Here is a 144,179-nt window from a genome sequence, read left to right as displayed (position 1 = left end):
CGCCTTAAGATGGGATTTACATCCTGAACACCGGGTCGTGTGTACGATTTTGTCCAAATAAAGTATTTTTCAAATATAACAGGAGCTAATATATCCGGCACGAAATATTTTAGCAACAGTTGTGGATGTCCTCTAAAGAGTATATTATGACAAAATTATTAATGCTAATTAGATGTGGACAGCAATTTTCTGTCCTCATTAATCAACAATGTAAGTATAGGTCATTGTTAGAGATCGACACAGTCATTGGCACCACATAAACACTCACGTTAAAAGTAGTGATCAAGAACTGTCACTCAATTACTTAACAATAAGCATCGGGACACAAAATACATTGCGAAAGTGGTTCGCTTTTGAGTTTATTGTATTCTCTGTACCAACTGCAGAACATTTTCGTTGAAAGCCGGCAGAAGAGTTACTCCTTTCAAACTCACCGCAAATTAAACTGAAAATGGCTTCCAAAGAGTCTTTTATAAGTTTGTGATAACTGAAACTTAAGATATCTATCGTTATTTACCTGCTTGATTTAGAAAGATATACATTTCTGAGTAACTGAACTGAAGTGTCCCGACGTGCAGTACTTTCACACACAAAAATCAGTTTATTGTCACAATCAGTTTATGTTCTTAAATATAAGTTCTGCGATCCGTTAGCAGTTCAAGACAAATAAGAAAAGTCCTTCTTGAGAATAAAAGGATGACTTATTTGACAAATTAAAGTTCTTGGAAAACAATCTAATAAATATGTAATCTGTGCATGAGGCTTTCTTCTGAAAAGTTATCTGGCAAACGAACAGACATCAGCAGTAGGCAGAAAATTAAAGTACCATCTCAAGCAGAGAACAAGGAGTTCCATCATCAGAGTCCACGGCCGGAGCAGCGCGTCGCGATGCTCGGTGGTCCCAGCTGGCAAGAGCGATCTCGACACGGGCGGGGGGCAGCCTGGTGCTGGCTGCTGGCAACTTCTAATTCTGCTGGCGAAGACAAACTGCCCGATTCTCGCCAGATAAGGGCAGTTATAACTGCGTGGCGGATGACTAGCAGATAGCTATAGATCTAGCGATGTGGGCTCGGCTTAGCTGAGGAAGATGTCGCGGAGGATGCACCAAAAAGGTTCGTAGGCGTGGTGGCCGCGTACTGCTCTTGCGCATACCCTCTGAACTAGACTGCTTCCTGCAGGTCAGGTGAAGCTCGGCTGACTTCGGTTGGTGCGCCTGTGGTGATAGAGCGATGACCCGCATAGTGATGCTACGTTGCGGGTTTGCGGCGTTGCAGGAGACACCTGAAACACGACATGAATAGTGGATTAAGATACATTTGAACATGAGCCTTCAGATACTGTAATAGTTTCTCTAGAATTATACCAGATATTTCGCCTAAATATGCTATTCTGCTTTAGTACAACGTTTCATCTTAAGGTTTTAATTACTTTGAAACTAAATGAGTGCAGGGGTTGCTAATACATTTTCGTCGTTGACTGAATATTTATTTCTGTAGCTTTTTTATTTACTTTCTCTGTTATTCAGTAATCGTGTATATGTTTACATATGAGAAACGACAACGGAAGCACAAATTAATGATATTTTGTAATTATCACAGTTTTCAGCCAAATTAGGGATACTGATGATTTCGGGATAACCACAAGAAGGTAACAGACAATAAAGTTAATTTTAATTCGCCCTGAGTCAGTATTCGAAACTTTAAGGTACTTGCACATGCCATATAAATGACTATACTGACGATGTCGTAAAATTGCTAATAATAATAAACGGGGGCTGAGGGGTGGAAACAACAGCTGGAAAGGAGCCACGTGCTTTGTCACAACCAAATTTGTGGTCTGACCATTCTCCTTTCCGCTTTTGTAGTTCACTGCTGCTTTCACACAGTCCGCGTTAAGTAATCGTATAAATTTCATCGCATAGGGTAACTCCCCCATTACAAACAGGGAAAAAATGGGTGTTTGGAGGATTATGAAGTACAGAGTCAGGAGAACTCTAGTAGTACGCACAGTAAAAGTCAACTTTAAAACAGTTGCCAGTGTCCACCCTCAGAAATGAAGATGTGTGTCTGAATGTGCCAGTCCTTGAGTCACTTCCACTTCTATGTTACTGGTAATATTGGAATATAATGCTCAGATTTGTATGAAGTTGTTATGTTACCAAGTGCGTTTTGTGTAGTTTGTCCACATATTATACAACTAAGAAAGAACGAGAAATAACGTATACCGCATTCTAGAATGAAAAGCTACACTATGCAATCAAAAGTACCTGGACATCTGGCTGAAAATGACTTACACGTTCGTGGTGCCCTCCATCGGTAATGCTGAAATTGAATATGGTGTTGACCCACCCTCAGCCTCTCACAAGCATACGTTTAAACAGGTGCTGGAAGGTTTCTTGGGGAATGGCAGCCCATTCTTGACGCAGTGCTGCACTGAGGAGAGATATCGATGTCAGTCGGTGAGGCCTGGCACGAACTCTGCGTTCCAAAACATCCCTAAGGTGTTCTATGGGATTCAGATCAGGACTCTGTACAGAACGTTCCATTACAGGGATGTTGTTGTCGTGTAACCACTCCGCCACAGGCCGTGCATTATGAAAAGGTACTCGATCTTGTTGAAAGATGCAGTCGCCATCCCTGAATTGCTCTTGAACACTGGGAAGCAAGAAGGTGCTTAACACATCAAAGTCAGCCTGCCCTGTGATAGTGCCAAGCAAAACAACAAGGGGTGAAAGATCCCCTCCATAAAAAAACACGACCACACTATAACACCAATGCCTCCGAATTTTACTTTTGGCACTACACACGCTAGCAGACGACGTTCACCGGGCATTCGCCATACCCACGTCCTGCCAACGGATCGCCACATTGTGTATGTGGCCTCCAGCCTAACTGTCATAGTACTTGCAGTGGATCCTCATGCAGTTTGGAATTCCCTTGTGATGGTCTGGATAGATGTCTGCCTATTACACATTACCAGCCTCTTCAACTGTCGGCGGTCTCTGTCAGTCAACAGACGAGGTCGGCCTGTACGCTTTTGTGCTGTACGTGTCCCTCCACGTTTGCACTTCACTATCAGATCGGAAACAGTGGACCTAGGGATGTTTAGGAGTGTGAAAATCTCGCGTACAGACGTATGACACAAGTGACACCCTATCACCTGACCAAGTTCGAAGTCCGTGAGTTTCGCGGAGCTCCCCATTCTGCTCTCTCACGATGTCTGATGATTCTTGTGGTCGCTGATATGGAGTACCTAGCAGTAGGTGGCAGCACAATGCACCTAATATGAAAGACGTATGTTTTTGTAGGTGTCCGGATACTGTTGTTCGCCGGCCGGAGTGGCCAAGCGGTTCTAGGCGCTCGAGTCCGGAACCGCGCGACCGCTACGGTCGCAGGCTCAAATCCTGCCTCGGGTATGGATGTGTGTGATGTCCTTAGGTTCGTTAGGTTTAAGTAGATCTAAGTTCTAGGGCACTGATGACCTCAGATATTAAGTCCCATAGTGCTCAGAGCCATTTGAACCATTTTTTGAACTTTTGTTCACCTAGTGTATGTCACACTTCCATCGTCTTTGATAAGGTGAATTGATCACGTAATTCGCATAATGTAAGTTGCCTACAGTCATGTACTTGGGAAATTACTCGGAGGCTCTCCTCTGTCTCAAGAGACTACGGAGGAAAGCCGTACCACAGTCTAAGTACGTAAAAGTACTATGCGGGTAGAGTAATTACTTTCTTGATAACCATGTAAGCCTGGCTTGTAACTATCGCAGAGTGGATAGGTTCCTTTTTCCTGTCATATACAGAGGTATTCATTATTCCTTTTAATACCAGATCTACGGAATTTTTACAGGCGCTTTTAAGAAATCGGGCCTCTTCTAAGACGAAACTATACGAAACTAGATTCGGTTCAGCCGTCAGAAGGCAGTGGAGGTATCATCTGTGGGTTATGCCTGCCACGTGGTCCTTCACCAAGTCATCAGCACTGACTGAAAATCATGATCTCGTCCTCTCTGCAATCAGTTCCTATTTTCGGTCTTTATATTAAAAGACGGAACATCTAGAATGTCATCACTGTACTTTTATGGCGTGACGTGAGCAAATGTAGTGTGGTCGAGTTAACATAAAGAGTTCCCAAATGCTGTTCGGAAGAACGTTAAAATTTTAAACAGATGGAAGAAAGCAAGATCAACTTTTATGTATCTTCCATACTGTGATATTCTGAATACGGACCAGATAAAAGAGATGTTTGACGAAATCATTAGGGCTCTAAACTCAGATAGATATAATAGCGCAAAAGTTTCGCTTACTGGATAGTTAGGACAGTCTGGTGATTCTGAGATTTTTTGTTAAACATAGCATGTGTTACATCAAAATAGCAAATGAAACTTTTCACCACAGCTAAGTGAGAGTACGAATATTCAATTTCATAAAACTTCCCTTTATCTAAATTCATGTGTTACAGGGAACAATGGTGAAAATCTCAATGAAACGCTTATATCAAATGAATGATTATGCCTGAATTATAACCAATTAATTAACTGAATAATGTAGCCATACGAGGTTTCGAGGGAGGTTGATACCTCCAGAGTACAGACACGATTAGGATGCTGCTGCCACAGACCATCCGATCTTTGCAGTACTCGATAACGAAACTGTATACGCTGCCAACGGCATCACCGTTAACTATGGATGAGCTCAACAGGTCCATTAAGGCAATATATCGCAGCAAATGAGGATAGGTAATTAAGGAGATTGCAATCGGAGCTAACTTCTGTCTCACATTTGTCACGTCCAGTCGTTTTCCGTTGTCCCTGTCTCCACTAGCATTTAGAAACGACAATTGAATACTTCCCTGTAATCTTACTGCATGTTAGCAACTTGTTAAAATGAAAGTGAAAGTAATACCGACGTAAGACAGTTTACTACAAAACTAGAATAAAGTCACTGGCAGGAAGAATCAGTCAGAGGCCACATCACATGGGACAATGCTGAGAGCGCGAGAATTTTATGCCTTGAAAGACCTATTTCTCGCACCACTTTACTGTTTGTTTATTTTAATTTTGCCTCAGATCTTGCAGCCATTCCTAGTGTTTTAAGAATTTGGTTTAAATTTCTCATCTTAAGAAACGAGAAGGAGCTTTCTGGTTTATTTGTTAAAAAAACTTTCCATAGCCAATACCGCATAAGTAATTATTTATTTTCGTCAGCCGGTTTTGTCATCGTCTGGTCTGTAAAAACTTTTGTTACAAAGCATGTTCGTTGTGAGTCGGAATCTCTCGCCAAGTTGTCGTATTAGTGCATAAAATGTAGCGCATTATGCAATTGTTTGTTCGAAATAAAACGTTTACAATCAAAAAATAACTTGTGCATATAGCCATGTCCGAATATGTGGCGTTCATAGATGATTGTTAACACTTAAACAATACAATAAAATGTAGAATAGCGTATCCGTTTACGTTAGCTTCACGTTTTCTATTCACCTGTTTCTTGATGAAGCACCTTAGATGGCGGATACGGTACAACATGAGTTTTAAATAAATACGATATTTCAGTGCTAATGTTATTCATGTCCGAAGGAACACTACATCGTTGTTCTTAACAACATAGACACTGTAACATCATTTGTATCCACAAATATCAGGCAGCGATTTCAATTAAAATGTCCTCCCCTGTTGCTGTTGTAGTTGTTGTTGTGGTCTTCAGTCCTGAGACTGGTTTGATGCAGCTCTCCATGCTACTACATCCTGTGCCAGCTTCTTCATCTCCCAGTACTTACTGCAACTTACATTCTTCTGAATCTGCTTAGTGTATTCATCTCTTGGTCTCCCTCTACGATTTTTACCCTCCACGCTGCCCTCCAATGCTAAATTTGTGATGCTTTGATGCCTCAGAACATGTCCTACCAACCGGTCCCTTCTTCTTGTCAAGTTGTGCCACAACCTCCTCTTCTCCCCAATTCTATTCAATACCTCCTTATTAGCTACGTGATCTACCCATCTAATCTTCAGCATTCTTCTGTAGCACCACATTTCGAAAGCTTCTATTCTCTTCTTGTCCAAACTGTTTATCATCCATGTTTCACTTCCATACATGGCTACACTCCATACAAATACTTTCAGAAACGACTTCCTGACAAATCTATACTCGATGTTAACAAATTTCTCTTCTTCAGAAACGCTTTCCTTGCCATTGCCAGTCTACATTTTATATCCTCTCTACTTCGACTATCATCAGTTACCAGATATAGACTGGGACCCTCAGATGTTTAGGACGAGTGGTAGGGACAGAGCATCGAGTGACATTATACTGAGTGCACCATCCGAAAATTACCTCGAGCAATTAAACAGGAGACCGACTCGTGGAGATAACATCTTGGACCTACTGATAACAAACAGACCCGAACTTTTTTACTCTGTAAGTGCAGAACAGGTAATCAGTGAACATAAGGCCGTTGCAGCATCCCTGCATATGGAAGTTAATAGGAATATAAAAAAAGGGAGGAAGGTTTATCTGTTTAACAAGAGTAATAGAAGGCATATTTCAGGCTACCTAACAGATCAAAACGAAAATTTCTGTTCCGACACTGACAATGTTGAGTGTTTATGGAAAAAGTTCAAGGCAATCGTAAAATGAGTTTTAGACAGGTACGTGCCGAGTAAAACTGTGAGTGACGGTAAAAACCCACTGTAGTTCAAAAACACAGTTAGAAAACTACTGCGAAAGCAAAGAGAGCTTCACTCCAAGTGTAAACGCAGCGAAAACCTCTCAGAGAAACAGAAGGTAAACGATGTCAAAGTTAGCGTAAGGAGGGCTCTGCGTGAAGCGTTCAGTGAATTCGAAAGTAAAATTCTATGTACCGACTTGACAGAAATTCCTAGGAAGTTCTGGTCTTACGTTAAATCAGTAAGTGGCTCGAAACAGCATATCCAGACACTCCGGGATGATGATGGCATTGAAACAGAGGATGAAACGCGTAAAGCTGAAATCCTAAACACCTTTTTCCAAAGCTGTTTCACAGAGGAAGACCGCACTGCAGTTCTTTCTCTAAATCCTCGCAAGAACGAAAAAATGGCTGACATCGAAATAAGTGTCCAAGGAATAGAAAAACAACAGAGGAAAGTTCAAATGGTTCAAATGGCTCTGAGCACTATGGGACTCAACTGCTGTGGTCATCAGTCCCCTAGAACTTAGAACTACTTAAACCTAACTAACATAAGGACATCACACACATCCATGCCCGAGGCAGGATTCGAACCTGCGACCGTAGCAGTCGCGCGGTTCCGGACTGCGCGCCTAGAACCGCTAGACCACCGCGGCCGGCCAACAGAGGAAAGTCCACTGGACCTGACGGGATACCAATTCGTTTCTACACAGAGTACGCGAAAGAACTTCCCCCCCACCCCCCCTCTAACAGCAGTGTACCGCGAGTCTCTAGAGGAACGGAAGGTTCCAAATGATTGGAAAAGAGCACAGGTAGTCCCAGTCTTCAAGAAGGGTCGTTGAGCAGATGCGCAAAACTATAGACCTATATCTCTGACATCGATCTGTTGTAGAATTTTAGAACATGTTTTTTGCTCGCGTATCATGTCGTTTTTGGAAACCCAGAATCTACTCTGTAGGAATCAACTTCGGTTCCGGAAATAGCGATCGTGTGAGACCCAACTCGCTTTATTTGTTCATGAGACCCAGAAAATATTAGATACAGGCTCCCAGGGGACTGATGACCATAGATGTTTAGTCCCATAGTGCTCAGAGCCATTTTTGAACCTTGACTTCCGGAAGGCGTTCGATACAGTTCCGCACTGTCGCCTGATGAACAAAGTAAGAGCCTACGGAATATCAGACCAGATGTGTGGCTGGATTGAAGAGCTTTTAGCAAACAGAACACAGCATGTTGTTATGAATGGAGAGACGTCTACAGACGTTAAAGTAACCTCTGGCGTGCCACAGGGGAGTATTATGGGACCATTGCTTTTCACAAAATATATAAATGAACTAGTAGATAGTGTCGGAAGTTCCATGCGGCTTTTCGCGGATGATGCTGTAGTATACAGAGAAGTAGCAGCATTAGAAAATTGTAGCGAAATGCAGCAAGATCTGCAGCGAATAGGCACTTGGTGCAGGGAGTGGCAACTGACCCTTAACATAGACAAATGTACTGTATTGCGAATACATAGAAAGAAGGATCCTTTACTGTATGATTATATGATAGCGGAACAAATACTGGTAGCAGTTACTTCTGTAAAATATCTGGGAGTATGCGTGCGGTACGATTTGGAGTGGAATGATCATATAAAATAAATTGTCGGTAAGGCGGGTACCAGGTTGAGATTCATTGGGAGAGTCCTTAGAACATGTAGTCCATCAACAAAGGAGGTGGCTTACAAAACATTCGTTCGACCTATACTTGAGTATTGCTCATCAGAGTGGGATCCGTACCAGATCGGGTTGACGGAGGAGATAGAGAAGATCCAAAGAAGAGCGGCGCGTTTCGTCACAGGGTTATTGGTATTCGTGATACCGTTACGGGGATGTTTAGCAAACTCAAGTGGCAGACTCTGCAAGAGAGGCGTTCTGCATCGCGGTGTAGCTTGCTCGCCAGGTTTCGAGAGGGTGCGTTTCTGGATGAGGTATCGAATATATTGCTTCCCCCTACTTATACCTCCCGAGGAGATCACGAATGTAAAATTAGAGAGATTAGAGCGCGCACGGAGGCTTTCGGACAGTCGTTCTTCCCGCGAACCATACGCGACTGGAGCAGAAAAGGGAGGTAATGACAGTGACACGTAAAGTGCCCTCCGCCACACACCGTTGGGTGGCTTGCTGAGTATAAACGTAGATGTAGATGTGGATGTATTTTGCTCCCCAAATTGCAAAACTCCTTTACTACTTGAAGTGTCTCATTTCCTAATCTAATTCCCTGAGCATCAAAAATGGTTCAAATGGCTCTGAGCACTATGGGACTTAACATCTATGGTCATCAGTCCCCTAGAACTTAGAACTACTTAAACCTAACTAACCTTAGGACAGCACACAACACCCAGCCATCACGAGGCAGAGAAAATCCCTGACCCCGCCGGGAATCGAACCCGGGAAGCCGGGCGTGGGAAGCGAGCCCTCAGCATCACCCGATTTAATTCAACTACATTCCATTATACTCATTTTGCTTTTGTCCTCCCCAGTGCGAAAATTACATAATGTGTGTACGAGTACAGGTTTGACACAAGAACGACGACATACGGAAGATTCGAACTGTCCGTTAGTCATACCCGTCTAGCCAAGTGGGTAGGACAACCACAGGTAAGAACCCCGATACGGCATAATTTTCATTGTCATCATTCCATTATATAGCTTTTTAGTACACGCAGTTGCGAATTCATTTCATGTATCTATTGAAAATTTCAGCACCTGAATCTGTAAGCTTTTTTATGAATGTACGGAATAGACCATCACATCTTCTAATAGTGCTTGACAAAGGTCATCCAATGACATACTGCTGAGTCCCGCTACAATTTGTACGTGGCTGTTACTAATTGTGATAGAATTACAATATTCTTTCATCTAGTTCTGACATATCTCTAAAAAATTTCTTAAGGAAGCATTATTTTTAGTATTTCAGAGTTTAATTCCTTAGCAGACGGTGCACTTTTGTGAAGTTATATTCGTTCTAAGAGTTTTCTTTCATATTATACATGCACTGATGAGTCAAAACATTTTGACCGCTTGCTGAATAGAGTGTTGTTCCACCTTTGCAACACAATACAGCAGCATGGATTCGACAAGTTTTCATAGGTTTCCGGAGGTAAGTTGCACCAGATGTTTACGAATACGTCATTCAGTACTAATGGCCGGAGGATTGAGGCAGTGTGGGCGCGAAGCTTTCTGCTAATATTCCAACGTGAGTTCCTTCCGTGCTCCAAAACTTATTGTACATCGAGTCTGACCTTGTGACATGAACAATTATCCTACTCGAAAAAACCATCGCCGTGTGGAGAGACATCAAGAATTATGGGATGCTGATGGTCCGCAACAATCTTCATGCAGTCCACAGCCGCCACGCTGCCTTTGACTGCCACCACAGGTCCTCTAGCACCCCAGATGAATGTTCCCCATAGCATACCACCACCCTCACCGGCCATCATCCGTGGCGCGGTGCTTGTTTCAAGCGGTTGTTCACCTAGGAGGTGGCGTATTAGGACAGGACCATCGACTTGTAAAAATAAACGCAATTGCTCCGACTAGGTGACACGTTTCCATTTGACAGGACCGTCGACTTGTAACAAGAAACGCTATTGCTCCAACTAGGTGACACGTTTCCATTGATCCACAGTCCCGGCTCGATGATGCTGTGCTCACTGCAATAGTAATAACTGACAATGTTGTTGGGTCGACGTGGGAACAAGTAGGGTAGCCTTGTGCGGAGCCCCATGTTCATCAATGTGCGATGAACGGTGCGCTCCGAAACACTTCTAACTGCACCTGTATTGCTCTCTGTTAACAGATGATTCACTGATTTCCGACTGCCCAGCTGAATGGAGACGACAAGCCTCCAAATTCCACGTTATATTATGAGACGTGGATGTCCGACACCTCGGGGAGTGCTCGTAGTTCCAACTTCGAACAATAACTTTCATATGTAATAAAATTATAAACAGCCGACCAGTTGTAATGGATAAAGAATTCATTACCTAGGTTTCGACAAATATAAATTTGTCTTCTTCAGAAGGTGGCAATTTTACATTAGTAAGGACTAATGTACCATCGCCGTTTTTACAAATGTCGGCATAGATCCATTTGTCAAAAATGAAATATAGCCCTAGAATTAGGGTTTTTCACGTCGGTTGTGAGCTCTGCAAGATCCATGTACTAATTTACATTTAGGTGACAAACCCTAACTCTAGGGATATATTTCATTTTTGATAAATATTTTCTCCCCGTATTCGTATAATCTCCTTTTATATACTTTCATTAGAATATCATTTGAATCGTACGATCTGCTAACCTCCTCACAGCGCCATGTCGTTATGTCCGTTTGATTTGATTGCTTCCAGGCCAGTTAGGCAAAGGATAATAACTGCTGCACTTCGCTGTTTGAGACCCTTAGCAAAATTTTTCTTACAGATTAAATTCTCATCACTACGTACAGACGAAACATTCACCCAGTCCTGTTCGTGAGCTACTGCTCTGCTATGTTTTTTTGTCATGCAAAACTGAATTAATTTGCTTTGTTTTCCAAAATGAAGGAAGAGTCCATTCACAGAGAACTTTTGCTTAAATTTAAAACCAGGATGAATGCTACGAAGGACAACAAACAGGGACGTAGACTGTCGTAAGCGTACCGCTGTGCTATTAAGGGTGACGCGATAGACAGCGAAAGTGGTCCCACTATGACACGAAACGGCATCCCAGACCATCACTCCTGGTTGTCGGGCAGTACGGCGCACAGCAGTCAGGTTGATATTGCAACGCTGTATGGAGCGTATCCAGACGCATCTTCGCTGGTTGTCGGGGCTCATTTCGAAGCGCGACTCATCGCTGAAGACATTTCTACTCCAGGCAATAAGATTCCAGGTGGAAGACGTGTCTGGAGCGGCCCAATAAATTGGTGGAATACCATCCTGACTGTCGCCCGCCATACGGCCCGACAATGATGGTCTGGGGGCCCTTTTTTTTCAACAGCTGGACTCCTAGGCAAGATAATGCCAGCCAGCAGCGAGCCAGAGAGCATGCTGCTTGTCTTTGTGCTTAAAAAAACATACCTTGGCCAAAAATGTTGCCAGATGTCTCGCCAGTTGAGGTCTTCTGGAGCATTATTGGAAGTGCTCTCCAGCTATTTCGGGATTTCCGCGATCTAACGTGCCAGTTCGACTGTATCTGGCACTGATCCCACAGAAAGGCAACCAACAACTCTGTAAATCAATTCCAAGTAGATTAGCTGCTTTTATGGGGGTCAGCGATGGACGAACGCGTTGTTGACTTACTCAGTATGTAAAGCTCTTTCTGAAAATGTAATCATTTGTTTAACTGCACGTGTACATATTATTATTGTTGTGTATAGTTCATACTGTCTAGACACAATGAGGTAGCTAGGTGCACGCTAAACTAACGCAGACGGGCTTGAAGTACTGGAACAGGAGACTTATTAATGCACTAAAGAAAAGTACGTAGTTTTATAATACTTAACTTTATTCTCTTGTTGGAATACATCTCTCTTGAATATTAGTAAGCTATAAGCACTGATACAAATGGCGCCTTGCTAGGTAGTAGCTATGGACTAAACTGAAGGCTATTCTATCTGTCTCTCGGCAAATGAGAGGAAAGCTTCGTACGTCTGGTCGCAAGCTATGTCTTCCGTACAACTGGGGCGAGGTCTATTCCGTGTCTTGTGACCTGCCATGTGGTGGCGCTAGGTTTGCGATCACACAGTGGCGACACGCGGGTCCGACATGTACTAAGGACCGCGGCCGATTTAAGTTACCACCTAGCAAGTGTGGTGTCTAGCGGTGACACCACAATTATTATTATTTCTATTTTTCTCAGACCTTAGGTCTGGTTAAAAATGGAAAGTGACGCGGACCTTCATCAAGCGTGACTTCCTTTTAACTGTCGGGTATATGTTACATTGTATTTAGGAACTTTCGGGTTATTGAACACGTATCAATAATTACGGATTTCTGTAGTTGTATAAATACGTTTGGATGTAGCTGTATTGCGTTGATGTACTGGTGTATATTGTGTGGTATGACTCCTGTAGTTGATAGTATAATCGGTATAATGTCAACTTTCTCCTGATGCCACATGTTCTTGACTTCCTCAGCCAGTTGGATGTATTTTTCAATTTTTTCTCCTGTTTTCTTCTGTATATTTGTTGTATTGGGTATGGATATTTCGATTAGTTGTGTTAATTTCTTCTTTTTATTGGTGAGTATGATGTCAGGTTTGTTATGTGGTGTTGTTTTATCTGTTATAATGGTTCTGTTCCAGTATAATTTCTATTCATCATTCTCCAGTACATTTTGTGGTGCATACTTGTATGTGGGAACGTGTTATTTTATTAGTTTGTGTTTTATGGCAAGTTGTTGTTGTATTATTTTTGCTACATTGTCATGTCTTCTGGGGTATTCTGTATTTGCTAGTATTGTACATTCACTTGTGATGTGATCTACTGTTTCTATTTGTTGTTTGCAAAGTCTGCATTTATCTGTTGTGGTATTGGGATCTTTAATAATATGTTTGCTGTAATATCTGGTGTTTATTGTTTGATCCTGTATTGCAATCACGAATCCTTCCGTCTCACTGTATATATTGCCTTTTCTTAGCCATGTGTTGGATGTGTCTCGATCGATGTGTGGCTGTGTTAGATGATACGGGTGCTTGCCATGTAGTGTTATCTTTTTCCAATTTCCTTTATTATTATTATTATTATTTTTATTTTGTCTTAGAACGTAGAAGGAGTAGGAGTAGACCCAAAATTAAGAGCTGTGGGATTCTGATTGTGATTTTTCTTTCACAGCCAATAATTTCTTCTTCCAGTATCGTTTAAATCCTTAAGCACCACTCTTTCCAACCAGTGGTCAGAAATATCACGATTTCCATAAAAATCTCCAGGTGCTATTTACTGTAATAGTGAAGCGACAGAGTTAATTAGCTAGTTTTATACACTACTGGCCATTAAAATTGCTACACCACGAAGATGACGTGCTACGGACGCGAAATTTAACCGACAGGAAGAAGATGCTGTGATATGCAAATGATTAGTTTTTCAGAGCATTCACACAAGGTTGGCGCCGGTGGTGACACCTACAACGTGCTGACATGAGGAAAGTTTCCAACCGATTTCTCATACACAAACAGCAGTAGACTGGCTTTGCTTGGTGAAACATTGTTGTGATGCCTCGTGTAAGGAGGCGAAATTCTTACCATCACGTTTCCGACAATGATAAAGGTCGGATTGTAGCCTATCGCGATTGCGGTTTATGGTATCGCGACATTGCTGCTCGCGTTGGTCGAGATCAAATGACTGTTAGCAGAATATGGAATCGGTGGGTTCAGGAGGGTAATACGGAACGCCGTGCTGGATCCCAACGGCCTCGTATCACTAGCAGTCGAGATGACAGGCATCTTATCCGCTTGTCTGTAACGGATCGTGCAGCCACGTCTCGATCCCTGAGTCAACAGATGGAGACGTTTGTAAGACAACAACCATCTGCACGAACAATTCGACGACGTTTGCAGCTACATGCACTATCAGCTCGGAGACCATGACTGCTGTTACCCATGACGCTGCATCACAGGCAGGAGCGCCTGCGATGGTGTACTCAGCGACGAACCTTGGAGCACGAATGGCAAAACGTCATTTTTTCGGATGAATCCAGGTTCTTTTTAACAGCTTAATGATGGTCGCATCCGTGTTTGGCGACATCGCGGTGAACGCACATTGGAAGCGTGTATTCGTCATCGCCCTACTGGCGTATCACCCAGCGTGATGGTATGGGGTGCCATTGTTTTCACGTCTCGGTCACCTCTTGTTCGCATTGACGGCTCTTTGAACAGTGGACGTTACATTTCAGATGTGTTACGACCCGTGGCTCTGCCCTTTTTATTCGATCCCTGCGAAACCCTACATTTTGCAGGATAATGCACGACCGCATGTTGCGGGTCCTGTACGGGACTTTCTGGATACAGAAAATATTAGACTGCTGCCCTGGCCAGCACATTCTCCAGATCTCTCACCAATTGAAAACGTCTGGTCAGTGGTGGCCGAGCAACTGGCTCGTCACAATACGCCAGTCACTACTCTTGATGAACTGTAGTATCGTGTTGAAGCTGCATGGGCAGCTGTACCCGTACACGCCATCCAAGCTCTGTTTGACCCAATGCCCAGGCATATCAAGGCCGTTATTATGGTCAGAGGTGGTTGTTCTGGGTACTGATATCGTAGTATCTATGCACCCAAATTGCATGAAAATGTAATCACATGTCAGTTCTAGTATAATATATTTGTCCAATGAATACACGTTTATCATCTGCATTTCTTCTTGGTGTACCAATTTTAATGGCCGGTAGTGTAGCTGTTTTCTTGCCTTAATGACTACTTCAAACCAGTGTGGCAGTTTTATTTCTGTTTTTCGTTTGACTACGGTTGGCCACAGCCTCAGTAGAGAAACGTTTCATTAGAAGTAAAATATTATAGAGATAGTTTGTACCACTTTACTGAGCATTGCTACTTTAGAAATATTACTAGAAATCTTAACAAGCGTGCACTATTCAGAATTTAGCCTGCTACTGCTGTAGCAGATTTTACGAAAGGAGAGGAGCAGAGAAGAAGAAAGGAAAAATGTTCTGACGATAGCTGCACGGAGTGCACGGAGCGGAAAGAGCACATTTGGGTTGCGCGTGCTGAGATGTGTTTATGTTCGGCGGGCGGGAGGAACAGAGGGAGGGGCCCGGTAGCTGGAAGAGGCGGCGCACGCTAACAGGAGGGCACGGCCCGGCACAGCACGGCGTGTGCCGGCGGCGGCTGAGTGCTCTTGCCAGCCGTTCCGCCCGGCTGCGTCTGAAACACGGGAAGTCCCGAGCTGCGTACACGCATCCAGCGGGGCAGCCGCCCACTGAGTGGGTGGGTACGCCGCACAGGTCTCCTACCTCCTGGCCTCTCCGCGAGCACTGGCTTTCGCACTCGCCCGGCAGGCGAGAGGGCTGGCCGCGGCTCCCGCTGAGCACACAAGAGAAGTAGCCTTCACTGTTACCGGCCTGGGCCGTACGTAACATCCGCAGGGCCCCGGGCTGAAGCGGCGGTGCCTGCACGACCGGGGAAAATCAGCATTTATTAGAGCAGTTTTCGAATTAAACAGGTATAACACCGCTCTAAAGGGGCATGGAATTTCGTAAAATGAGAAAACTGCACAAGAGTTGCTGAACCAACAATCTTTCATTGCATACACGACCGGTTTCGGAGCACTTAAAGTTCCACCATCTGGTGTAAGCTGTAGTAATGAAAATATTGTGTTACATGGCAAGGGGAGCAGACACTCAATTCTGAAATATCAGATAAGGAATTATGCTGCTTGAGCCGTGGTAAACTTTGCTGTGAAGAGCGCGTGGCGTCAAGCAGTCGCCCTCCGTTTCTGGCGGTGGCGCCGCTGTGGCAATCGCAGCTTTGGTTGATTGTTCACGTGCATTTAAGGGGCGCTATGAGCTCGCCAGGCTGTCACGCCGCCCCTCCTATGTTACCATCCATAATGCCAATTCCCACACCTTCTACCCCTCTGCAGGTGTGCCCCAGGGCTCTGTCCTCTCCCCTCTCCTCTACCTCATGTATACGGCATATATGACCCAACCACCCCCCTCCAGAACACCTCTTGCAATATGTCGATGACACCGCATTCCTCGCCCTCGCTCCTACCCTCCAACGGTCCCAACGCCTTCTCCAGAATCACCTTGACCTTTTTGCTGCGTGGTGTAACCAGTGACTCCTGAAAATCAATCCTTCCAAGACCCAGGCAATCATCGTAGGTCATACCACTCGCTCCTTCTGGCTCCTGTATTTCTCCCTTACCGTCTGCACCCGTCCTGTCTGCCTCTCCCCCACCCTCACCTACCTTGGCCTCACCATTGACCGTCACCTCACCTGGATCTCTCATCTCAGCTCCATCCAATCCAAAGCCCACAACCACCTCCGACTCCTCAAACTCCTCTCTGGCTGGACGTGGGGGTTGCACCCCTCTACCATCCTCCACACCTACAAATCCTTAATCTGTCCCATCCTCTGTTATGCCAGTCCCGCCTGGATATCTGCCCCGCCCCCCCCCCCAAATTCTATGTCCCTCCAGATCCTTGAGCGTCATGCACTCCGCCTCGCCTTCCGTATACGCATCCCATCCCCCACGCGGATCCTCTATGACCTCATTCCTTTCCCCCATCTGCTCCTATTCCCCGAACATATCTGCATCCTCTACACCTCCCACCGCCTTGATCCCCCTCACCCCCTGGTTGCTCCTCTCCTCTCCCATCCCCACCCCCTGCCACGTCTTCACTGTTGTGTCCCCCCTACCCTCCATCTCTACACCCTTCATCTCCTTTCCCAAGGTGGCTTCCATCAACTCCCCCTCCTGGATGATGCCCTCTCTCCCTTCATTTATCCCTCCTATCGACTCTGATCCTCACTCCTCCTCCTTTCCTCTGTCCTTTTCCTGGGCTCCCTCTCCCCCCTTCCATCCTCTTTTTTCCCCACCTCCCCTCTCTCTGCCCCTTTCTCTCCCCCGAGTCCTTTTGCATTTCCCTCCTCTGTCTTTTCTCATTCCCTCTCGCATCTTCCCCGTCCCTCTCCCCCCTTATGAGTCCTCTCCCTCCTTGGTTCCCCGCCCCCCTTTTCGTTTTTTCCTCTCCTCCCTCCATGTTTTTCCCCCTCCTCCAGGTGTACCCCCCCCCCCATCTGCCCTTGGCTCGGGAGTGTCATCTTTGTGGCGCCATTTTCGTGCAGTGTTTTACAGTGAGTGTTTTACAGTGAGTGTTCCGTGTTGTGCGTCTGTTGGGAAGTGTTGCGAACGGCCATCATACCGTCGCTGGGTGTGATTTTTTATCTCTTGCGAACAGAAACCAGACTGTCGCCATGTTTTTTAAATTATGTGTCTACTATGTTACTTGTCTGATTCCTATGTATTTTATTAACATTGCCAAACCCTTTGCTTTCTGTTTTAACTTTCCGCATTTTTCCGCCATTTTACACTTAAGTCACCGTTTTATCGACTGTTTTTTTTGTTTCTTTTCTTCTTCCATTTTTAAATAAAAGTCTGTAGGCTGTAGAGCAGCGTACTACGCTGCTGCCAACCCGCCCCCTTCGGGGGGAATTGAATATCAATAAAGGAAAAAAAAACTCACCAGGCTGTCAGTCTGGGTCAGTCTGTCAGTCTCGGCGATTCTGGTCAGTTGGTCATCTGGGTTAGTGTGGGACAGTCAGTTTCTGTCTGTCGTCCGGAGTGCTAGTATGTGTTAGGCCGCCAGTCTGCTGGAGTTTGTTCAGGCAATGGTCATTGGCGGTTGGATCGATCGGTTGGTCGGTCACGCACTGGGACACAAGATGACTTGGCCGTCTTGAGCGTCGGCGCATGTGAGGTTGCAACGTCAGTCCAGTGGCCCGCGCCGTCTAGCGAGGGGTAGTGTCTTCGCGGCAGACACGAGAGCAACGGGAGTCAACCCACGACATCGGTCTGGCCGGCGCGAGCTGCGACGTCGTGAGACGGGAGATCGGCGCGCCTTTCTGCGTCCGTTGAAGCTGATATGTTGTTCATTTACTTGTTAAATTCTACTTGTTTTCTTGGTCAGTCTCTCGTCCCCAGCTTGCTCGTCTGTCTCTTGTCCGCATTTTTTAGGCAGTTAGTGTCTGTCTGTCTGTCTGTCGGTCTGCCATACGTTAATACCTGCCTCTGTCATCTTTGTCGGATTCGGTGTTAACGAACTTATTGCTTAAGGTGTAAAGGCCGAATTCCTGAAATATGTTTTTATCTTGCCTATCATCTTGAGAAGAGGTATATGTCTAATGTAGTCCATGTTGTACATTTATGTAAGACTGCATTAAATGCGTTTTTATTTAAACGGTCATTTTCGTATATAAAGTTGCCACCCTTCCACCGTAAGAGTTTCTTTTAAAAACAAGTTGCACTTTCGGTGGCAAGTTTTTTTAATGTGAGTGTTTTGTGCCATTTCCATCCCTCCTACGGTGTGCATAGTTTGTGTGTTTGTGTGAGTTGTTAAAAATTTTAGTTTAAAGTAATCTGGTGTCTTGCAGATTTGCACCAGTGTAATCTTTCAGAGATTGTTGTGAGCGGTCGTGACTACGGCCGTGTTAAAAGGGAGCGGCAAGCTTCTTAGCCGAAAGCTCACACTGTAAAAAAAAAAAATTTAAAATTAAAAAATTAAAAAATATTTTTTTTAAAGAAAGGGTTTCAGGAATAAAATTTCCATTTGTTGAAATTTAATTCGTTTTCATCAGTTACTCAGTGGCAACTACTTCCACGCTCACGTAGTGTGATTAAATGAGTTAATGTTCTTGATGAATCGTTAGTAAATAAAGTTAATTCTTTAAGAAAAGATTTTGAAAGTAAATTCACGGTTCACTGTTAAAATTTCTATAACGAATCAAAACAAATTATAAGGTACGTCAGGGCCTCACTTACAAAAAAAAATCACTTAACCTTCGGAGGTCATCCTCATCCCAATGTTATCTTTGAATCAAACGTTCCGTTCAAAGGGATAAAACGGAACAACTGGCAATCCCCCCCAAAAAAGGGAGAAACGGTCATCACGATCGAACAGCGGGAGTCACAGTTTTCATCATTTTGACACGGAACTTTTGATTCCATTAGAACTCTGCGGCGAGTACCAACTCAGCTGTTTAAGCCATTTTATTTGTAACATACTGTCTTCTCTATTAATTTATTTTAGAAATTTTAACGGCATGGTTTCTTACCTGGCATTTCAGACTTGAGGATCTCCTCCCAGTGTCGTGTAACACAATGTTTTCGTTATTACAGTTTACACCAGATGATGGATCATTCAGTGTTCTGAAACCAGTCGTCTTTACAAAAAAAAAATGTTGATTCAGCAACTGTTGTGAGATTTCTTCATTTTACTAAATGGACTTATACAGCTTCTGCTTCGCGTAAGTACTTCTTACATATTATTTAGCTGTATGAAACCTAAGTATACTGTTAATAATTTAATGAACTGATGAAGTTAAAAAAATTTGAAAAATGTAAACTCGAAATGTTTTAATAACATTGGGAAGAGCGACTAATCTTTTTAAGATTCAAAACTATAAAAATATCGGTATTTCAGTTTTGATAACAACATATAGTTGAAATAAAATATAGTGCACAGGCACTGAGTACAGAACATATCAAGCAAAGACAAAATGTGTACACAATGAGTACAAAACATATTAACAAATGGCAAAAGTGCACACGCACTATAGTACATACGTAATGAATACAAATCATATTAACAAATGACAAAAGTGCACACGCACTATAGTAGAGAACATATCAGGAAATCACAAAATGTATAAGCAATGAGTAGAAATCATATTAACAAATGGCATAAAGTGCACACGTACTGTAGTTCAGAACATATCAGGAAATCACAAAGTATACGGAATGAGTACAAATCATATTAACAGATGACATAAAGTGCACACGCACTGTAGAAGTCTTAAACATTTTTACAACAAATAAACATATCAAGGAGTGAAATAAAGTGCACACGGACTGTAAAAGTCCTTAGCATTTTTACATAACATATCATGGATTGAAATAAAGTGCACACGCACAGTAGAAGTCTTTAGCCTATTTAGGACAACTGATCTTGTTAACAAATGAAATGAAGTGCACACGCTCTGTATTTGTCTTTATCATTTTACAAGAACTACGAAAGGAATGGGAAGGATTGCGTCATGGTTGTAGCACATTAGGTTGCACGCAGCTGCACTGAAAGTCCATATCTTTCTACAGAAGCACAACACCAAGTGAGACAATCTGAAGTTCTTTTCCCAGAAGTATTAATCAGTGTAGCCAAGACACTGAAATGTAGTATTAATATTCCATGTTATCATTTTGGTAGTACATTAGGTACACCAAACAGTGGGACCATAATAACATCTCCATTGCTCAAGGTGGTGGACAGCATGTCGTGTCAACACCACGTTCTTGTAAGGTACACCAACGTAGAATTAGTGCAAAAACCAAATATAGTGCTCCATGAGCATGAGGATAGACAGGACAAACGGATATTGCAGTAATTTGTGGTAATTAGGTCAGATGGTGAAGGACATTAAATCTTATGCCAGTCATCATTGATAATTACACTAGTCGATTAACTGATTTTTTAAGTAATTCGAGGCACTCATCGCCCAATTACTGAACATTTCTGTACCATGTATGAATTATTACAGAATAATGTTCATAAGTTATCTGTTTACAGAGAACATTGGCACTCATTGGCTAGATACAAATCATCAGAAGTCATCATTCAAAACAGGAGCTAATTCATATATATAGCATGAAAGTGACATAATATAAATTTAAAGTATAAGAAACAGGGGGATTCGTTGGTCAGCAAGTATTAATTATTACAAAACATTTTTCATCCTTCAAGTGACATCTGACATATTTAAAAATAATTATTGGCACTCTTTGGCCAGTTACATAAAAATAATTATTGGCACTCATTGGCCAGTTACAAAGTATTCATATAGTTTTACAAAACATTATTCAGTATAGCATTAATGCATAAGTCATCATTCAGTATTACTCAGAACACATCATTCAAGTGACATACGACATATTTAACATTTAACACACTGTAACTATTACTCAAGGTCTGTGATTAGAAAAACATCATTCAGTATTATTCAGAACTCTCTTAAACTGGTAGCATTATTTGGGATTGTTAATACATCTTTTTTATTATACTAACAATGCATTGCGTTGGGATCGATAATTAATTGCTGGGGCATAACAATATTTGCATTTGACTTATTGCTACAAATGAAGACGTGTAACGTCATTCGTCATGAGTCAGCTGTAGCAAGGTTATGAAACAAATAAAGTATATGTGATCACATTTATGAATGATAGACACAACTGGGTAAAAAAATGCAAGTACTACAACAGGTTTAATAAGTAACAGGTTTAGTAAGTATCATGAAAAGCTTCTCCAGGAAAAAATACAAAGTGGATTATTAAACTGAAAGAAGAAACGCATATTATGCTGAAAAGTAGTGAATTTCGAATTAACAGGTAATGAAATGTGTATTAAATGTATATGTTCTCTTGCTGTCCTTTACAAAACCTTCAGTCATCATACCATGCGACATAAGGCATACTGTCAAAACGAACTGCAACAAATACCTAAATAACTACATAGCATTTCTTAACTAACAGTAAATATATAAACTTCATCATTATTTTCATCTGCAAAGAAAAACTTCATTATCATTACTATCATCACCTGCAAAGAAAAACTTCATTATTCATATCATCATAATTCCATTATTATCATCACCTGTAAAGAAAAACTTCATTATCCATATTAGCATATTCTACATCACTATTCATCATCGTTCATTATCATCTGCAAAAAAGTCACTTCATTATTCATTATACAACTATTCATAGTATAAAAATCCTCATTTCTAGCATATTTCATCACCAAAACTAAGATGTGTAGTTCTGTCTGACAGCCTGCATCAATCGCCTCGTATTCTGAAAGAAAAAATTAGTTAAGACTGCTATCATAGGATGTGTACAGTATGTTCTTGTTAATGCTTGTTAATTCTGATCCATTTACTCCTCTTGACGAGGTATTTCATCTTATTTCGTTCATTTCGAATGTGAAATTCCCATTTCTGTTTAATTTATTTCTTTTACACGTTATTTCTTTCTGAAAATGATAAACAATGATTAATGTCTTGCATTTAAATCGTATACCCATTAAATAAAACCTGGTTTCTAGTGATATAATTGAGCATACAGCATAGCATGACAGAAAACGTAATATGTCAAAAAAAACATAGACAGTGTTCAGATACAAAAAAGTACACAGAGTATCACAATGTAGCAGCAAAAAAAAAAAAATGTAAAATAATCACGATGTTGAGATATCATAAGGCATAATGTCAAAGTCAACTGGTGTTTGTTACATCTTAAATATTTCATAGTGCATACAAACAAAATAGGAAAACAATCATACATCATGAAAAATGGAAAATGTGCACGGTAAGATGTGTAACGACAAGAAGAACGACCTGCTAATCTTACCTTGCCTGGCACTTGTCAAGAAAAAATACGATAATCATCAGTAAGTAATCACATAAATATAATTGCATAAGTGGTCATAAAATGTGTAAGTTCATCTGGAAAAATGTGCACGGTCTGAGGTGTAACGACAAGAAGAGCGACCTGCTAACCTTACCTTGCTGGGCACTTGCCAAGAAAAAATTACGATAATCATCAGTAAGTGTTCATGTGAATATAATTGCATAAGTGGTCATAAAAAAAATCAGGAAATGGCATTACAGTGTGATAAATCATAAAGTCTGTTCATTCAATAAAGGGTTTAATATTGGGGACATGGTGATTGCCTTTACTTTTTCTGGCTCTCAAAGCTTCGACGTGTACTACATTGGGGTGAGGAATGCTGCGAATTCGATATGGACCTGCGTATAGAAGCTCAAATTTACTACATCAACTTTTTCCTTTGTTAGATAAATAATGTGTGCGTACTAATATCTTCTGTCCAATGTGAAAATCACGGCGTGTACAAACCTGTTTTTGCTGTCTTCTCCGGCGCTCTGCGGCACGTTTGATGTTGTTCAGCGCAATGTCAATTATTTCATGTTGTCGTAGTCGACGAGGTGTAGGAAAGGTTACTAATTCTTTAATTTTGTTAGGTGGTTCAACATTTTTCAGTATCACAGTCGGAGATAGCATAGTAGATTCATTTGGTATGGAATTAATTACATCCTGGAATGAGAGTATGTGTGTGTCCCAATCAATATGTTTTTTATGGCAGTATATTCTACAGAGTTTACCAATTTCTTTCATTAATCGTTCACAAGGGTTCGAAGAAGCATGGTACCTGTATATATATATATATATATATATATATATATATATATATATATATATCGGAGAAATATTTCTAACTCGTAACATACGTGTCCATATAGCAGATCGAAACTGTGGTCCATTGTCGGAAATTACTTTCAATACATGTCCTACATGAAATAGAAAATATTTTACAAATGCTTTCGAAACAGTTTTAGCAGTAGCTTTACGTAACGGAGTGAAGGTAACAAATTTTGAAGTGAGTTCAACACCGACAAAGATGTAGCAAAAACCTCTATTAGTTCTGGGAATCGGACCAAAAATACCTACAGCAGCCATGTGTCTCAATTTAACAGGTACAATTGGATGTAACGGAGGAATATGTGAAGTCGTATCTGACTTAGCTTTCTGGCAGATTTTACATGACGCTAAAACTCGTCGAATACGTTTCTCCATGTTCGTAAAATAACAGTTATGATTCAATATAAGAAGACATTTTCTGGCTCCGTAATGTGCGTAACTTAAATGAGTATACCAGATTAATTTGTTAACAAGCTCGTCAGGAATGCATAGTAATCAATTGTTGCTGTCAGGGTGAGAGCGGCGAAACAGAATGTTATTGCGTAGAGTGTAATGGTTTCTTTTCTTGCCAAAGGTGTTTAATATCTTTCCACACGTTGTCTTTACTCTGCTCTTGTGCTAGGTCTCGTAATGACGACGAAATGAAATTTTCAAATGCAACTTGTTGAATATACATGACGCTGAAATTTGCTTTGCAGAAGTTGGTTGCGATGTCTTGCTGATTGTTGCTGAGAGAACGGGATAGTGCGTCTGCTACAATATTTTGTGTACCGGGAATGTGAATAATTGTAAAATTAAATTCCTGTAAATAAAGTTTCCATCTACTTAATCTGTCGTGTGCAAATTTAGCCGAAAGTAAAAACTGTATAGCTGTATGATCTGTGTAAACAGTAGTGTGTCTTCCATAAAGAAAATGCCGAAATCTTGTAAATGTCCAAACAACACATAATGTTTCAAGTTCTGTAACAGAATAATTCCGTTCAGCAGGAGACAGAATGCGACTCGCAAAGGCAATGTTTTTAATTACTGTACAACCATCTTCTTCAATTTCCTGAAAAATGTGTACGCTTAAAGCGGTGTTAGAACTGTCGATGGCAATGGAAAAATTTCTAGTAAGATCTGGGTGCGATAAAAGTGGTGCATTCAACAAAGCATGTTTCAGATTGACTAATTCAGACTATTGGTTTTTCATGTAAAAGTATGTCTCAGATGTCGTCAAAAGTAATAACATTTTCGTGAACAAAATTCTCTGTGTCAAAAGTATTGCTTGCGTTGCTGGAAGATTCATTCTGTACTGTATTTAGTCGAATTCTATCTGACGTGCTATTATTTGCGGGAGGATGCTGTGGCATTTCCACTATTTGGACTGTTCTGTTATTTCTTCCTGACGCATTACGTTCGGGATGATACCTACTGTCTGGTTCATTCATGATAACATGTTATTGCGGATGATTTTGCTGTTGATAAGACCGACTGTTATTAAACGTACGCTGAAAATTGTGCTCATTATTTTTACGTCTGTCATGATAGTCATTTCTATACGGTGCATTGCGATAAGAATTAAAATGGTGTGTTTTCTGTACGTACTGGTTTCCTTGTTGTTGTACGTTACTATTTGTTGGGGCCGACGCTATACGTGTAGGCGGCGAAACATTAAAGCTTGGTTGACCTTGTACATTACATTGTTGGTTAGGTATGCTAACCGGCTGGTTTTGTTGCTGTTACGGAGAAAAACCTCTATTGTTACCAAAATGCGTTCACTGTTGCTGATAATTTTACGCATACTGATGATTAAATTTTTTGTCTGTTATTAAAGTTATACTGGTAGTTCTTGCCATTTCGGGAGTGTCTAATGAAAATTGTCATTTTCGGTAAAATTTGTCATATCAGTTTTTCTTAACTCATTCCTAATTATAGATAGATCGATAGTTGAAGAGCTGTTTTGATAGATATGAAGGATAGTAGAAGAGAAGGCAGCAGTGCAGAAAACTAAAGATGAAACAGCATCAGGGCCCTGTGCACGCTACGGCACATATTCATTAAAGCGTAATGAATCCCCTGAGGTTAATTACGCGCTGCAAATAAATTTTAGTTTTTGCGTTACAGGCAATGCCGGTGAAAATTCAAAAAAAAAATTGTCGTATCCAGTCCAATTCTAGTTTCTGCATTATAGGCCAAGCTGACGAAAATACAAAAACAAATTGACGCATCCAGTTCAAAGCGTGTACCTGTGCTCTGTCATTTTTAAATACCTTAGATTTTTTTAAGTATAAAAATTGCTTATAATCATCGTTCTCGTCTCTGAATTTGTGAACAGGTTCAGGTTTGTGTGAGAATCTGTTTGTCTGTGACACTTCGTATTCTAAGTCACGTAGTCTCTGTAAATCACCTAAGTTACACTGGCTGTGTGAGTATGACAAATGTTCGGAATGTGCCGTATGCTGTGACGTGTTAGTGACTGAAACATTTTTCATTTCTGTCACTTTAATACGTTCGTCAATTTGGCTGATCTATTGTTCAAATTTCTTATCGACTTCCGTATCCAGAGTGTGTGAAAGTTCTGGTGACTTTAAATTAAACTCGTCGCGTATCTGTACTGCGTTTTCTAAACATTGTTCAGTGACTGCACTAATTTCATATCTAAATGATTCTGTTGTGGTTGCATGTGTATTATTTAATTCTTGTGCAACGGATCTAATTTCTTCACTACTGTTCGTAGCACAAGTCTTAATTTCGTCAGTGATTTTCTCTGCCTCGTGATGGCTGGGTGTTGTGTGATGTCCTTAGGTTAGTTAGGTTTAAGTAGTTCTAATTTCCAGTGGACTGATGACCATAGATGTTAAGTCCCATAGTGCTCAGAGCCATTTGAACCATTTGAATTAATTTCGTCCCGTCATTGTTCTTTAGTATCTTGACTTTGCACGGTAACAGCTGTAATCTGTTCACTAAGTTGTTTGTTCTGTTCGTTAAGGTTGTCGTGTTTTTCATTCGACTGTTTCAAACTTTCATTAAATTGTTTGATCGACCTGTCATATTTTTCATTGAGTTGTTTGCACGATTCATTAAGTTGTTTGTACGATTCATTAACTCGTTTGAAATTGTCGTTGTGTTCTTTTTTAAACTGTAGCAATACTGCCATAATTTTATCCAAGCCAATATTACCTACTCTATTCTCTGTGCTGTGTGATGCTGTATCTGCAATTGTCACGTTTGTGTAACCATTTGGTTATTCTGTGATTCTTGAAAATGTTTGCTAATCGGAAGTGCACTGTTGGTCACTACCTCGAAATCAAATAAATCTGTCGTATTTTGAGTACACTGTTCATTTTCGTTAGAAAAATTCATCTGTTCACAATTCAAATTTTGCAAATCGGGCGTGTCGAACTGGGCAGCGTTCATTGTAACACAACGTCCCACATCATCAATTGTCGTTAAATTAACAGAGGACACAATTGAATTCGTTTGCTCATCATTAGCATTAAAATCATTACTAGTGATCAGTATGCACTGATTGTCTGTAAATGGAGGACTATCATTAAGACACTGAGTGTCGCAAGTATTGTCGGTCAAACTATTCGAGTCGGCTATTTCACTCATTACACATCGCGATGTACTGTTAACAGTTTTCGGCGGCATTTTTCACAAATCAAAATTAAGCACAAACAAAACAAAGACAATGCAAAATGCAACAAACACAATTACAACAAAGAGCAACAAATTGCCGATGTTCTGTGAAAGCAAGAGTGACAAATTAGTAAATGCGTTGTGCCAGATGCAAACTACATTTAAGTAAATAAGAGCAGATATATGACTACTTATCAGAAGATTCACAAAGAAATACGATCCTGGCAGGGTCGCCAAGTGTAACCTCCCCACACGAAAATATTAATAATTAAAATGAGAACCAAGTGTAACCTCCCTACAAAAATTTTAATTAAATGAATTTTTAAAATGTTGTAACCTCTGAACAAAATTGGTTCCCATTTATAATCTCAGTGCAGAAATGCATTCACATTTACTGTACCTACAAAATTCTTTTCTCATTTAATGTTAAGTTCGAAGCAGAAAAATTCCTAAACGCAAAAATAATAAAAAATTCAGTAACCTGATAAATTTTGTGACGACAGCAGCGCTGCGCCACGGCCCTGTATTCTGAATAAAAAAAGCAAAAATTCTTACCCCAATAAAAACTGCGAATATATCTGCTCTTACCTAAAATTTTTCGGCATAGCTTCGTGCAATGCTGGCCTATATTTTTTTGTAATTCTTGAAGGGAATGATCATGCATTGGATATATTCTTTGAATTGAAATGAATGCTTTTTTAAAAAAAATTACTTTATATTATAAAAATTATTATTGGGGCATTTTTTTAAAGAAATTGAATGACAGTTAACATACATTACTAGATTTGCGCAAGGCTGCTTCTTTACCTTCTACAATAATACTCATCCTCCAGAGTCCTGACCAGAGCAGACACGTGCAGACACGCGCCGACTACTGCCGACTCACGCAGACTACTCAAGACTACTGTCGACACGCGCAGACTAGCACAGACTCGCGACAAGCAACAACTAACGACATACTGCTCTCTGGTCCGAGACTCTCCTAAGTCTTGCCTGTTGCAGGCAGCGCATACATCGCATACCTCTTACAACTAATTCGTACGAGGAACCCAGTGCTAAGAGTTAATTTAACCTTAAGAAACCTGCGCTCGAGAACGTTGTTTCTTACTTAACGATGGGAGGAAATCTAAAAACTGTAAAATAGCAACGTATCTGAAATCATTATATAATGTAAACATAAATTACAAGCTGCTAACGATGCTTCATAAATTTAAAACAGTATAATGCTTATGGTATGAAATAAACCGCGTTCCAATTAGTCGAACATACAGATCACATGTCCTAGAATTAGAAGCCACTAAGGAACGACGGAAAAGTAAAAAATTATCGTGTAAGGTACGTTGGTGTCAATGGCTAACTGCTTTGCACCTATAACTCACAGCATCTTCAAAATATAGTTGTCTTCGAATACCACTTTCACTATTGAGTATAGTCAGAATTTTGACCTTTTCTAACATGGAAATTCAAAGTCTGTTTTTTATTCAAATTCAGTTCTGAAAATAACCATTTCCCACTGCTGTTTGTGATCGTAAAAGACACACACGTACATGCTTAGAATGACCTCGATAATATGAAAACAATCTTCGACCTTTTATGTATCTCTGTTTGAAAAAGTGTCAAATTTCCGGTAACCATTACCTTAAAAGTCTTAGCATCAATACTAACTGAAGGAGCTCGCTTTTGACCGGGTGCCTAAGGGAATTTTACGCGAAGAAGTACTAGGTTTGATTTCATATCTACTGTCGACTGAAAGGTTCTGCCGGATGATACCACGCAAGTGCTCATATCTCGTAAGTTATCCACTGTAGAGCCCATCTTAATAAACATATTTTGTTGTTTTGATACGCACCAGCCGGCCGATGTGGCCGAGCGGTTCTCGGCGCTACAGTCTGGAACCGCGCGACCGCTACGGTCTCAGGTTCGAATCCTGCCTCGGGCATGGATGTGTGTGATGTTCCTAGGTTAGTTAGGTTTAAGTAGTTCTGAGTTCTAGGGGACTGATGACCATAGACGTTAAGTCCCATAGTGCCCAGAGCCATTTGATACACACCACCGTTCGTTAATTACTTCTAAAGGCATAGCAGAATGAGAGGGATTCGAGAGCTTTAAGTAGAAGAGATGTATTTCATAGTATCACAGATAAACAAGTGCTCATAACTCTTAAGGTATGCATTTTAGAGCCAATATGTACTAGACATTTTTCTAGTTTTGGTGTAAGGGGCCGGTCCCTGAAGCTCGTCGATGTTTTTTTTTTTTTTTTTTTTTTTTTTGGGAGACGCTGTATATTTAAGTGCGGATGCACTTTCTCTCCTGAACTCTTGCGTGATGAGGAGAGCGATGAGTATGGTGGACAGGAGGTGCTACGTAAGTAGTGTGCTACAAGATGCAAAAGCGTGCTCGGAGATTCGAAGCGGTTAAGGCGGCCACTTGCGTAAAGTGGAAAGTCAGGGTTTGAGTCCCAGTCTGGCACAAATTTTCCCTTGTCCCTCTTGAATTCATTTCATAGCCCAATTGCGGCCGATGTCAATACTCATTTCATCTCAGCTTATATTACTGCTTTCAAATGCTCTGTACTGAGACTTTTAGAGACATAGCATCCCTTTGTAGAATGGTTAGAACTGCCAATGCCAGAAGCAAAACTGTGTCTTTATCGAAGCATTAACCGTTGGTTAATGACTTCTAAAAGCATAACAGAAGGTTCAACAACACTTTTGATTTAACTAACTTTAAGCAGGTAGTTAAGCCTTCTAGTAGCCCATAAGGACTGTATTCTGTAGAAACAATGCCCCCAAAACTCAGATACATCGAAGAAAGGTACTGCAGCAATATTAACTTCTAAATGCTCGCAAACTTCACTCTACATCAACATACGTAAAAGTAGTAGCGGAAGTGTTAAACTTAGAAGATATTCCTAGAGCCACTCTGTAGCATTTCTGGAGGTGTGGATTGTCGCATTGCCCACCTGGAATTCCCCAACACTGTCGGAATGCACAATGAACATGAATGGATGCAATGATCAGAAAGGATGTTCACGTACGTGTCAGCTGTCCGAGCTGTATCTAGACAAGTCAGGGGTCCCACATCAGTCCAACTGCACACGGCACTCACCATTGCAGAGCCTCCACCAGCTTGAACAGTCCGCTGCTAACATGCAGGGTCCTTGGACTGATAAGGTTGTCTCAAACCGATACACGTTCAGCCGCTAGATACAATTTGAAACGATACTCGTCCAACCAGGCAACATGTTTCCAGTCATCAACAGTCCAATTTCGGTGTTGACGGGCCCAGGCTAGGCGTAAAGCTTTGTGTCGTGCAGTCATCAAGGGTACACGAGGGGGTCTTCGGCTCCGAAAGCCCGTGTCGATGGTGTTTAGTTGAATGGTTCGCATGCTGATAATTTTTGATGGCCCAGCATTGAAATCTGGAGCAATTTACGGAAGGGTTGCACTTAAGTCACGTTGAACGATTCTCTTCGGTCCGTCCCTTTCTTGCAGTATCTTTTTCCGGACGCAGCGATGTCGGAGACTGATGTTCTACCGCATTCCTGATATTCACGGTGCACTCGTGGAATGGTCGTACGGGAACGTCCCCACTTCATCGCTGCCTCGGAGATGCTGTGTCCCATCGCTCGTGCACAGACTACAACAACTCTGTCAAACTCACTTAAATCTTGACAACCTGCCATTGTAGCAGCAATAATCGATCTAACAATTGCACCAGGCACGTGTTGTCTTATATAGGCGTTGCCGACCGCAGCTAAGTATTCTGTCTGTTTACATATCTCTGTATTTGAATATCCATGCCTACACAAGTTTCTTTGGTGCTTATTAAGAAATACATTTTAAGACCTCTATTGCGGCGCCTCCGCCTTAGATCTTTTAACTACCCTCTGTCCCGTGTTAAACAGTAATTATGTCATGTTTCAAAAAGTATATTGCCCTTTATGTGGTTTACCTCACCTACACATTGTGTCCCAGTTCCGTTAGGACTGTGACTCTCTGGGCCCGTCGCGGTTTGTGTTCATAAAATCACTCTACTGATTCAAAATAGTCTCCTTCTAAATCAGTACACGGTTGAAACCCTTTTAAAAGTGATTTGAAACAGTAGCTACAGTCCTTCTTTGGAAATGCATTTAATACTGCATTATAATCTCCTTGACTGTCCTTAATTTCAACCCTAACGATGTCCTTTTATTGCCAACTGCAGTTTTGGGGAACAACCAGATGTCAGATACGCCCAAATCATGAAAATACATAGAGTGATCCAGTACTATGACACGCTTGTTGGCCAAAATCTCGCACAATCTTCACGGTGTCGTGGAGAAGCTTCCAGGAACCTGCATATCGGTATTTGGGTCGAATTAGACGATTTCTTGTCCAAAATACCAGAACTTAACAATGCTTCACTACTCCACCGCCTTTCTCCGGCGAGTGTCCGACACCCACTGTTACGTTCGTGGCCAGGACACCTGCCGTAGGATCGTAACGCCGCAGTTCGCCACGAGATAATACCGTAGATTTCACACAAGCCGTCCTACCTGAACTGGAACACATTGTGTTACATTCAGATTTGTGATTACGGAACTCAGACAACACTTAACACCGTCTGATCACTTTACCACCCCCATGTAATACATAATTGAGCGCCAGTTACAGGTGGAAAGGCCAGTATAAAAAAAGGCAGCTAGTGTTGTGTTGTCGGAAGAGAAGTAGTAACAGCATAATGAGTTGGTAAGCAGAGTTGAGTGAGCAGAGAGAGTGAGGACGAATCATTGGGTACCACCCGAGTAACAAATCACTTAGTGACTTTTCTACTCTCCTAAAGCTGTTCAAGTCGACTGGTGGTGAAGTGACTGAGAAGAAGAACCATGAAGAAATAACCACAGTTATATCAAGACCAGGCAGACCCCGTGTTCTGAAACACAACGGAGTGGAGCACAATGGTGAGCAGCTCCTCATTTCTGTAGTCAGAGCTAAGATGATCTCTGAGGTGGTATAACGGGCGACGGCATTGGACAGTGTATCACTGTGACAAGGAGAGATTAATCAAGCTATACCGTGTACCGCTGCAGAAGAGAATCGAAGCATTTGAGATGTGATGCTGCAGACGAGTGTTGAAAAATAGGTAGACTGATAAGGTAGGGAATGCGGAGGTTCTGCGCAGATTCGGAGAGGAAAGGAATATGTCGGAAACACTGATAAGGAGGAGGTACAGGAAGATAGGACATTTGTTAAGACACGAGGGAATGACTTCCATGGTACCAGGGGGAGCTGTAGAGTGCAAAAACTGTAGAGCAAGACAGAGATTGGAATACATCCAGCAAATAATTGAGGACGTAGGTTGCAAGTGCTACTCTGAGATGAAGAGGTTAGCACAGGAGAGGCCGCATCAAACCAATCAGAAGACTGATGAAAAAAACAAAAGCTGTGTAAACCTGGTGAGAGGGTTTGAGTTTGGCGAATGACTGTTGAACTTTTCCTGCCATCATGTGTACTGTGTATGGGGTTCGTATTGTGGTTAGGGTCCAGTCCTTTGATAGCGCTTGAGAAAACCCTAAATGTGGAAGGATAGGAACACATTTCCCTGCATTGCGTACTGCTTACAACAGTTTGGGGACAATGATTGCTTTCATCAGCATGACAATGCACATTGCCGTAAAGCAGCATATGTGAAGCAGTCGTTTGTGGAACAAAACGTTCCTGAAAAAGACCATTATATGAGAAAATTGCTGGGAACGGAAGGTTCCAGTAGAACACAAAAAAGGAATAAAACCCGCACAAGCTTATTGGCGTCAGTGTTAACACAAGTAGGCAAGAATTAAACAAATATTCCACCGGCACTAAAACCACGTATAAAAACGTCCATTAATACACCCACTTCACAATAAGTGGTTGGCCTCTGTCACCAATTCATCCCCTGCTAAGACGATGTAACAGCAGTTTTGCAGGGCAGCAAACTGGCCGTACATAGCGACTTATACTTCTTTAAAACTGTCGTATAACATGACAGTGGGTAAAACGGACACAGTCACAAAAATATGAAAGCCGATAACTCCATGTTACACACAGAGATTGTAGAAGCAAAACTTTCAGAATTATGAATAAATATTTATCAAAATCTGATAATATTAAGAATCAAAGAACATATAGTAACTAAGACCGATACGAGAAGACAATTGGAATCACGTACAACGTATTATGCATGCACGTGGGTACTTGTAAATTAAACGCAATGACAGTGATTTAAAGTATTTTTAACAGCACTCTGGTAGTGGATCTATACTCATTGTGATGAAATAAACTGGCCTGCCCAGAATTTTGACCTGAATTCAGTGGAAGACCATTGGGATGAGGCTGAACGTCGCTCCAGACAATAGCGTCCAACATCTCCACCTTCTCCGTTTTGGCTCTTGAGGAAGAATGCCCTATCACTCCTCCACAGAGATTCTGACACCTCACTGAAAGTATCCCCAGCAGAGTTCAAGCGTCATAAAGGCGAAAGGTGAACATGACCCATATTAATGTCCACTAGTGGGTGTCCGTACACTCCGATCAGAGAGTTTACATGTACTCTTGTACATAAACTATTCCACCATTCTTCCATTTAAAGTGACTGATCGCAAATTCCACAAAATTTTTTTGTTGATTTTCCAAGAGTAAACTTGGTGTGTGCAAAGGGGGCCCCAGTAATCCGACATAATTCTTTCCTTTCAAAATAATGAATAGGAAAGTTGTTAGCTACAAAATTAAAGAACATCACATTATTTCGGTTTATTACATTGAGAGTGCACAATACAACATCTGACAACCACTCACAAATCAAAACTGATACAATGGCAAGGCTGGTTAAAGGACCAGGGTCTGGCTCTGCTGAACATGTATCAGTACTAAACAATCGCTAAGTCACACCACAATTGCCAGAATGTTACTATTAAAAGGCAGTTAGTGCAATAGAAAGGTTTATATTTGTAACTGTGGTCGGAGTTGGAAGCATATTATCGTAAGATATTCAAAGAAGTCTTCAAAAATGCCACTTGAAGTTACGGAAATTTAGTAAAAAAATATCTAACTGACCCTATAACTCGTCTCACCATCATGGCTACATCTCATCATCTTAATCTCTAGTTGGAGGCTGAATTAGCCACAAAATCAGTTAATGGTTGTGTCAGCAACTACGTTCGAATCAGTATTTTATCCATCCTCAGCAACTGTAAATGTATACAACGAAATAATGAGCAACCAGCTACATAAAATTTGTTTACCAGTTTCGTGCACTTAGTGCCCTTCTTGAGAAGGTTATACCTATCGCATTAATTGCAAGTGTCAATGAAAAGATGCAAAGAGAAAATGCCATGCCCATGTGTACAGACACTATGAACCACGTGACCACGGCATTTTCCCAGTAACTAGGAAGAACGCTACTGATGTGCGGAACATCACTTCTTGCAAGATCTAAATTCTCAGTTGTTGCATATCGCAACAGGCAAATTTAGTCTCCGTATACATTCTACTAATATTCTTTCAAAAATACTGAATTGTTCTATATAGTCGACTCCAACGATAAATCTGACACGTATAAATCAGGAATACGGACAGGGGTACTTTTTATAAAATATGTTGTTGAAGCGATGTTTCCACACTGAATTAGCGTCATCTTAAGGCCTCTACACAAACTGAATTGTGATACCCAAACAATGGTGCGTCAGGACAGAGATGATACATATTCACTGGTCTTCTGGGTTTCTATTTACACGATGCGTGCAGTCCAGCCATATAAGAGCAACTGTGAACACCAGCGAACAGAAAAGTCAAAATTTATGGGAACTTGTGTTAAGGAAAAAATGGACTGCAAGCCGCGTATTACAGAGTTTCTGAAACAGTTAATTTTACCGACTGCGGCTTTTACGTCATTGTTCTTCTCAGAAACAAACTAAGCATTATCGTAAAACTTCTGCAGATATCCACTAACTAATGTATTATGACCTGACATCTGGGGAGGATTTCATCAGACATGAAATGAAATTGGACGGAGGGATGAGTGTGTCTGCTCTTGTTCGACGAGTTCTACAATTGAATTCGTGAACATACAGTTTCCAGAAAGTTCGAATCGCTGCAGTTGCGCCATTATACTGCTTTCAGTATCCAGCTAGAACTTGTTCGCTGGCACTACATGAGTAAATGCAGTCTTTTCTCATTATCTCGATGCTTCCATGAAGCACTAAATTTTTTGCTGTCTGCCCATGAATATTTCATACAAAACGAATTGGCGGCTGTTCCCTCTCCTAGAAGTTTTAATGAAAGGACCATCACCATGTATCATAATAGCGTAATTTTACTGGTTTTATCGTCCGTTATATGCTTTTCAATTTAACGCAGAGCAGTGTTCAAATTATCAGCGTGATACTACGGTTCATTGAAGCAAAACCAAGATGGATGCAACACGTCGAAGAAACAAGTATTTAACTTAAAAAACGGCGACAAATTCTTATTAGGACGTATTTTTCTCAGAAAAACTTGTTTTAACGTACCCTTTGTCACCTACGATAAACACTTATCAATTATGAGAACACTGTTTTCAAATATAACCAATATTTTTATCCTTCAAAAGAATCAGTACAAGTGAGTCGCAGGTAGTCACAACAAAATGACTGTGAGAAATAAACCTGTCAGCCAGTAATGCCTCCGTCAAAAATAGACAGACACACACACAAACGCAGCTCACACACACGACAGCAAATTCAGGCAGCTCAAACCACACTTGCCAGAGTCTGCAGTCGTGTGTGTGAGCTGCGTTTGTGTGTATTTGTGTGTGTGTGTGTGTGTGTGTGTGTGTGTGTGTGTGTTTGTGTCTATATTTGACGGAGGCATTACTGGCCGAAAGGTTTATTTCTGACAGTCTTTTTGTTGTGCCTATCTGCAACTCCGCATCTCCGCTATTTTGTGAGTGGCTACTTTCCTTTTCATAATATTTTTATATTCCATCCTGGATTTTCTGTTGTTCGAACATTTATTTTAACCATCATTCCGTTCACAGCTTATTTCAGTAATGAGTATTTCATAAAATTGTTCAAATGGCTCTGAGCGCTATGGGACTTCAACAGCTGAGGTCATCAGTCCCCTAGAACTTAGAACTACTTAAACCTAACTAACCGAAGGACATCACACACATCCATGCCCGAGGCAGGATTCGAACCTGGTTCGCGTGGTTCCTGACTGTAGCGTCTAGAACCGCTCGGCCACAACGGCCGACTAGCATTTCATAAAAATTCCTGCAACTGAGTCCCACTCCGGACTGGCTCCAACAAAATCTATTTTACTACTCTTACAGAGATTTGCCTTCAGCAAAGATGGAGTGATAGATAAAGATAATCCATTTCAGATATAATCCATAAAAAGAATATTGTTAAATTTTAGCTGCTGCAGAATTGATTTACAAAATTATGTTTTGAATTTTTGATAATTACTACAAATACGAGGTGTTACAAATTTCACATCATGGTTGATTATTGAAGGTCTGCAATGTGACCAGAAAGTACGTGGAGCCTTCAATAAGTAACACAACACTTTTTTTTTCTCGGCCAATTTCAGTTGAAGAAACGCCAAATTTGTTGTGGGACAAAGTGGAATATTCTCGCTTCAGACCCTACAGTTTCATGAACTCCCCATGGGCGACGGCGCTGTACGTATCCTTCAAAACGGCATATGTCACGGAAGTACGTTCCAAGCAGAGAACTGGTATTTATTTTCTTTAGGTGGAAAACCAGAGTATCGCAGAAATTCATATGCGCCTGTGGAATGTCTACGAAGATTTGGCAGTGAACAAAAGCACGGTGAGCCGTTTGGTGAGGCGTCTGTCATCATCTCAACAAGGTAGCGCGAACCTGTCCACCTCAGACGTGACTACCGGCCGCACGCAGTTGTGACTCCTGCAATGTTGGAACGTGCAGTCACTCTCATTCAAGGCGACTGATGAACCACAGTCAAACTCCGGTGTATAACTAGACACCTCTGCTGTTACTTCTGACACACTATCCTGCTAGTTGGGATACTCATGGGTGTGTCCCCGTAGGTTCCTCGCCACCTCACAGAATACCATAAATATCAACGAATGACCATAAGCGCGGAGTTGCTTTCGCATTGCGAGGCTGATCGTGACAATTTTTGGTCGACAGGTGGTGAAACATGGATTCATCACATCGAACCGTAAATAAAACAGGAATCCACTGAGTGGTGCCACACCGCCTCTACTCCGAAGAAAAAGTTCAAAGCCGAACCCTCAGACTTGACGACAGTCTTTTGATGTCTCCTTCATGCTGAAACTATCAACTGTGAACTGTACAGTGCTTCGCTAAGGAAAATGAAGAAACCGCTTCAGCGTGTTCGTCGCCACAAAAATGCAAACGAAGATTTGCTTCTCCACGAGACGCAATGCCTCACACGAGTCCTCGCATTCGAGAGGAGCTCACAAAACTTCATTCATTCGTCCTACAACCTGGATGTCGTACCTTCCGATTCCATCTGATTGGCCCAATGAAGGATGCTCTCCGCGGGAAGCAATACGTGGCTGATTGGGAGGTTGTTGACGCAGCAAGACGTTGACTCATACATCGATGATTAGAATGGTACCATGCGGGCGTACAAGACTTCCTAGTAAAGTGGCGTAATACTGTCACGCGGAACTACTATTACGTAGAAAAATAGGATATTGTGACCAAAGGAGTGGGGAATAATATGGTGTATTTGAATCCTGACCCTGAACCAACCTGCTTTCAGAAAAAGAAATGTGTTGTGTCACTTACTGGACGTCCCTCATAGACTGTCCTGAAGGTGGCTTTGATGGAGCAGAACCACACGCACATGTAAATTATATAAAACTTGTCTCTATAAAACGTAAGCGAATAAACTAATACCCCACTTGACGAAAATTAGAAAGTGCACCTACCGGTACACAGCTGAACTAAAACTTATAATGAACCGAGCCATACTCCAGATACCTCAACACTGCGCATTTTTGTGTATAATAAGAACAATATGTCACAAGAAACGTCATGATTAAGTGATGAACCAACTACCATAACACGCTGTATTAATTTTCATTTTTACTTGCTCTAGAGAATTGCTGTAAAGTCAAAATTATGATTGTGTGAAATAAATAATTAGTAATTTCTTTCAAAAACTGATTAGCTATTTATGAAAATAAGAAGATAAAGAAGAAAAATAGATGACGCCCACCTACAGATGCGGTCCTCTATTTCCACATTTGTAGCCTAAGGTTGCGTACATACACTAAACAGCCGGAATGAAAATACTGTAAAACTATTATCGAATAAGTGCCATCAGGGAGAAAAAGGACTCCCAACAACGGAAAATACAAAGTAGCAGGAAAAAAGAGATAACATACACGTAATAGATCAGAAGACATCAAAAAAGGCATTGTTTTGGAAATGGTCTCGTTCATTTATCGTATGTTTTGGGATTTTTATTTAACTATCAATATTTTCAGCTCTTCGTTTTTATTGAAATGGAATACTATAGGAACATGATGTAACATATATCGACTTTAGTCGATGGGTCCTTCTTCATATCCGTTCCTTAAAATGAGGATCTAAAGATACACACATCAAAAAAAGTTTTGCATTACACCGGTTCCCAGAACTCCTGAAGAGCAGCGCCTTTTAGACGGAGGGGGTCCGATGGCCGATCAGTTCCAGTCATTCCACCAGGAAGGAGGTACTCGGCTCGGGTTGTCATTAGTTCACAATGCCTAGACGGTCGATACCACGGTTCGATTGCGTCCGCATTGTTACTTTGTGCCAGGAAGGGCTGCCAACAAGGGAAGTGTCCAGGCGTCTCAGACTGAACCAAAGCGATGTTGTTCGGACATACAGGAGATACAAAGAGACAGGAACTGTCGATGACATGCCTCGCTCAGGCCGGGCAAGGGCTACTACTGCAGAGGATGACCGCTGCCTACGGATTATGGCTAGGAGGAACCGTAACAGGAAGGCCACCATGTTGAACAATGCTTTTTATGCAGCCACCGGACGTCATGTTACGACTCAAACTGTGCGCAATAGGCTGCATGATACGCAACTTCATGGCCAGGTCCATCTTTGTAACCACGTAACCATGCAGCGCGGTAGAGATGGGCATGCCCAATGGACCGCTCAGATTGGCACCACGTTCTCTTCACCTGACAATCGTCGGAGACGTGTTTGGAGGCAACCCGGTCAGGCTGAACGCCTTAGATACACTGTCCAGCGAGTGCTGCAATGTGCACGTTCCTGCTGTTTTGGGGTGGCATTATGTGGGGCCGACGTACGCCGCTGGTGCTCATGAAGGCGCCATAACGGCTGTAAGATACATGAATCCAATCCTCTGGCACCCCTATCGGCAACATATTGGCGAGGCATTCGTCTTCATGGACGACAATTAGCGCCCCCGTCGTGCACATCTTGTGAGTGACTTCCTTCAGGGTAACGACATCGCCCGAATAGAGGGGCCAGCATGTTCTCCAGATATGAACCCTATCGAACATACCTGGGATAGATTGAAAAGTGCTGTTTATGAACGACGTGACCCACCAATCACACTTAGGGTTCTACGCCGAATCGCCGTTGAGGAGTGGGTCAATCTGGACCAACAGTGCCTTGATGAACTTGAGGATAATATGCCACGACGAATACAGGCATGCATGAGTGCAAGAGGACGTGGTACAGGGCGGTGTGTAATGCAATCTGGATCACCACGACTGAAGGTCTCGCAGTATGGTGGTAAAACATGCAATGTGTGATTTTCATGAGCAACAAAAAGATCAGAAATGATTTTTATGTTGATCTATATTCCAATTTTCTGTACAAGTTCCGGAACTCTGGGAACCGATGTGATGGAATAGGTTTTTTGATGAGTGTATTTTATTATTTTTTGCTTTAGAATGAAGGATCGATTTAAGAGTTACCTAGTTTATGTTGCTACGTAGCTAACTATAGTCATCACCTGCAACACTGGATGCGCAGATATTTTTAGAATGTGAACCCCTCTCCGGACTTCTTCTGTAGACACGTAACTAGCCAAGTACATATAGTTTAGAAGATTGTTCGGTTTGTAATTTGGTTTCCGATTACTTTACGATCACACTCTTCTCTTCCTTTGAAAGAGATTATCTGCTTATGGTGATAGGTCGAAACCGTTCATGACACCACCTGAATGACCTGACAAAAAAAGTGAAGCACCCAGAGAACGACCAACAGAGTACATTACTGTTGTTTATGTTACTTGGACTGACAGGTATGGAAGGGGGTGTCAACAGCGTCAAATACAGTGAGGTGATGGACAGCCTTATACGCACCTAACAGAGTTTGAAATTGGGCATCCCTATGGGTCTCCATTTCGCTGTCTGATCTAACCGAGTAATATACAGATTTATGGGGCATTCGGATGCGACAACGGCCCAATGGTGGACTGCATGGGAACGGAAGGCAGGCATGCTCATTGTCAAGATTCCAATCGACCACGTCTGACCACCACGAGGGAGAATCGCCGTATTATGCATCAAGCACATCGTAATCCCTTCATATCATCACTTGCCATCGGAGAACAAATAACGGAGTCCCTGCATCACTGTGTTTCTTCCTGTGCTCCTGGTCGTAATTAGCGTCAGCGGAACAATGGACTTACCTTTCATGTGTAGGTTGCCGCAAACACTAAAATGCAAATGGATGCGTTTGTAGTAGTGCGGTGACTGGGATGCCTAGATTGCTCATGAATGACGGCGACATGGGGAGAGGTTAAAATAAAATTTATCAGTGCTTTCGAGAGACGGACCTGAAGAGGATGGGAGAAGCCGGACGGCCTGTCTAACTACGATGTGAAAATCTGACTTTTGGCAGAACACTAAAGAATGAATGAACTGGAGAGTCGCAGCGGTGTTACTTGTAGCGTAGTTGCGCGGGGAGCCATCGGGTGTGGCTTCAAGTCACGGCTAATACTGGGGTACCACCATGGCCAGTGGGCTCGTATTGATAATTCTTTACTAAATTTGATTCTACATTGCAATCATTGGAATAACATCACATACCCTCCATAACCCTGAAGTTTCATTTCCTCTTCCCCTTTGGGGGCTTCACTTCTTTATTTATTCGATGTGTGTATTAGATTGGTGCTCAGGTTCATAGAGCTTTTGTATTACATGGTTTTATTTACTGACTGTCATTTCTTATTTGTAGTTCACTGTTGCTGCTTGAGTTAACATATTGTCATTTTGTCATTTTAAGATTGTGAGTGGAGTTGTGAATACTAGAAAATGGAGTGCCAATTGTAAATACCGGAACATTTCTGGCGTATTCCTCTGTTTCAATTTAATAGAGGGGTGACAGTAGCGGAAGCAGCGATAAACTTTTGCACTATGTATGCTGACGATACTAGCGGACTGAGCACGGCAAGAAAATTGTTTTCTCGTTCTAAGGTGGATCGTTTTGATACATACTATGTGCTCCAAGGTATCCGGACACCTGGCTGAAAATGATTTACTGTTCGAGGGGTCCTCCATCGGTGATACTGGAATTCAATATGATGATGGAGCACCCTTAGCCGTGATGGCATTTTCCACGCTCGCAGGCATACGTTCAATCAGGTGCTGGAGGGTTTCTTGAGGAATGGCAGCTCATTCTTCACGGAGAGCTGCCCAGAGGAGAGGTATCGATGTCGATGAGGCCTGGCACGAAGTCGGCGTTCCATAACATCCCAAAGATGTTCTATATGATTCAGGTCAGGTCTCCGTGCAGGCTAGTCCATTACAGGGATGTTATTGTAGTGTAGCCACTCTGCCACAGGCCGAGAATTATGAACAGATGCTCGATCGTGTTGAAAGATGCAATCGCCATCCACGAATTCAACAGTGGGAAGGAAGAAGGTGCTTAAAACATCAATCTAAGCCTGTGCTGTGATATTCCCACGCAAAACAACATGGGGTGCAAGCCCCGTCAATGAAAAACACGACCCCACCATAACACCACCACTTCCGAATTTTACTGTTAGCACTACACACGCAGGCAGATGACGTTCACCGGGCATTCGCCATACCCACACCCCTCCCTCGGATTTCCACATTGTGTACCATGATTCATCACTCCGCACAACGTTTTTCCGCTGTTCAATCATCCAGTGTTTACCCTCCTTACACCAAGCGAGTCGTCGTTTGGAATTCACGGGCGTGATGTGTGGCTTATGAGCAGCCGCTCGACCGTGAAAAAGTTTTCTCACCTCCTGCCTAACTGTCATAGTATTTGCAGTGGATCCTGATGCAGTTTGGAATTCTTGTGTGATGGTCTGGGTAGATGTCTGCCTATTACACATTACGACCCTCTTCAACTGTCTACGATCTCTGTCAGTCAACAGACGAGATCGGCCTGTGTGCTTTTGTGCTGTACGTGTTCCTTCACGTTTCCACTTCACTAACACATCAGAAACAGTGGACATAGCGATGTTTATGAGTGTGGGATTCTCACGTACAGACGTATGACGCAAGTGACATCCAATTACCTGAAGTCCGTGAGTTCTGCGGAACGACTCATTCTGCTCTCTCACGATGTCTAATAATTACTGAGGTATCTAATATGGAGTACCTGGCAGTAGGTGGTAACAGAATTCACCTAATATGAAAAATGTATATTTTTGGCGGGTGTCTGGAGACTTTTTATCACATAGTGTAAGTGACTCTCTATGCTCAGGATGACCGGTGTTTGATGAAAGACCGTTTAAATGCATTAGCGCACAAAGAACCGCGTCATTGAACCCAAGAACTGGGATATGTGATGAGCTGTGACCATTCAACTATCGTGTGACACTTTCATGCCATGGGGAAACTTCAAAGATCGGATGTGTGGGTATAGCATGTTGCAGCCCAAAATTACAAAAATAAGTGGGTGGCCATATATGCATCTATGGTTGCTCATCACCAATTGACTCGTAAACAACATCGACCATTCCTATAATTTATTGTTATTGGTGACGAGGAATGGTGGCTTTATGCTAACGTAAGGAAAAGAAAGGAATGGTTGAGCCCAAGACAAGCAGCTGCTTAGCATACAAAGATCTGCCCGCATTCACAAAAGATAACTTTATGCATTTGGTGGAACAGCGACAGTGAGGTGTACTACGAATTGACTGAGACGTCTTACAGACGTAGTCCAAGAACAATGATGAGGATAGTGATACTACTCCACCATAACGCTTGCCCGCATTATGCTAGACTGACAAAAAATACTATACAGGAGTTGGATTGGGAAATCATTCCACACTCAACTTATTCATCTGATGTTTCGTCCTCACATCTTCACCTTTTTTCGCTCTCTCTCGAAAAATCTTCAAGGAACTTCCTTTCCAGATAAAAATTCGCTCCGAACATGGTTCTAGGAGTTCCTCTCCTCAAAATCACGTGATTTCTAAAATCGAGGAATCGATCAGTTGCCACAGGGTTGGTAGATTGTTGTTAATAGTGAACGGAATATATTATTGACGAGTAAGATCTCCGTTATGTTTATCTGTTGTGTATCTGTTGAACCTGTGGAAAAACCCTACGAACTTATGCGCCAACCTAACAATTAAAAAAAATATGGTAATATTCCGTATTTATCACATCCTACAAATGCCCGTCATGTTTAGAGCATCAGAATGCTAACCAGTGTTGTTACTGCTGATCAAACAACGAACATTGTCCATGTGCGGTGTACAGTTGTACGCGGTAGTCCATCTAACTTCAGGAGGATAGCAGAGTGTTTCATTACATTTGCAATAAACGCGACAGCAGCGAGTGGGCACCTGGGGCGTTATAATGCTGTGCTCGGAAATTTGCCAGCGTAGACGGGAGGGACACGGGGCTGGAACGGCAACCAGCTGGCGTTTTGCGTACGCTGGACGTGTGAGTCGGCAAGCTTCGTCCTCCCTGCTTCCAGCTCCACCGCTGTTGTTCCGCCAACCGTTTTTGGCTCATTAGCATTAAATGAACGCCCAAATTTGCATAATTACTGATCATACGCCTGGCAAAAACGGCGTCGTCACAAACTGTAAATAAATTCAGAGGCTGTAAGCGTAAACACTTTCCTTGTCACGTACCAAATTTACTTCCGAAACGTTGCATCTGTGAAATAATAACAATAACAATGAAAAAGAGTTCTACGACGACAGCTAACTCGCTTTCAGCGAAATCGGCGTTGATGTTACATTCGCAGCTCTACTCACACATATATCCATCTTCATCTACACTGCGCAAGCCACCGTATAGTACGTGGCCGAGGGCACTTTGTGTACAATTGTCACTTCTCCCATTTCTTACTGCCGTCGAGAACGGCGGCGGCAAGGAAAATTGCCTGTAAGCAGCCGCGTGAAATTGAATCTCTCTAACTTTACCTTTATGGTTTTTTACGAGATGTACAGATAATGAAGCACTTTATGGCTGACTGTTGCAGGAATGTGCGCTCTCGAGAGATTAACAGTAAACCGGAACGTACTTCACAACATCTTTCTTGTAGTGCGTGCCAATGGAGTTGCAGGAATGTCTCCGTGGCGTATTCAGGCTTACTAAGCGAACCTGTGACGAAACGCGCTACTCTTCTTTGGGTAGATAATATTTCCTCCGATGGTCCTATCTGGTTTAAGATCCTGTAATGACAAGCTATACTCAAGTACCGGCTGAAGGTAAACGGAGAGTAACTGTGCTACCTCCTCCGTGGGTGGACTACACTTTATGAGGATTGTTCCGATGGAAGTCTCACATCTGGAACCACAACGTTTACTTTTAAGTAATGATTCCACTTCATTACTGTGACTTAGGAAGTCGAGCTGAGGGGTACACTTGGCATGGAAGGACAAGGCCCCTACTATGCCCCTCCACAACACAACAACTAGCAAATCAGTTATAGCACCAAGCCGAACGTGGCGCCGCTCCCACACACCCAACTCGCAGAAAACAGGAACACAAACAGACCACAGAAAACACGGCAAACACCAAGCAAACATCAATTAATGTAAATTAAGAGATCAGCAAACAACATAAATGAAGAACCCATAAATGCTTTCAATAAAAGTGAGTGAAATTTTTCAGCAATATCAATAGTGTAAAACATCTAAACTAAGAACTGTACACAATTCCAATGTTGAAAATATAGTATCAGACCTTTACACTCCCATAGTTTGTCAAACTAAATTTACACATATGATTAAGGCCGATACTGTTTACAAACATGAAATGGAAATAATTTCAAGATAATATCACGTTATTCAAATGCACAACTTCACAAGGACATTAGGTTGTGCACTTTAATTTCGTTGCATAGGTCTGCGATGTAGCTGCCAATTGTGTAAGCTTGGCTTGCAGAAAATTACAACTAGACTACTATTTTGAATACTTTACAGTCACTACATCTTAAGGGAACACTCGTATTTTAAAGGAGGTAGTGACTGCTGGTCTCCATGTGGGCACACACCTTGCCGGCTGTCTTACTTGAGCAACATGTACATAAGGGATACGAACAAACAAGTACACTCGCTGGAACGCAAATCGTTCAACGAAACGAAGGCACCAAAACCACTTACACTTTCGATGGAAAGCATTGTTGGAGGTCTCGAATGATGGGTCTCTCCGAGAAAACTGGCACCAAAGCAATGCGACGAGCAACGCCCGAAGCTGACATCAGGCAGGTCCTCCAAAAAACCCGCGCCCGTCGTACAAGGTAGACCGTCCGCGCCGCTGGTGACCGAGCCCGCATGTTTTGCTCCTTCGTCCCCGCGAGCACGTCCTTCCGCCTCGTAGCGAGTCCGACCCCAACTCTCCAAACACCAAAACACCGTCAGATCATCACAGGGGCTAAGATCGTAGTACAGCCGGGTAATCGATAGTCACGTGCCAAAGAGCTGGTGTGCCAAAAAAGGCGTAATGTGGCTCAATTACATACACACATCAAAAAAAGTTTTGCAGCGCCCGGGTTCCCAGAACTCCTAAAGATAGAAGTTGACTGTGGATATTGTATCATAGACACAGTCCCTTTGACAGTTCAGATATGTCACTAAACCTGCCCAAACATATAAACAACCATGCATGAGCAGCGCCTATTAGACGGAGGGGTCCGACAGCCGAACAGTTCCATTCATTCCACCAGGAAGGAGATACACGGCTCGTGTTGTCTGTAGTTCAACCATGCCTAGACGGTCAATACCGCGGTTCGATCGCGTCCGCATTGTTACTTTGTGCCAGGAAGGGCTCTCAACAAGGGAATTGTCCAGGCGTCTCAGAGTGAACCAAAGCGATGTTGTTCGGACAGGGAGGAGACACAGAGAGACAGGAACTGTATATGACATGTCTCGCTCAGGCCGCTCCAGGGCTACTTCTGCAGTGGATGACCGCTACCTACGGATTATGTCTCGGAGAAACCCTGACAGCAACGCCACAATTTTGAATAATGCTTTTCGTGGAGCCACAGGACGTCGTGTTATGACTCAAACTGTGCGCAGTAGGTTGCATGATGCGCAACATCCCTCCCGACGTCCATGGCAAGGTCCATCTTTGCAACCATGACACCATGCAGCGCGGTAGTGATGGGCCCAACAACACGCCGAATGACCCGCTCATTATAGGCATCTTGTTCTCTTCACCGATGAGTGTCGCATATGCCTTCAACCAGACAATTGTCGGAGTCGTGTTTGGAGGCAACCCGATCAGGATGAACGCCTTAGACACACTGTCCAGCGAGTGCAACAAGGTGGAGGTTCCCTGCTGTTTTGAGTTGGCATTATGAGGGTTCGTTGTAAGCCGCTGGTGGTCATGGAAAACGTCGTAACGGCTTTACGCTACGTGAATGCCATCCTCCGGCCGATATTACAACCGTATTGGCAGCATATTGGCGAGGCATTCGTCCTCATGGACGACAATTCGCGCCCCCATGATGCACATCTTGTGAATGACTTCCTTCAGGACGACATCGCTTGACTAGAGGGGCCAGCATGTTCTCCAGACGTCAGCCCTATCGAACATGCCTAGCATGGATTGAAAAGTGCTGTTTATGGACGACGTGAGCCACCAACCACTCTGAGGTATCTAAGCCGAATCGCCGTTGAGGATTGAGACAATCTCGACCAACAGTGCGTTGATGAACTTGTGGATAGCATGTCACTACGAATACAGGCATGCAGTAATTCAAGAGGACGTGCTACTGGGTATTAGATGTACCTCTGTGTATAGCAGTGTGGACCACCACCTCTGAAAGTCTCGCTTTATGGTGGTACAACATATAATGTGTGGTTTCCATGAGCAATAAAAAGGGCGGAAATGATGTTTATGTTGAGATATATTCCAATTTTCTGTACAGGTTCTGTAACTCTCGGAACCGAGGTGATGCAAAAATTTTTTTGATGTGTGTGTATACACCTGGATATTTAATATCCGTTGCTGCTTCCACTAATTGGCAGTAACGCGCCTTTCCACATAATTATATGCAATACGTTTCGTCTGAGGGTCGATTCCCAAGATCTGCACCATCCATCCTTTGCATATCCTCCTACATTCCTCTGCTGTTCTCTAGCGTTGCGACGTCTCTGTAGACAAGAGCATTGTTCGCAAGCAGCCCTATGGAGCTTCCGACATTCAACACTAAGTCACTTTACACACGGTACACACATTAATGTTAGCAGCACCTATGTTCGACGTCAACAAGAAACAAAAACTCACAGGTGACATGTGGCAGTACCAGCAGTGGAAGGTACATGAAAGACTGCCGGAAGGAGGCGGACAACAGTACAGTCTTTGTCGTAACGCGGAGTTGGAGGGATTTATGGGACGTCCAAAAGGGCAAGGTAATTGGCATTAACGCCTTTCAGTTTGCCATTGCAGTCAATACCACTTCGTGATCCAACTATTAATTTGAAGCTTTTAGACGAGCAGTAAGCTGATAACTACATTGGAAACAGTACGTACCAACCACGTATCAACTTCTTCCCATGTACATAAGATAGGCATCAATATTAAACCGTTTCTGTGACTGTCAGTAGAAAGACAAGGGAGATGTAAATAGTTTTCTCGAAACACAACACAATCGTTTAGTACAAAATAAAGTGAAACTGAAGTTTTCCCATCTCACAAGTGCTTCTGATTTATTGTGTTAAGAAGATATTCAAACGGAAAATTTAGTTTTTACTTTGTATGAGATAGTATCGTGCACTGTTTGTAGTTGCATATACATGCTGATCGAAAGAAAAGTGTTTCTGAAGGAGAGAAATTTATTAACATCGAGTAGTATCTGGATTGAAGGGGAAGTCTTTTCTAAAAGTATTTGTATGGAGTGTAATCATGTATGGATGTGAAACATGGACGATAAATAGTTCAGACAAGAAGAGAATAGAAGCTTTCGAACTGTAGTGCTACAGAAGAATGCAGCAGATTAGATGGGTAGATCATGTAACTAATGAGGAGGTACTGAATAGAATCGGGGAGAATAGGAATTTGTGGCACAACTTGACTATTAGTAGGGATCGGTTGGTAGGACATGTTCTGCGGCATCAAGGGATCACCGAGTTAGTATTGGAGGGCAACGTGAAGGGTAAAAATCGTAGAGGGAGACCAAGAGATGAATACACTAAGCAGATTCAGAAGGATGTAGGGTGCAGTAGTTACTTGGAGATGAAGAAGCTTGCACAGGATAGAGTAGCATGGAGAGCTGCATCAAACCAGTCTGTGGACTGAAGGGCACAACAACGTCAACATACATCCTGAACGCGATGTGTATGTTTCCAAATCTATTTTGTCTATAGTTGATACGTCAAGAGTCCTTAACTCTAAGTATTGTTACTTCTTACCCATTGTAAAATAATCTTAAATTAGTGTTCAAATCCCGAGGACTGGCCACACGATTCCCCCCCCCCCCCCCCCCCCCCCGGCTGTTACTCTGCTGGTCTGTTACATGGTACTGGCCTTTATTTTTAAAAAAATTGGTTGTTTTTTTACCCTTATTGCTCACAAAACAAAGAACAGAATCGGTGCTCATCCTACATGGCTATGGCCACTTAAAAAAGAAAAGAAATTCGTTTCCAGTCCTTGTCTACAACAATTTTTGTTTACTTTTTTTGTTAATTACAGAAGAAAAACAAGTCAATGGGGCCACAAAAATGAAGTAAACTGCGTAACAATATTGCCGAACAGGAACATGACGAGAAAATCACAAAGGCGGGTTAACTCAACCTGTACTTTGACGACGAAGTTTAAAGTTTCAATATATTGGCGATCTTCTTGGTCTCGTGGACGGAAGGAGGGAGCTATGATGATTCTAACAGAAGGTATTTCCGGTCTACAGAAAGGCTTTACAATAATATACGGGCATTCATCGTGCTCCAAATTTTGTAACGCTTCACACCGAAATAAGATGGAAAAATATCTTAATTTCCAGTGTAACATTTGTCTTCGTGGATCGCGAGTTTGTAAAATGTTATGACCGGTTTTGATTGTCCTAGCAATCATCTTTAGATCTGCAATAGACAGATACTGTCCATTAAAAGTTTTATCTACGTACAGTATGTACGATATAGAAAGAAAAGAAAGTGAGAAAAAACATACAACAAAATTTCATTGCAGAGTGTAACACGTCATATGCTGTACAATCAAGTATTGAGTCATTAAAACTGCTTTGTGTTTCGTGATGATGCAGCTTAAGATAAAAATAAGTGTGCATTTGCTAGAGGGCAGCGCTGTATGCACGTTTACCATATTAAAACAGAATTAAACAATATACAGAACAATATTGACAGGTTAACATGTGGTAGTAAAAGAGTTCAATGACGAAAAACAGTAGCATGTGGGGAACTGTATGAAATGGTAAAGAGTAATTAAAATGAGCGGACTGCTAACAGTGAATGGAAGGTGTCTCTCAGTAAATAACGAAGAAGTTTAACAAACAAAAAGCATGGTACAAAAAAAGAATATTGTGCCTTCAAAAAGTCCATTTCACGTCAGTAAATTACGAAATGATTTAACAAATAAAATGCAAAATTCAGAGAGGCAGAGAGTGTGCGCTGCGCCACTGACAAGTTCATTACAGCCACTAGGGATCGCTTAGAGCCGACGCGCTCCCTTTAGATGGATGCCCCAGTCGCCGATGTGCCGTGGGCAGGCGCAGAAGTGCCCATGCAGAAGGTCTCGCAAAAAAATGGCTGATGTCATTAGTCCCCTAGAACTTAGAACTAGTTAAACCTAACTAACCTAAGGACATCACACACATCCATGCCCGAGGCAGGATTCGAACCTGCGACCGTAGCGGTCTCGCGGTTCCAGACTGCAGCGCCAGAACCGCGCGGCCACTTCGGCCGGCTCAAGGTCTCGCAGTCTACCCGTCTTTACACGAGGGAGTAAGCGGCAGAATTACTCCTGTTTCTGCGTAAGACTGTAATGCATTTTAAAACAGGGGTCTAAGTAACACATCAATAGAGCAGCTCCTCGAAAATCTTAAAATACTTTTTTGATTAAACTCGCATTGTTCATTTTGAATCTGTTCCGGAGAGCACTTGTTACTACCAAAGATTTCAATTTCCTCTAGCACATCGAGATATCTTCCTTTACAAAATATTTGATAGGGCGAACATGCGCAACTGATAACTATATTAATAGAGTAAAAAATTCGCTTCTGTTTATTGCACGAACGGTTTCGAAACATAATGCTGCATTTTCAGCTGTCACCACATGATTATGGAAACATAAATGTAAGGCGGTCGGGTCATTCATTCATGGAGGATCACAGCCATGCCAAACAAACTCAGAGGGAGTGTAGGACCAGCAACTGTGGTGCCCGCCTTCACAACGCGACCCGGAACTTGAGAGGGGGTGACACACACCCCCTTCCCCCTCCCACGACTGACTGGCCCGACCGCCATACATTTATGTTACCCTAATTAATTGATGGCACCTGAAGATGAAACTTAATGTTTCGATACCTTCGTTGAATAAACAGAAATTACTAGCAATTGAAGCGGATTTCTGTTAGAATTCCTGTAGTTGCTGTATGTTGCGCTTTCTGTGTGTACTGTAGAGTGTTTCATACCGAGAACGTGTGTGCCAAGAGCCGTTTTATTTTCCAAATTCTACAATAGACTCGTGTCAGTGATAGAGGCTAATAGCTGTGTGAAATACAGAAGGGAAGGTATCATTAAAATTGAAAAAGTAGGTAGACATTGTTGTTACCAGCCTCCTTAGCCGAGTATTTAATTCGCGCTCTTGTGCAGGCGGTTACCTAGGAGGCAGCCTGTTCGACCTCTGCAGCGGGACAAATTTTTATCATTAGTTTTTGGTCGGCAAGGAGAGAAGAGGTAGCTAGTAATACGAGTTTGCAGTAGGAGGCAGGTACTGGCGGAAGTAAAGCTGTGAGGACGGGGAGTGAGTCGTGCTTGGGTAGCTCAGTTGGTAGAGCACTTGTCCGCGAAAGGCAAAGGTCCCGAGTTCGAGTCTCGGTCCGGCACACAGTTTTAATCTGCCAGGAAATTTCAGTAACACGAGTATTCACACAAGCGCATATTCGCTTCCAAATTATCTGCAGTGTCTCATTAAGTAACCGCACACCGACAATTAAGAAGTCTTTCTTCGATACATCACATACGCAAGTAGGCGGGTAGAAACCAGAGTTTGTTAGTTACGTGTTGTAAAGATCATATGAACGACTTTTTTTTAGAAATTAAGTAAATTGAACCAGTTTAGAGGATATGTACACTGATTAGTTTCAGTGCATTTCTTCATGCTGGCCATTTACAAGTGATCTGAAATTAACGTTAACGAACACATAATTTTTCAGCGCCACTCATTTAACTACACTCAAAAATATCTTTTTTTTATCAGGTTCTAAACAAAAATTCGTCTGAGAACCAGTTATCCAGGAGAATGATTTTACATTTAAAACTTACTTTACTACCCGTCAGACATTCATTATGGTATTGGAAAAATGTGGAAAAAATTGTGTTAATGAATTTTGAACTCCCTTTTGAACCGCTCAAGGCTACAGTAATGAGTAATAAAGGTCAATAACTGCATTCTACAATAGACAGCTGTACTAGTTATTTTATTGTTGGCTGTAGATTTCTGACGCTATCAGATTATCCACAAGTCATATGTTATTGGGAAAATGTTTAAAAATTGAATTTTGATCTCCTTTTTGAGACACTCAAAGCTTTAATAACGAGTAACAAAGGTTAATGTCTGCATTATACAATACACAGCTGTGCTAGTTATTTTATTGTTGGCTGTAGATTTCTGACGATATCAGAGTATCCATGCTTCATTAACCAGTTCAGCTGTGTACTCCTCAACTGGAATCCTTCCACATTGCGAACAGGTTTACTACAGTTAGTCTTAAACTCAACATGAGATCTGTCTTAGGATGTAAAAATTTATTCTCGTACCTAATAACTTTGTAAATGTATTTCCGCAAGCCGTTTTCGTCACTACTGCGTATGAAGGGAATACTCCATTATGTTGGTTCATGGGCAGCACATATGAATGGCATCACTCTTAGCTGATAGTCTCTTGTGTTTTCCGTAAGTATGGCCATCAGGTTACCAGTTACTTCAGCCCTCCAAAAATCCTCTTTTCTTTGTCATTGTCTCGCGACCATGGAACGTGTCGCTACGTTCGTTGATGATAGTAACAATAGTGAAAATACGCTATCAGTAATATGTCTGGATAAAATGTAAAGTTTTAACCTCTAGTAACACAAGGGCATTAGGAAACTATAGCCATGACCTGTTGTTCAGGAACATGCTGACATCCTCACAGGGTGGAAAAACCATTGCTAGAACAGATAGTAATTCGTAGTCGTTAACTACTCTCAGTTTTTCCTAAGGTACCTCAAGGGAAACAGCAGATATAATTACTTTTCTTAGTCGCGGCGTACCTACTATCGGTAAGTGCAGATAAAGTATGAAGAAAAAGATGATACGCCAAAGATATATTAGTGAATCCATAGTACGCTAAAGGAACAGCGTTGCGATTTACTGAACTCTACATACAAGTTGCTTCAAAAAATTGGTTCAAATGGCTCTGAGCACTATGGGACTTAACATCTTTGGTCATCAGTCCCCTAGAACTTAGAACTACTTAAACCTAACTAACCTAAGGACACCACAGAACACCCAGTCATCACGAGGCAGAGAAAATCCCTGACCCCGCCGGGAATCGAACACGGGAACACGGGCGTGGGAAGCGTGAACGCTACCGCACGACCACGGGCTGCGGACTGCAAGTTGCTTACTCAGTTATTTAGACGACTTTGAAAATTAGAGACTTTCCACTGCTGACAAATGATTACAAGTAGAACTGACTGAACCATAAGAGATTCACGTTTACAAGCTAAACTTAGTTGTAAAATTCTTAACGAACAAACCGAATCAATATAGGGCTCTCTCTTCCGCAATTTGCAAGACATTGTGGCATCATAATACCCATCCCAAAACCCCCTCTTCCCCCCCCCCCCCCCAAAAAAAAAGTACATTCATCCTCCTGCATAAATTATTATAATTTTCCTGTAGCACTTCCATATGATGATGAGTCTGCAGAGTATCAAAAACTAGCTAATGGTACATTTAGTCGTAAGATTCAAAAAGCGACTGTTTATATGTTAATACGCAAACAAATATCAGTTAAAATCACAATTGGAGTTCGTTACCCATAATGATGTACCAAAATAATTTACCCCATTAAGTAATTAAGTAAAATACATTTAAGGAAATAAGCGGCATAAATTTAGATTTTTAATCCATAAAACTGTTAAAATTTGCAGTGTGCGAGATTTCCTGTGTTGTGTAACCAACATTCCGTACAAAACGTGTTAATATGCTTGTACCTCTGTAACAAATGTAATTCATCCCTGTGTTCGGAGAAACATTCATATTCTTGGAAAATGCCGAGACCGGACAGAAAGAAGTCGCGCTTCCATTAAACAGATGCACAGCAACAAACAGGAGAAAAAAAATAAAAAAGTACTTTTCAGTCGTGTAAACAACGGATTTGCAGGGATTACAATCCTTCCTCTGGCACTTTGCGAACCGAGGGCGAACAACTCTCGCGCGACGGAAATTCCGCCTGGCTTAGCTCCGCGACCGACCACAGGCTTTTATATTTTACTTACCGCAGAATCCCAGGAGATCAACGCTAATTCCTGGGCTAAAGGCGTATCCAAGCATGTCTGCCGGTGAAGGTCTTCTCACCATCGCTTTCTTCCTCCACTACGTACGTCTCTTTTGTTTTTTTAGTGTGTGTGTGTGTGAGAGAGAGAGAGAGAGAGAGAGTGAGAGAGAGAGAGAGAGATTGAGCTCACATGTACGAGTACGTGGATGGAGGGCGAGAGAGAGGTGTAAATACAAAGAGAAGCCTGCAGAGCTTGTGTTGGTGTGCCCTCAGGAGAGACGCCAGCCTTGTAATTACGGATATCGCAGTGCAGAGCACGTTTGCTACACCTGGGCACGCCACGTGGACGCCACGTGCAGCTGCTGTGTATGCAACGCTCGGGTCCTCTTACACGTGTGAGCGCCAAACAACCGTTCGTCCCTCATTTGTGTGCTTTCATTGCTTCTAAAGAACCACTTGCGCTTTGTTTCCAATCAGGCGACAAAGACGCAGCGGCGCTCTTCTTTTCTAAATTCTTCCCTGCATTCTCCTAATCTCAAAGCTGCATTTTGTGTCTCCTTTCCGTACATAATACATTTGTTTTACCTCGAGTCTTCCAAATCCTTCACAAGCTTACGTACATTCTATCTTTTATTGGTCATGGAAATGGAAGTAATCGGAAGTTGGGCTTGTTCTTTCAAACACGTTGCCTGGGTAAAAGAAAGTTTTTATCCACACACTATCGTACAAAATCCTGTCCAGTTGGCTCGTTACATCGTAAAAATCTCGAGCTCTCGAACTCATTCTAACGCAGAACACTAATCACTCCACTAACTGTGCAGCACGGATACTTGTTGTACATATGATTACAGTACAGAAAAACCTCATTTCTTTCACGTCCACTATCTGCTGAAAATATGCATGGAACGCAATTTTGTTACAGATATTTTTGTACTGTTAGTATACAAGGAATCGCGCTATAGCGGCTTGTATAGACATTGTTGGTCATGTGCAAATCTTAGCTTATAGCCTGGTCCGTCATCACAAAAGCCACATTTTCCTTCATCTTCCTGTATCTCTCTTTCCTTTACCTCTAGAGTCTGCTAAGTATTATATTATTCTCTCTACCGCCTTTCTTTCATTTTGTTATCTCGTTTTCTGTTCCTTCGTTCAATCAAAATATATTTAATCTATTCGTAATTCAGAATTATTTATTTGCTCTCTGAGAGTATTTTCCTTAAAAATTGCCTATTAAGTCCAACTGATCAAATTGTAAACCATCCCCCAACTTTTCTAAAATTATTAGGTCATCATCAAACGGTACAATATTCAAATGTCTGTTTGTAGGAAACAGAATTTTTGAAATTCTGATGACATATATCTGATGGTATGGTGTCTTACACTCTCTGCACATCATTGTGAATAGTCGTTGTGCTACCACTTCCCCACCTATTCTAGAAGTTCCGAAGGAGTGTTATCTGTCGATTCTGCTTTATTCGATCTTATATCTTCCGAAGCTGTTTTTAATTCTGATTCTAATACTGGATCGCTATCTCCTCTCTGTCGACTCCTGCTTTCTTCTATCACGACATGAGATAAGGATTCCCTCTTGTAGATCCCTTCAGTGTACTCGTCCCATCCATCTGCTCTCTCCTCTTCATTTAACAGCAGAATTCCCATTGCAAACTTGGTTTTAAAGCCCTTGCGTTTAATTTCACCGAAGGTTGTTTTGACTTTTCATGTGCTCAAAATGGCTCAAATGGCTCTGAGCACTATGGGACTTAACTTCTGAGGTAATCAGTCCCATAGACCTTAGAACTACTTAAACTAACTAACCCCCTAAGGACATCACACATACCCATGCCCGAGGCAGGATTCGAACCTGCGACCGTAGCGGTCGCGCGGTTCCAGACTGTAGCGCCTTGAACTGCTCGGTCACCCCGGCCGGCTTTCATGTGCTGAGTCACAACTTCCGGCAGTCATTTTTTCTTCGATTTCTACACATTTCTCATGTAACGATTCCGCTATATCTTCCTTGCATTTCTTATTTATTTGATATCTAAGTGACTTGTACTTCCCTGTTCCTGAATTTCCCTGAACATTTCTGTACTTCCTCCTCTCGTCGACCAGCTGAAGAATTTCTTCTGTGTCCCATGATTTCCTTATAGTTAAACTTCCCTGTACCTAAGTTTTTTCTTTCCAACTTCTGAGACTGCCCTTTTTAGAGGTGTCCACCCTCATCAAGTAAACTGCATATTAAGCTATTCATTATTGTAGTATCTGCAGACTGAGAAAACTTCAAATTTCCTTGTATTCCGTAGTACTTCCGTATCTCACTGACTAGTCTCTTAAGTTTCACCTTACACTTCATCATTACGAAATTCTCCTTAAAGTCCAATATCTGGTTTCGGAAGCTGTGCCTGATCTAACTGGAATCTTCCTGTATCTCGCAGCCTTCTCCAAGTATACCTTCTTCTCTAGTGATTTTTGAACATTCACTATCACTAGCTGACCTTTATTGTAGAACCAAACGAGCCCTTCACGTCTCCCATTCGTACTATCAATCCCACAAACCTTTCTTCTTACCTCCCCCTACAACTGCTTTCCAGTCCCTCACGACTATCACATTTTTATCTTCCTTTATGTACTGAATTATCCGTTCAATATCCTCATAGACGTTATCGCTGCATCTTCTGCTTGCGACGGAGGCATATGTACCTTAACCCTTCCACACCTGAATTTTTCCTGGAGAACATGTCGTGATACTCGTAGGTGATTTATTAATCATTTTAGACACACGATTTATACAAAATTATGTACCAGTTTAAAAAATACAGTTTGTACACTTGGCTTCACTTTATGGACTAAAATAACTAGTAAACGAAATATTTTCTGTTGCCGTAAACACTGAAAAAATTATAATTCAATAATTACCATGTAAAATAACAATATTAAAGTATACAGTGGAATACAGCGAGCCAACCACATCTGTGTGTTCTGGTGGCCACGAGCTGCTGCGCATTTACATACTGACTTGCTGATATTTTCACAGTGATGCCCAACACCTGGCAGCACTTCTGCGTGATGGAAATGTTGAACATTCACAAATCTGTACCCCCAGTTTCCATTGTAAAAATAGTTCCCTTTCACCTAAGGCACAGTGAAACTTTAATATACACATCGTAGCCAAAGGGTCTGAAAGGCTTAAATACACTACTGGCCATTAAATTGCTACACCAAAAGAAATGCAGATGATAAACGGGTATTCATTGGACAAATATATTATACTAGAACTGACATGTGATTACATTTTCACGCAATTTGGGTTCATAGATCCTGAGAAATCAGTACCCAGAACAACCACCTCTGGCCGTAATAACGGCCTTGATACGCATGGGCATTGAGTCAAACAGAGCTTGGATGGCGTGTACAGGTACAGCTGCCCATGTAGCTTCAACACGATAGCACAGTTCATTAAGAGCAGTGACTGGCGTACTGTGACGAGCCAGTTGCTTGGCCCCCATTGACCAGACGTTTTCAGTTGGTGAGAGATGTGGAGAATGTGCCGGCCAGGGCAGCAGTCGAACATTTTCTGTGTCAAGAAATGCCCGTACAGGACCTGCAACATGCGGTCGTGCATTATCCTGCTGAAATGTAGGGTTTCGCAGGGATCGAGTGAAGGGTAGAGCCACGGGTCGTAACACATCTGAAATGTGACGTCCACTGTTCAAAGTCAGGCGTGTAACCAATGACACCCCATACCATCACGCCGGATGATACGCCAGTATGGCGATGACGAATACACGCTTCCTATGTGCGTTCACCGCGATGCGACCATCATGATGCTGTAAACAGAACCTGGATTCATCATACAAAATGACGTTTTGCCATTCGTGCACCCAGGTTTGTCGTTGAGTACACCATCGCAGGCTCTCCTGTCTGTGATGCAGCGTCAAGGGTAACCGCAGCAATGGTCTCCGAACTGATAGTCCATGCTGCTGCAAACGTCGTCGAACTGTTCGTGCAGATTGTTGTCTTCTTGCAAACGTCCCCATCTGTTGACTCAGGGATCGAGACGTGGCTGCACGAACCGTTACAGATATGATGCCTGTCATCTCGACTGCTAGTGATACGATGCCGTTGGGATGCAGCACGGCGTTCCGTATTACCCTCCTGAATCCATCGATTTCATATTCTGCTAACAGTCATTGGATCTCGGCAACGCGAGCAGCATGTCGCGATACGATAAACCGCAATCGCGATATGCTACAATCCGATCTTTATCAAAGTCGGAAACGTGATGGCACGCATTTCTCCTCCTTTCACGAGGCATCACAACAACGTTTCAACAGGCAACGCCGGTCAACTGCTGTTTGTGTATGAGAAATCGGTTGGAAACTTTCCTCATGTCAGCACGTTGTAGGTGTCGCCACCGGCGCCAGTCTTGTGTGAATGCTCTGAAAAGCTAATCATTTGCATATCACAGCATCTTCTTCCTGTCGGTTAAATTTCGCGTCTGTAGCATGTCATCTTCGTGGTGTAGCAATTTTAATGGCCAGTAGTTATTATTGTCGGTGATGGTGTGTGTCAGTTCTTATGGGAGCAACCCTGTCACCCAACTAGAAAGTTATCCTAGCATGGGACGCCACAATGAATGTTAACCTGTGCGGTGACTATTAAAATGATTGAGAATTTAGTAAAATTTACTAACGACATTTTGGAAGGAAAAACAGACATGAATTATAGTTACTGATGGAATACTGTGAACAACTAACAGTTGGGTTAAGAGAACAATGGATGAGGATCCTGGGTGGCAGAAGTGAGTGAAGTACTCTGGCCCTACAAACGCGTGGATAGCGCAATCTGAATTGATCTGACGCTGAGCAGACTTGATTGATAATCTACAGAAGTTTCACCATATAGGTGCAGCTGAGAGCAAGTGGTGATTGAGATCTGTACACTATGACAAGGCCGGAGCAGCAGTAAGTTACCCTGTTTGTTTCGTGTGGCAATGTAAATTTCAGCTGGATAGAAGTGTGTGGCGGTGGCGAGACGTGGAGGTGACACCTGTGAATCGACCGTAGCCACGAAATGCAAATATTTCACAGTCTAGCGATCAGGCAGACGGATCGCAATTGACTTTCTACCAGAGACCTGAAATCAGGGTAGATTTCAGTGTGTGACACACCCGTTTTACCAAGGACCAATTTGGCTCACTTATACGACAGAGCGCACAAGGATACCAAAAAACTGGTAAACAAAAAATGAATATGTGTGCCCTTGGCGAACGCGTAGTCCGAGACGTTTGAAATCACACTGTCGGTACCGTAATAACTTCACCACTGGCTCTCCAGTCTAACTATTTGCGAATGAAGTTAGTCTCAGGAGAGGTCCCAAGCACTGACCACATATGCCAGAGATTCGAGCAGAAGATGCTTCCATACCAAAGTCCATAACCTGAGTGCTTCGCACCTCTCCAGATAAAAAATTCCGTTTTCCCACAAAGGGCACAAACGACACTGTCTTCATGCCGTCTTCAGCCAATCACAGGGCTTTAGAGGCGCTAAATCTCCCCTCCCACACGACGGCACAAACTCCTGTCAAACCAGGGCAAGAATTAAGAAACCTGCATCTCTGCGAAAAAAAGAAATCTCGAATAACTGGCTTTTTTAAGTTTTCACGGAGGTGGAAGATGTTTTTCTCCTAAGTCGCGTCGCTTCTGTGGTGTCACCGCCAGACACCACACTTGCTAGGTGGTAGCTTTAAATCGGCCGCGGTCCATTAGTACATGTCGGACCCGCGTGTCGCCACTGTGTGATCGCAGACCGAGCGCCACCACACGGCAGGTCTCGAGAGACTTACTAGCACTCGCCCCAGTTGTACAACCGACTTTGCTAGCGATGGTTCACTGACAAAATACGCTTTCATTTGCCGAGACGATAGTTAGCATAGCCTTCAGCTAAGTCCATGGCTACGACCTAGCAAGGCGCCATTAGCCTTACATAGCTTGTATCTAAAGAGTCTCACTTATATCGTCCATAGCTTTGTACCAAGGATGGATTAAAGTTAAGTATTACAGAAGCTACGTACTTTTCTTTATAGCATTCATTACGTATCCTGTTTCAGACCTCTCTCTAGCCTACGTGAGATTAACGCGTGCCTTTCGGCTACCTCCGTGTGGCGTAGCTGTCTTGTTACGCCACAACAGCTTCCCGTGGCAACAAGCGAACAGATACAATGTTAAAGATCTTTATCTAAATCGCCTGTGCCTTGTAGCATGTTAGTCCTAACTATGAGGTGTAATAATGATTCTGTCTCAAAACGTTTCTCAGACGCCGGAGTTTCTTATACAACGGAGGCGGCCGATGGAAGTGGATCACAGACCTATTTGCAGTATTGGCGAACACAAAAACTTGAGAATTCTTACTACGCGTGACTGTGCACGCAGTGCCCAGTTTACGACTCCATTGTGTAGCCACTTCCCTTCATTCCATCGTCCCCAGCACGGCCTTCCGCTGGCGCCGCGGCAGGTAGCTCGGCACTGTTCTGCTGAAGACCTGTCTCGACTAGGGGCTGCTCTGTCTTTCATGTACGGCTGTGGGCCAGTCTGGCAAGATTTACTGATGGACTGGCTTGCCGCCAAATGCTTTTCACTTCCAACATGCCATTTCTGCGAGATAAGGACCATAAAAATAGCTCATGCTTTTAGCGCCCTACCAGGCCCCATAAACTTCTGCTCAGGCCATTTACTTTCTAGAGTCTTGCTCAAGGTGTGCAAGGTTGTAACAAAATCTTTAATAATTTTCCGTGTATGAAAATTAGGTAAGAGAGTAAGTTGTCCTCTCTCAAACTGTTTGCAGTAACACACTCTCTCTTCCCTACCTTCCTATTCATAATGAATCCTACTCCCATTAAACCAAATTCTGCTCCTCTTGACATTACCTTATCCGCATCTCACGAGAAATCCTTGTCTTCTTCCCATTTCACTCACTGTTGTCTACTATGGCTTGAGCCTCAGTATTTACTTTTCAGCTTCCCTACAATGTTCAGACTCCTGACATTCCACACCTCCAACTCATGAAGATTTATCCTTTCATTGGTTATTCAATCTTCTTGTCATGGTCAACTCCTGTTGTTAGTCCACTTCTACAGATCCGAAGGGGACTTTTACGGAATCTTTCGCCAAAGGAGAGACCATCATGACACTTTACAAATTACAGACCACAAGTCCTGTCGATGCCCGTTATGTGTCTTTAATGGAGCGATTTCTATTGGTTTCTGCATCCTCATGCAGATAGATGATCATTGCTTCTTTTCTGCCCTTTAGGGGCAGTTACCCACCCCAAGGGCAAGAGAGTGCTCTGAAACTCACACCGCTCTTCTTCCATATTTCAGAAGGCCCTTTGCTGAATGAGAGGCCCTTTTTGTACGTATAGTCCTGTGCCGTCATTGCTAATGATTTTTATTAAAAATTTAAGCACTGACAGGTTTTGAGCTTATCCCAGGGTGTTTTGATTACTAGTCAAAGATGCTACCCCTAGACTTACGCACTCACAAAATGTATACAGTGAAATGTTTCGAAAAATGAATTTGAAAATCGCAGGGCTCATAGACTTCTCACACCTATTGCCCGAATACGAGTGTACTGCTCAGAGGTGGGTCAGTGTGATTCATACCATCGTGGTGAGCGGTTGATGTCCATCACAGCGGTCATGGTCAAGTCGCAGGGACTTTATATCCCCAAGTCTACAGCCATGGCCTCATAGAAAGTGGAATAATTGAGAGCCAGTTCACAAAGGAAATCAAAGAAACGGGCAACTTCTATGTACAGATCTGCTACAACTCCTGTCTGTCATTTCCATACGTGGTTTTTGATGTCCCTCCATGAATGTATCAGGTTTTTTCTATAAATAACGCCCGAGGATTTATTTTTCAGGCCAAATTTATTTTTAAACGTTAGAAATTGGTTAAAATGTCTGCCAGTATTTATTTCACACCTACTACTTTTCTACATACTGTCCATTACGTTCTAGAGCCTTACGCCAGCGTTATGTAAGGGCATGTACTCCCTGCTTGTATAAGCTCTTGTCCTTGTACTCACAGCCCTGTTTTCATAGAATTAATTGCAATATTGTCATGCACAATGCGTGTCGTACGTATAGAATCCTTATGTGATCCAAACAGATGGAAGTTGGATGGCACCTGGTCACGGCTTTAGGGTGGATGAGCCGTGATCCCAACCTATTTTGCCGTATGACTCCGGGTTGTGAGATCTGTGCTGACATGCAGTTTGGTTTTGAAAGATCTTGTCACATCCAAGACGTCAGAAAGGGTTCTTCAGGATAGTCAGTCTTCACACAAGCCTCTCTATTAATGCTTCACACTTTTGGCCACACACATACATGAGTGACAGCATCGCTATCCCAAATGGCTGTCATTATGGCTTTGCCAGCAGATGGAGCTGCTTTGAATTTCATATTTTATGGTGACTGCATATGGTACCAGCGATTGCCTTTCTTTTCTGGCTGAAAGTGATACACCCTAGTTTTGCAGTATGTGACATTTGATGACAGATAGGCCTCTCCATTGGCCTCAAACTGCTCCTGTAGTTGAGATGTAATAGTACAAGCTAGCCTATAGTGACGGCAGTTCTCCGTCTGCCAAACGATTAAAAAGTCGTAACCACCATACCCATGATCTACCACATTTATCAATAGCGCAAAGAAACAACAAGTTCACTGTTACCAGTCACCGTGTTATCAATAAGTATGAAGTTTAAGCCATTTTAACATTTCACCTGATTGTATAAACGAGTACGAATGTCTGCTGTTTTAACTTGTCAGAATTGGATTTATATACCACCTGAAGTACACACACATATATTTGACACCTCAAAACAAACACCGCCAAATGCTTAAAGCAATTATTCTGTAATAATATTGTTATGATGTATATTCTTTGCACTTTGCGATTATGTCTTCACTTCTGCTATACGAACCTAGCACCCAGCTGATTCCAGACGCCATATTTGTTTACAAATGTGTCAGTATACATGTGATGTGTTACGATGGCAAAAGGAACGTGTGATCACTGAAGGTACTGTAGTTTACTTATTTAATGTTTACCATTAGATATCAGTTTAATTTTTCGTCAAAAGTAATCCTAAATCATATTCTGAAATAGTGTCTCGTTTCTACACTAGGCAGTGCCACAAGTTCCTCCAAAAATTCGTAACACAACACACACACAAATGTAATACTTACTAATGTAAATCCACCCGATGATGGAGGTTTAAACCTTCGAAACGCGTCGTGGAAATAAATAAAACGGTGACTGGTAACAGTGACCTTGTTGTTTCATTTAATGTCAGTAACAGTCACGGTAAAGCCTAACCTAAAAATGTTCGCATTTAAAGCGCAAAGAAATCTGACATTAAACAGTGGCTCCTGTGTGAATCACCCCTGAGTTGGCTACTTCAAACCCATAACAAAATAGATGACATCGTAGGGAATGAGAATGGGTGTAGTTGAAAAATTAATAACAAGGACCTACTGTATCGCAAGTGCGTACCTTAACAGCTGTGAACACTTGCTCAGTAGAGGAGATGTGTTTCACATCATCGAGGATGAACGAATGGTCGTAGCTCCTCAGGTATGAAATTTAGAGCCCACGTTTACTGGACATTTTTTCTGGTTTTTGTCCACACTACCACCACTGAAAGTTACGAGCCCTACACTCTTCGCAACACAAGAACCGGAACATGTATTCAACTGTCAGAGGTATCAGAACGGTTTTCGTTTATAACTTTCAACTCGTTCGTTTCCGGTACAGAGATCCTTACTTCAGATTAATACATTTATCGTTCACCATCATCCTAGAAAGTCTGCAACATCATCACGGAATCACCTCGTGTATAGGTACATTTACAGACACACGCGCCTATAACTTTGACGCTCTGTAGTCTCGTTGGATGACGTTTCCGGACATGAGTTCCTATTAAAAATACGATGTCCTCACTCCCCTCTACAAGCCCTAGAAGTCTGTGACGGGAATTCCGACCACCCTGCATATACAGTGCAGTAACATCAGAACAGTCCCAGTACCTGTTCTGATTCTCCGAGAAGAGCATAGAAATCTATGAAATTTGACGACTTTTACAAAAAGTTAGAACGTAGAATTGTATTACTTTAGTACGACAGAGGATAGTTTCCGATGGCTAGAGAAATACACAGTAATGTCCGTGATAAAACTGATTATTCTGGACAGTTACTTCAATGCACTGCCTTCTCCGCCCACTTGGTTTTTAATTCAGAAACTGTAATGGTGGATGAAATTTGTGCCACAAGACAGGCATATTGCAGTAGTAAGAACGAGGTTTTTGTGTACCAAGCACGTATTGCGTGCAGAGAATATTAGGCTCACAGCAAATTTAGATAAAACTTGGTTTTCACAAAACCTTTCTAACAAATATTTGGCTCGACTTCAGTGAAAATATTGGCTTCAAAATAACTACAGTTACTTTTGCGTAGCGTATATTGGGGTTTTGAGTGATGGATGCAACGACGAAGGATACGTATTAGCAGCCAGTAATATATTTTCGGGAAGTAGGGAATGTTCTCGGTCATATTAAAGCTAGACGTCCGACCAAAACTCTTGGCGACGGCCTACGACGCTCGCGCGCTGCTGCACACGGAATATCGCGGAAGTAATTTACCTCTGTGCGTGCTACGATACAATAATGATTTCTGGAATGTTACCAAAAATAATTTTGTAGTTTTCTTAACAACATTCTTACGGGAAGTTTCTTCGCAGTCCTATAGAACGAAAATTCATCAGCGACTACATTTCTTGCTACGCAGACAGCACAGTTTCACACCTCTTATAATATTTTATTTTCTATCTCAGAATACTTTTATGTGTGCGAAATAAAAGATGCAGCATATACATCTGTAAACTTTGAGGATGGTCACATTTTTTTCAGTCCAATTATATTAGTAATTTTGAACTACCATAGGTTGAAGTAAAAAATTATTTTCCTCCAAAATTTATTGTAACGTTAATTTTCATTTTTTTCCTAGCAGCTAGTTAGAATTTTCTTTTGGAAAGTATTCCATCATATTCTAGACTAAAAATAGAGTTGCCCTTTTTTTAATTTTTACGAGTATTTGAAGCTATCACTATAAAAAGAACTGGGAATGCTGTAAGACGGCGATATGACCTCGAAGCCCTATTTTCGTGACGGCCATTATAGTCCCAGCACCACGTTGAGAAGCGAGCAGAACGGACACCTCGCGGCCGCCCGTGTTGTTGCTAAAAAGAGTCAAGGGCTAGACTATGGTTGAAAGCTAAATACTCTGCACATAACGTGTAACAAGCATCGCCGCCAGACTTTCTAGCACAAAGAAATATTCTGGGACACCTGCCGCAGATACGAGCTAATTGCCGCGGAAATTGTCATGCAAGATGGCACGCCATATTCCCATCACAATGCAGAGAAACGAATTTGATCGGCCGAATTCGCAGTCATAGAAAGAGTGATAGAATATTGCAAAAGGCTTTACCGAAACGAGTATGAGTTCAAGAGAGTTGGCTGACAGCTTCATGAATCGTGGAGCAGGGGACATTCCGTCTGTAATGGGAGCGACGATGGGTTGCATGGAGAGTGCAGACTAATGATGTGAGGTTTGCTACAAATTGGAGCGCGGTATGTCGCGGATTCTCTGGCGCGTATCAATAGGATACACATCGCTGGAGAGCGTTTTGACACACGGCAGATAAGATGCCAGTGAACAGTGTTACTACTGCACTGAAATGCCAAAGAAACTGGTATAGGCAATCGTATTGAAACACAGAGATATGTAAAAAGGCAGAATACGGTGCTGCGGTCGGCAACGCCTACATAAGGCAACAAGTGTCTGGCGTAGTTCTTAGATCGGCTACTCCTGCTACAATGGCACCTTGTCAAGATTTAAATGAGTTTTAACGTGCTGTTACAGTCGGCGCACGAGCGATGGGAGACAGCATCTCCTAGGTAGCGATGAAATGGGGGTTTCCCGTACGACCATTTCACGAGTGTGCCGTGAAATTCAGGGACCCTTTAAAACATCAAATCTCTGACATCGCTGCGGCTGGAAGACGATCCTGCAAGAACGGGACCAATGACTACAGAACAGAATCGTTCAATGCGACGGAAGTGCAACCCTCCACAAACTGCTGCAGATTTTAGTGCTGGGCCATCAACAAGTGTCAGCGTGCGAACCATTCAACGAAACATCATCGATATGGGTTTTCAGTACCGAAGGCCCACTCTTTTAACCTTGACGACTACACGACACACGCCTCGCCTTGGCCCGTCAACACCGACATTGGACTGTCGATAACTGGAAACATGTGGCCACGTCGGACGAGTCTCGTTTCAGTTTGTATCGTGCAGATAGACGTGTACGAGTATGGAGACAACCTCATGAATCTATGGACCCTGCATGTCAGCAGGGAACTGTTCAAGCTGATGGAGGCTCTGTAATGGTATGAGGCGCGTGCAGTAGGAGTGACATGGCACCGATGACCCTTCTGGATACGACTCTGTCAGGTGACACGAACGTAAGCATCCTGTCTGATCACCTGCAGCCATTCATGTCCTTTATCATTCCGACGGACTTGGGCAATTTCAGCAGGACAATTCGACACCCCACACGTTCAGAATTGCTACAGAGTTGCTCCCGGAAGACTCTCCTGAGTTACTTCCGCTGCCCACCAAACTCCCCAGACACGAACATTATTGTGCATCTCTGGGATGCCTTGAAACGTGCTGTTCAGAAGAGGTCACCTTCTCGTACACTTAATGATTTAGGGACAGTCCCTGCAGGATTCATGGTGTCAATTCCCTCCAGCACTACTTCAGATATTAGTCGAGCCCGATCCACGTCGTGTTGCGGCACTTTGCATGTTCGCGGGGGCCCTACACGATATAGGCAGGTGTACCAGTTTCTTTGGTTCTTCAGGGTACATTTAATGAACTGTTGATTTCGCCACTAGGAGAGGAATCATCTCTGTGAGCAGAGAAACGAACCTGCGCTTCTTTATGGAGACTGAGTTACAACGAAGTACTCCGGGGTTATAACCCAGCAGAATGCTTGATTCCTGTCCGGCATGTACTAAAGTAATTTTCAATCTTAGAAGTTCGCAGACTCCATTTCACCTCCTCTGTGTATTCAGAATTTACAGCTACGCAACGCACTTCGTCTGCACGATGGCCGGCAGCATTGAGCAGATTGGTGCTGCAGAATTTCTCTTCCCATCACTGAATTCGGTGATACACGCATCAGACCTCGGCAGATAAGGTGTCTTTAACAAAAAATAAGTTGCACTTACTCGATTTCTGTGGCCTTTACTGTCAGTTCCAGTCAGGGTGGATGCCAATCAGTTCCAACAACTTAGTGTTTCCGACGAATAAACGAGGACACAATTTCGATTCATATCATAAATGTTTTGCCGATGTCAGATTAGTGAGTAGGAGGTAACGTTATATGGCAATACTTTTTCAATTTGAAATTTTTGTGTTTTTTATTATGATAAATATCTTAGCACTATCCCCACTCCTGCCCTTCCTGGGATTAGATTTCAGGTACCGATCCTGATCTGGTTAGAGTGGAATTCAATCACAACTTGGAGATGTTATTTCCGGTTGCAGGTTGTGATTGACAGGACTAACTTAAATCACTTTTAGAGGTGAGCATTCCATTGGGAACACAACACTGACAACCATCACACTTACATATTAATTTTAATTTTAATAATGAACAGCCTCAGTTGCACCGTTTACCTAGAATTTACCTAGGTTTCAGTCGGGATAAACCAACCTTCTTCAGAATAACAGTATCTACTGTTTGTCCATAGTGGAGATCGTCAAGCTAAAACTACAAACCCATAAATTACCCTCAAACTGTAAAACTTATCTGGAACTGCCTGGGCCCCACTTCGCGACCGCGATGCGGCAGCCACGAGTGCTGTACTGGAACTCCATATGCCAAATGCCATATGTACACGAACACTCGCAGTAGCATTGGACAGCCTTTGCACTTCCTGACGCTGTAATTGTCTTTACCCATCGCCCAACAGTACTAGCTACTGCATCACCAAACATTTGTGGATGCTCACTAGGATTTCTTTTTCCGCAAGCGAGATTGCAGCTAAGCCACTCTTTTCTTTAACGAGTGTCTTGCATAGATGCCACTTTGATGCCTCACTATGACTCCACCATCTGTCGCAGTTGTCCGAAACTTTGCAGTCATTCAGAAGAAACATCGAATTTGAATAATCTGAAAGGGCATTTAGCTATAAGCAATAATGGCTGTACAAAAATAATTGGTGCATTTGTGTGATGCTCACTGCATTTATGCATTCATTCTACCTCGTAGGGTTAGTTGGTTGGTTTTGCGGAAGGAGATCAGACAGCGTGGTCATCGGTCTCATCGGATGAGGGAAGGATGGGGAAGGAAGTCGGCCGTGCCCTTTCAGAGGAACCATCCCGGCATTTGCCTGGAGTGATTTAGGGAAATCACGGAAAACCTAAATCAGGGTGGCCGGACGCGGGATTGAACCGTTGTCCTCCCGAATGCGAGTCCAGTGTCTAACCACTGCGCCACCTCGCTCGGTTCGTAGGGTAGTATGAGCGGAGGGAACAAAGACGGGCTACGTGTACGCACAAGTATTGTTTCAGCTCTCTGAATTCTGCAGTGAGATACCATTACTGCAGCCACCACATAATTGCTTCGCAAATTGTTTCATCGGAACGAAACTTGTACACAGGCAGCTACTGCTACTCGACGTCGACTGAACACTGTAGCTAAAGCAAAGTAAAATAAAAAAAGAAAATACAGAAAGAAGTGCGGGGTTGTTAGTTGTGCTTCGACAACTGAAGCGCTGTGACGTAATGCAATTTCTGTTCTAATGCATCCGTTACAACCATTCCTACTAATGGTTTTCGTTCCGGCGAGCACTGTAGTCCGCACTGATTGACATAAAAGAAAAGAACGGTGCGAGGAGCTCGTTTTGTTTCACGGGACTGAAGCGTCCGCGGATAATTCTAGGGAACGGACACAGGACTTGCCAACGGCACGTAACAAATTGAGTTTGCAGTGGCGACACAGTCGGCGGATGAAGTGGCTGCAGCGGGGGGAGAGTTGGGAAAAGGGGGCGAGGGGAGAGCTGCACCTGACCAATCAGCGTCAGGGGAATCTAATGGCACCGTACTGCGACGGGACGCGGTGAGTTTCTCTCACAACTTTGGTCTCTGTAGCTACAAACCGATTCCGCCTCAGAGAATATGATTTGGTTTGAAACTAAACGGAAACATGTGTTTATTAAAATAACGACTCCCGCATAACTTGACGGAATTCTAGTACTATTGCAGGCAGGAACTCGAATGCAAGGTTCAAATGGCTCTGAGTACTATGGGACTTAACATCTGAGGTCATCAGTCATCTAGAACTTAGAATTACTTAAACCTAACTAGCCTAAGGACAGCACACATATCCGTGCCCGAGGCAGGATGTGAACTTGCGACCGTAGCGGTCGCGCGGTTCCAGACTGGAGCGCCTAGAACCGCTGGGCCACACCGGCCTGCTCGAATGCAAGGACTTAGATGATATAACGATAGTGAAATGAGTACTGTTATTGATTAGTGCTTCACGGAGCTGGTTCATCTCAATATGTTAACTGACGTTACCATGTAACGAATGAGGGCAACCACTAAAATTCAAAGAATGACACTTGGAGTTTTTGTAGAACAGGTTTGGAAGATAGGAGACGAGGTACTGGCAGAAGTAAAGCTTTGTGGACGGGGCGTGAGTCGTGCTTGGGTACCTCAGATGGTAGAGCACTTGCCCGCGAAAGGCAAAGGTCCCGAGTTCGAGTCTCGGTCCGGCACACAGTTTTAATCTGCCAGGAAGTTTCAGGTACTGGATATGTATGTCAGAAGAGTTTCCAACTCTCTCCCTTCAGCTCCGATTTAATAGTGTGGAAGAAATTTCACTTATAAAGGAAAGCTACGTTTAATGTTCCTATGGAAGCAACCTCAAATTCATCAAAGATTATAACGCATCGAACTGGTTTCGAACGAAACCAGTATTAATGAAGGGAGACGAAAATTAGAGACCTTAAAGAAAGTAGAAACAAACAATACATTTGGATATTGTAACGTAAATTCCTAATAAGAATTTTTATTGCGTAAGTCAGTAAAATTAGCAGTCAGCAGTCAGTGAGAGAGAATAGAGCAACAGACACGAAGGAAGTCCCACGTATCTAAATGCTGAATTCCATTCGCATATGTTATTTCAGTGAGACAGATCGCACAACGGCTCCCGTTCCATTTGCCGCCACGAACACTGAAAATGTTTATTCGCCTTTAGCATGAAACATAAAATGTTTAGCCTGGTGAAAAAGACGATAAAACAGGCTATGGCGTTAATCTAAAATATATGGTCTCAATGGAAATGAAAGGTGTTCTGAGGGGCACTTAGAAATCCGAAAAATTTATGAAATTATTTGCTTTAATACTTACCATTTATTGGACATTCGCTACCAAAATAAATTACTGGTCTAACATAAATCAGATTCAAACCTTCAATTCATTAGTCCATACACTAGATACTGAGATACGTAGTCACGGAACAGAAACTCAAAGAATCGAAGACATTTTTTCAACTGTGCAGATGCAACACTTTACTTTTTAGTCGTCGGTCTTCTGACTGCTTTGACGCGGCCCGCCATGCATTTGCAGCCTAATTCCTCAGTTATCTGCTGGCTGTATTCCACTAAAAAAAAAAAATCCTACAGTAGAGTGATCTTGAATGCGAGTACTCTAAGATACACATTTGGACCACCTGTTCCACGATAAGCCTTATTGCTTGATTTTACTGATTGCTACATATTCGTTTTACGAAACATCTTGATATCAGCTACTTACTGCCAATTCTATTGTGTCTGAATAAAGACTCCACTCTTGCTGTTTGATACTAAATGACGATATGAAATAAGTTTTACGGACAACGAATGAAACACAACGATTTATTGTTAGGTTCTGTGAAACCACGACGCATTTGAAAAGGAAATCCCATACAAGACACTAGTGCACAAAAATTCGAAGTCCACGTTTGGAGTTCTCACCTAGTGGTCATGGAAACAAACATGGAACGAATCCGGAGATACGATGGGACACAGCGTATGAAAGTGGAACAGATATATGAGTTTGCAGACTTCAGTAGCTGTTGTTATTGTAGCTAAAATCTTGTATGGTGTTAGGCCACGTCATTTTCCTCATCAAATTCTTATACACGATCGAAATTTCGAGCACTCTGCTGGGATCTTCTTCAGGATCTTGAGGTGTTAACGGTTAGTTGTGCTTGAAAATGACGCTGCCTGATATCCCGTAGTATCTTACCTTTTGTAACACGTATGCTCGAAGAACACAAACATGAATCTTTGGAAGAAGGTCGACGTAGTTTCCAGTGAAATCTTGTTGGGAAAATGTAGGGAAACTGTATTTCATGAATACTGTGCCACTATTCTGCCTCCACTATGCTATATCCCAAATACGAACCATTAGAATTTACTGTAGATAAGAGAGATTAGAGTGCGCATAGAAGTTGACACCATCTGATCGACCAATACTAGAGTGGAACACGACAAGAAATCGCTAATATTGGTCCGGAAGTATACTCTACCTCGCTTATTTGTATAGAGAGGTACTGGCAGAAGTAAAGCTATGACAGCGAGTTGTAAGTCGTGCCTGGATAGCTCATTCGCTAAAAGACGAAGGTCATGGTTCGAGACCTGGTCTAGCAGAAACTATTAATCTGCCAGGTACTTAAGAACAGTGAACACAGTGATCCATTCAAGATATGGTGCAGCTGCTTACGGAGTATACATGCACCACTAGATGTCACGAGAGTGGAAAAGTAGGTGAGGACTATTGAGTTGTCAGCAGAGAAATAGGAACAATGTATTAGGTCTGTCAGGAGAGCTCCGTGACTTCGAAAGTAGAGTAGCCACTGGATGTCATACAACACCTCCATCAAGGTCATTTCAATAATTCTAAAGCTGCCCAAGTCGACTGTTAGTGAAGTCATTATCAAGTGCAAACACGAAGTAACAACAACAGCCAAAATAACACCTCGCAGATATCACACTCAGGTGACAAAAGTCATGGGATACCTCCTAATATCGTTAAGATCTCCTTTTGTATGGCGTTGTGTAGCAACTCGACACAACATGGACTCAACAAGTCTTTAGAAATACCCTGCAGAAATAGTCATGCTGCCTATAAGCCGTCCGTAACTCTGAAAGTGTTGTTGGTGCGGTTGTTGAGCACGAACTGATCTCTCGAATCTTCTTTTGCTTGTTCCTAATTCCCACAGTTTTCGCAGGATCGGCATTGTTGCAATCGTATTTGGCATGGATAATTTAAAGGGGTGGCTGGATGCCCTTCCTACCGCCACCCCAAATCCTCTGGGACGGCATCAATGCACCCCAGCTGCCTGCGCCTAGTGTAAACCATGAAATAGTGCGAACGCGTTTCAAATGGTTCAAATGGCTCTGAGCACTATGTGCCGATAATACCAAATTTCAAGCCTTAACTCCCATCACGGGCAGTGGCCGACGGTCTTCAGTTAAGGACCGAGAGCAGCTGCGATCGTGCAGAGTTGTCAGTGTTAATAGACAAGCAACAATGAGTGAAATAACCGCGTAAATCAATTTAGATAGTACGGCTAACGTGTCCCTTAGGACAGTGCGGTGAAATATGGCATTACTAGGCCATGACAGCAGACAACCGAGGCGAGTGCCTTTGCTAATAATATATCATCAGCTGTTGGGCCCGAGATAACGGGTCAGATCACTTCCGATTTCAATTGGTAAGAGCTGATGTCTTCGAGCGTGGCGTAGATTCCACGAAGGCATGGTCGTAAGTCGACAACAAGGCTCCGTAATGGTGTGTGCTGTGTTTATGTGGAATGTAGTGTGCCCTCTGGTGCAACTGAACCGGTCATGGACTAGAAATTGTCATGTTCGACTACTTGGAGGCCATTTTCAGCCATTCAGAGACTTCATGTTCCCGAAGAACGACGTCAGATTACCGGGTTTCCGAATGGTTCTAAGAACGTTGAGTACAATTCGAGCGGATTTGGCCTCCCAGATCGTCTGTCATGAATTCCATCGAACATTTATGGGACATAATCGAGAGGTCATTTCGTACCCTCCAGGTTTGCCTAGAGCGCTATTGCGCTGCTTCCTGGACTTGGGTAGGCGCGCTGGCCCGGATCGAAACCGACCGGCGGTTTAACGACGTGGGCCGGTGTGCCAGCCAGCCAGGATGTGGTTTTTAGGCGGTTTTCCACATCCGACTAGGCGAATACCGGGATGGTCCCCACATCTCGCCTCAGTTACACGACTCGCAGACATTTAAAACGCCGGGGTGGCCGAGCGGATCTAGGCGCTACAGTCTGGAACTGCGCGACCGCTACGGTCGCAGGTTCGAATCCTGCCTCGGGCATGGATGTGTGTGGTGTCCGTAGGTTAGTTAGGTTTAAGTAGTTCTAAGTTCTAGGGGACTGCTGACCTCAGATGTTAAGTTCCATAGTGCTCAGAGCCATTTGAACCATTTGAACCATTCGGGAGGACGACGATTCCAATCAGCGTCTGGCCATCCTGATTTCGGTTTTCCGTGATGGTTGGCAGGCCTGGAAACGCATGCGTTTCTGGCGCTGACGTGCGGCGCCAACGACCCACCGTGACCGCCGCGCGAGCCCGCCACTCGCTAAGGCCGACACCCCGCGTCACGCCGCTGCCCGGCGAAGCTTGGCGTGCGGTGCGGCACCCTATCAACTGCTGCCAACACAACTACATGGACGATAAAAGTCACTACAGAGGTTTTAGTAACCACCTATGCTCCACCCTAGAGTGGCTTCTCCCTAAAACGCTTATTGCAAATACCGGAATTGTTCCTTTGAAACAGCACGGCAGATTTCCTTCCCCACCCTTCCTTAATCCGAGTTTGAGCTCTGCCTCTAATGACCTGATAGTCTACATGACGTCAAACACCAATCTCCTCATCCTCCTCCTCGTCCTCCGTCTCCTCAGATACTTTTGATCATACTGTGAAGTAACCACCACTTGCCACTCTAGGGAGGAGCATAGGTGGTTACTACAACCTGTGTAGTGACTTTTGTCGTCCATGTAGTTGTGTTGGCAGCAGTTGATAGGGTGTCGCACCGCACGCCAGGCTTCGCCGGGCAGCGGCGTGACGCGGGGTGTCGGCCTGAGCAAGTGGCGGGCTCGCGCGGCGGTCACGGTGGGTCGTTGGCGCCGCGCGTCAGCGCCAGAAACGCATGCGTTTCCAGGCCTGCCAACCAGTAAATCATTCCCCTAATTACTCTTGTCTGTAATTCATTGGGCGGGCATGCGTGGTGGAGCGGCCGCCGCCGGTGGCCCTGCGCGCGGCTCCACTGCGCTGCGCTTCGTGCCGCGCCGGTCGGCGCTTCCGCCACGCCAACTGGCCCAGAACAATGCGATATGCCGGCACCCCTGTAATTTAATGTTTGTAACGGTTTATGCATATGAAACGCCCGAAGAATATGGCGTGCTGCGCGCGCGTGACACGGGCCGGCTATTTATGGCAGCTGGAAGCGCCATCGCCGCCACACTCTGCCCCCTAGCGCGGGGACCGTTGCAAAGCGGCGCCGGTGTCCGCTACGCCACTTCCGACGAGCGAAACTCGACCTGCCGAGCGCGCTGCTCACTGCAACAAATTTGTGCCGTGGCTCAACCGGCGAGGACTAGAGTTCCGTAATGTGTAATGTAAATGGAAACGAGCACCCGGGGCGCCGCGAAATAAAAGAAATTGCAATCTCGGTCACTTTGCGCCTGCTGGTGCGCAAATCTCTTTCATATACCGGATTGTTTTAATGAGTTCGTACATGGACAGCAGCGGTCTTCGTAATAAAACCAGCATTACTAATACTAGCACCACTAAATTGTGAAGTATTAATACGAGGAAGCAAGACTCCAGACATGTCAAACAAGCGTGTGCTGCATGTCGTACTAGCTCAAATGAAAGGTAGAATGCATTGTTAAACAAGTTTTGTGGTAAAAAAATCAAATTCAATCCAATACCAGTTTCGTCCGATATTCCATCGAGGACAGTGGTACAGAAGCCGGACGAGAAGTACTTGAAAAATATTGATGAGGGATGTTGCTAATTCTGGATACATTGTTTTATGTCCAATACATAGCCTGGAATTATTACAAACATGGGTGACTTGTTTCGTTGTTACTCTGAAGACATTGCATATATATGGCGTTTCCTATGCTAGTGTGTTCGTGGACTTCAGGGATAAAAAATTTGGAAATTTGTTGTGAGCTCCTATGGGACCAAACAGCTGAGGTGATAGGTCCCTAGGCTTACACGCTATTTAACCTAACTTAAACTTACGCTAAGGGCAAAACACACACACACACACACACACACATACATGCCCGAGGGAGGACCCTATCCCCGATGGGGAAGTTACGCGAACCGTAGCAAGGGGCCCCAGGACGCGCGGCTACCCCGCGTAGCTTTAGAGACATGACTGGGTTGCTGTGCAGCAATATCAGTGGAGCATGTGTTTATAGTTTTGGGACTTCAAAGCTATTTCTTTACTAGGTTTTAGACGGTGAATTACTTTGTAAGTCATTATTTTGTAAGTCATTAGAGTATATGAAATATTTTTCAGTTGGTCTGCATTACACACACATCAAAAAAAAAGTTTTACATCACCTCGGTTCCGGGATCTCCGGAACCTGTACAGAAAATTTGAATAGAGATAAATATAAACATCATTTCCACCCTTTTTATTGCTCATGAAAGCCATACATTGCATGTTGTACCACCATACAGACCTTCAGAGATGGTGGTCCAGATTGCTGTATACATCGGTACCTCTAATAGCCAGTAGCACGTCCCCTTGCATGGATGCATGCCTGCATTCGTCGTGGCACTGATGGTCCAGATTGTCCCACTCCTCAACGGCGATACCGGCATTCATCCGTCAGAGTGGTTGGTGGGTCACGTCGTCCATAGGGTTCATGTCTGGAGAACATGCTGAACATTCTAATCGAGCGATGTCGTTATCCTGAAGGAAGTCATTCACATGATGTGCACGATGTGGGCGCGAATTGTCGTCCATGAAGACGAATGCCTCGCCAATGTGCTGCCGATATGGTTGCACTATCAGTCGGAGGATGGCATTCACGTATCGTATAGCAATTACGGCGCCTTCCATGACCACCAGCGGCGTACGTCGGCCCCACGTAATGCCACCCCAAAAGAGCAGGGAACCTCCACCTTGCTGCATTCGCTGGACAGTGTGTCTAAGGCGTTCAGCCTGACCGGGTTGCCTCCAAACACATCTCCGACGATTGTCTGGTTGAAGGTATATGCAACACTCATCGGCGAAGAGAACGTTATTCCAGTCCTGAGCGGTCCATTCGGCGTGTTGTTGGGCCCATCTTTACCGAGCTGTATGGTTTCGTGGTTGCAAAGATGGACCTCGCCATGGACGTAGGGAATCAAGTTGCGCATCATGCAGCCTATTGCGCACAGTTTGAGTCGTAACACGACGTCCTATGGTTGCACGAAAAGCATTATTCAAAATGGTGGCGTTGCTATCAGGGTTCCTCCGAGCCATAATCCATAGGTAGCGGTCATCCACTGCAGACGTAGCCCTTTGGCGGCCTGAGCGAGGCATGTCATCGAAAGTTCCTGTCTCTCTGCATCTCCTCCATGTCCGAATGACATCGCTTTGGTGTACTCCGTGACGCCTGGACACTTCCCTTATTGAGAGCCCTTCCTGGCACAAAGTAACAATGCGGGCGAAATCGACCACGGTATTGATCGTCTAGACATGGTTGAACCACAGACAACACGAGCCTGGTACCCCTTTCCTGGTGGAATGACTCGAACTGATGTTGGACCCCCTCCTCCTGATAGGCGCTGCTCATGCATGGTTGTCTACATCTTTGGGCGAGTTAGTGACATTCCTGAAAGTCAGAGGGACTGTGTCTGTGATAAAATATCCACAGTCAACGTCTGTCGTCAAGAGTTCTGGGAATGGCCGGCCGCGGTGGTCTCGCGGTTAAGGCGCTCAGCCCGGAACCGCGCGACTGCTACGGTCGCAGGTTCGAATCCTGCCTCGGGCATGGATGTGTGTGATGTCCTTAGGTTAGTTAGGTTTAAGTAGTTCTAAGTTCTAGGGGACTGATGACCACAGATGTTAAGTCCCATAGTGCTCAGAGCCATTTTTTTTTGTTCTGCGAATCGGGGTAATGCAAAACTTTTTTTAATGTGTGTACGGTGAACGTTTGTTCATTATGTTTTTGTTGCATTTGATTACTTCAACCCTGTGTCTTTATATTATTATGTTGTTACGTTTTATTATTGGTGTATCCTGTATTCGTTGGTGTTCCTCTTTGGGACATAAATGACTTCAGTTGCTTTGCTGGTGTAATTCGTTGTACGTAAGGGCTCCCCTCGGGTACATTATACCATTTAAGGAATGTAAATTAGGTGCTGATTTTTGTTTTGTACAGGTACCGAGAGCGCATTTTTAATATGTAATATTATGATGTGATTTATCTTCGTTTCAGCTACTAACTGTGATTCTTATTGTCAGTATTATTATACTTAAATGCCGTACCAAGTATGTTTCCATTTACAGTAACGTGAAGATGACCGTTTTCTGCATCGAAAATTGTAGCGTGTTTTGGAAAAATGGCGTTTGAGTTAGAATAAAGCTCTTGGTTTCAATTTTCATTGTTCAAGTACTACCAGTTTCGATCAACCGTTAATCATCAAATAACATAAAATTATTTACAGCGGTCTGTTTGGTATCTTCTTGCTACGGCACCAAGAATCGAAATAAAAAATTTCTGAGTCACAATGAAACAGTAAAATGCATTATACAGTTAAATAATCTTAACGCACATGTAAGATGTCCTAACTGAGAGCTGGAAAGCATCTAGACCTAAAATTACTGTTAATTTCACGGTCGCCACCAGCGCAAGCCCTTCTTAAACGTTAAGAAAAACTCAAACGGAAAATTTTGAATATTAAGCTTTTTAAAAGAATAAATGAACTACGCAATTTAGCAAGAATTGGCCACTTCACTGCCTTTAAGGAGGATTTAAAAATCAGAATATTAAGCTTTTTAAAAGAATAAATGAACTACGCAATTTTGCAAGAATTGGCCACTTCACTGCCTTTAAGGAGGATTTAAAAATCAGTTACCTTTTTAATGGATTGGGGCGTCAAATATTAATTTTTTTTTCAGTATAAGGAGCTAGGTACTAGACTAGCTTGCGATAAATAACGTAGAGTTACACAACCTTTATTAACCGAACAACACACATTAAGGGAGGAAATCATTTGATTACAAGTACCTGGTGCCTGTTCAACGAATTTAATTACTGTGTCTTTCACCAGTGAGCTCTCGCATGACGACTTAATATGGAATGAACAAAAAAAAAAAAAAAGACACAAAGCAACAGGGAAAGCATACACTCTATCATTCACACTGTATTCAGACAACAGCAAAGTTAAGGTAACGAAAAACAAAACACTACCATTCCTGACAGAAAAGTTTATGTCGTTTATGGACTTCTAAGCAGTAAATACCCGCAATGGCCAATAAACGTTTACGCCGTTTGCGAAATTCTATGCAGTAAATAGCCGCAGTGGCCAATCGCGCACCAAGAGTGCAAACAAAGTGAGTGACCAGGTGGTGAAATCGATCACACACGATTCCAATGAAGGAATAGAAGGACTTATCAAGCCAAAAAGTAGGCAAAATTCCTAGTGAAAATCACAATAGCAAATGAAACAGAACAATTTAGAATTAAATAACCAATGCTGAGAGCCTCCGATCGTCCACATGGCGCACAAAACAAATTAAAGCGTAAGAGGCAAGACGCATTACAGTACAGTAGTAGAACAGGAGGCTCTTAAATCACAGGTACAAGCTACAACCTGAAGATAAAAGTATGCGAAAGATAGATTCGAAAAACAGAAAAATAAAATCACACACATAAGAAGGTTCAATTACACTTGCATTTTCACATAATCATTAGCTAATACTGAAACCTCGTAGCCCAAATTGACTGAAATCTTGACGCTTCAGTTGAGCTGAAGAACTTTAGTGTTTGAACGAAATTTGACTTAGGCAAAACGCGTCTCTATATACCTCCTATCTCCGCCATAACTTAGGAGCTACACCCGCATTCTCGCAACTCCCGGGCAACGAAAGCTACCAGAGGCGTTGCTTCTTCCATCAAACTGACAGACATACAAACCTCAGACCAAAAGGGATAAACCTCTCTGTCCAGGTACCGGGATCCTACGTTTGTCATCCTGTGTTCTCCTCCTAATGAGAAGCACACATCCCCTGCTCTCAGCAGACGACAACCAACTCCGCTCCTACCATAAAATAAACCCAGAAGAATACGAAAAGACATTCATTCACCTACATTCACAAACACAATGTAAACTGAGAGAAGGACATGATACATGTGCATCAGGAAACATAAAACAGAACATAATATAACTGTGCGTTTTACGTCGCATAGGCCTAGAATTTTACTTACTTCCAACGTTAACGAGCACAGGCGCAATTACCCAGTGAACTACGTGAGCCGTAATTAATAAAATGAAGGAACTGTCTTATGAAACGACTCTACAGAGCCGTTTCACACTCTTTACCTTCAAGTTCAGTGTTCATGTGGAGAGCGTACTCGGCATACTTCAGTGCCACAGTAGGGACGATATCATAATTACTTATGTAAACAATTGTATGTTACCTTACTGGTCACACTGTTGGTAAGGCGTTGATGTGGTAGAGCATTCCATTCCTCGACCAACGCGGATGACAACTGCTAGATGGATGTTGGTGGATGTGGACATGATGAAATACGTCAACTCAATGCATTGAACGCGTGCTCGATGAGATTTAAGTCGGGTGAACGCGGAGGATACTCCACTCGCAGAATATCCTGTCTCCAAAGAGCTTCTCCACCTGCGCTGTTCGATACATCCATAAAAATGAAGTCAGTGCCAAATGCACCCCTAAAAGACGCATATGGGGAAGGAGTACAGTGTGACAATAAATTCCAATAGTGAGTATACCGTGTTCATAGATCCGGGGTCAGTATACACATGTAACTTCATGCCTCCCCACGCATAATATCTGGACCTCCAAACGGACATGTCTGACAAGGGTGTTGATACCCTCATAAGGTGAGTGGTGGGAACACGTAATGTGTGTAGGAGCATATCATGCTGTGAATACTTGCCTTTAGCATCACGACAGCCGTTTTCACATGACACAAACATTAGTGCTCTCTATCACATCTCGCATGCCCTGTAAATTTCGTACTTCATTTTATCTCAAAGAAAATCTATCTGGAGCAATGGGTGAAACATAACATATAAGAATTTTCACAGTTTGGTAGTCATGCAGGATCTGATCATGAGACAACGGCATCAGTTGGAAATAGCACTCAAGATGAAACTTATGGCATTTCTTCCTCGCTTGAAGTGAGTCCATTTACTTCGACTTCTGCAGTACTTGTTAGCAGCAGACACAGTGGCTGCTCCAAAGACTGAGACGGCGTGGAGTTTTACAATTATTTATTGAACTTTCTTTACAATTTCTCCCTCGTCGTCGCTGCCCAGCCCTGCGGATCCCTCCGCCTGGCTGCTGCTGTGTATATTCTCTGACAACGAGCGCAAAGCGCGCCGCTGATGGCACTCGGGGGCCTCTGGCCGCCAGTGCTCCGCTGAAGTCAGGATGCACTGTGGTTGAGATGAACTCGTCGCCGTGAGGTCAGCTGCCGACGCCTGCTGCACCGGCGGCTGAGAAGCCGTCAGTCGCGATGTCCGCGAGGTCCCGTCATGGACGGTTCAAATGGCTCTGAGCACTATGCGACTTAAATTCTGAGGTCATCAGTCGCCTAGAACTTAGAACTAATTAAACCTAACTAACCTAAGGACATCACACACATCCATGCCCGAGGCAGGATTCGAACCTGCGACCGAAGCGGTCACGCGGTTCCAGACTGAAGCGCCTTTAACCGCACGGCCACACCGGCGGGCCGTCATGGACGGACCATGCACCGTGGGGCCGGGCTGCCGTGAAGTCCAGGCGTCAGTCACCGGTGGCGCCTGTGACCAAGACCGCGCTGCGGCCGGTCCTGCTGGAAGTTCTCGCTGTAGTTAGTCAGCCATGGTGCCGACCGAACTCGGGCCGTCCCCCAGAGCTGAAGTTGACATCTGGTGGCGAACGGGTGACTCGTGCGAGCTGGAACAGACTTCCGGAATCGTCACCTACGAAGATTGAACATTCGGACACGGACCACGTCCGTCCTCAGATCCGAACTGCTTCCTAATGGCTTCCGTCTGTTGCTGCCTGCGCTCCACTATCCAGCAGGAGGACGTTTTTTACCCTCGGTGGTAGCTTTTTGTTATTACTCCCGCAGTATATAGCAGCGTAACTTAGCGTGCTGGCCTCACTTCCCATTACTCAGCACTCTCCAGGCTTCGCTCGGCGCTCGGTCTGTGTGCGTCCTTGCGTCAGCCAGTTGGTAGATTGCTGATGTCTGCAAGGCTATCTGTGCCGCGCTTACTTCGCAATGCCTCGGTCGCTGGCTGCCTCTGTTTTGTCATTCTCCACTGAGTGAAGCAACGCTTACTAGATGTGGCCGCAACACCATTATAACGCATGTTGCATGGTATTAGCCTGAATATTTACCTGATTTTCTATGTAATAGCTAACGGTGCTTGACTTCAACACGAACAGAAAATTACGAATCAATTTCATATCTACATGCACATGACTTCTCTCTTAACCATATTTTAGAGCCTGACAGGGGATTTTTCGAACCACCTTCAACTTCTCTACCGTTGCACTCTCTAAGAATGCGTGGAAAAGGCGTACACTTAAATCGTTCTGTGGGAGCTCTGATTTCTCTTATTTTATTGTGATGATCATTTCTCCCTATGTTAGCTGGCAACAATTCTGAGGAGCAATATCCGGGAAACGCAAAATATCTGTTTGTCGACTGCGATGAAAGAGACCTGATACAGTTGGTGGCGTTAATATAATAATAAAGATTGTTGCACATCTTATGTTTTTAATCACGGTAAGTGTGTTTTGATTAACCCCCGTGATCTAGGGGTAATAGTTTCGCCTTGCAAGTGTTGCAGCGGCGCGTGTGTCGAACTTTACTGTACTCAGTTTTGTATGTCTATCGGCCGGTCTCACATCGTTTTTGCCTAGCTTTCTCTACCAGAGCCAAGATATCTGTCGAATCTCGCAAGAACATTCTCGTCAGGGTACAGTTCTTTTCAGTTTTGACAACAGCACGCGTCATGTGCAACCGGGCTCCCTAGAAATTCACGACTGGTTGGTTGATACGATTCAAGTCACACCTACTCAGGTAGAAAATGCTTCTTTTGGTTCTGATTTCATGCATTTTCTGTGAAGTGCAAGACCCCTTGCAAGTAGACCGTTTTCTCTCTCTGGTTTGTTCTCAAGTGATTCTTACGCATCGTGATGGATCCTTTAGTGCAGTACTCCTTGCAAATGCGGCAATCGAGTACATTCCGATTCGAAATATATTCCGCCCGAAGTGGACTATCCATATCTTAAAGCGGCATTGCTTCCTTATAGAATCGTTCGGCATACTCAGCGGGCCGGCCGAAGTGGCCGTGCGGTTAAAGGCGCTGCAGTCTGGAACCGCAAGACCGCTACGGTCGCAGGTTCGAATCCTGCCTCGGGCATGGATGTTTGTGATGTCCTTAGGTTAGTTAGGTTTAACTAGTTCTAAGTTCTAGGGGACTTATGACCTCAGCAGTTGAGTCCCATAGTGCTCAGAGCCATTTTAGCCATACTCAGCGGGAACGCTGGTCTGCTTGCAACACGAACTGTAGAAACGTGTGTTCAAAATAACATTCCTTCACACCTGAATATTTATGGTTGCCTCATTCATGTTGTGTAGGCAGGGCAAGAAGGAACCTTTGTAACGAAAGTGGCCATTTCAGATCCAATTATCCGCCCCGTTTCACGGTTTCAAGTTCGTCCTATGTGTGGACAAAATGTGCAAAGTAAATTCGTCCTGAGAAGAGTCTGCGTCAGAAAGTAGCTATATTTTTATCTTAAAAAATAAGTCTTTCGCTATTCGGCTAAGAAACTGTTCTTGCGTAAGTTTCCCAGAAATTCAGTCTTATTGCTGTCGAGTGTTCTCCATAACATTGGATATATGACATGTAATTAACTATTGTCAATCAAATAAACGTAGAATACCTATAATAAATTGTTCGGAGCTTGTAATTTTTTCTCGACAGTACAGATGATTTCTAAATAAGATGTGATTTCACCAAAACGCCAGTATCTACGGTCAAACATACAACTCTTCTGTAATAATTCTTTTGTTCGCGAACGATAATGATTAAAATTAAACATTTATGTTCAACCCTATTAAATTCATTATTATTTGTGAATGGTGGGAGATATATGCGTAGTCAATTTAGTGGATATTTCTCCAATTAACTCGCCATTAGTTTGCAACACCAATTACGCTCAGCAAATATGAATATAATTATCGTTTCATGATCAAAATTAGAATTTATATCTCGTCTGTAGTTTCGTGTACGCCGTCATTTTTCTGTTGTGTGTAATAGGTCATCTCTGGTGGTAACTTCTGTATTAGGAAACCGACTTGAGTTATGCACACTGTCTCATGTAGACACTGCCTTGGTCAGTGAAAATGATACACTTTCACACACATCCTACAATAAAATAACACTCTCCTGTTATCTACTCTCGCAAACGATAATGTACCCAAAGCAGCGATCACAGTGGTCAGACCTTCAATATCTGCCCTGATCGCAGCGAAAGAACCACATGTTTCTTCTATAAGGCACTGGCATCTCCATTTCCATTAGGAAGAACAAAGGGATATGGTAGAAACCAGAGCGACATTAGCATAAGGGCCGGCCGCTGTGGCCGAGCGGTTCTAGGCGCTTCAGTCTGGAACCGCGCGACCGCTACGGTCGCAGGATCGAATCCTGCCTCGGCCATAGATGTGTGTGATGTCCTTAGGTTAGTTAGGTTTAAGTAGTTCTAAGTTCTAGGGCACTGATGACCTCCGATGTTAAGTCCCATAGAGATCAGAGCCATTTGAACCATTAGCATAACGTAGTGCAAGTCCAAGTTTTAATATTTTCGTAAAAATATGAGCTACATTAAAGTGGCATACCTACAAATCTAAGCTTCACCTAGGGTGTCCCGATATGCTCATGTAACACAGTACCAGAGAACTGCAACTGTTGTGAAGGTTTCTGCAACAACAGAAAGAAACTTCGGCTAATATCCTCCAGGCACTGGAAAAGAGATCAGACTTACAAGGGAACCTCCCCATCGCACCCCCCTCAGATTTAGTTATAAGTTGGCACAGTGGATAGGCCTTGAAAAACTGAACGCAGATCAATCGAGAAAACAGGAAGAAGTTGTGTGGAACTATGAAAAAAAAAAGCAAAATATACAAACTGAGTAGTCCATGCGCAAGATAGGCAACACCAAGGATAATTTTAGCTCAGGAGCGCCGTGGTTCCATGGTTAGCGTGAGCACCTGCGGAACGAGAGGACGTTGGTTCACGTCTTCCCTCGAGTAAAAATTTTAATTTTTTTATTTTCGCAAAGTTATGATCTGTCCGTTCGTTCATTGACGTCTCTGTTCACTGTAATAAGTTTAGTGTCTGTGTTTTGCGACCGCACCGCAAAACCGTACGATTAGTAGACGGAAGGACGTGCCTCTCCAATGGGAACCGAAAACATTTGATCGCAAGGTCATAGGTCAACCGATTCCTCCACAGGAAAACACGTCTGATATATTCTATACGACACTGGTGACGGCATGTGCGTCACACGACAGGAGTATGTTGTCGACCCTCCTAACTTGTACATTTGGCGAATGGGTAAAAAGATTCTTCTACCTTGCCCGATTTAGGTTTTCTTGTGGATGTGATAATCACTACCGAATGCAACAGTTTCACAGTCGCACAGTTTTCCCTGTGCTCTGTCAAAACATATGTTTTTAACGCTTTCAAATTTTTCCTTGTGTAGACCGTCAAATCCTGCATATGTCCAAGCAAATCTGAACATGTCCTGGAATTTTGGAGAGCGAAGCTGATTATGTGTGAGTACCTGAACTTTGATGATTGTCTGAAAACAAAAAATTTAACTTTTCACTCGAGGGTAGATTTGAACCAAGGACCTCTCGTGCCGCAGGTGGTCACGCTAACCACGGGACCACGGCGCTCCTGAGCTCACATTATCCTTGATGTTGCCTATCGTGCGCATGGACTACTCAGTTTGTATATTTTGCTTATTTTTTTCATAGTTCCACACAACTTCTTCCTGTTTTCTCGATTGATCTGTGTTCAGTTTTTCAAGGCCTATCCACTGTGCCAACTTATAACTAAATCTTGGGGAGGTGCGTTGGGGAGGTTCCCTTGTTAGGGACGCAGAAGAGCAAATGCCCATTTAGCGAAAACTTTCCCAGTGACCAGAAAATTAAAATACTACTAAAGTCTGTCTTCGTGGAGTTCTTGTACTACACTGTAAGAAAAGCTAAAAATAAAGTGTTAATTCATGTTTGAAAGGACATCAGCAATAACCTTTGCTACATCGCGGCACATAGCCCTCGAAAATTACAGTACTGCACCACAGGTTGCGTACACCTTAGAGCGAACGAACCACGGTAACGCAACCAAAAAGAGATTCCGTCGGTACTACTCACCCATGATAACATTGCACTTGACGGCTATAGGGAACGCACGGTGACTTTACAGTAAACAAGTACTACAGTGATGACTACGGGAAATGCATTGCACTGCCACTGCATTCAAGTCAGTTGTGCATATAGTGGGTTGGTGCCTAAGTTCGTAGTTTTTCCCCATACGTTCATAATAAACACAACAGATAAACATGACAGAGACTTCAGTCACCAATAACATATTTTATTTCTCTATTCACAACATTCTACCAATAACGGGGTAACTTTTTCTTCAACGATTGTAGAAATTACGTGGTTTTTGAGGAGAAGAACTCGTCGACCCATCTTCGGAGCGCATTTTCTTCCGGAAAGGAAGTTTCGTGAAGATTGTTCGGCAGAGAGCGACAAGATGAAAATCTGAAGGAGCAAGGTGAATAAGGTCGGCGTGGAATTACTTCCCAACTTACGCACAGTGTCTTTTGTCAGTCTAGCAGAACATGGGCGCGCGTTATCGCTGAGTAGCAACGCTACACGCAGTCTTCCTGGTCATTGTTCTTGGATTACGTTTGCAAGACGTCTTAGTTGTTGGCAGAAAATGTCAGCAGTGATGGCCACATCTCAGGGAAGCAACTTGTAGTACACCGCTCCGTCGCTCAAACAGAAGACTATAATATGTCGGATGTGTTCCGATTCCTCCATTGGCACTCCATTTTCTGGTGTCCACTGATCCTCTCACTATCTCCAAATGACAAAGTGACGAAATGTTAACTAAAACAGTAACAATGAATAATAAATAAAAAACAACAATCGATAAATAAACCCATAGCAACCGGAATACCAAGCTGGAAAACAAAAACGCTACGGACGAATGCACTAATCTAATGTTATCAACCCCGATTACGCTCTGTTCACGATAAGCCGACCGAAACGCCCTCACCCACAGATGCAATAATATCATGGTCGATTGGTGGGTACGGCAATGACAATAAAAAGGTAGATTATGGAGAACAATTCCGAATGTCACCACTACGGCACCTGGTGCACACCACGCTGACACGCTGACGCCACGCATCGCTCCTAGAAGGAAGAACCAGGACGGATTGTTTGCTTCCGTCACGTCACGTGGCCGCAAATAGTTCTCGAGCAGTTTATCCACCCTCTGATACTTAAGCCGTCGCCCCGGGTCGTATCCGACATTAGCAGTCAGGCAACTACCTGGAATCGCCGCCTTCCGGAGCTACGTGGGGCCACCAGCAAGTGTTCCTCCTGGCAATGTAGAGACTCGGCCTTTCAACGCTTGGGCCTTACCGAACTTTGGCATGACTCGTACTGTGATTGTGGTAAACAGTGGCACTTAAGACGTTATCATATCGTTTTTGACTAACCATTCTCGGCAAACAGTTAGATTTTGACTTCAACTAGCTAAAGTGTTTATTAAGACAGAAACTTCAAATGAATAACTATTTTTTGTGTGTTCTTGTGATTTTATGCTCCAAGATAAAGAACAGTGAATTTTTCTTACTTACAATAAACGTGTTGTTCACCATGTGCCGGGTGATCAAAAAGTCAGTATAAATTTGAAAACTGAATAAATCACGGAATAATGTAGATAGAGAGGTACAAATTGACACTTCTTTTGCAGCTAAGATACTGTAAACGCCAATGTACACAGCTGCAGCTACAGGCTCTAAAAGGATTAAATTAGTGTATGCGAAACTCCAAGAAAGAAACGCCCGGGTTGAAACGGGTGTACGTGATGGATGTACTATTGAATGCCTCCATGTCCAGCAGTTAGTCTAGTCTCCACTATCGCTTAGGAGGGATGTAGTAGTGTTTCCCTACATTCCTCGCTTAATGCTGGTTATTGTCAACAACTTTCTTCACCTGGGACGCCATGGCTGTATATCTATTAAAAGAAGTTTTAAAGGTTTCCACCACGCATGTAGCTGACAAGTATTCACTTTTTTAAAGCTCGCACGACTGGCGAATTTCGACCATACGGGCCATTTTCAAATGAAGCATATTGTTCAAAATGGCTCTGAGCACTATGGGACTCAACTGCTGTGGTCATTAGTCCCCTAGAACTTAGAACTAGTTAAACCTAACTAACCTAAGGACATCACAAACATCCATGCCCGAGGCAGGATTCGAACCTGCGACCGTAGCGGTCTTGCGGTTCCAGACTGCAGCGCCTTTAACCGCACGGCCAGAAGCATATTGTAATTTTTATTTTTGACCTTCTGTACGAAACATTTTTCCTGGAGAGTGAGCACTCTAAGTTGTTAAGGCAGAAGACTGCCAATGCCTGTATTTACCCTACTGTGTTGGTGATTTTCTTTTATTAGATGTTTTACACATGCGAAGAGAGTACATTGACTCGTCAGCGCCCTTGTATGTTCTTTGTACCCTATATTCAAATTTCTGCCAGTCAGTCAAATATTTTTACAGTTGCAGCTATTGCTATTGCTATTACTATACGTTCCACAGGTATTGAATTTACCTTCTTCTTCCGTCAAAATTTGTAATTTCTTTTGTATTATGCTATTTGTCTTGAAAAGTACATCATTTTTACTTTTTAATATGATGTTCCTAATTTTATGTGTGAGCTAACTTCGAGCCCACTGCTTCAGTATACGGCCTGCAGAGATTTTTTTTTTCTATTTAATCGAATTTTTACATTGCTCACAAGCTGCAACACCCTCTAAGCTTTTCACATTAATTAGGGCCATATAAGCATCGTCTTCTGACCAAAATGAGGTTCTGGTAGCTGGAGTCCAAATTTTTTGTTAGTCATGCCTTTTGCGTTCTTGTGGAGACATTTCCATAGCAACTTTCATCCCCTAATAAATATTCCTTTGTATCTAACAGAGAAGTGATATACTAATTTTCATAGATGTAGCCACAAAAGTTCTTTTGTAGTTCTTTAATAGTTCTGAAAGAGTAAAAAGTTCCAAGAGCCATCATTGAGGAGTCTGGGAATACGATAAAATCTCTAACGTGTTGATCCCAGACGGACTGCAAAGACAAGAGTCATTGCAGTTCTTTAGTAATTATTTATTTAAAAATCCATCCACTAGTTTATCCCTTTAGTGGTTGAATTTCCTAAAATTCTGAAACAAATATTTTTTATTTTCTGGCCGAGAAACCAAATACCAGTTTTCATAGCTCTAGTTTCAAAATTCCCTTAACAGCAACATTCTTTCAAACAGCCTTTCATCCCTTATTTAACCCCCTTAGCAGTGGAATTCCGGACAATCTCTTTTTAAAGGATGCCTACAGTATAAGATCCACACCCTCGCCAAATTTGAAATGTCTATCCTTAGCGATTTGTGCTGAACGATCATGTGTCAGTGAATAACTGTGACCCTATTTCACCCACGTAGGGGTTGAATTTCCAAGAACAGTGAAACACGTATTTTTTCATCTCTAACCGAGAAGCCAAACACCAAGTTTCAAAGATTTAGCTTCAAAAATGCTTTCGCAGTGAAATATTTTCATAAAACATTTCACCCCCTATTTCACACCTTTAGGGGTTAAATTTCCAAAACAACTGCAAGCCGTATGTTTTATTTCTAACAGAGACATTTTCATAGATTTATCTTCAAAACTGCTTCTACTATGAAATATTTCCAGTAAAACTTTCGCTCGTCGTTTCACCGCCATTTCCAAAAACACCGGAACGCGTATCTTTTTAATTTCTAACTGAGAAAACAAATTTAAATTTTAATAGATTTAGCTTTAAAAAATGCTTTCATAATAAAATACTTTCATAATAAAATACTTTCATAAAAAATCTCATCCCTATTTCGCCCCCTTGGAGTTTCAGTTCCCAAAAACACTGAGGCACTTGTATTATTTTTTTTATTTGTAAGCGAGAAAGCTGATACCAGTGTTCATAGATAGAGCTTTTAAAGTATTGTAGTATTTCTTTAACAATGACGTATTTTCAAGAAAATCTTCCACACACTATTTCATTCCTTAAGGTTAAATTTCCAAACATTCTGAAGAGCATATTTCTTTATTTCTGGCCAAGAAATGGGTTTAGCTTCAAATATGCCTTACTAGCGAAATTTTTCAAAACAGCTCTTCATCCTCTATTTCACCCCCTTAGGCTCGAAGTCACTAATTGAACGACGCCTATAGTATAAGCTCCTCACCTTCTCCAGATTTCGGGATTCTGACCTCATTGGTTTGGGCTCAGCGATGATGATTCAGTCAGTCAGTCAGCAGTCAGTCAGGACACTGCCTTTTATGTATAGAGACAGTGGTCGTAGCAAATTCAGTATAGTCATCATCATAAGCTAGTTCGATCGCTTGGTGTTGTGGTCTCTTTGAATCGGCATGCACCTTCTTCCATTTCTGCTTATCTTGAATTTCCTGTTAACCATGTCTTCGAGCGACATGACCAGCACCCTGCCATCCGTCTGATATCAACAGCTTTCTTTCTGGCTCTCAACATCAGTCTTTCTTTTTCAGTTACTGTTAGCTTCCTAACTGTGAACTCATTTAAGTTTCATGTCACACAGCCATAAAATGAGCTATCTGAGCTGAAGAAAAGTATTTTCACCAGTGTATACTGACAAAGTAAAATACTGATTAACAATGTAAATAAATTCTTATGTTTTATATTAAAATATTTGTTTTACCTTACTGTTGTTGTTATTGTTAGGTTGGTGCATAGGTTCAAACCATTTTTGTTCTACATTTCAGTATTCCTTTTGCTAGGGGTTTATTTATCGATTGCAATTATTTATTTGCACTTCTCTGTTGCTATGCGAGTTTACATAATGTAATTTTGCCCGTTGGAGATACTGAGTGCAGCTTTGGATGCTAGAAAGTGGAGTGCCAAGCGGAAAAATCGGAACATTTCTGGCATGTTCCTCTGTTCTAGCTCAACACAAGGAGGATAGCACGCCCGGGTTCCCGGGTTCGATTCCCGGCGGGGTCAGGGATTTTCTCTGCCTCGTGATGGCTGGGTGTTGTGTGATGTCCTTAGGTTAGTTAGGTTTAAGTAGTTCTAAGTTCTAGGGGACTGATGACCATAGATGTTAAGTTCCATAGTGCTCAGAGCCATTTGAACCATTTGGAGGATAGCAGAGGTGGCAGGCAGATACATTTGCACCGTGTGTGGGGATAATACCACTCGGTAGAGCACGGCAAGAAAATGGCTTTCTGTTTTTTAAAAGGATAATTTTGACATTAGTGACTATCCACGTTCAGGAACACCTTCGAGGTTTGATGTAGATTGTTTAAACGCATTAATCCGCAACGATCCATGTCAGTGTAATGGAGAACTTGAAACTGTGATGAACTGTGATCATTCTGCTGTCGAGTGACATTTGCATGCAATGGGGAAGGTTCAAAAATCAGGTGCGTATGTTCCGCATGTTTTAAGCCAAAAATACAAACATTCAGCGGATGGCCGTAGGTGCGTCTCTCCTTGGTCGTCATCAGTTGGCTCGTGAACAACACAGACCATGCTGCATCATTAATGGTGTCGAGAAATGGTATCTTTATGCTAACACAAGGAAAAGAAAGGAATGGATGAGCCCAAAGAAAGCAGCAACTTGCCGTACAAAGACCTGCGGGCATCCACAAAAGATAATGTTATGCATTTAGTGGAAGGGCGACGGAGTGATGTACTACGAATTGCTTCCTCGAGGTTTAACCATCACTACCGGAATTTATTGACGTCTTGCAGACGCAGCTCAATAACAACGACCGTGAAAATTGCCAGAAGTGATACAACCACACTGTAACACAGGCACGGATTCTGCTAGACTGACATAAGGCACCATATGCACCTGACCTTGCACTCTTTTACGCATCGAAAAAGTTTCAAGGAACTTGTTTTTCGGATGAAAATGTGCTCACAGCATGGCTCGACTAGTTCTTCGTCTCGAAACCACACGATTTCTTCAGTCGAGGAATCAAAAAGTTCGCAGACTGTTACAAATAGTGAAGGAGACCTAGTCATGTGATAGCGATATGCACACATCCAGATGGCGGTAGTATCGCTTACACATGGTATAAAGGTGCAGTGCATTGGTGGAGCTGTCATTTGAACTCAGGAAATTTATGTGAAAAGGTTTCCTTCGTGATTATAATAACTGCACGACGAGAAATAACAGACTTTGGTCGCCGAATGGTAGTTGGAGCAAAACGCATAGGAGAGTCTATTTCGGAAATCGTTAGGGAATTCAATATGCCGAGATCCACAGAGTAACTGCGTGCAAAGAATATCACATTTTAGGCATTACCTCCCAACAACGGAGAACGCAGATGCCGACGGCCCTCACGTAAAGACCGAGACAGCGGCGTTTTCCTAGTGTTGTCACTGTTAACAGACAGGCAACGTGGCGTGAAATAACCGCGAAAATTAATGATGGTCGTTCGACGAACGCGTTAGTTAGGACAGTGCTACGAGACGTGGCGTTTGTGGGCTATGGTGGCAGAAGACCGATGCGAGTGCTTTGGTAATAGCACGGTATCACATGCAGCGCCTGTCCTGGGCTCGTGAATGTACCGGTTGGGCCCTAGGCGGCTACAAAAACGTGGCCTGATCGGATGAGTCCAGATTTAAATTGGTAAGAGCTGATGGTATGGCTCGAGTCCGGAGTAGACCCCACGAAACCATGGACGCAAGTTATCAACAAGGCACTCTGCAAGCTGGTGGTACATCCATAATTGTATGGGATTTGTTTACATGGTCTGACTGAACTGATCGTTGACTGAAGTAGACCATCTTTAGCCATTCGTGGTCGTAATGTTGCCAAACAACGATGCAGTTTTTATGGATAACAATGCGCCAATGTCATCGGGCCAAAATTGTTCTAGGTTGGTTTGAAGCACATTCTGGACAATTCGAGCGAATGATTCGGCCACTCAGAGCGTCCGACGAGATTCCCATCGAACGTTTTTGGTACAGAATCGGGAGGCCATTTCGTGCACAAAATCCCGCACCGGAAACATTTTTGCAATTATGGACGACTATAGACGCAGTATGGCTCGTTATTTCTGCATGGGACTTTCGAAGACCGGCTGAGTGTATGCAACGTCGAGTTGCTGAACTACGCCGGGAAAAGCAAGGACCGACGCGTTTTTTTTATGGTGTACCCCAAGACTTTTGATATCGCAGTGTATATTATTCATGACTAAATTCTCCGTTATATGTATGAGCCGTGGTAAAAATTGCTGTTTTGAAGAGCGCGCCGCAGCGCGTTGTGTGAAGCAGTCGCCCTCCGTTTCTGGCGGTGGCGCGCTGTGGCAATCGCAGCTTTGGTGTCTCCCTCTCGTGGGAAAGGGGAAAGGTTGCATCTTCACGTGCATTTAAGGGGCGCTATGAGCTCGCTCGGCGGGAGTCTGGTCGGTTGGTCAGTCGAGTCAGTGTCTGTCTGTCGTCCCGAGTGTTAGTATGTGTTAGGCCGCCAGTCTGCTCGAGTTTGTTCAGGCAATGGTCATTGGCTGTTGGATTGGTCGGTTGGTCGGTCGCGCACTGGGACACAAAATGACTTGTCCGTCTTCAGCGTCGGCGCATGTGAGGTCGCCACGTCAGTCCAGTCGGCCGCGCCGTATAGCGAGGGGTAGTAGCTTCGCGGCCGACACGAGAGCAACAGGAGTCAAACCACGACATCGGTCTGGTCGGCGCGGCGAGCTGCGACGCCGTGAGACGGGAGATCGGCGCGCCTTCCAGCGTCCGTTGAAGCGGCTGGCAGCGGACGGTTCGGGAAAGCGTTTTGGGGGTGCTGAGCCAGGTCCTATCCAAACAAAGCAGTTTATTAGAAGTTAAGGGATTCGTGATATGTTCTTTCATTTACTTGTTAAATTCTACTTGTTTTCTCGGGCAGTCTCTCGTCCCCAGCTGGCTCGTCTGTCTCTCGTCCGCATTTGTTAGGCAGTTAGTGTCTGTCTGTTTGTCTGTCGGTCTGCCGTACGTCAATAGCCAGCTCTGTCATGTTTGTCGGATTCGGTGTTAACGAATTTACAGAATTAAGGCGTAAAGGCCGAATTCCTGAAATATGTTTTTATCTTGCCTATCATCTTGCGAGGCGTAAAGGCCGAATTCCTGAAATATGTTTTTATCTTGCCTATCATCTTGGGAGGCGGTATATGTGTAATGTAGAGCATTTTGTACATTTTATGTAAGTCTGAATTTCATGGGTTTTATTTAAATAGTCATTTTTATAGAGTTGCCACCCTTCCACCGTAAGAGTCCTTTTAGAAACAAATTGCACTTTCAGCGGCCAATAACTTCTTGGAGTGAGTTTTTGTACCGTTTCCATCCCTCTTACAGGGTGCATAGTTAATGTGTTTGTGTGACTTGTTAAAATGTATAGTTTAAAGTAATATGGTGTGTTGCAGATTTGCACCAGTGTAGTCTTTCAGAGGTTGTTGTGAACGGTCGTGACTACGGCTGTGTTGAAAGGGAGCGGCAAGCTTCTCAGCCCGAAGGTTCATACTGTCAATATTGTTCTTTCTGCCTCTAAATAAAATTGTAACTTGATATTTCCAGGGTGCTTTTCTGCTTATAAATTTTAAATCTTTTATGAATAAAATTCCCATTTGTTAAAAGTAATTTCATCAGTTACTCGCTGGCAACTACTTCCACGCTTAAATGTGTTAATTTTCTCGATGAATCGCTAGTAAATAAAGTAAATTCTCTAAGAAAAGATTTTTAAAGTAAATTCGCGGTTCAATGTAACCTGTTGTGTTTATTAAAATGAGGGAAAAACGCTACGAAATTATGCACGAACGTAACATTGAAATGCTAGGTGTTGTTAAAAGTAGTGGTAATAAAAAATTACAACTTGGGGTTTAGGGGGGGGGGAGGAGGTGGAAGAGGAGGAGGGAGTAGGAAACGGTGATCGCCCTGCAGAACCCAACCATGTGTCGTCGGCGCCTGCTACGTGTGTGGCTCCCTCCACGCCGGACTGCCCCTGCTGGGGATGCCCGAAGCCCGTGCGGCGGCTCCCACGGGAGTCCAGCCAGCAGGGCGGGGGCGAAGCCGCTGATTGGTGCGGACGGGGGCGCATCCGTCAGGGCAGACCGGCGCGCCGTGCATCATTAACACCGGCAGAGGAGGCCGCATTCAGCTACCTGCCGCTGGCAGCCCGCAGGGAGGCGCTCCGGAAGAAATACGGCGATGCGAGCGGTCTCTCCGCGGAGGAGGCTAGACAACTGTGTCTTGTCCTCCCGGATAGTCGTATCTCAAACTCCACCTCTCCTGGAAGAAGCTAGCGCAAAACAAAAAATGGTTCAAATGGCTCTAAGCACTATGGGACTTAACATCTATGGTCATCAGTCCCCTAGAACTTAGAACTACTTAAACCCAACTAACCTAAGGACATCACACAACACCCAGACATCACGAGGCAGAGAAAATCCCTGACCCCGCCGGGAATCGAACCCGGGAACCCGGGCGCGGGAAGCGAGAACGCTACCGCACGACCACGAGCTGCGGACGCGCCTACACGACGGAAAAATCTCAGCGACAAAAAACAGTAAACGTAGAGCAATGAAATTTCGAGAATACGTTTTACAGGGTCACAAATTTAACTGATTAACATCGCAAGATCACAAGTTGACGAAAGCGCGAGGTAAACTTTGGCAGATATGAAATTCAAGAATATTACACTACTGGCCATTAAAATTGCTACACCAAGAAGAAATGCAGATGATAAACGGGTATTCATTGGACAAATATATTATACTAGAACTGACATGTGATTACATTCTCACGCAAATTTGGGTGCATAGATCCTGAGAAATCAGTACCCAGAACAACCACCTCTGGCCGTAATAACGGCCTTGATACACCTGGGCATTGAGTCAAACAGAGCTTGAATGGCCTGTACAGGTACAGTTACCCATGTGGCTTCAACACGATACCACAGTTCATCAAGAGTAGTGACTGGCGTATTGTGACGAGCCAGTTGCTCAGCCACCATTCACCAGACGTTTTCAATTGGTGAGAGATCTGGAGAACGTGCTGGCCAGGGCAGAGGTCGAACATTTTCTGTATCCAGAAAGGCACGTACAGGACCTGCAACATGCGGTCGTGCATTATCCTACTGAAATGTAGGGTTTCACACGGATCGAATGAAGGGTAGATGGCAAATGGTTGAAATGGCACTGAGCGCTGGGGGAATAACATCTGTGGTCATCAGTCCCCTAGAACTTAGAACTACTTAAACCTAACTAACCTAAGGAAATCACACACATCCAGGCCGTAGCGCTCGCGCGGTCCCAGACTGAAGTGCCTAGAACCGCTCGGCCACACCGGCCGGCAATGAAGGGTAGAGGCACTGGTCGTATCACATCTGAAACGTAACGTCCACTGTTCAAAGTGCCGTCAATGCGAACAAGAGGTGACCGAGACGTGTAATCAATGGCATCCCATACCATCACGCCGGGTGATACGACAGTATGGCGATGACTAATACACGCTTCCAGTGTGCGTTCACCGCGATGTCGCCAAACACGGATGCGACCATCATGATGCTGTAAACAGAACCTGGATTAATCCGAAAAAATGACGTTTTGCCATTCGTGCGCCCAGGTTCGTCGTTGAGTACACCATCGTAGGCGCTTCTGTCTGTGATGCAGCGTCAGGGGTAACCGCTGCCATGGTCTCCGAGCTGACAGTCCGTGCTACTGCAAACGTCGTCGAACTGTTCGTGCAGATGGTTGTTGTCTTGCAAACTTCCCCATTTGTTGACTCAGGGGTCGAGACGTGGCTGCACGATCCGTTACAGCCATGCGGATAAAAGGCCTGTCATCTCGAATGCTAGTGATAAGAGGCCGTTGGGATCCAGCACGGCGTTCCGTATTACCATCCTGAAGCCACAGATTCCATATTCTGCTAACAGTCATTGGATCTCGACCAACGCGTGCAGCAATGTCGCGAGACGATAAACCGCAATCGCGATGGGCTACAACCCGACCTTTATCAAAGTCGTAAACGTGATGGTGCGCATTTCTCCTCCTTACACGAGGCATCACAACAACGTTTCAGCAGGCAACGCAGGTCAACTGCTGTTTGTGTATGAGAAATCGGTTGGAAACTTTCCTTTTGTCAGCACGTTGTAGGTGTCGCCACCGGCGCCAACCTTGTGTGAATGCTCTGAAAAGCTAATCATTTGCATATAACAGCATCTCCTTCCTGTCGGTTAAATTTCGCGTCTGTAGCACGTCATCTTCGTTGTGTAGCAATTTTAATGGCCAGTAGTGTAATAACTGATGTTACAGACAGAATGTTGAATAGAAGCATGGAAACGTGCATGTGTTCTACAGAAGCCGGATATCAGTTTGTGGGATGGAATTCCATGCCTTGTATATCTGCTTGGTCAATACAGGGACGGTTAATGCTGGTTCTGGATGACGCTCGAGCTGCGTGCAATCCCAAGCAATTGGAGACACATCTGGTGATAGAGCAAGCCAAGACACCATGTCGATACTCTGTAGAGCAAGGTGGAACGGCGATGTAGTGTTATCCTGTTGGAAAGCACTCATTGGAATGCTGTTCAAGAGTGGCAGCAGAACAGGTCAAATCACCGGACTGACGTACAGATTTGCAGTCAGGGTGCGTGGGATAATCACGGGGCTGCTCCTGCTGTCATACAAAACCGCACCCCTGAACATAATTCCTTGCGTAGTTGCAGTGTGTCTAGCACACAGAAAGATTGGGTGCAGGCCCTGAACTGGCCCCCTACCAACCAACACACGGCCATCACTGGCACCGAGGCGGAACCAACTTTCACCAGAAAACACAACAGACGTGCAGCCTACCCACCAACGAGCTCTCGCTTGATAACCATTGAAGTCGCAAATGGCGTTGTTTTGAGGTCACTGGAATTCACGCTACAGGGCGTCTTGCTCGGAACTGTCTTTGAAGTAACCGGTTCGTAACATTTTTTGAAGAACATCATATTCGCTGTCGACTGTAGAAATTATTTATTTCGCTATTGGATTTTTAAGTGACAGTGAGAAAGATTTCGCTTCCGCACATGGCAGACTTCAAAATCCTCCCACATGTTTAACGTCATCGTCAAAAAACGTCTTTTTCACAGTAGGTCTACAGTAGTATCAAACTGTAGATGTACAGTGAAAAGGCCTCTTTTTGACGATGACATGTATACATGTCGGAGGATTATGAAATCGGACATGTGCTGAACCAAATGTTTTTCAGTGCCGTTAAAAAATTGTCCAAAGGGCTAAAATTTCAATAGTGAAATAAATAATTTCCACGTTCAACGGTGAATACGATGTCCTTTAAAAATGGTACGTGGTTGTGAAGTTAAATCAATTTGTAAGAGTCTGTTGTGTCGTTCTGGTGACAACTGCTGCAGAGGCGCCAGAGTCATACGCCGAACACGATGGTCTTCAGAGTGCTACGTGGCTGTCCGAAGCACGGTCTTCTTGTGATCGTGCCACCACATGATTACCGCTGCCAGCAATCAAGTGCAATGGCTACATTCCTGCCAAGTCTTTCTGCAGTATCGCAGTTGTAACATCCAGCCTCCCGTAGTCCTATTACACGACCTCGTTTAAACTCAGTCAGGTGTTGAAAAGTCATCTTTGTCGCCTTAAAGGCATTTTTGACGAACATCAACTCACCGCGTGCAGTCTAAGTGGTAATAACGCTGACTTCCGTTACAGCGTGTGTTTAAAGCAAACCTAACTTTCATTCTGATAGTGGCGTTACTAGCGCCAGTCTTACACGATTGTCGTGAAATTGGCATAGACTTCATATTTCAGATGACCAACTTCCGTTTATGTTCCACAACTCCTTATTGCTGTTTCGATTTTCTTTTTTGCCGTCAATGTGAGTTCATACTCCGCAACTACACTTTACGATATGTGAAAGAGGGTACTTTTGGTACTAGTATACTTACCAACACCCCTTTCACTGATCTATTCGTGAAAGACGCGTGAAGGGCGGCTGTCGATAAACGACACTCTGATCTTTCTTTCTTTTTTCGTCTGGTAGGTATGTAGGTGGGAAGAAGTAAAATTTCGCTCCATTCTTCTTCGAACGTTAGATATCGTAATTTTGACAGTAACCCTCTCCGTGATTCACAACGCATCTCTCACACCTGCTGCCACTTGCGACTGTTGACTCTCCAGTAATGCTTACGCACATACTAAGAGATCTCATGGCGTAGCACGCCGTTCTTCTTATCATTTAATCAGTTCGTTTGTCAGTATGTTCCAGGTTGCGGTATTTCATGATTCTAACCTTCTTATTGACTTTAATTAAGAGCGATACTTCTTAAAATTTGAAGCAAATAGACCTCACAACTTATCAAAGAAATCTGGGCTTTATTTTGAAGCTTGGATATTGGAGTTGAAAAAAAAAAGAAACATCGTTCAGATGTGCATCACGGTTTCGAACACGCTGATGTACACTATGCTCCAATTTTTAATCACGCTTTCCAACATTACTGTTGTCATGTATGTGACAGCTGGATGAATGTTCGCCTCCAAATGTTCCAAAGTTTGTGGCTTGTAAGCAGAGACTTTGGCTTTGATGTAGCGCCATCCTTGAGCGTTAAATCACACAACTGTGGCGGCCAATTCACAGTCCCACGTCTTGGAATGTTCCAGACGCGAAACTCCTCCCCCGAAAAAGCGAGCGTAGCACCAGTTGTCTAGCCTGTAGCAACATCCTGCTGGAATCACGTCTTCAGAACCTGCGGTCTCAAGCTCTGGCCACAGCAATTTGTGTAACATTGATGATGGCACTAACCGTTGACTGTAACGTTCCTTCTCTGATCATCTCGAAAGAAATAAGGTCGAATGACACCGCAACGCCATAAATCGTACCACAATGAGTTTCTCTGAACGCAGTGTCACCTAGTGGACCACTTGTGGATTCTTCTCGCTCCAGTAACGTCAGTTTTGCACATTGACGTAGGCACTGACATTGTGCCACATCTGCACAAATGATTTTTCAACTGAAATCAGTAGCAGCTTCCAGCTGCAGTACGTCCCAGTCAGCACGGGACAATCTGTGGCCTTCTGGTCTCAAGTCTTGAGTAAGTAGAACTACACTCCTGGAAATTGAAATAAGAACACCGTGAATTCATTGTCCCAGGAAGGGGAAACTTTATTGACACATTCCTGGGGTCAGATACATCACATGATCACACTGACAGAACCACAGGCACATAGACACAGGCAACAGAGCATGCACAATGTCGGCACTAGTACAGTGTATATCCACCTTTCGCAGCAATGCAGGCTGCTATTCTCCCATGGAGACGATCGTAGAGATGCTGGATGTAGTCCTGTGGAACGGCTTGCCATGCCATTTCCACCTGGCGCCTCAGTTGGACCAGCGTTCGTGCTGGACGTGCAGACCGCGTGAGACGACGCTTCATCCAGTCCCAAACATGCTCAATGGGGGACAGATCCGGAGATCTTGCTGGCCAGGGTAGTTGACTTACACCTTCTAGAGCACGTTGGGTGGCACGGGATACATGCGGACGTGCATTGTCCTGTTGGAACAGCAAGTTCCCTTGCCGGTCTAGGAATGGTAGAACGATGGGTTCGATGACGGTTTGGGATGTACCGTGCACTATTCAGTGTCCCCTCGACGATCACCAGTGGTGTACGGCCAGTGTAGGAGATCGCTCCCCACACCATGATGCCGGGTGTTGGCCCTGTGTGCCTCGGTCGTATGCAGTCCTGATTGTGGCGCTCACCTGCACGGCGCCAAACACGCATACGACCATCATTGGCACCAAGGCAGAAGCGACTCTCATCGCTGAAGACGACACGTCTCCATTCGTCCCTCCATTCACGCCTGTCGCGACACCACTGGAGGCGGGCTGCACGATGTTGGGGCGTGAGCGGAAGACGGCCTAACGGTGTGCGGGACCGTAGCCCAGCTTCATGGAGACGGTTGCGAATGGTCCTCGCCGATACCCCAGGAGCAACAGTGTCCCTAATTTGCTGGGAAGTGGCGGTGCGGTCCCCTACGGCACTGCGTAGGATCCTACGGTCTTGGCGTGCATCCGTGCGTCGCTGCGGTCCGGTCCCAGGTCGACGGGCACGTGCACCTTCCGCCGACCACTGGCGACAAATCGATGTACTGTGGAGACCTCACGCCCCACGTGTTGAGCAATTCGGCGGTACGTCCACCCGCATGCCCACTATACGCCCTCCTTCAAAGTCCGTCAACTGCAAATACGGTTCACGTCCACGCTGTCGCGGCATGCTACCAGTGTTAAAGACTGCGATGGAGCTCCGTATGCCACGGCAAACTGGCTGACACTGACGGCGGCGGTGCACAAATGCTGCGCAGCTAGCGCCATTCGACGGCCAACACCGCGGTTCCTGGTGTGTCCGCTGTGCCGTGCGTGTGATCATTGCTTGTACAGCCCTCTCGCAGTGTCCGGAGCAAGTATGGTGGGTCTGACACACCGGTGTCAATGTGTTCTTTTTTCCATTTCCAGGAGTGTATATGTGGATACAGGTCCAAATCCTTTCGCAAGATTCACCAAGTTGATGTCACAGATAGCCGCAACGGTTATGACCATCTTGAAACTGACACTTTCGGCTCTGCAGCTACTGCTGCGCTATTGTCCTCATTTCGCGCTCTACTTTATCTTGTTCGTGGCTTCTGGTCGTGTAGTGTGAAATCCCGGTCAAACTTGCCCACAGGGCGGCGTATGCTTTGAACAGAGAAACGATGATGGCTTCCCACAACAGAACTCTCCCTTATGTAAAACTTTTTACGATTTTAAAACGTCCAGGATGCATGAGTCGCTGCATGAAGGAAATACAAATTGAGCTGGATATTTTTGCATCTGGAAGTACACAGAAAGATATTAGAAACTAGAAATTACAGTTATAAAAAGCGTCACTGTTAATTTTAGTTCCTGTCGTCAGTGACAAAACGTACCTTTGAACGAAAAGTGAGTGTTCCAATAGATCTAGATGGTTTCTACTGGTATGTTTGTACTCCGCAACTAATTTTACAGTGTGTGGCAGAGGGTACTTTTGTACCAATATCCTTACCCCCTTCACTGTTCCACTCGTGAGTGATATTTGAAGGACAGCTGTCAATAAATGGCCGTGTGGCCCTAATATTTTCTCCGTTTATGTAGTCGCGCCGTATGCGGAAAGAAGCAAATTGTTGCCCGACACTTCTTCAAATGTACGCTCTCGGAATTCCCACGGTAACCCTCTCCGTGACAGGTATCGCTTCCCTTGTACCTACTGCCACTGCTGTCAGTTGACTATCTCGTAATGCTCCCGCACCGACTAAACAAACCCGTGACGAAACGCGTCGCTCTTCTTATCATCTTCTGGTAATAATCCTACATTGACGAGCATTACTAAAGAATCGAATAAGTGTTTTGCAAACCGCCTCTTTCCTGGGTAACTGCATCTCTTTAGAATTAGTTTAATGTATCTCAGCCTGTCGCCTACTTTTACTAATCATTTTTGTGATCATTTCACTTCTTGGTCGTTCTGGACAGTTACATATTTTACGGTTACTGCTGTTTGCAGCGACTTACAGTGAGTAACATGTTTCAACAGTAACGGCACTCTTCGCCTCCCCCCTCCCCTTTTTTGCGCAAAGCGTTACTTTTATCGACATTCAGGGTCAACGGCCGGTCTTCCGCGGGTCTTCCTGCATTTGACCAAGGTCTTCTGGTACTTCAACGTTCCTATGGACAAAAGTGTCGTCTGCGAACATCACGTGGAGTTTTCAGTGTTATACATTGGGCTATTCCCAAGTTTACTTATTCGAGAGCTATTCGATAAGTAAGATCCGATCGGTCACGGAGTGGAAACCGTTGCGAAAATCAAAAATGGTTTATCTACGGCAATTAGCTACACCTTTCAGCTATCTAACTGATGAGTGACCTTCACGCCTCAAACATTTGTTGCAGCGTTGTACCAACTTTCCAATACCCTCGTCTTGGAAGGCAGCCGCCTGTGCTTTCAACCAATTTTTCTCGCTGGCCTACAGCTCTTTGTCTTTGCCAGACTGTTGTCTTCACAGTTAGTGGTTCACGTGAGCAGATATTAATCTCAGGAGGATCCAAACATACTCTGTATTGTGGAAGATCAAACACTTCTCATCGAAAACGATGCAGGAGCATCTTCATTCCCCTGCAGAGTGCGGCCCAGAATATTGCCACGGAAGGGGTATGTATCACAGTTATGTCTGCTGCATGACATCAGGCCAAATCTCTCGCAAGGCCCTCATGCTTGGGGGAAGACAATATTTTCTACACATCTTCGGGTGGTCACTGTGCGCTCAGAACGGAAAAGAGCAACTAGACACGATCGACAAGCATACTAGAGACACTGCCCAATACATCTGTGCAAAAGCTTCATCGGATTTTTCTGTGGTTTCCATTTCGCGCCCAGTTGGACTTCACTGCTTGAATAGCCCCCGTACATGGGTTGATTTCACCCCATTAAGAACTACGTGTTGAGTTCTAAGTGCTGAACCCAGTCAGAGTTGCGGTCTGATACTCGGTGACTTCATTTTTTGTTCAATTAACGACAGTGCCGAAACATGTCACGAGAAAGTAGCCATTGGTTACAGAACCAGTAAGTTAGAACTAGATATCACAAACAAAAATGAGTGTAATAATGTATACGAGACTAGTAGATTACAGAGATTCTGCTGATACTAAAGTAAATAACAGCATACTGATCATTGTAAGGAAGTTGAAACTAAGTAGTTGGTCTTCTAGATTGTTTAAGAAGGGTTCGCGCAGCCTGTAATGTATTGCTTTTGTAAGCTGGTCCTAGCACGGAAGGTCCAACATAGAGACTTTGAATGGTAAAAAGTGATGAGATGTCTTACATGATGAAAGTCATATGTCTTTCAGAATCATTCAGGAACTTCCAAAATATGACACTCAATGACGGAAGTAAAATTACTAAACAATCATTTAAATACAGATAACGAATGTGGTATGAAATTGTAGACTGAAATCTGAAAGTACAAAGGAACGTAACCATTATTTCCAGGCACTATCCGCGAAAGAAACTGAAACAAACTGAAATATAAGGTTCATTAAACGGTACAGTACTTTTCACCGCTTACATTGCCGTGATATGCTGAGTTTAGGTGCCGATATAGATCGAGAAAGGCTATTTTCATCTATTGGGTTACAGTTAACTGTAACTAATGTAAATAGAAAACTACACGGTACTGTGATTTTATTTCTATTATGTCCTTAAGCTGGCTTTTCCGCCGCGAGGTTCCCTACCTCAAATTGTTTAGCGGAGCATCCTCTATGTCGTATCAAATTTTAGCACGCTCTTACGGAAACACTGTATATTGGATAACAAAGTCGTCTGTTTCAGAAAGGATTATCTTGGTATTGCCAGTCTGCATTTTATATCTTCCCTGTTTCGGCCACCATCAGTTTTTTTCCTGCCCAGATAACAAAAATCAACTACTACTTTCGGCGTCTCATCCTGTAATCCAATTTTGTCACCATCACCTGATTTATTTTGGCTGTTTTTGTTACCCTTATTCTACTTTTATCATCTTACAATTTCATTTCAGGATACTATCGACTACTTTCTGTTACCCTTGTTGTACTTTTATCATCTTATAATCTCATTTTAAGATAGTATCTATTCCGTTCCATTTCTCTTTCAAGTCCTTAGCCACCTCTGACGGCATTACAATCCCATCGGCAAACTGCTAAGTTTTTATTTCTTCTTCCTGACATTAAAACCACTTTCCACATTTCTCCTTGATCTCCTTCAGAACTTGCTCGAAGCACACACTGAATAACATCGGGATAGCTACAACGCTATCTCGCTCTCTTCTCAACCGCATCTTCCCTTTCAAATTCTTAATCTCATAACTCCAGTTTTGTTTCTCTGAAAGTTGTAAATAAACTTTCGCTGCCTGTACTTTATCCCTGCTAACTTCAAAATTTCAAAGAGCGTGCTCCAGCTCACACTGTCAAAAGCTTTCTCTGCGTCTACTAATACTATAAACGTAGGTTGGGCTTTCTCCAACCTGTCTTCCTAAATAAGTCGTAGGGTCAATATCGCCTCCTATGTTCTTACATTTATCCGAAACCCAGAATAATCTTTTCCAAGGTCTTCCTCTTCAGATTCTTCATTCTTCAGATAGTATTTCCTGTTAATACTATGCAACCATGACATATTAAATTGGTGGTTTGGTAGTATTCATACGAGTCTGCAGCTGCCTTCCTTAGAAGTGTAATTATTACATTAAAACTGTATAAAACCTCTGCACATTCCTTCCATCTTTCAACTTCCTCTTCTTTGCTTATGACTGGCTTGCAATCGGAGCTCTTGCTATTCATACAGTTGCCTCTCTTTTCTCTAAAGATCTCTTCCTATAGGTAGTATCAATCTTTCCCCTAGTTATGCATGCTTCTACAACCTTGTTTTTGTTCTCTAGACAGTCCTGTTTTGCCCTTTTGCGCATTCTGTGGACCTTACTTTCAGACATCTATAGTCCATTTCACCTGCGTCATTTAGTGCATTTTTATATTTTTTCCTTTCGTCAATTAACATCAGTAACTCGAGTTATTCAAAGATTTTTGTTACTCCTTGTCATTTTACCTAAGTAATTCTCTGCCTCCGTCACTATTTCGTTTCTCAAAGCTACCCATATTGTGCAGTTTATGATTACAAGATACTTTTGACGTCTGCAGTTGATTCAAGGTCTCTGTTCGAAGTACACTTGTGCTGTGAGATTTCGTATCTATGTTCAAAGTTTAAATTGATAAATGAAAGATTTACTTTTGAAAGAACTAATTGAAGTCGCACATGACTGTCATTGGATATGTCTGTAAACTTTCGCCACTCTATTTTTGGTTGAATTTTCCAAAAATTAAAAGTATTGTCTGCCCTTTATGAACCCATCCATGTACCTTGCCGAGCTATAACGGTTTGCTTTCCTTAATGATACAAACCCATACCGTGATCCAATCCATGTACCTTGCCGAGCTATGATGGCTTTCTTTCTTTAATGATACAAACCCATACCATACCTGCAACCACAATGGAGGGTTGTTAGTGGACCTTTTAAGGAGATGCAGAGGCAACAGTCTGATAATTGATCTGCCCTTGTAGCATTAGCCAACATGGCCGCACTGTGCTGGTACTGTGAACCGAAAACTTACGGTCTGAATTCACATCTGCCTCTGTAAATGTCATACTGTTTCAAATACACTTTCTAAATCTCTGACTTACCATTTTGTAATCAATCTAAAACTTTCCATTGTATTCAAGTGTCTTCTATGAATAAAATCTATTTTCATGATTCTTAAACCAAGCGTTAATGGTGATTCATTTATGCTCTGTGTGAAATTCTACCAGGCGGCTTCCTCTTTCATTAGTTTCGTCCATGTTTTTCTATTGTTTCTCCTTCTCTTCCTTTTGCTGCTATCGAATTCCAGTCCACCAGCATTAAATGTTCGTCTCCCTTGACTATATGTATAATTTCATTTCTTTCCTTCGCTTTTGCTTGTGCCTTCTCCCACAGCTACGCAGGGTCAGCATGGTTAATCGGATTGGGCAATGTTAGATTAAGGGGGTGCCGGCTGCCCTTCCTGCCACCACCCCGTACCCCCCCCCCCCCCCCCCAGAACGGAATTTGTGTACCCCAACTGTCTGCGACTAGTGTAATATATGGAATAATGCGAAAGTTCAAAAATGGTTCAAATGGCTCTGAGCACTATGGGACTCAACTGCTGAGGTCATAGTCCCCTAGAACTTAGAACTAGTTAAACCTAACTAACCTAAGGACATCACAAACATCCATGCCCGAGGCAGGATTCGAACCTGCGACCGTAGCGGTCTCGCGGTTCCAGACTGCAGCGCCTTTAACCGCACGGCCACTTCGGCCGGCAATGCGAAAGTGTTCAGATGTCTGCAAGCCATGTAACTGAGGCGAGACGTGGGAACCAGCCCGGTATTCACCTAGGGGATGTGGAAAACCGCCTAAAAACCACATCCAGGCTGGCTGGCACACCGTCCTTCGTCGTTAATCCGCCGGGCGGATTCGATCCGGGGCCGGCGCGCCTACCCAAGTCCACGAAGCAGCGCATTAGCAGTCTCGGTTAACGTGGCGGGTCGTACAATTTCTTTTATCTCACCATATATTTTTTCAGTCTAGATGACATGTAAAATTATAGTATTATGGTGAGTCTTGGTTCCGTGCCTGTCTAGCCTGCGATATAGTACCTTGCCATTATCCACATTTTCTTATTCATTATTAAGCCTACTCCCGCATAATCCTATACTGACCAGATCGGAAGTACTGTTCAGCTTGCCACCGAACTTTACGAATCCCCACTATATCTAACTTCAACGTACCTACTTCCTCTTTTTAAATTTTCTAACCCGCCTACCTGTTTACGGGATCTGATATTCGACGCCCCGACCCGTAGAATGCCCGGTTTGTTTTTCCTGATGACGAGACATTTACAGCTGCTTGCTCTAAGAAAAAAAAGGATGGTAGTTTCCCCTTGTTTTCAGCGGTTCATAGTACCAAGCTAGTGCTAAAACGCCTGATCAAAATGGTTCAAAGGGCTCTGAGCACTATGGGACTCAACTGCTGAGGTCATTAGTCCCCTAGAACTTAGAACTAATTAAACCTAACTAACCTAAGGACATCACAAACATGCATGCCCGAGGCAGGAGTCGAACCTGCGACCGTAGCGGTCTTGCGATTCCAGACTGCAGCGCCTTTAACCGCACGGCCACTTCGGCCGGCAAAAAACGCCTGATCAATCGTCCAGAGTGCTGCCCCTGAAACTCCTGGAAAGGTCCACTGTTCCGTATGGTGCAGGTTCGTATCATTGAGGAACGCAAGCCACCCGAGCTCGGCTAGATACATGGTTCATACTTTTAATTTTTGTGAAATCGAACCAAATATAGAGTGGCAAAGGTGCATAGACGTATCCAATGAGAGTCATGTGCAACTGCAAGTAATTCTTTAAAAAACTGAATGCTAAGCTTTAAAGACTTGTTTCATTTATCAGTTTAAACTTTGAACGTAGCTATGAAATCTTACAGTACAAGTGAACTTCGACCAGACACCTGGAATCGACTGCAGACGTCAGAAGTAATCCAGTGATGAAACCCACAAGCTGGGTTTTTGGAGTACTAGAAGTCTAATGAAAGAGGATCAGATCTCAAGCAACAACTGCAATAACCGTAAGCGGAACAACCGTCATAGCGAGCTGATGTGGAAAGACTGTATAAAACTAACTGTAGGAGGGGTGTCAGGCTGAAATTCGTTAGAGTATTTGTAACGAAATAAAATTTCCAATAAAGGAAATGTTTTGCAGAGCGCTCGTTCGTCTGATTCTTGAGTACTGCTAGCCAGTCTAGAGTTCTCCCCAGATATGAAATGGAATGAGCATGTAACGACTGTAGTAGGAAAGGCGTTTTCGGTTTACTGGAGAATTGCAGAAAAATGTGGTTGATCTGTGAGGGAGACCGCAAACAGGAGACTAACGCGACCTGTTATTGAGTACTGTTCGCACCAGGCCGTATTAAAGGAAGACATCGAAGCAATTCAGAGGCGGGCTGCTAGATTTGTTATGAGGAGGTTCGAACAACACGCAAGTATTACGGAGGTTCTTGGGGAACTGAAGTGGGAAGCACTGGAGGAAAGGCGACTTTGTTTTCGAGGAGCGCTATTGAAAAAGTCTAGAGAACCGCCATGTGAGGCTGACTACAGAGATTCTTCTTCCGCCCACGTACATTTCGCGTACAGCCCGTGAAGATAAGAGAGAGCAGGGCTTTTTTCGAGTAGAAAAGAAAAGGAAATGACTAGGAGTGGTACAATGTATCCCCCGGCGCGTAACATAGGTAGCTTGCGGAGAATGTTCGTAGATGTATATGTAGATGATAACTGGTAAGAAGAGTGGCACGTTCTGTCACAGGATCGTTTCCTAAGCGAGAGAACGATGTAGTGACGACCGTCAAACTTCAGTGGCAGGTGCTACTAATGGAGAGGTATAGCCTGCTCTTGAAAATTCGAGCGCGTATTTGTCAAGAGCAATCAGGAATCGTATTACGACCTCCCATATACATCTCGCGAAATGATTGAAAGGAAAAATCAGAAAATTAGAGCTCTGACGGAGATTTAACATTCTTTTCACGTAAAAATTGCGACTGTAACAGTAGCATCACCCATAAAAAGAAAGGTGGCTTGTAAAGTGCAGAAGTGGGAAATAGGTAGACTGAATACCTTTAAATTATTCTCAAATAATTACGTACCAATTAGATCTGTGTATTCCTAAGTGTAATTCCTTCACAGTTGCGATTTATTAAGCTGACGACTAGTGTCTAACTACCAAGTTCATTTTCAAGCCAGGCCTATCGAAGCTAAAATATAAAACATTTATAAGGACACATTAAATTTCAAAATCGAAATACGTTCCTAAGATTTCAGTAGTTGTCCACTGAACTGCAACACATCTGCACTAATAGTGCTTGGTTAGGTGACAACAATTCACGTGCAGGTAAAGCGCACATGATACATAGTCACATGTAATGGTTCAAATGGCTCTGAGCACTATGGGACTCAACTGCTGTGGTCATCAGTCCCCTAGAACTTAGAACTACTTAAACCTAACTAACCTAAGGACATCACACACACCCATGCCCGACGCAGGATTCGAACCTGCGACCGTAGCAGCAGCGCGGCTCCGGACTGGAGCGCCTAGAACCGCACGGCCACCGCGGCTGGCTAGTCACATGTAATACCAGACCAACGTCACAATGTAGAAATATTCACAAAGTGCAGTTGAACTAGACCAAGGACTAGCGCTGGAGACAGTTCGATAGGAAAACCGCTGATGTAGCTATTGTCTCGTTTGGTATACATGCGCGAGCTTCAAAAACTGCGCGACGTATCTCAAGTCCACACTGTTCATGGGTCTTTTTATATAGCTCGTCACATTCCTTGAAACATCCCCTTAGAAAAATTAAGAATGACAGTGCTGGTAAACCTCTTACGTTATTTGATTTTCAAACAGCTGAGCAAAACTGAACGTACTCAGATATTTCTCTCTTTACTTATTCTGATCATCACTAAACTGACACACAATAATAATTTTTTTTTTAGCGCAACGCAGTCTGACTTTCAGTAATCCCTACAAAAGAATGGCCCTGACTTACAATAAACTATACCTTTCATTAATCTCTTACCTCACAAAAATCTTCGTTACTCGAACTACTGCAATACAGCGAGTGCCAATACTGCCAGCTAAATAAAAGATTCTAACTACCGAAGGCACTAACTACTGATAGGCATACTTAGCAAATGAAAGATTTCGGTAGAGAACAAACAATGTATTTACCTTAATAGTGTTCAAAAGTCATACTGTACGTATCAGTTCATGACATCCAGTCTTACAAATTTCCTTTTTCTGACGGACACACGTCCAGATCGTCCTCTCTCAGAATTCTGCCATCTCTCTCCACACATCCACCACTGCTGGCGGCTCACCTCCAACTGCGCAACGCTACGCGCTGTTCACATCCAACTGCCCAACTCTACAATAGAGAATATTCCAACAATGAGTCCAACCAGCCACAGACTGCACACAGCACAGTCTGTGGTTTTCATACAGAGCGCTACGTGGCGTTACCAACATAAAAACCTAAACAGCCTACTTACAACCTTACATCACAAACAACAAATGACAATGTTTGCTCGAATATCAAAACTTACAATGGTCTCTGTATATAAAATACGATTATGCGACATACGTATTAAACAGTCTAAGTTAACACAACTGCTATTACGTAGTTTACAGTAACATTAGCTTATGACTAACAGTTAATTCATTAAAATGACGAAATTTCACTGGAAATATGGTCCTCCACGCTTACAGCCTTACATCGAGATAATACAAATAAAATAAGTTTGACGTACTGTCGCCTAACCAAGCACTATGAGCGCAGGTATGTTACAATTCAGCGAACAACTACTGAAACCTTGAGGACCGTATTTTGTTTTCCAGATTTAATGTTTAGTTGTTGTTATAAATCTTTTGCATTTTAGCGTTAATAGGCCCTGTCCTGACTTCATGTCTGGAATACGTACGTCTGACTATATTCCGTGAACGTTTACGCAGCGGTAGCAACATCCAGTCACTGGGCATTTGACTCGAGATCTTGTTGTGCACACCGCTATTACCCAACCATAGGCGTTTCACGTCAGACTGAGCATGATTTCCCTTTATGTCCCTTCTGAGTGCGCACAGTAGTGTTAGTGCCCCTCCAACAGAGGCGCCCGTCAAGAGGAAGCCGAACACTAAAGCCCTCCGCTGGCTGCGGTGGGCGAATCGCTTTACGCCCTACGGTTGCACAGCAAGTAAACACGGACGGCTGCGCCCTCCTACAAGAGCGACGAGGCGACGTTATGGCGCTGAAGGCTCGCATTAAGGCCATTCCGCTAATGAATGGCGGGAATTAGGCGACGGCGCAGTGCTGGAGTGGCCACGCGGCCGCGTTTTATTAAGTTGCCCTCCCGTAATTAAGACGTCTGTGAATTGATGAGACGGCCCCAGGATGCGCAAGTGGACGAAAACTCGAATTAAATCTGATTCTTTCTTTGCCCTCGCTTCGGCCTTCTTTGTGGGAGACTTCATTTTGTTGGAATAGTTACGTTGCGCCTTTCAAAGCACAAATTAAAATGTTCAGTTACGGTCACTCACTTTCGCAACAGTGTTCAACTTGCCGCAGTACTATTATTTATTAATTTCGATAACGGGGATAAGTATTTAATTATTCTGGGGTCTTCGGATACTAACAGTAGAGACTGACAGGAATTTTTGAGTGTTACCATTACTTTTTATTTATCAGTGGACAATAATCAGGATTACGTGAAATGTATTCGCAGTGGCGAATTGGACTACCATGAGCTGTATAATGGAAAGACGACAGTGAAAATTGGTACCTGAACGGGACTCGATCCCAGATTTCCTTTTTATACCGAGCAGTCGCCTTATCATGTGGCTAACGGCGCGCGGTTCACGGCCAGCCTCCAGCTTCCATACCTCGTCAGCCATGTCTCTACATCCATTATGCATATAACCGTACAGAGGAGACACTTTAGTTGGATGTCGCTAGCCCTGTGTCGGCGGATAAATATGATATTGTAGTGCTTGTGTTATTCCGAATTACGGTGTTAAGTTCCTTCGGACAAGCATGTATGAACAGGCTGTACAGTGACTACAGCCGCCATGAAATACATGAAATGTATTCGCAGTTGCGAATATGGACTATCATCAAGTATATAATGGAATGACGACAGTAAAAATTTGTGCCGGATCGGGTCTCGAACCTGGATTTCCCGCTTATCGCGAACAAGTGACTTTCAAGTAAGATATCCCCCCTGTACGGGAATATACATAATGTATGTACGGGGACAGAATGTAGGCATATGGTTGACGACCTATGGAAGTTTGTTTCTGACCATGAGTGTTGCACGGATAGCCAAACGGTAAGGCCACCGCTCGCAGCAAGCGAGAAATCTGGGTTTGAGTCCCATACAGGCACAAATTTTCATTCTATTATACAGCTGATAGTAGTCCATATTCGCAACTGCGATTGCATTTAATGTATTTCATGGCGGCTGTATTCGCGTCGGAGCCTGTTTGTGCATGCATGTTCGAAAGAACTTTACATCGTAGTTCCGAATAACACAGGCACTGCAATATCTTATAATACGGACTGTTCCAAAAGCTCGTTGACTACAAGATGTTTTGCTTGTAATAATAATTTCATGTGTTTCATAACGGCTGTAGTCGCCACAGTACCCTTTCCTTCGGACATGCTTGCATGTTGGAAGGAACTTAATGTCGTAATTCGGAACAACAACACAGGCACTACAATATTTTATAATCCCGACTGGTTAATCAATTTATATCCAACAAGTCGATGCATTCAAGATGTTGTGACTTGGGTGTCTCAAATCTACCCGTTATCCAACCAGCGAAATGTGGAATCGCAAACACATTGCTGCTGACTCCTCATTTTGTGGAGACGCTAAATTAAAGGTGGAACTAAAATTTCCGTTGATCGAATAATCCCGAAATCTTTTGGTTTCCAGATACGCGTTTTATCCCTAGACCACCAGGCCTGACACATTGTCAGTGACCTGTAACCAACATCTCACCCCACTTGAAATATTACTAATATTTAACGACACTTCGTTGTAGTCAAATGTGGTCGATGACAGGTATGCCTGCCCTCACGTTTCACTGTCACATCTGAATGCCGAACGAATCTCAGCAGGTCAAATGGAGACCCATTATGTAAGGTTCTGATATCGCTCTCTGATAAAGGTACGCAGCATCTCCGCGTCTTTCACAACATCTGACGTTGTTCTCGCCACTCATACACCCTATCCCCTCTGGTAACAACACTAAATATGAACAGCAGCAGTGCTCTCTGGTGACCGTTCAACCTATCACAGAGAACTGATAGAATTGCTCCTCTAAAGACTTACATTCCGGCCAATGTTGTGTACTTGTACCAAGTTAAATTGACATCCAACCATTTGCCCTGGGTATAAGAAGAGTAACTGTTACAAAGGAATGAAATTCATCCCACTATGGTGCAGCGGTGACGCCTCAACCTTCTGGAATTCGACCTTAGGAAAAATCGATGAAAAAGGGAATAGCTCAGTACATAAATTTGAATAAAAAACATTTAGAAACAGCAGTATGGTAAAATCAAAGCTTAAAAATTAGTTGATTTGGAACTTTGAAACTGCGAAATGAAGGATGAAGCTGTGATATTTATTGCACTGAGAGGACCCACTGACATTTACGATACAGGATCAGGCTAAACTTGTAACATTGAGATTATCAGTCATCACAGTTACACTATAAAACAGGTGTTGGGTACCTCCATTTTAAACGGAAACAAAAGTAGAGCGACATCTCTGCTATCACAAATATAACGCCGAATATAAAGTAAAATGTACAAATGTTTTAAAAATTTCAAATTAAGATAAAAATTGTTACAATATGAAATGCTGCAATTAGCGAAAATACAATCTGCTTCTGTAATAAGAAAGTAAAAATTTTTTATTGCATGAAATGAACTTAGAAAGGAAAAGAACAATATAAAAAAAGCATGCTTTTAAAATGTGTCATTGGTGCTCCAGTATCAGACGCAAACGCAAGACAACGTTAATTAATGAAACTGATAAGTATCGGAGGTATTTCGAAATGTGGAATAGGGGGATAAATGCAGTTGCGCCTGACACAACCTTTTTCATTTATTACGCAAATTAGTTTTTTCTTGCCTTGTAAAAAAAAAAAGTGTCAGTTTCTTCGGTGCCAAATGTGGAATTTTCATACTTTCGTTAATAGACTATAGTACATGGTTATTGTCTCCAAGCCGAAATCCTAATGAACTAGATTAACGAGTATGTGTTCTCGTAAATTTATCGAAATCATGTTAAGTCTGACCAGTATACTAATCTTCGCAATTCCCACGTCATAAATGTTAGACGCCATATTTATTTGAATTATTAGTCTTTATTGCCAGAATTTCGGGGAAATACTAATCGAACTGTTTCTTAGTAAGGAAACGTATCTTCACATTATCTTCTTAAATGTGTTTGTTATACTAAACTAGAATGGGCTTTACAACAAGAAATAGACATTTTCTATTATTTCGACAAAAACCACTCTAAAGTTACATGCAGTTCCAAAAAAGGAAAAATAGAGGGAAATTCTTCGAAAAGCATTCATCCAGTTTTTGTAACATTCATTTCTTAATGTACTTCTGTTTTCAAATATTTTGGTTGAAATTTATATACTGAACTATTGCCATATGCTCTGATTTCCGGTGTTCGAAACCTAGTAGCGCTGCGGCTACGACCTTGTTCGTACAAAGTTTATCCCCTTCGTTAAAACTTATTTTTCTTTCGTACGTCGTGGGATACCTCCTAATATCGAGTCGGACCTCCATTTGCCCAGCGTAGGCCAGCTACTCGACGTGGCATGGACTCAGCTAATCGTTCAAAGTCCCCAGCAGAAATACTGAGCCTTGCTGGGTCTGCAACCATCCATGATTGCGAAACTATTGCCGGTGTAGGATTTTATGCACGAACTGACCTCTCGATGGTGTCCCATAAATGTTCGATGGGTTTCATGCTGGGCGATCTGGGTGGCGAAATCATTCGCTCAGATTGTCCAGAATTTTCTTCAAACAAGTAGTGAACCATTGTGTTGCGGTGACATGATGCACTGTTATTCATTAAAATTCAATCGTTTTTTGGGAACATGAAGTCCATCATTGGCTTCAAATGGTCTCCAAACAGCCGAACATAGCCATTTCCAGTCAATGATTGGTTCACTTGGAACAAGAGACTTAGTCCATTTCATATAAACACAGCCTACACCATTATGGTGCCACCACCAGCCTGCACAATGCATTGTTGACAATTTGCGTTCAAATGGCTCTGAGCACTATGGGACTTCTGAGGTCATCAGTCCCCTAGAACTTAGAACTACTTAAACCTAACTAACCTAAGGACATCACACACATCCATGCCCGAGGCAGGATTCGAACCTGCGACCGTAGCGGCCGCGCGGTTCCAGACTGTAGCGCATAGATCCGCTCGGCCACACCGGCCGGCTGACAATTTGGGTCCAAGGCTTCTTAGGGTATGCGAGCCCAGGCGAGGGGCTGCAGGCGATTCGTGCTGTTAGCACAGACAATCCCATCGTTGTCCCATTGGGGCCACATTTTGCCGCACTGTCCTAGCGGATACGTTCGTCTTACGTCCAACTCTGATTCCCGCGGTTACTTCATTCAGGGTAGCTTATCTGTTAGCACGAACAACTCTACGCAGACGCCGTGCTCACAGTCGTTAAGTGAAGTCTTCTCGGCACACACTCGACACTGTGGATCTCGGAATACTGAATGCGGCAACGATTTCCGAAATGAAATGTCTCATGCTTTTTGCTCCAACTACCATTGCGCTTCGTAGTCTGCTAATTCCCGTCACGTGGACATAATCACGTCGGAAATGGTTTCACATCAATTACCTGAGTACAAATGACAGCTCCGACAATGCACTGCCCTTTAATACCTTGTGTACTCGATGCTGCCGCTGTCTGTATACGTGCGTATCGCTATCTCACGACTTTAGTCACCTCAGTGGGTAGTATCTGATTTACGTATGTAGTTTTTAATAAGTATTTTTCATGTAACGACTAGGCCTAATGTCACAGGCATTACTTTAACTTAATTCACCTCCCGGTAAAATTGTTTTGCTCACACGGTGTCGAACTGCCTATGTCATTCGGGTACTAACGATTTTTGTGGAGTTGTAAGTGCCAAAATATTCTGCATAGTTTTGAATAGGTATGTTGTTCACTGTTACCCCATTTTTCTCTCTTTAAAGTCTAATATTTTTTGTTTCGTGCCACAGAACTTATGTTGAGGTTCTCCAAAAACGCGTCAAGTAGTGATAAATAGCCGGCCACAGTGGCCGAGCGGTTCTAGGCGCTTCAGTCCGGAGCCGCGATGCTGCTACGGTCGCAGGTTCGAATCCTGCCTCGGGCATGGATGTGTGTGATGTCCTTAGGTTAGTAAGATTTAAGTAGTTCTAAGTCTAGGGTACTGATGACCTCAGATGTTAAGTCTCATAGTGCTTAAAGCCATTTTTGAGTGATAAATAATATTATTTTGCCCATCAAGACAGTTTACCAATCAGGTGTGGGTTTTGTGACTTCCTTTTCCTTAAGCACACCCACTTACAGTTGTCGCTGAAATATTCTGCGGTTATGAACAAGCACTTCTTTTAAAACTTTCGTGCTGAGCGGCCGTGAGTGACAGACAAAACTATTCCCTGACGTTTAGACTCCGATAGCAGGAGACAACCTTGGAGTTGTCTACATCAAGGGCTCGGGGGACGCCGCATCCGGAAGCGTTAACTAAACACCAGCGGGGAAAGTCTGTAGCATATAACCAGTCAAGGAAATTTCGTCTTTTTAATTTGAATTTATCGTGGATACTAATAACCTGTCAGTAGTTTTCTCCCCCGTCGCCTCACTGCCGCAGCCCTCCCCACCACCCTCCCCACACAATCTTTCTAAGTGGGCATTGCCATCTTGTTTACAATGCATTGCCATCTTGTTTACAATTTACATATTTACTTGGCAGTAACATCTCCCTGAACTTGACTTTCATGCATGGAACTTTTTTATGATTGCTCGAGTTACATAATGGTAACAGCGAACTGTACAACAGTAGAACTCTTGTGTAACATGACTGAGTGTCGTGCTTGTTATCAGGAGATACATGAGGGAACAAGTAGTTTTAATCGGACAGCGAACTAAAGCCTCATATCTTACCAGAGAAATATGCACCTATCGGAGTGAATATGTTCCCGTTTATTTAAAAGACTCCGGCTGAAAAGTGGGGTACCAGCTGCCTCTTTCAAAATGTTCAAATGTGTGTGAAATCTTATGGGACGTAACTGCTAAGGTCTTCAGTCCCTAAGCTTACACACTGTTTAACCTAAATTATCCTAAGGACGAACACACACACCCATGCCCGAGGGAGGATTCGATCCTCCGCCGGGACCAGCCGCACCGCTGTCTCTTTCTACCTCCCTCAGCAATTTAAAAAAAAAAAAATTCCCAAAAAAATTTGGCATGCGAACAAATCTGCGCCTTTTTTTAATATACAATTTATCTCAAACTCCCACAAGCTCCACTAACTGTAACACACTCTCAGCCACTAGTCCATCGCTTTAAATCGCTTATATCCATCCACCCACAGTTGCCCTTCCTCGCTCACTCATTTAGGTTAACTCGCTGTCATCGCTTCTCTGCGTCTGTTTGTCGTTGTCTCTTTTGTAAACAGCCGTAGTCCCTTCCGTTCTGTCTTACTGCGACAGTCTCCTCTCATTGTCACTGTCTCCGTATTTGTCTCCCTTCCTGCTAATAACCCATTCCTACCTTCCTTCCTTCCTAATGCTGCTCTCTTTTCTCATTGTCACTTCCTATCTCTTCCTCGTTATGATTGTCAAATACTCTTTCCCGCATTTCACAGGCTCTCGCCCCCTTTCACTTTCTCAGACTCTTTATTCCTCTCCCCTGGGAGTATCTCCTTCACTCTCTTACTATCACTGTTCTGTCACTGTCAACCACGGTCCATTGCCACTGTGTCCCTCTCTTTCTCTCATAATGCCATTTTCTCATTCACTCTTTCTACAGCACAACAATTGTCTACTATCTTCCAGTATTTATTGCTTTTCCGTCTCTTCCCCACTGTCAGTGCATCCTTACGCCTCTGCAGAAAAAGCGCGAATACATTCGCATGCCAAAATTATTGAGAAAGTTGTTAAAGATGCTGAGGAAGGTAGAATTAGACAGCTGGTATCCAACTTCGCAGTCAGTCTTTCAAACTTGAGTATACTCGCATTTTTTGTACTCCTGTCGGAGTATTTTTCCGCTCATTCCCTACTCTCTGTCATTCATATGAAAAGAAAATCATGGACATGGGTCAGCAAAACAATGCTAGTTTATGATGGGTAGCAGATTCTTTGTTGACATATCAGTTAGAAAACTATCGTTATACCGTATATCATGCGTCTGAGACGTAACTGAATTATTATGCGAGGTGCCGGGGCTAGTAGTGTATTTATCACTAAATTCTACTAGAATCCACATGTGTAAATCATGCTCTAAGCCCCCCCTATTCTAACTCCGACTTTTGCTGTTGCACAAGGATAAAACAAATACGCGAACTGACTCTAATCAACCCTGCTAGTGGAGTAGAAGAGAGTTTGGCACCTGCAATAATTTAATTTGATAAATAAATTAAATAAACAAAGGTTTCATTAGCATAGTGAGGAATGATAGGGTTGCTCTATTGATTAACAGAAAGAAAGTTCTGTCCAAAATAACAATATGATTTATTAAGATTAAACGCAGAATAGTAAAAGAGACACAGGAAATATAAACATCAAATCGGCTAAAATTGGAGATTCATACAAACACAATAAAGGTGAAGTTGTCCCTAACTTAGATCGTGAGGTTTAGGACGAAGTGGTATGTGGAGCCAATGCCTTTCCACTCAAATCTCAAGAGAGACACACAGCTAACCCAATAGTAATTGCTGCCACTCGAAACTGAACAAAGTTAGAAAAGGATGAACAGGCGCGCTCTGCTGAGCTCTGATTATCACCTAGGAAAATCCCTATCTGCCGGTGCTGCGGACGTACATTACCAACAGTCTTCTTATCTCCCAGAACACGATCTGGCGTACCGCAGGCGAGGGCTGGTTGCTCAGACGTCCTCGACCGAAAAGCGACTGCTGACTACCCAGAGCACCCGCACAGGCCGAACACCGAACATTCCCGCCCCCACGACAGTGGCCGTGGTTACGTTCCAATCAGCAACTCGAAAACCGGCGGAAATTCCACTCCATTGCCGGAGCACTACCATTCCACCAATGGAGATTCTTGGCGCCAATTTCTGTGCTGATTTTGCAGAAAGTGCGGGAATTTTCCCGCCACAACTGCGTGGGTACACAAGTCATTCCCACGCCTCGCTGGTAGCCCGCCAGAAAGTGTTTTCGCAAAGTTTCTCTGAAGTAACGGAACCTCTAGCCCAGCCGCTACTTCACACCCCAGCGGGCGTGTCTCTTGACAATGTCGGCGTCTGAAAAGCATTCACTCGACTGCCTCACACACGTCGGCTTAACTCTCTCCAGTTCCACCGAGCCCGCCTGTCACCGGCCCACCCGGGTGACGAGAGACGCTGCGTGGGAAGTACGCGTGTTAAGGAAAAGCAACCCTCCACCGCATGCAACTAAAGAGGAGAATCGTAAGATAGAAATATGAGAGGGGGCTCATGCCACCTCTCAATATATTAATATAATAGAGGTATTGGAAAATAACGCATATGTTCCACGACTTTGAGGGTAATACTATTACCCGATTACGAGGTTCTCGTGGATCCGTCAGATGAAATTAATAACCCAAACTAATCTCACTCCTCAGATAGGATTTTAAGTGCACAAAAAGTTTGTATCCGCTTCAGTACTACAACATGGGGTCCGGAGATCGCTTCTGATGATAACGGAGACACTTTACGGTATATTTCTCTGTGCTACGTCACTTCATAAATTACTTTTTCGCCTCACAGCGGTTTTAACATGCGTATTTTACGTGTACAGGTAGGGTAAATTTGAACCGTTATATCTTGGAAATTAAAGAACGTATCAAGAAATTTTTGAGGATTCCTCAAGATCAGGATCTTACGAATGAATCGTAAAAATTAAAACTTTTTTTTCTGCATAGTCGTCTTAGAATCTGCTGCTCGGTTTTGGTACACAAAAAATAAGATTTTCGGGTGTTTCTGGATAACGGATAAAAATTTTTGGAAACGGAATGACGACTCTTTTAAATAAATGCCTACAGAATACAGCGTTGAAACTTGAGCAATATGAAGCGATTGTTTATTATTTAGAGTTCTCCTCATGCCGGATTCTACGTGCGTGTTATATGTGTACTTGTACGGTAACTTTAAACTTCTGTATCTCGGAAACGGATAAAGATACCAAGAAAATTGTCAAGGTTGTTCACGATAGGAAGCTTAGGAACATATGATAACAAATGCTATGCTTAGCCGTTGTAGAGTCCGCATCTTGGTTTTGGTGCAGAAAAATGAAGAAGAAAACTCTTTCTTGGGGTTCTCCAAGGAATCACCCATTAACTAATAACTTTGAAGATCTGTATCTCGAAAACTGGTCAACATATAAAGAAAATCTTCAATGTCGTTCGAGATTGGGATCATAGGAACATATTGCAAAAATTTCAGTCATTTTCTGTGCTTAGCAGTCCGGGAAACCATGGCTTGGTTTTAGCACGAACAAATGGTAAAAAATAATTTTGCGGTTTTTTAAGAAACTGCTCATGAAATAATGGTGCCTCCATAGCTCCTTAAGGCCCACCGCAGACCACATCAAATGTAAAAAGAACCAAACAGTTTTCTCCATCTGCCTAAGCAGGAGGAAGTGTGTAATATTCCTACAGTGACCCTGTACTTTAGGACAGTAACACTAAGATGATCCTCGCGGTGGGTGCACACATGGTATCTAGTTCTAGGGCTATGAATACATGATGCTACCTTTCTACGAACCCCTGAAGTATCCCTTTCTTATACGAAGCGTTTTGGAATATTTTCCTATTAGGTATCACATGCTGCCGCATGCGTAGCGGTAACCTATAGTATAGTCTAATATTGCTAAGCAGAAATTTCATTTATACTGTAATTGTGGATGTACAATAACTGTCATTTTGCAAGTCAGTTGGCAGAGCAGATCACAAAGATCGTGAAAAGTGTCTTGCATAATTTTCATGGGAAAATTTCCACTCACTTTGATCAGTTGTTAATATGTTTAATGTCGCACTTCGGCATTCCATATAAATTAATTCTATAGGCAAAGTGACATTTGTCGTCAAAATCAACTGCTTGCTGTCCCAGTGGTTAACATCGACACTTCGAAACCAAAGGTCTCATATTCGATCTCCGGTAAATCTTAGGGTCGTTCTCTATCACGTATCTCTTCTTTCATCTCTGGTAGTGTTTGATAATGTGAAAAATAGCCGTACACCGTGGTTCCGAGTCTAATCTACATGGATACTCTGCCAATCACATCTAAGTGCCTGGCACAGGGTTCATCGAATCACCTTCAGAATATTTCTCTATCACTCCACTCTCGAACAGCTCGCGAAAAGAAGCGAACTCCTGAATCCTCCCTAGCGAGCTCTGATTTTCCTTATTGTGTTATGATGATCGTTCCTCCCTAAGTAGTTCGGCGTCGACAAAATATTTTCTCCTTCAGAGGAGAAAGTTGGTGATTGAAATTTCATGAGAAGACTCCGCCACAACGAAAAACACTTTTGTCTTAATGGTGTCCATCCCAGTTCCTGTATCTTGTCCGTGACACTCTCTCACCTGTTCCTCGGTAGTACAAAACGTGCTGCTCTTCTTTGCATTGCCGACCGGAGTGACCGAGCGGTTCTAGGCGCTACAGTCTGGAACCTCGCGACCGCTACGGTCGCAGGTTCGAATCCTGCCTCGGGCATGGATGTGTGTGATGTGCTTAGGTCCTTAGGTTAGTTAGATTTAAGTAGTTCTAGAGGACTGATGACCTTAGAAGTTAAGTCCCATAGTGCTCAGAGCCATTTGAACCTTCTTTGTACTTTCTCGAAGTACTCCGTTAATCCTATTTGGTAAGGACCCCATACCGCGCAGCAGTACTCCAAAAGAGGACCGATAACCGTAGTGTAGACAGTCTCTTTAGTACATCTGTTGCATCCTCTAAGTGTTCTGCCAATACATCGCAGTCTTTGGTTTGCCCTCACCATAACATTTTCTACTTGTTTTTTTTCCAATTTAAGTTATTCGTAATTGTAATTCCTAGGTATTTAGTTGAGTTTACGGTCCTTAGATGTGACGGATTTATCGTGTAAGCGAAGTTAAACGGATTCATTTGAACTCATGTAGATGACCTCACACTTTTTATTAATTAGGGTCAACTGCCACTCTTCGCAGCATATATATTTTCTAAATCGTTTTGCATGGTAAGTACTATTTTCTTTGTTTATACCACAGAAGTTCTCTTTCTCACATTACATATCAACAGTTTTCGAATAAAACCTGAATTAAACATCGACGATTTCAGTTTTGCTATAAATACTTCATTTCTAAGTAACATACTGGAGGATATCAATATAGGAAAAAAATGCTCTGTAGCTTACCTGCCGTTAGGTATCCTCACTCATTTGTAGATGGTTCACTGGTTGCGGTTTTTGGAAGAATCTAGAAAGACACCGATATCACACATAAAGAAAGAGATCAGAATGAGCTAACGCCTGATACGAGGGTAACCCCAAAAGAAAGGTCTTCTATTTTTTTTTTTTTGGCACATAGACCTGATTGTTTCTACAATAGTTTACTTCAGTTTACAGCTTGAACATTGAACTATTTTTCGGCATAATCACCATTTCTGCCTATGCATTTTTGTAGACGCTGTGGCAGTTTTTGTATGCCTATATCATACTAGCTCGCCGCTATGCTTTTCAGAAAGTTGTTGCTTGGTCTCAGGTATAAAGTGGTATGCCCAGGTTTCGTCACCAGTGACAATTGAGTCCAAAAAGTTGTCCTATTCGGCTGCAAGGCGGTGAAGAAAAGCGCGGGAAGCATCAACTCGTTGCCACATGTGGTCCTCAGTCAGCATTTCTGTGAGCGGTGCTTTGGGAAACCTCCGGAACCAAGCTGGAGAGATCATCCAGGGTGATCCGCCGATCTTCACGCATGCTTTGCTCAACCTTGAACTCTGTCTCCTCAGAAGCCGGCCTTTGTCGCCGAGCGGTTCTAGACGCTTCAGTCTGGAACCGTACGACCGCTACGGTCGCAGGTTTGAATCCTGCCTCGGGCATGGATGTGTGTGATGTCCTTAGGTTAGTTAGGTTTAAGTAGTTCTAAGTTCTAGGGGACTTATGACCTTAAATGTTAAGTCCGATAGTGCTCAGAGCCATTTTTCTCCTCAGAAATTGACGGTCCTCCGCTCCTTTGTTCGTCGTCAATTTCGGTCCGACCAGCTGCAAACTCTCTAGACCTCTTACGAACATTTTTTACATCCATGCACGACTCACCATACACTTCCGTCAATTGGCGATGGATTTGAGCTGCACGGGATTTGCCGAGCGGTCTGGAGCACTGTAGTCATGGACTGTGCGGCTGCTCCCGGCGGAGGTTCGAGTCCTCGCTTGGGCATGGGTGTGTGTGTTTGTTCTTAGGATAATTTAGGTTAAGTAGTGTGTAAGCTTAGGGACTGATGACCTTAGCAGTTACGTCGCATAAGATTTCACACACATTTGAACATTTTGATGGATTTCAATCGGTGCAGTGCCCTTTGCGTTCAGAAACCGAATAACTGCCCGCAATTCGCACTTGTCGGTAACATCCAACGGGAGCTCCATTCTCAACGGCTGCTAAGCCAAGACTGAGCGCCTCAGCACGGCGTGCGCATGTTTACAGATAGCGCGTGAAGCACTCTTCATAACAGTGTGACTAAGTGCCACACAAACAGAGTTCCGTTCTTATAAAAAGAATAGGAGATCTTACTTTTCGGATTACCCTCGTAGGTACGCAACATATCCCGTGTACAGGTAATGCCGGCACGACCTTAACTGACAAAAGCTAATAGAAACTCTACCGTAGTGTATGTTTACTTATCATAGTCTACGGTAGCCTACTTGCAAGAACACATTTATCGATGACTGGCTACCCAGACGTATATCAGTATCTGTATTCATGAGTGAGAGACGCAGAGAGCTAAATTTACTCTGACACATTTATGAGCTATTCAATTAGATGAAAAGGTCTTATGCCCGACGACTCTGCCTTTTAGACACTGGGCGACTTAAACGTCGGGAGCAAGTTTCTGGAAATTATCTTAACAGGATTCCTAGCGCGAAGACAGTTTTAGCAAAAGCGCAGACTGCGGCGGAGGTGAGTGCCGCTGGCGCTGCAGACACAAAGAGGCCCCGTGCTGGGGGTGGCGGCGGCGGAGACGGCGGGGGGCGGCGGCACAGGCGGCGGTGGCGGCGGGTGTGCGGGGCTGATCCCGTCTGAGCTGAGCCGTGAGAGATAGCACGGGGCTAATTAACGTGCCTCGCGGAGCCTGACACGGCGCGGCCCCCATCCGCGCCTAATGGGGACACGATGGCGGCCCGGGCCGGGAGCCCGGTACGCGCCGCTGGTACGCGGCCATCTCCCGAGGCAGCCGGGGACCGACCTCTGCGTTCCCAGGAGACGCTGATCACGACGCAGCTGCCGCCGGCTGCGCTTGTCCAAACACTGACTGGGCTGTCAAGCCAATAAGCAAAGGTGCATGGTTACCTCGCAATACGACACAATTTTTGCCCCACAGAAATTTCTATTACAGCAAATGTGTGTCCAACTAATAAAGTGAAAAGATATATTCCTGGCTTTTGCACCCGTACCCTACATCTACATATGCGTGACTCCTTCGCAATTCACAGATAAGCGAATGACAAAGGGTTCGTCGAATTATACACTACTGGCCATTAAAATCGCTACACCACGAAGATGACGTGCTACAGACGCGAAATTTAACCGACAGGAAGAAGATACTGTGATATACAAATGATTAGCTTTTCAGACCATTCACACAAGGTTGGCGCCGGTGGCGACACCTACAACGTGCTGATGGCGACACCTACAACGTGCTGACATGAGGAAAGTTTAGAACCGATTTCTCCTACACAAACAGCAGTTGACCGGCGTTGCCTGGTGAAACGTTGTTGTAATGCCTCCTGTAAGAAGGAGAAATGTGTACCATATCGTTTCCGACTTTGATAAAGGTCGGATTGTAGGCTATCGCGATTGCGGTTCATCGCATCGCGACATTGCTGCTCGCGTTGGTCGGGATCCAATGACTGTTAGCAGAATATGGAATCGGTGGGTTCAGGAGGGTAATACGGAACGCCGTGCTGAATGCCAACGGCCTCGTATCACTAGCAGTCGAGATGACAGGCATCTTAACCGCACGGCTGTAACGGATCGTGCAGCCACGTCTCGATCCCTGAGTCAACAGATGGGGACGTTTGCAAGACAACAACCATCTGCACGAACAGTTCGACGACGTTTGCTGCAGCATGGACTATCAGCTCAGAAATCGTGGCTGCAATTACCCTTGACGTTGCATCGCAGACAGGAGTGCCTGCGATGGTGTACTCAACGACGAACCTAGCTGCACGAATGGCAAAACATCATTTTTTAGGATGAATCCAGGTTCTGTTTACAGCATCATGATGGTCAATCCATGTTTGGCGACATCGCAGTGAACGCACATCGGAAGCGTATATTCGTCATCTCCATACGAGAGTATCACCTGGCGTGATGGTATGGGGTGCCATTGGTTACACGTCTCGGCCACCTCTTGTTCGCATTGACGACACTTTGAACAGTTGTTGTTGTGGTCTTCAGTCCTGAGACTGGTTTCATGCAGCTCTCCATGCTACTCTATCATGTGCAAGCTTCTTCATCTCCCAGTACCTACTGCAACCTACATCCTTCTGAATCTGCTTAGTGTATTCATCTCTTGGTCTCCCCCTACGATTTTTACCCTCCACGCTGCCCTCCAATACTAAATTGGTGATCCCTTGATGCCTCAGAACATGTCCTACCAACCGACCCCTTCTTCTGGTCAAACTGTGCCACAAACTCCTCTTCTCCCCAATCCTATTCAATACCTCCTCATTAGTTATGTGATCTACCCATCTAATCTTCAGCATTCTTCTGTAGCACCACATTTCGAAAGCTTCTATTCTCTTCTTGTCCAAAGTATTTACCGTCCATGTTTCACTTCCATGCATGGCTACACTCCATACAAATACTTTCAGAAATGACTTCCTGACACTTAAATCTATACTCGATGTTAACAAATTTCTCTTCTTCAGAAACGCTTTCCTTGCCATTGCCAGTCTACATTTTATATCCTCTCTACTTCGACCATCATCAGTTATTTTGCTCCCCAAATAGCAAAACTCCTTCACTACTTTAAGTGTCTCATTTCCTAATCTAATACCCTCAACATCACCCGACTTAATTCGACTACATTCCATTATCCTTGTTTTGCTTTTGTTGATGTTCATCTTATATCCACCCTTCAAGACACCATCCATTCCGTTCAACTGCTCTTCCAAGTCCTTTGCTGTCTCTGACAGAATTACAATGTCATCGGCGAACCTCAAAGTTTTTATTTCTTCTCCATGGATTTTAATACCTACTCCGAATTTTTCTTTTGTTTCCTTTACTGCTTGCTCAATATATAGATTGAATAACATCGGGGAGAGGCTACAACCCTGTCTTACTCCCTTCCCAACCACTGCTTCCCTTTCATGTCCCTCGACTCTTATAACTGCCATCTGGTTTCTGTACAAATTGTAAATAGCCTTTCGCTCCCTGTATTTTACCCCTGCCACCTTTAGAATTTGAAAGAGAGTATTCCAGTCAACATTGTCAAAAGCTTTCTCTAAGTCTACAAATGCTAGAAACGTAGGTTTGCCTTTCCTTAATCTTTCTTCTAAGATAAGTCGGAAGCTCAGTATTGCCTCACGTGTTCCAGTGTTTCTACGGAATCCAAACTGATCTTCCCGAGGTCGGCTTCTACTAGCTTTTCCATTCGTCTGTAAAGAATTCGTGTTAGTATTTTGCAGCTGTGGCTTATTAAACTGATTGTTCGGTAAGTCTCACATCTGTCAACACCTGCTTTCTTTGGGATTGGAATTATTATATTCTTCTTGAAGTCTGAGGGTATTTCGCCTGTTTCATACATCTTGCTCACCAGATGGTAGAGTTTTGTCAGGACTGGCTCTCCCAAGGCCGTCAGTAGTTCCAATGGAATGTTGTCTACTCCGGGGGCCTTGTTTCGACTCAGGTCTTTCAGTGCTCTGTCAAACTCTTCACGCAGTATCGTATCTCCCATTTCATCTTCATCTACATCCTCTTCCATTTCCATAATATTGTCCTCAAGTACATCGCCCTTGTATAGACCCTCTATATACTCCTTCCACCTTTCTGCCTTCCCTTCTTTGCTTAGAACTGGGTTTCCATCTGAGCTCTTGATGCTCATACAAGTGGTTCTCTTATCTCCAAAGATCTCTTTAATTTTCCTGTAGGCAGTATCTATCTTACCCCTAGTGAGATAAGCCTCTACATCCTTACATTTGTCCTCTAGCCATCCCTGCTTAGCCATTTTGCACTTCCTGTCGATCTCATTTTTGAGACGTTTGTATCTCTTTTTGCCTGCTTCATTTACTGCATTTTTATATTTTCTCCTTTCATCAATTAAATGAAATATTTCTTCTGTTACCCAAGGATTTCTACTAGCCCTCGTCTTTTTACCTACTTGATCCTCTGCTGCCTTCACTACTTCATCCCTCAAAGCTACCCATTCTCCTTCTACTGCATTTCTTTCCCCCATTCCTGTCAATTGTTCCCTTATGCTCTGCCTGATACTCTGAACAACCTCTGGTTCTTTCAGTTTATCCAGGTCCCATATCCTTAAATTCCCACCTTTTTGCAGGTTCTTCAGTTTTAATCTACAGGTCATAACCAATAGATTGTGGTCAGAGTCCACATCTGCCCCTGGAAATGTCTTACAATTTAAAACCTGGTTCTTAAATCTCTGTCTTACCATTATATAATCTATCTGATACCTTTTAGTATCTCCAGGGTTCTTCCATGTATACAACCTTCTATCATGATTCTTAAACCAAGTGTTAGCTATGATTAAGTTGTGCTCTGTGCAAAATTCTACCAGGCGGCTTCCTCTTTAATTTCTTAGCCCCAGTCCATATTCACCTACTACGTTTCCTTCTCTCCCTTTTCCTACACTCGAATTCCAGTCACCCATGACTATTAAATTTTCGTCTCCCTTCACTATCTGAATAATTTCTTTTATTTCATCATACATTTCTTCAGTTTCTTCGTCATCTGCAGAGCTAGTTGGCATATAAACTTGTACTACGGTAGTAGGTGTGGGCTTCGTATCTATCTTGGCCACAATAATGCGTTCACTAAGCTGTTTGTAGTAGCTTACCCGCGTTCCTATTTTCCTATTCATTATTAAACCTACTCCTGCATTACCCCTATTTGACTTTGTGTTTATAACCCTGTAGTCACCTGACCAGAAGTCTTGTTCCTCCTGCCACCGAACTTCACTAATTCCCACTATATCTAACTTTAACCTATCCATTTCCCTTTTCAAATTTTCTAACCTACCTGCCCGATTAAGGGACCTGACATTCCACGCTCCGATCCGTAGAACGCCAGTTTTCTTTCTCCTGATAACGACATCCTCTTGAGTAGTCCCCGCCCGGAGATCCGAATGGGGGACTATTTTACCTCCGGAATATTTTACCCAAGAGGACACCATCATCATTTAATCATACAGTAAAGCTGCAAGCCCTCGGGAAAAATTACGGCTGTAGTTTCCCCTTGCTTTCAGCCGTTCGCAGTACCAGCAAAGCAAGGCCGTTTTGGTTATTGTTACAAGGCCAGATCAGTCAATCATCCAGACTGTTGCCCTTGCAACTACTGAAAAGGCTGCTGCCCCTCTTCAGGAACCACACATTTGTCTGGCCTCTCAACAGATACTCCTCCGTTGTGGTTGTACCTACGGTATGGCTATCTGTATCGCTGAGGCACGCAGGCACGCCAGGTATCAGTTCTCTTTTACCGTGGACGTTACATTTCAGATGTGTTACGACCCGTGGCTCTACCCTTCATTCGTCCGCAGCTCGTGGTCGTGCGGTAGCGTTCTCGCTTCCCGCGCCCGGGTTCCCGTGTTCGATTCCCGGCGGGGTCAGGTATTTTCTCTGCCTCGTGATGACTGGGTGTTGTGTGCTGTCCTTAGGTTAGTTAGGTTTAAGTAGTTCTAAGTTCTAGGGGACTGATGACCATAGATGTTAAGTCCCATAGTGCTCAGAGCCATTTGAACCATTTAAACCTACCCTTCATTCGATCCCTGCGAAACCCTACATTTCAGCAGGATAATGCACGACCGCATGTTGCAGGTCCTGTACGTGCTTTTCTGGATACAGAAAATGTTCGACTGCTGCCCCGGCCAGTACATTCTCTAGATCTCTCACCAATTGAAAACATCTGGTCAATGGTGGTCGAGCAAATGGCTCGTCACAATATGCCAGTCACTACTCTTGATGAACTGTGGTACCGTGTTGAAGCTACATGGGCAGCTGTACCTGTACACGCCATCCAAACTCTGTTTGACTTAATGCCCAGGCGTATCAAGGCCGTTATTATGGCCAGAGGTGGTTGTTCTGGGTACTGAATTCTCAGGATCCATGCACTCAAATTGCGTGAGAATGTAATCACATGTCAGTTCTAGTATAATATATACGTCCAATGAACACCCGTTTATCATCTGCATTTCTACTTGGTGTAGCAATTTTAATGGCCAGGAGTGTATTAAAGCTATTTCTCTGCTGTTCCACTCGATTAGCGCGCGGGAAAAACGATCGATAAACTCTTCCCATGCGAGCTCTGATATCTCTTATAATCATTTCTCCCTATGTAGGTGAGTGCCAACACAATAGTTTCGCTTTAGGATGAGGAAATTTCTGATTGAAGATTCATGAAAAGATCACTCCGCAATGGAATCTCCTGTGCTCTCGTAACATATCCGTAACGCCGTCTTCCCTATTTTGTATTATAATAATAGAAAACGAGCTGCGATTCTTTCAGCTGTAATGCCAATAAAACTCAGTCTTTGGTTTGCCTTCCTCACAACACTGTCTACGCAATTTTACTAATTTACGTTACTCATAGTTATGATCTCTAAGCATTATTTAACACCCTTTAGATTTGTGTGATTTATTATGTAATTGCAATAAAAAGATTCATTTTAAACAGATGTGGTCAGCGCGAATCACTTCGATCGTTGCGGGAGTGGCTCGTCTACATAATTTTGCACATGGTTTTGATATTATGATGACTGTACTAGACAATTAACGATAGCATCATCCTCAAAAAATCTAAGAAGTCTGTCCAGATTGTCTCCTAAATTGTTGATATACTCTGAAGCGCCAAAGAACTGGTAAAGGCACGGGCATTCAACTACAGAGATACGTAAACAGGCAGAATACGGCTCCACGGTCGGCAACGCCTACATACGGTAAGACAAGAGTCTGGCGTAGCTGTTAAACCGGTTATTGCTGCTACAAATGCAAGTTATCAAGACTTAAGTGAGTCCGAACGTCGTGTTATAGTCGGCGCACGAGCGACGAGACACAGCATCTCCAAGGTAGCGATGAAGTGGGGATTTTCCCGTACGACCAATTCACGAGTGTACCGTGAATATCAGGAATCCGGTAAAACATCATATCTGCGACATCGATGATGCTGGAAAAAGATGCTGCAAGAACGGGATCAACGACGACTGAAGAGAATCGTTCAGCGTGACAGAAGTGCAACCCTTCCGCAGATTGCTGCAGATTTCAGTGCTGAGCCATCAGCAAGTGTCAGCGTGCGAAACATACAACGAAACATCGTCGATATGGGTGCTGTTCAGAAGAGATCTCCCCCCCCCCCTTCGTACTCTTACGAATTTATGGACAGTCCTGCAGGATTTATGGTATTAGTTCTCTCCAGCACTACTTCAGACATTATTCGAGTTTATGCCACGTTCCGTTGCGGCACTTCTGCGTTCTCGCTGGGGGGCATTACACGATATTGGGCAAGTGAAGTGCATCATTTTCTTTGGCTCTTTAGTGTGGGTTAGGAACAGGAGAGGGTCTACAACACTTCCATGGGGAACGCCAGGTATCACTTCTCTTTTACCGAATACCTTTCCGTCAGCTACAATGAATTGTCGCGTCTCTGACAGAAAATCACGGATCCGATCGTACAACGAAACTCCACAGACACGAAATTTTAGAAGTCGCTTGTGAGGAACGCAGTCGAAATCCTTCTGTAAATCTAGGAATCAGTCTGGGATTCCCTGTCGATAGCATTTATCACAGTGTGAATAAACGGCTAGTTGCGTGCTAAAAGAATGATATTCACGGAATCCAGAGTATTTGTCGTTTGATCGTTTTTGTTAGAAGTATTCATAATGTTCAAACTCAGTATATGTTCGAAAATCCAACTGCAATTCAACGTTAGCGATATATTTCACCCCAACGTTCACTTCATACTTCGCCTTAGATGGCATAAGACGGTGTGGGACATAGGAAGTGGAATAAGAGGCAGACAACTGATGGTACAGCTACTTTTCGTTTGTTAATATATTTCAATGTACGACTCATACTTATCTGTCTCAGTAGTAAGCTATCAGATACTCACTTCAGAAGTAATGTTTATAACAACTTTCGGTAACATCAGAACTATGGTAGTCCGCCGAATCATTTCGAGGATCATCGGCTCTTGTCGAACGTGCTCGCCGTTCAAAGTGAGCTGTGCTGCCTATTCCAGCCTGATAGGAGAGACTATACAGTTTTACGGGGCGCACAATTAAGATCTCCATTGTGCGCCGCATCATCTTAAATAATCGCGAGCCTGTGTGCAATGCAGAGAAGATAAGAGTACAGGAAGTGTACCTTAATTGCTGAATGTAATTTCAGCAATGTGTAGCAGGACTGTAAGTGCTGCAAACATAAACTGTGTTATGTGTGACTTCGTAGGGGCACGTATGAAAATATCTTATTAGGAGTTTATAGCTTTACCTAGTTCATGTGCTCTAAATAAGTTAAACGCTATTGGCATCCAAGTTAATTCTGAATATTCTTTTGGTAGTGTAGTAGGCCTTAACCTACTTACTGATCAATTTCACAGCCTTACCTGAAGAGTAAAGGACTCAGGACTAGAGTCCTATGTCACCTCGCGGACAAGGATATCTTCAGAAGTCACCTGGCTGGTTAACCCTTACAGAATCCCAGTGTCTTTGCTTCGGTGCTGAAGAGAACAAATAGACCCCTCTCATGTCCTGCATTTCCAGTATTAATGAGGACGTGCTGTCTTCGGTAACACGGAACAGGTAATTAATGAATACGCAGAGGGCATGTTATCTGGACACACCAGTCGTCAGGTTCGGCTGCTACAGGTATTTCGGTAATACTGACTGCCATACATCATTCCATCAGTTTATCGCCGTACAATTAATTAAGGACTTCGTCCTTCATACAAAGAGACTGCAAAAGAATATGACGTTTGTGACGAGAATTGGACAGCAAACTGACAGCCAATGCTGTTAGGAAACAGATTTCCTAGGGAACCATTGTCAGATGATTTCATTCTACTACATTTCACATCAGCATCTTGTGCTACCGTTTCAACATATTTTTTGTATAATGTGTGGATGAATGTGTAATTAGACCTTGTCTTAGTGCTTCTTTGTAGAGGCTAACTAGATTTCAGTTGAATCTTATTTTCATACCTCGCTTGTTGCCTGAGCTGTCCGTAGACAATGAACAAACCCGCTCTTCTTAAAAGGTACATTCTGCGGTTGGTGACTTGAGCACTATGAATGCTAGGAAAGACATAAATAGTCTGAGAATCTGCCGGGATCATTAAAATCTTTGCCGATATGGTGGACCCAGTTACTGGGCATTTTTGATTCGTCTGTGACGGCGTTTCCTATTGGCTGTGTACATCTCTCTTATAATTTACTTAAATGTTGCTAATTGCCCTGTAGTAATTCTTCAGCGCTGCTGACATTTGTTGGGAATCCATCCACCTTAAGGAACCATAGCGATAGGTTTGTTCTAATTCTATTATATGATGAACTGAAATAGTGGATATGAAAAAAAGCTGTTACAGCTCATAGAAAGTAATTAAGTTCTCGTTTCCTCCCCCCCCCCCCCCACCGTCCCCCGTCCCCCACCTGTATTCTTCCAGCCTCCCATATCCTCCAAAAGATCACCAGTAATGGTAAATGAATAGGGAAGTCTGATACAAAATACACTCCTGGAAATTGAAATAAGAACACCGTGAATTCATTGTCCCAGGAAGGGGAAACTTTATTGACACATTCCTGGGGTCAGATACATCACATGATTACACTGACAGAACCACAGGCACATAGACACAGGCAACTGAGCATGCACAATGTCGGCACTAGTACAGTGTATATCCACCTTTCGCAGCAATGCAGGCTGCTATTCTCCCATGGAGACGATCGTAGAGATGCTGGATGTAGTCCTGTGGAACGGCTTGCCATGCCATTTCCACCTGGCGCCTCAGTTGGACCAGCGTTCGTGCTGGACGTGCAGACCGCGTGAGACGACGCTTCATCCAGTCCCAAACATGCTCAATGGGGGACAGATCCGGAGATCTTGCTGGCCAGGGTAGTTGACTTACACCTTCTAGAGCACGTTGGGTGGCACGGGATACATGCGGACGTGCATTGTCCTGTTGGAACAGCAAGTTCCCTTGCCGGTCTAGGAATGGTAGAACGATGGGTTCGATGACGGTTTGGATGTACCGTGCACTATTCAGTGTCCCCTCGACGATCACCAGTGGTGTACGGCCAGTGTAGGAGATCGCTCCCCACACCATGATGCCGGGTGTTGGCCCTGTGTGCCTCGGTCGTATGCAGTCCTGATTGTGGCGCTCACCTGCGCGGCGCCAAACACGCATACGACCATCATTGGCACCAAGGCAGAAGCGACTCTCATCGCTGAAGACGACACGTCTCCATTCGTCCCTCCATTCACGCCTGTCGCGACACCACTGGAGGCGGGCTGCACGATGTTGGGGCGTGAGCGGAAGACGGCCTAACGGGGTGCGGGACCGTAGCCCAGCTTCATGGAGACGGTTGCTAATGGTCCTCGCCGATACCCCAGGAGCAACAGTGTCCCTAATTTGCTGGGGAGTGGCGGTGCGGTCCCCTACGGCACTGCGTAGGATCCTACGGTCTTGGCGTGCATCCGTGCGTCGCTGCGGTCCGGTCCCAGGTCGACGGGCACGTGCACCTTCCGCCGACCACTGGCGACAACATCGATGTACTGTGGAGACCTCACGCCCCACGTGTTGAGCAATTCGGCGGTACGTCCACCCGGCCTCCCGCATGCCCACTATACGCCCTCGCTCAAAGTCCGTCAACTGCACATACGGTTCACGTCCACGCTGTCGCGGCATGCTACCAGTGTTAAAGACTGCGATGGAGCTCCGTATGCCACGGCAAACTGGCTGACACTGACGGCGGCGGTGCACAAATGCTGCGCAGCTAGCGCCATTCGACGGCCAACACCGCGGTTCCTGGTGTGTCCGCTGTGCCGTGCGTGTGATCATTGCTTGTACAGCCCTCTCGCAGTGTCTGGAGCAAGTATGGTGGGTCTGACACACCGGTGTCAATGTGTTCTTTTTTCCATTTACAGGAGTGTATTTCCTGTTCCGTCACGTGAAGATGTAGTCGAAATCCCGTTGCGCGTGTGATATAATTTAAAAGGTCATATTATTTTCACGACATCAAGCGACAGGGCACTTCAGTGGAATTAGGTTACAGAAGTTATCTTCATGCTCTCCAAAAGAAGTTACGGAGCTGAAACAAGTCCTAGGGGTACGAGAAAAAGGTAGGTCCGATAAATAGCGAATAACAGAAATGAAATTATGAAAGAGAAGTACAGGGATACGTGTTGCTTGACAAAGACCCCTCAACCCACTGAGGTCAGACAAAAAGAACCTCACTTGACTTCACATGTTATACTCATATACTCGACAGTAGGATATCTTTTCCAGCATTTGATACAACAGAAACCTTTTCGTTTGGCTTTTTATGTAGCCATTGTTTACTTCCGTCCAGTCACACAGACCAGACATAGGCCCTCTCTTGGCGTCCGATGGCAAAGTCAATTATTTGCGCAAACTCCTTGAACCACTGAGGCCAGAAGAATTCACCTGGTTGGTGAAGCCACCTATTCAAACTCTGTCAGACAAAAAGGTCAGCTGCAGTCATGGACTGTGCGGCTGGTCCCGGCGGAGGTTCGAGTCCTCCCTCGGGCATGGGTGTGTGTGTTTGTCCTTAGGATAATTTAGGTTAAGTAGTGTGTAAGCTTAGGGACTGATGACCTTAGCAGTTAAGTCCCACAAGATTTCACACTCATTTGAACGTTTTTGAAAAAGGTCAGCACGTGGTAAAGTGGTTATTAAGAAGCCTGTCCTTAACTGCAAATGGGTGGTATGAAGCATGCTAACGCTAAAGCTGTTGTTTTTGGTGAAACACGGATCACGAAAGAAATGCTGAGCTTATCATCGCCGCTATATCTCCCAACCCTCGCTGGTAATCAGCAGTAGGTGAGGGAGACCTAAAGGTCGACACCTCTGCGTGTTATGATGGTTGATGTTTGTTTTATTTTTTACTAACGTTAAGACTTAATGTTGCCAACACTACATTAACCGGTACTATGAGTCAATTTTTGTATTACTTCTTCGGTTTTTTTGTTTGATGATGGTTATTATAATCAGAACTGGCTACCTTCAGTTGAACCGAAATGAATATCGATTTAAATATGATGATAATAATTACTTTGTGTCCGTGTAATCACAACTAAATAAAACATAATGTTTGTACAGTACGCGTTTCCCTTGAAGCCATCTTCAGTGGCCTGGAACATATACGTCTTTTGTACTATGTACTTTGCATTTTGGATTTTGTACATTGAGGTTATAAACAGTTATGGCTCTGAGCACTATGACTCTGATCACTGTGGGACTTAACATCTGAGGTCATCAGCTCCTAGACTTCAGGATTCGAACCTGCGACCGCAGCAGCAGCGCGGTTCCGGATGGAAGCGCCTAGAACCGCTAGGCCACAGCAGCCGGCAACAGTTGTGGCAACTTTTGTTTTTCTATGCTGTAGTGCTAATACAAAACTGTACTAACAAATTTCTGCGATGCTGAGCTACATGTTCTCTTTTTCCTTTGTTGCAGCTGTTCTTCGTCTGCTTAACGTCATTTGAAATTCCGTTTTAACGGCACGCACTCGTTTTGATGTTATATTTTGGATGGTGCTGCCAGCTGTCGATGCTATTGCCAACCACTGTGTGTGTATGTGTGTTTGTGTGTGTGTGTGTGTGTGCGTGTGAATTGGTATTATTTGTTATGATTATACGAGGTGTGGCTAGAAAAAAATCAGACTAGTACTGGTGAAACAATAAAACGAATGCAATAAGGCTGAAAGTCGCGTGGCCTGTCACGTGACTCTCGCTCCGCCTACTGCTCGAGTTTCATCTGCCTCCTGCACTCAGTCTGCCCGTGGCGTCTGTTTTAAGTAGTTGACGTTTTGTCTGTGCGTCGGAAAATGTTGAGTGTACAGAAAGAACACCGTGTTAACATCAAATTTTGTTTCAAACTAGGAAAATCTGCAAGTGAAACGTTTGTAATGTTACAACAAGTGTACGGCGATGATTGTTTATCGCGAACACAAGTGTTTGAGTGGTTTAAACGATTTAAAGATGGCCGCGAAGACACCAGTGATGACACTCGCACTGGCAGACCATTGTCAGCAAAAACTGATGCAAACATTGAAAAAATCGGTAAACTTGTTCGACAAGATCGCCGTTTAACAATCAGAGCAGTGTCTGAGTTAAGAGGAGTTGACAAGGAAAGTGTTAGGGAGATTCTTCATGAAAGTTTCAACATGAACAAAGTGTGTTCAAAAATGGTTCCAAAGTGCCGAAGAATGATTTGTTCTGACATCCTGGAAAACATTGAAAGTGATCCCACCTTCTTACAAAATGTTATTACTTGCGATGAATCGTGGTTTTTTACTTACGATCCCGAAACTAAACGCCAATCGATGCATTGGAAAACTCCTGGTTCTCCACGACAAAAAAAAAGCACGAATGTCAAAATCGAAATTCAAGGCAATGATGATTGTTTTTTTTTTTTTTTTGACATCAAAGGGATTGTGCACATTGATTGGGTACCAGAGGGACAAACAGTGAATCAGCATTACTACATTAGCGTCCTGGCTACCCTACGTGAGCGAGTACGGAGAAAACGGAACGATTTGTGGAGAAAATAGTCATTGATCCTTCACCAAGACAATGCCCCAGCTCACAGTACGTTGTCAGTGAAGACGTTTTTGGCAAAACACAACATTCCCATCTTAGATCATCCACCCTACTCACCTGATTTGGCCCCCTGTGACTTTTTTCTTTTCCCTAAAGTCAAGTCAGCTTTGAAAGTAACTAGATTTGAGACTGTTGAAGCAGTAAAAGAAAAAGCGACGGAAATAATGTATGGACTTACCGAAAATGATCTGCAGGATTGCTATGAACAGTGGAAAATTCGTATGGAGCGGTGTAGAGACCGAGGAGGAGAGTACATTGAAGGAGATAACATGAAATTGTAAATAATTGTACATAAATGTTTTTTCCAGCATCAGTCCGGTTTTTTTCTAGCCGCACCTCGTACATATACCTTCTACACTCCTGCGAATTGAAATAAGAACACCGTGAATTCATTGTCCCAGGAAGGGGAAACTTTATTGACACATTCCTGGGGTCAGATACATCACATGATCACACTGACAGAACCACAGGCACATAGACACAGGCAACAGAGCATGCACAATGTCGGCACTAGTACAGTGTATATCCACCTTTCGCAGCAATGCAGGCTGCTATTCTCCCATGGAGACGATCGTAGAGATGCTGGATGTAGTCCTGTGGAACGGCTTGCCATGCCATTTCCACCTGGCGCCTCAGTTGGACCAGCGTTCGTGCTGGACGTGCAGACCGCGTGAGACGACGCTTCATCCAGTCCCAAACATGCTCAATGGGGGACAGATCCGGAGATCTTGCTGGCCAGGATAGTTGACTTACACCTTCTAGAGCACGTTGGGTGGCACGGGATACATGCGGACGTGCATTGTCCTGTTGGAACAGCAAGTTCCCTTGCCAGTCTAGGAATGGTAGAACGATGGGTTCGATGACGGTTTGGATGTACCGTGCACTATTCAGTGTCCTCTCGACGATCACCAGTGGTGTACGGCCAGTGTAGGAGATCGCTCCCCACACCATGATGCCGGGTGTTGGCCCTGTGTGCCTCGGTCGTATGCAGTCCTGATTGTGGCGCTCACCTGCACGGCGCCAAACACGCATACGACCATCATTGGCACCAAGGCAGAAGCGACTCTCATCGCTGAAGACGACACGTCTCCATTCGTCCCTCCATTCACGCCTGTCGCGACACCACTGGAGGCGGGCTGCACGATGTTGGGGCGTGAGCGGAAGACGGCCTAACGGTGTGCGGGACCGTAGCCCAGCTTCATGGAGACGGTTGCGAATGGTCCTCGCCGATACCCCAGGAGCAACAGTGTCCCTAATTTGCTGGGAAGTGGCGGTGCGGTCCCCTACGGCACTACGTAGGATCCTACGGTCTTGGCGTGCATCCGTGCGTCGTTGCGGTCCGGTCCCAGGTCGACGGGCACGTGCACCTTCCGCCGACCACTGGCGACAACATCGATGTACTGTGGAGACCTCACGCCCCACGTGTTGAGCAATTCGGCGGTACGTCCACCCGGCCTCCCGCATGCCCACTATACGCCCTCGCTCAAAGTCCGTCAACTGCACATACGGTTCACGTCCACGCTGTCGCGGCATGCTACCAGTGTTAAAGACTGCGATGGAGCTCCGTATGCCACGGCAAACTGGCTGACACTGACGGCGGCGGTGCACAAATGCTGCGCAGCTAGCGCCATTCGACGGCCAACACCGCGGTTCCTGGTGTGTCCGCTGTGCCGTGCGTGTGATCATTGCTTGTACAGCCCTCTCGCAGTGTCCGGAGCAAGTATGGTGGGTCTGACACACCGGTGTCAATGTGTTCTTTTTTCCATTTCCAGGAGTGTATATGTGTCAGGAAGGAGTGTGTGAGGATGAGTGAGAACGCACCGCAGTGCTCACCATCCTGCGTACGACGTTGCACTGCAGACACTGCCGGCTTGGAAACGACAATTATAGGACCATGCTGCGAGGTTAAAGGCAGAAAGTGGGGAACAGTAAGCTGCGAACCCCTGTGTTGTTCCACTGCACCCGTAGAAGACGTGGCACTAATTTAGCGAGTAGTAGAAACGAGACCAGCTAACGTTAGTTTTCAATGCTGTTCAAATTAGGACTTCATTACAAATGCACGCCGCGGGCAATTAGAGCTAAGTTGACAACTTTCACTGCAGAGAAAGCTTGTTCCCAATTGTCCACTATAAGGTACGTGAATGCGGTAATTACAGATCTATAGAAAGAAAGGAATGCTACATTTGACTGTGATCTCCACTGAACGTATTCCGCTGTGAAATTGCATCCGGTGCTGAGTGGACCAGCTCTCGATGCGTACACCCTCACGTAACCACAAGGGAGCCACACCTCTTTAAGTCAGTTGCCGTCAATTTCCGATGGGAACTGAATTCTCGGACAGTGATATAAGCCAGGTCCGCATTAGCAAGACCGTAGTTATTGAACCATCACGATGCTTAAAGGGACTTGAGAACCATGACGCAAAAGTAACCTATCTGCCTGTGGTGGATACAAAAACTTTACGAAAATACATACTTATTATAATCAAAATAGGCAGTATGAACCTGATCATGAAGTGTATCAATGAGCCAATCATGAATCTCCAAAGATCTGGGCTGCACGGAACGCGTGGATTTGTCGAAAGTAAGGCTGGCAGTACCTTTTCTTGGAACATTCTTGGAACCCATGGCAGACACTGTCGACAAACTACACGGCTACAAACGGACACACACAACAACAAACAAGACTGAGGGAAAGCTGCCTGGGGGATTGCAACGTTGCGTTGAGGTGATAAATTAAGAAACTTCCCGCTTGGCGCCCGAGACGGAACTGTGTAGCATTACACATTAGGTAATAATAATAATAATAATAATAATAATAATAATAATAACCAGACATAACGTCTGAGAAAAGAAAGAAAGATAATAATAATAATAATAATTTCGTATTGCAAATGAGCTGGTAGAAGTGTTTATATTGGGTACCTCTTCGGCGACTTGTGTGTCCATAACCTATACCTTTTATCCGACCGGGGAAAGAGGGCCTACTGTTAACGTGGAAGCCGAAAAACGTATTATTTCTGGCGATTCCTCAAATCGTTGAGAGGTGTAGGCAGGTCAAAAAGAAGAATGAACATTCCGTGGTTCGACCGAGAGCCGATCATGCGACCTCTTGTTTTCCAGGGATAGACCACCAGGCCAGACTGATATAGAGCACATTGATCAGTAAGTTGAAGTTAAAATCTTCTGGATTATTAGGCCGCGTCATATTTCCTCCAAAATTATCGGCGTTGCGACCCATCCGCTGGGATCTTCCTCAGGATCTTCCGGTGTCCACTATTGCTAGACTGCTGTAAGTTGTTCGACTGCAGTGCTGAAAGGTCAGCGGGGCAGAATGCAGTATGAGAGGGCCCGGGCTCGATTCGCGGGCCTGCCGGTGTGGCCGAGCGGTTCTACGCGCTTCAGTCTGGAACCGCGCGACCGCTACGGTCGCAGGTTCGGAACCTGCCTCCGGTATGTATGTGTGTGATGTCCTTAGGTTAGTTAGGTTTAAGTAGTTCTTAGTTCTAGGGGACTGATGACCTCAGATGTTAAGTCGCATAGTGCTTAGAGCCATTTGAACCATTCGATTCGCGGCCGGGTCGGAAATTTTCTCTGCTTGCGAACTGGTGTTGTATTCATTATCGTTCCATCCTTATACACACGCAAGTTACCAAAATGGCGTCAAGTAAATAACATACTAGGGAACCGGTCTACCCAGTGGGAGGCCCTAGCCACTAGAGCATTTACATTTACTTTGCAACTATCAAAATGTCTGATGTAAATGGCCATAAATATTGGTTCCATTGACTTAGAAGCTTAAATTATCTGTACCTGCCAAGGGACCGCAGATCTTGGTATTTGACATAAATAACAACGTGATACCTCCACCCGCTCCTCAGAAAAAGGAAGCATTGACTGATAATAAATGGTAAAAAAATAGCTTTTTTATGTGATGTCGCTACAGATTAACAGTTATCGGCTTTTTTTCCTATACTTCTAGCGCTAAGCCTTGCTTCTTGCCAAATTTTATGTTTCTGCGAGAATGGGATGTACCATAAAGTTTCAGATGAGTGAGTTTGCGGTATCTAAATATATGACATAAATGCCCCACCCTCCGTGATTACTTTTTTCGTTGGTGGGGAGGCTTGCGTGCCTCAGGGATACAGATAGCCGTACCGTAGGTGCAACCACAACGGAGGGGTATCTGTTGAGAGGCCAGACAAACGCGTGGTTCCTGAAGAGGGGCAGCAGCCTTTACAGTAGTTGCAGGGGCAAAGGGGCAACAGTCTGGCAGTCTGGATGATTGACTGATCTGGCCTTGCAACACTAACCAAAACGGCCTTGCTGTGCTGGTACTGCAAACGGCTGAAAGCAAGGGGAAACTACAGCCGTAATTTTTCCCGAGGGCTTGCAGCTTTACTGTATGGTTAAATGATGATGGCGTCCTCTTGGGTAAAATATTCCGGAGGTAAAATAGTCCCCCATTCGCATCTCCGGGCGGGGCCTACTCAAGAGGACGTCATTATCAGGAGAAAGAAAACTGGCATTCTACGGATCGGAGCGTGGAATGTCAGATCCCTTAATCGGGCAGGTAGATTAGAAAATTTAAAAAGGGAAATGGATAGGTTAAATTTAGGTATAGTGCGAATTAGTGAAGTTCGTTGGCAGGAGAAACAAGACTTTTGGTCAGGCGAATACAGGATCATAAATACAAAATCAAATAGGGGTAATGCAGGAGTAGCTTTAATAATGAATAGGAAAATAGGAGTGCGGGTAAGCTACTACAAACAGCATAGTGAACGCATTATTGTGGCCAAGATAGACACAAAGCCCACGCCTACTACAGTAGTACAAGTTCATGTGGCAACTATCTCTGCAGATGACGAAGAAATTGAAGAAATGTATGATGAACTCAAAGAAATTATTCAGCTAGTGAAGGGAGACGAAAATTTAATAGTGATGGGTGACCGGAATTCGGTAGTAGGAAAAGGGAGAGAAGGAAACGTAGTAGGTGAATATGGATTGGGGCTAAGAAATTAAAGAGGAAGCCGCCTGGTAGAATTTTGCACAGAGCATAACTTAATCATAGCTAACACTTGGTTCAAGAATCATAAAAGAAGGTTGTATACATGGAAGAAGCCTGGAGATACTGACAGGTTTCAGATAGATTATGTAATGGTGAGACAGAGATTTAAGAACCAGGTTTTAAATTGTAAGACATTTCCAGGGGCAGATGTGGACTCTGACCACAATCTATTAGTTATGAACTGTAGATTAAAACTGAAGAAACTGCAAAAAGGTGGGAATTTAAGGAGATGGGACCTGGATAAACTGACTAAATCAGAGGTTATACAGAGTTTCAGGGAGAGCATAACGGAACAATTGACAGGAATGGGGGAAAGAAATGCAGTAGAAGAAGAATGGGTAGCTTTTAGGGATAAAGTAGTGAAGGCAGCAGAGGATCAAGTAGGTAAAAAGACAAGGGCTAGTAGAACTCCTTGGGTAACAGAAGAAATATTGAATTTAATTGATAAAGGAGAAAATATAAAAATGCAGTAAATGAAGCAGGAAAAAAGGAATGCAAACGTCTAAAAAATAAGATCAACAGGAAGTGCAGGGACGGCTAGAGGACAAATGTAAGGATATAGAGACTTATCTCACTAGGGGTAAGAGCATATTCCTAACTTCATCACTTAAGTTGGATCTAAGAACTTTGTGAGTGTGCTTTCACGAAATAAAATTTGGTCACAGGAAATCCGCAACTGAGCTTGGTAGATTCAGATAATAAGCCGCATCAGTTGTAAATAGTTTTATTGGTTCGATCATGATGATTGAAGCGGTTTATTATCTGATTTCTTGGAATAGTTTGCGTCTGTGCCAGTCAGTTTAGTTCTTTCAGTACCTGAGTGATACTCTCCCTTGGCGCAAACAAACCTGTGACTTGGTGCTGCCCTCCTTTGTACTCCTTCAGTATCCGCACTTAATCCTATTTGGTATGCGTTCCAAACATCTTAGCAATATTCTAGGATTTGTCGCATCAGTGTTTTGTATGCAATCTGATTTACATCTATATATCACACACACTTACATACAGGGTGTTTCCGTAAGAGCGAACAAAAATTTTATACGACATAGAGGATGTTCCACTGAACAAATGGATCTGAGCATTATCGGACTTAACAGCTGAGGTCATCAGTCCCCTAGAACTTAGAACTACTTAAACATAACTAACCTAAGGACATCACACA

The sequence above is a fragment of the Schistocerca nitens genome, chromosome 2 (genome assembly GCF_023898315.1).
Source record: "Schistocerca nitens isolate TAMUIC-IGC-003100 chromosome 2, iqSchNite1.1, whole genome shotgun sequence".
NCBI lineage: Eukaryota > Metazoa > Arthropoda > Insecta > Orthoptera > Acrididae > Schistocerca > Schistocerca nitens.
This window is presented reverse-complemented; position numbering follows the sequence as displayed.